At 44.9% G+C, this 144,179-nt stretch overlaps 2 long non-coding RNA genes across 3 annotated transcripts; one reads left to right on the top strand and one right to left on the bottom strand.

Annotated features, from left to right (window-relative positions):
• Positions 1–67,246: 67,246 nt before the first annotated feature.
• On the bottom strand, positions 67,247–99,373 carry LOC140489134 (uncharacterized). Of its 2 annotated transcripts, none has more exons than XR_011963078.1 (4): positions 99,252–99,373; positions 92,497–92,603; positions 86,896–87,021; positions 67,247–72,805 (listed from the first exon to the last, which is right to left on the bottom strand). It is a non-coding gene; the product is annotated as an uncharacterized lncRNA (long non-coding RNA). The 2 variants fall into 2 exon arrangements; XR_011963077.1 differs by lacking the exon at positions 99,252–99,373 and adding an exon at positions 93,661–93,715.
• Positions 99,374–99,953: 580 nt separating this feature from the next.
• Positions 99,954–108,362, top strand: LOC140488923 (uncharacterized). Its single transcript, XR_011963054.1, has 3 exons — positions 99,954–100,048; positions 101,136–101,250; positions 108,261–108,362. It is a non-coding gene; the product is annotated as an uncharacterized lncRNA (long non-coding RNA).
• Positions 108,363–144,179: the final 35,817 nt, after the last annotated feature.

Raw genomic sequence — 144,179 nt, 5'->3', positions numbered from 1 at the left:
GCTTGGCAAGAAGTATTAGGGAGGATCCAAAGGAGTTTCACTCCTACGTGAGGAATAACTGAATGATTAGGGAGAAGGTAGGGCCGGTCAGGGATAGTGATGGAAACTTATGCGTGGAGTCTGAGCAGACAGGGGAAGCCCGAAAAGAGTTTTTTTTTTGCTTTGGTCTTCACCAATGAAAGATAATTTGTTACAAATGAAAACTTAGAGGAGCTGGGATACACTCTTGACCAGATCAAGGTTGATGAAGATGATGTGCTAGAATTTTTTTGAAAACATTAAGATTGATAACACCCCAGGGCCAGACTACGTTTATCCAAGGCTGCTCTGGGAAGCGAGAAAGGCAGCTGCTAAGCTGCTTGCAAGGATTTGTGCCTCCTCACCCCCCATGGGAGTCGTACCGGACGATGGGAAGGAGGTAAATGTTGTTCCACTTTGCAAGAAGGGTAATATAGAAATCCTTGGCAATTACAGACAGGTCAGTCTCACATCTGTGGTCAGCAAAGTTGTGCAAATAATTCTGAGGGATAGGATTTATGACTATTTGGCAAAGCATAGTGACATTAAAGGCAATCTGCATGGCTTTGTGAAGGACAAGTCATGACTCACAAATATTATTATGTTCTTAGAGGAAGTGACAAGACAGGTTGACGTAGGTCGAGCAGTAGATACACTGTATATGCATTTCAGGAAGGCATTTGACAGGGTTCCCCATGATAGGCTTATTCAAAAATGTCAGGAAGTATGGGAGACAGGAAGATTTCGCTATTTGGATTCAGAATTGGCTAGCGGACAGAAGGAAGAGAGCGGTTGTCGATAGAAAGTAGTTGCCCTGGAGGTCAGTGTTGAGTGGGGTCCTGCAGGGCTCTGTTCTTGTGCCTCAGCTCTTAGTAGTGTTTAGAAATGACTTGGATGAAGAAGTTGAGGGGTTGATTAGTAAATTTGCAGATGACATAAAGGTTGGAGGTGTCGCCAATAGTATCAAGGGATACTGCAGGCTGCAGCGCGACATAGACAGGATGCAGAGCTGGGCTGAGAAATGGCGGATGGAATTCAAACTGGATAAATGAAAAGTGATACATTTTGGGAGGTCTAGCTTGAATGATAAATATAGGATGAAAGACAGAATTCTTGGCAGTGTGGAGGAACAGAGGGATCTGGATGTGCAAGTACATAGATCCCTCAAAGTTGCCACCCAAGTGAATGGGATTGTTAAGAAAGCATATGGTGTTTTGGCTTTCATTAACATGGGTATCGAGTTTAAGAGCCGCGAGGTTTTGCTGTAGCTCTACAAGTCCCTAGTGAGACCACACTTGGAATATTGTGTCCAGTTCTTGTCGCTGTACTGTAGGAAAGATATAGAGACTTTGGAGAGGGTGAAAAGAAGGTTTACCAGGATGCTGCCTGGACTTGAGGGCTTGCCTTATGAAGAAAGGTTAATAAGCTCAGACTTTTCTCTCTGGAGAGACAGACGAAGAGAGGACACCTAATCGAGGTGTACAAAATAATGAGAACAATAGATCGAGTCAACAGCCAAAGACTTTTCCGCAGGGCAGGATTGACAGATACGAGAAGTCATAGTCTGATGATATTAGGGGAAAGTGTAAAAGAGACCTCAGATGTAAGTTCTTTACGCAGAGAGTTGTAAATGCATGCAATGTGTTGCCAGCTAAGGTGGTGGAAGCGAAGTCATCAGGGACATTTAAGCTCACATGAATAGCAGTGAGTTGAGAGATGCGTAGGTTAAGTTACTACATTTTACATTAGGATTAAGTCTCAGCACAACATCGTGGGCCTAAGGGTCTGTTCTGTGATGTACCTTTCTATGTTCTACGTTCTAAAGTGATCATCACTTTCCAATTCCCTGTTCCATCCAAATGACATCACTGGACGTACTGTCATGAATATCCTCCCTAAGCACAACCATAATGCTATCCCTAATTAAAAACGCCACTCAGCTTCGTCTCTGATTCCCCCTTTCTATCCTTCCTCTTACATCTATACCCTGGAACATTACGCTTCCCATTCTATCCATTCCTGAGCCACGTTTATGTTATGCCCATGACATCGCAGTCCCATAATTAAAGCCATACCAGTTGCCTTCCCTGTCAGGCCTCTTGCAATGAAATAAATGCATTGTAACTGGTCAGTCGTACCTCATTCTGTCACTTACCCTTGCCTGCCTTAGCTGTTTGATTTCTGGACAGTATCAGCCTCAGAATTCTCCCTTTTCTCAATGTCTTTGGATTTAACTCCACTTCCTCACTGGTTTAATGCCCCCCGAGTAGCATCAGCAAATCTTCCATTCCAATTCAGATACAATCCGTCCTTCTTATGCAGGTCAATTCTACCACTGCAGAGATTCCAATGATCCAAAAGCGGGGAACCTTCTCCCTTGCACAAGATCCTTCTGCACACGTTCATTGTCTCTATCCTAATATTCTTATTCTCACTAGAATGTGGCACTGGGAGGAATCCAGATATTATTACTCACATTAAACTACTTTTTGTCTTCCAGGCTAATTTGCTAAATTTTCTCATCAGAACTTCATCCTTTTTTCCTTCCTGTGTCATTGGTATCAATGTACAATGATCTCCTATGGGTTATTCTTCCCTTTTCAGAATATTCTGCACCCTCTGTGAGACATACTTGACTCTGGTTCTAAGGCACCACCCCATTCTGATGTTTCACTCTCAGCTACATAAACGGCAGTCAACGCTCCTGACCAGACAGTCTCCTATCACCATCGATTACCTGGAACCTTATATACCTCTCATTGCACTAGGGTCAGTCTCAGTACTAGTAACTTGGCTGTCAGTGCTCCATTCTCCTGAGAGTCTGTCACCCCGACGTTTTCTGAAACAGTATACATGTTTGAGACGGAGATAGCCATAGGAGAATCATGCACTAACTGCCCTCTACTCCTATCCTTCAGAGAGTTTACCCATCTACCTGACTGGATGTGAAGTTTTTCCTACCTTTCTGAAACTGCATCGATCAAACCCCCGATTCCTGTAAATTCTTCATAACATTTAACGACTGCTCCCTCTGATCCATGAAATCCTATATGATTTGCACGCTCACTTCCTGCAGACAATCATCAGGATCATTAAAACTCTCCCTAATCTCCCACGTCCGACAGAAAGGACACATCACTCTATGAATGGTCGTCTCTGCACCCTAACATTCCACAGACTCGAAAAGGCAGTCTTGCTGCTTCACAAAATATTATTTTAGAATATATTAGAACTAATATTTTATATTATAGAGATTTATTCAAAATATCATAAGATGTGTATTTAAAGAAATAAACCCTCACCGCTCTGAATGTTATAACTTTATTAAAATAAAACAGACGAAGTTTTATCTTTTAAGAGACTGAAAGACACTGAGCTGTGAGTCACAGAGGTGAACAGCACATTATGGAACCTTCTGTCAAATTTGTCCATGCCGAGCAGATATCGTCACCTAATGTAGTCCCTTTTGCCAGCACCTGGGCCATATCCTTCTAAACTGTTTCAATTAACTATCCAGGTGCCTTTAAAATGCACAAATTGTACGAGCCTCCATCACTTCCTCTGGCAGCTCATTCCATACACCCACCACCCTTTGCGTGAAAAAGTTGTGCCTTAGTTCCCTTTTATCTCTTTCCCCTCTCACCCAAACCTACACCCTCTATTTCTGGACTCCCCTACCCCAGGAATAAGAACTTTTCTGATAATGCTATGCAAGCCCCTCATGGTTTTATACACCTCTATGAGGTCACCCCTCAACCTCTGATGCTCCAGGGAAAGACGTCCCAGCCTATTCGGCCTCTTCCTACAGCTAAAACCCTCTAACCATGCCAACATCCTTGTAATTCTTTTTTGGACTCTTCCACTTTTCACAACATTCTTCTAATAGGCCGAGTACAGAACAGCACACAATTTTCCAAACGTATCCATTGTAACGTACAAATGCAACATGACCTTCCAACGACTATACTCAATGCTCTACCAATAATGGGAAGCAGACCAAACAGCTTCTTCGCTATTCCATCTACCTGCGACTCCACTTTAAAAGAAATATGACCCTGCACTGCAAGGTCTATTTGTTCAGCAACAACACCTAGGAATTTTCCTTTAAAAATAAATATAAGATAATCAGAGGCTGAGATAGGGTGGACAGAGCTTTTTTTTTCAAATATGGTGACAGCGAGCACGAGGGGGCATATCTTTAAATCGAGGGTTGATAGCTATAGGACAGATGTCAGAGGTAGTTTCATCACGCCGAGAGAAGTAAGGGTATGGAATTCTTTGCCTGCAACGGTAGTAGATTCGCCAACTTTAAGTACATTGAAGTCATCATTGGACAAGCATATGGACGTACATGGAATAGTGTACGTTAGATGTGCTTCAGATTGCTCTGACAGGTCTGTGCAACATCGAGGGCCGAAGGACCTGTTCTGAGCTGCATTGTTCTATGTTCTATGTATTAGTCCAGCTAAGATTGCTTTTCCAAAATGCAGCACCTCTCATTTACCTGAATTGAACTTCATCTACCACTGTTCAGCCCATTGGACCATCCAATTAAGGTGCCATTGCAATCCGAGGTAACCTTCTTCACTGTCCACGACACCTCCAATTTCGGTGTCCTCTGCAAACTTACTAAGTATGCCTCCTATGTTCACATCTAAATCATTTATAAGTACGATGAAAAGTAGTGGCCCCAGCACCGATCCTTGTGGCACTTCACTGGTCTCAGAACTTCAATCTGAAAAGCAACCCTCCACCACCATCCTCTGTTTTATAACTTTGAGCCAGCTCTGTATTCAAATCACTGAATCTCCCTGTATTCAATGAGATCCAACCATGCTAACAAGTCTCCTATCGGAAACATTGTCGATCATCTTACTGAAGTCCATATCGATCATGTCCACAAATCGGCCGTCATCAATTCTCTTTGTTACTTCTCCAAAAAACCTCAAATTTGAGAGACATGATTTCCCACACACAAAGCCATGCTGACTATCACTAATCAGTCCTTCCCTTTCCAAATACTGTAAATCCTCTCCCTCAGGATTCACTCCAACAACTTGTGCTGCACCTACATCTGGCTCACCGTTTGATAGTTCCATGGCTTGTCCTTACCACCTTTCTTAAGCAACTACTAGTCTTCCGGCATCTCACATTTGGCTATCAATGAGGCAAATATCTCAGCAAGGGGCCCAACAATCACATCACCAGCTTCCACAGAATTCAAGGGTACACCTGATCATGTCCTGGAAATTTACCAAACTTTATGCATTACAAGATATCCAACATCTCCTCCTCTATAAGTTGGATATTTTCAAATTGCCACCATCTATTCCCCAATTCCATATATTCCATCTCCTTCTTCACAGTAAACACTGATGCCAAATGTTTGGTGAGTATCTCCCCCATCTCCTGTGACTCCACATATAGGCTGCCTCGTTACTCTTAGAGGGATCTCCAGTTAACGTTTTGTTCTTAAGGTATTTACATAAAATAAATTCCATATGACTATCCTTACCTATTTGACAAAGCTATCTCATGTCACCTTTTTGCCGTCTTTACTTCCCTCTTAAGTTACTTCTACTGTCTTTGTAATCCCAGGATCTTTTGGATTTTTGGATTTGAATAAATGCAAACTTTTACATCCTGATAAAGCAAACGAGGGCAGTCGAGCCTTGATTAGTGATAGAGAACAAAGACACCACGGGGTGCAGGTCTTGTAAGTTTCTGTCACATGTAGACAGGGTGGTTAAAAAGGTGATGAAACACATACCTCCATTTTTGAGATCTTTAGGTCTAGGAAATCGCTTTGCTGCGGTTATACAGAATGTTGGTGAGGCTTCTTCTGAAATTCTGTGTCAAATTCTGGTTGCGCTGTTATCAGGAGGATATTATTAAATTGGAGCTCGTTCAGAAGAGATTTACCAGGATGTTAATGGGAATGGATGATTTGAACTATAAGCAGAGGCTGGATAGATTGGAACTACTTTCACTGGAGCGAAGGTGTCTGTGGAGTGATCGTATTAGAGGTCTATAAAATCAAGAGGGGGACGGATAATGTCAATAGCTGGTTTCCTTTCCATTGATTGGTTGGATTACCGGGTATGTTTTTGTGCTGTATATCTTTATGACTAACTCTCACTGTCTGTGAATTCCTCTATCTTCACAACTCTATCACTGTCTCCTCATCCAGGAGGGTGCGCCATTCAAGACTGGATAAATACCTTTTAAGTTGAGAGGCGAATGGCTTTAAGAAGACGTTCGGGATTTTTTATTATTTTGTACAGACAGTAGTTCGTGTGTGAAATGAGCTTCGAGAGGAAGTGGTAGTTGTGAATACAATTACAATTGTAGGGTTGCACAGTGGCTCAGTGGTTAGCATTGCTACCACAGCGCCAAGGTCCCAGGTTCGATTCCAGACATAGGCGACTGTCTCTGTGGGATTTCCACATTCTTCCCGTGTCTGTGTGGGTTTCGTCCAGGTTCAGGGAGGTGTAGGTTAGGTGAATTAGTCATGGGTGGATATAGAGTAGGGGAATGGGATTCTTTGAGAAGGACCTTTGGCCAGCGACGTTTTTTGTTTGGGTTTAGACAAAGCGGAGGCACGTGGGAATAGTTCAGTTTGGAGTGATTGTTCACGTGGATTGGTTGGATGAAAAGGTCTGTTTTGGTTCTGTATATCTCTACCACTAACTCTCAATATCTGTGAATTCCTCTTTCTTCACAAGTCTATCACTGTCACCTCATCCAGCCTCAGAACTCCTCCTTATCTCTAATTCTTCTGCAGGCTCAAAACCCACACTAGCTCTGCTGTCACTAGCATCTCCATCGCTATGACTTTCTCAAACCTCACAGTCCTCCCGAACTCTAATCTCTTCCAAACTCATTATCCTCCCAATCTCTAATCTCTTAGAGTCTCTCAATGCGCTGCTATTTGTGCAATTCCAACCTTGAGAATACCTTCTTTTTACTTTGCATGTGACGATGGCATATCAGATTCCTGTACCCTCTCCCCAGGCTCCAGATTTACCTCCTGAACCCCTTCATCTCACTTTACTCCCCAAATCGTCAAACAATCATTTTTCATCTTATCTAATATCACCTCTCTGACCTGAAATTCAAATGTGGCTTGTCATATTCCTCTGTCAATCATCTCAGTGGTCTACAAGACAGAAAAAGGACTGTGTGATCTATTGAACTTGTGACAAAGAAATCTACTACCAACCTATCCAAATATAATTTCCAGTAGTTGGTCCAAAGTGCTATCTGTCATGGCATCGCCAGTGTACACCTAAATGCATATTAAATGTTTTCGGGAATCCTTGTCTCCCACCCTTACAGACAGTGAGGTTTAGTGCAATTGTTGCTCTAAGATGGCATTACACACAAGAATACGGAGCAGCTGGGTCTGTCCATCCAGAGATCACTCACACGTTGGTAAATTTGGCAGGATCCCAGAGAGAGTGCATAGGAGATTTACCAGGATGGTTCAAAGAATGGGGAAATTTAGTTGCAGAGACATGGGTCTTGATGATACACATCAACTATATACATCTGCAAGAGATGGTCTCTCCTTCTCAACCTCTCCCCTTGCCTGGGCTGGTATAACTTTCAGGTTAAAATGCCACCAGTCACCTCTCCCTAGTGAAAGAGCAGTCTTACGGTCTGCTAAGGCAATGTTGTCTTTACCTTTTACACAGTGATGCTACAGTGCCTCGGGGATGGGGAGGGGAAATGTTGAAGGTGGTGGATAGGACACTATTCAGGCACAGTACTTTATCGTGGAGGATGTTCACTTTGTTTCATATTGTTGGGAGCTGCACTGATGCAGACAAGTGGAGAATCGTCCAACACAACCTGTTGTGACCTTATAGATAGCAAAGAGACATTGGGGAATCAGGGGTTTAGAGAAACTGAAATTGTTCTCCTTGTCGCAAAGGAAATTGTGGAGAGCTGTGAGATAGGTGTTTACAAAAGACATACATCAAGTTGATAAACTTAACACTCATCAGCTCATCATAAAAGGATTACAGGACAGATATTGAAGATTTCGGGGAGATCTATTTAGAAAATGGTTCGATTCAAAGGAAAACTATTATGCAGCAAATGAGAACGAACTGGAAAGCAATACTCATATACAATGCAAATATCCAGGTGCTGATGAATTGTGTAATTCTGTTAGAGTTTGGCGTTGCAATTACTGCGATTACCATCTGAATGTCCACCTGTAATATCCTCTAATACAAGTTTGTAAAACCCGTCACTGTCGGTTAAGATTGGAAACTCAAACCATCCCTTCCTCCTGCTGCAGGATGACTGGAGACATTACCCCTTGTGGACATCAGCAGTCAATACAGGGGAAAATCGATGTGGGTTTCTAGGAGTTTGCACCTTGGGACTTCATGTGACTGAACAGAAGAGAGTTTTGACACATGGAACAGAATATTCCAAGAGTTGGTGAGATGCAATGAGCAGGATTTCCTTCATTTCATTCCTTCCGAGCTGCCTCTGCACCGCACGAATAAGACATTGGGTGTGAAAGGCGAATGCATCTTAATGGGCAGGTTATCGGCATTCAGAAGAATGGTCAGCAATGTCCTTGCAGTCATTCCATAGAATATGCCGAAAAGGATAACAACTGAGCATGCTGCTCCCTGTCCAGAGCTCCCAGGAAATGTTTAGAAGAATGAGGTGGGAATTCTCCGAGAAAAGGATAACATTAATGTTCCAAAAGGATTATAATACAGAGAGATATTCACAGGAGAAGTGAGCAACATTTTCGAAAATGAAATATAACTTGGGAAGTTGCGAAGTTGTTCATTTTGGGGAGATAGTAAAAGAACAGCGTACTATTTAAATGGCGTAAACTGTAGAAAGCTACAGGTAATTGTGCAGAAAACACAGAAAGCTAGCACGCAGTTACAACAGGTCATCAAGAAGGTGAATAAGAATGTTGTTCCTTATTTCAAAGGGTTTGCAGTGTAAGTGTTCGGAGTATATACTTAGGGCAACTGTCCGAAGTGCGAATGAGACCGCATCTCGAGTAATGTAAGACATTTTAGTCCGTTTATTTGATGATATGCATCACTTCATTGGAGGCATTTCAGAGAACATTGTCTGGGATAATCCCTGATTTGGAGGGATTATCATTTAAGCAATGGCTGTTGAAGTTGGGAAACTTCCCCCTGGATTTTGGGACAATGAGAGGTGATCCGATTGAAAAATATGTGATTCTTAAGGGGTTTGAAAGGGTATATACTCAGAAGATGTTTTCAAACATGATGGTGTCCAGAACCAGATTCTGCATCATTTACGGAATCAGTGGTTCTGTTTTGGATTCATCAGGCTTACGGCAACATAGACACGGGTAGGGGGTTTCTGTAGCGATGGAGCTGGGGTGAGGAGGAGATAAGCAACATTTAAGAGATTGTAATTTTTGGTGTGTGTGATTGTGTGGAAGTCTGATCAGAAGCTTACCTTGGGGTCAGAATTGCGAGCAATATTGTGCAGAGCGTACTTCTGCCTCAGAGAGATCCCAGTCAGAGGGAGGGGCTCAGCTGTAAGAGAAATGAATTTGTAATAGCAACTGAACGCAGTAGGTTCAAACATTGCAACGTTTCATTGGAAGAACTTGCACTGAATCAGGTAGAAAAAAGCGTGATAAGCATTTTGATAACTGTAACAGTGCAGCAATGGAGAGAGATTCGAATAGATTTGATTACATACAGTGTGAAAACAGGCCCTTCGTCCCAACCAGTGCACACCGACCCTCCGAAGACGAACCCAATCAGACCGAGTTCCATCTGACTAATGTACCTAACACTACGGGCAATTTAACATGGCCAATTCACCTGACCTGCACATCTTTGGACTGTGGGAGGAAACTGGAATACCCGGAGGAAGCCCACGCAGGGAGAATGTACACATTCCACATCGACAGTCACCCAAGGCTGGATTCGAACCAGGACCCTGGTGCTGTGAGGCAGCAGTGCTACACACAGTGCCATTATGCCACCTGGTGATGATGATGATGATGAGGTACAACTGGGCATTGTTAAAGTACGTGTGAACACGATATTTTGAACGATGGCACCTCCTGGAAGTATGTAGGTGAGAAACAGAAGGGACTAAGGATTATTCCTGGAGGGACAAAAATAAAGGAATTCAGAAAGGAAAGGGTGAGTGGAGATGGAGCAAGAGTTTCCAACGATAGTGAGGTCAAATACTAGATTTCGCAGAATGAGTGAGAAGGACATAATTAGAAAGGACAGACAGACAGAACAAAGACCAGTATCTGTGATGTGGTAAGGGAGACTGATGAGGAGGACGAGAAGACAAAGTTGTAGTGTCTGTAGTTTAGTGAGGCTGGGGGAAAGGGTCAAGATGAGCTCTAATTAAGCTTGACAAGAAAATGGAGAAAGCTGTTAGTTTACGACTAAAACGGTGAGCATCACATGAGGCAGTTTGGCTTGGTAGGCCAATGGAAGGGATGGAAGCAGCAGAGGCAGCCTATCGGATTGCCTCAATATTAGTGACAGAGAAACTGCATGTGCTTCTCACTTATTGGGGAGAATGGAGAAGACAGGATGATGGACAGTATTTAACAAAGAAACAAATCCTGGGTTAGTGATATTTAAAATGAGTGAAAAAAAACTGATGTATTTAGCTTCTATCTGGAATATTAAAATGTACAACTGAAGTCCGGATTTGAATCCCACCTCTGTTGATGGTGGAATCTGAATTCAATAAAAAATACAACTGACTATCTCAGTCAGACTGATCTCCTACTGATCTCCATTGAACAATTGCCAATGGCAGAATAAATCCCTAATGCCCTCCCGGGAAAGATAACTGCCAATGTGGCAGTGGCCCAGCAAGTTACTCATTGTCTTCATCACTGTAAAGTCTCAGCAAAGAAAATAAATTGGTTGGACCACATGACATCTACCAAGGCACCAGAAAATATAACCACAGAATCAGGCCACTCGACCCTGCAAATTTCTCTTCACTAACATCTGGCGCTAGTGCGAATATGTGAATAGCTTGACATATGATTCCGTGCGTAAGACTAAATTGCTGACAATAACGAGAACCTACCATGACCATTCCTAGATATGTCCTATCCCACTAGTAGGACAGACCAGACAGAGGTGGTGGCACAGTGGTGTGGAAGGACAGGAAGGACTTGCCCAGGGAGTACTCAACATTAACAGAAGACAGCAGGATGTCTCATGGCTCCTGCTGATTACCATATACCGTCCTCCCTTGGCTGATGAATCAGTACTCCTTCATGTTGAGCAACACTTGAAGGAAGCACTGAGGGTGTAAATGATGCCAACTGTACTCTGCATATGGGTTTTCAATATGCACCACGAACAGTTACTCAGCTGGTTGGGTCCTAAAGGACGTAGCTGCTCAACTTGGCCTGCAGCAGGTGGTGAGAGAACCAAGACGTGGGAAAAACATACTTGATCTCATTGTTATGAATTGACGAGCTACAGATAAAATCTGTCCATAACAGCATCAGTAAGAACGACCCTCACACAGTCCTTTGGAGACAATGCCTTGCATTCAAGTGGAGAGTAGTCTCCAGTCTGTTTACAGACACTATCACTTTGCTGAATGGGATAAACCTCGTTCAGATGGCGGACCTCAAAACGGCGCATCTCAAAGGCACTGTTGAACAATAGCAGAATTGCACTCCAGCACAACCTGAAATCTCATGGCCTGGCATACCCCCACTTCACCATTACCATCAAAATAGTGGATCAATCCAGTTTCAGTGCAAAGTGCAGGATGGTATGTCAGGAGGACCGTCAGGCATACCTAAAAGAGGGAGGTGAAAGTGAGGACTGCAGGTGATGCAGATCAGACAAAATTAGAGTGTGCTGGAAAAGCACAGCGGGTCAGGCAGCATCTGAGGAACAGGAAAATCGATGTTCTGGGCAGGACCCTTTCAACAGGATGAAACGATCCTGCCAAAAACTTCGATTTCCCTGCTCCTCAGATGCTGCCTGACGCGCTGTGCTTTTCCAGCACCACTGTAATCTTGTATCATACCTAAAAGACCTACCAAACCAGCATGCCAAACAGCACAAGCGACAAGAAATAGAACTAAGCGATCTCACAACGAATGGATTAAATCAGAGCTCTGAAATTCTGCAACAGTCATGAATGGTGATGGACAATTAAATAACACATTGGAGGAAGCATCACAGAATATCCCCACCCTTACTGATGGAGGGGCCTCACACATTCATGCAAAAGCTAAGACGACAGCTTTTGCAGCAATTTTTCATCTCAGCCTTCTGCAGTGGTCCTCAACATCATAGTTGCTCAACCAATCATTTCAAATAATATCAAGAAATGGACAAAGAGTGTAAGGGGTATGATCCCTGCCAACATTCGGGCTACGGTACTGATGGCTTGTGCTCCAGAACTTTCCAACCACAAACCCCAGTACTGCTCCAGCACTGGCATGGACTGACAATGCAGAACGCTGCCTTGGTGTGTTCAATGCAGATTCACAGGAAACAGCCAACCCAGCCAATTTCCATCGATCAGTCCACACTCGATCAGTAGTAAAGTAATGGAAGGTGACGCCAAAAGTGCTCTCAAGCAGCAGCTGCTCAGCAATAGCCTGCTCAGAGATGCCCTATTTAGGTTCTGCCAGGGCTATTCAGTTCCTGATCTTTTCGCAGACCTGATTCAAAAAACGTACAATCAGCTGAATTCAAGAGATGAGCTGAGGGTGACAGCCTAATCCCACTCCAAAACCGCTATTTCTACATCAGTCACTTCGCCCAACTCCACCCCAGTCTGAGCTCATTTGGTGAATCTCTTATCCATCCCAATGCTATCTCCAGACTTTATTATCCAAACACACTCCTGGCCAGACTCTCACATTCAACTTACAGGTAACCTCAAGGATATCTTTAACTCAGCTGCCCAAGTGCTCACTTGTACCAAAACTTGTTGATCCAACAAAAGATAAGCATTCATAAGCAACAAGAACTTAAAATTCTCACCCTTGATTTAATTCTTGGCTGTGAACATTGCGATCTACCTGCACCACACAACATTTGAGATCTTGACAACTTATTTTCTTTCAGATTCCCAGCCATGCTTATGCATTGCTTCACCTGCCTGGCTCTTTCTACTGTTACCAAGGCAACACGATCTGGAATTCCCACCTTCACGCTCTCAGGTGTGCTTTCCTCCTTGAAGCTAATCCTGAATTCCTGCTTATTTGGCAATGTTTTTGATCACCTGGCCTAATATCCCTTGTGTCAGAAGTTATAAAAATAGTAAAAGTACAAACTGGTTTGATTTGCACACATGTTGTCACCTCTTCTGAGTGAATAATCTGTAACATCTCTGAGCGAACTAAATTTTGGGAACACCTTCACCACAGGAACTGCAGCAGTACAAGGAAGTCAAACAACACATTCTCCACAGCCAACCGTGGCATTGATTTTTGGTATCTGTGGAGGGAGAAACACAGCTGATGTTTAAGGGAGTGCAAAATGAATTAGAGTGAATGAAAATGGTGCAGAATGTGACAGTCAGAAATGGAAGGAAAATCCACTTATTTTGGAAAAAACGAATTATTGATTGTTACAGATATTGTTGTAAATGTAATCCGTTAAGATAGCAGCAAATGCTCATAGGCTGAGCAGCAGTGGAGGACTTATTTATAAAAGTTCCGTGAAAGTAACAGTAAAGCACTAAACAAGCCAACATGATGCGTCCGAAAACTCTAACATCCCCTCGCACATCACCAAGTATATTTAGCTCCTGGGCCTCCTCCACACCCAAATCCAAATCATATGATGCCTGAAGGAAGAATGCTTCATCTTCCGCCCTTGGTACCCTCCAATGAATTGGGATCAATGTGGATTTGAGCAGTGTCTACATTTACCCTCCCCCCACTTCATCTTAGACACAAACTTCCAATTTGGCACCGCCCTCTTGACATGTCTTTCCAGTCCATTTTCCTTCCCACCGATCGGCTGCTGCCTGACCTGCTGTGCTTTCCAGCATCGTGCTCTTGGACTTTGAAAACATCCTGGTTCTGGCACAGAGTGCAGGATTTACACAATCACTCCCTGTTAGGGAAGGCTGCGCATCCGTCCTGCTGCAGCTTGCCCCTCACAAACTTGACAGCCGAGGATCACTACCCTCCAAATAAAGAATCCGGCGCTCACTCGGGCCTATTGCCATCTGAGGCAAACACAGGCCTGGGAATTTCAAATTTTTGTTTTCCGATGTGCTCTAAGTTGCTGTAAAACTTCTGAGCACATACCAACACCATTTCCCTCCCTCTTTCTGCTGTTCATTTCTTACCTTTCGCCTGTTCTGCACATTCACATTCCCAATGCCTTGTTCACAACAATACTGTGCTGCTCGCGAGGCTGATCATGTGGTCAAGTATAGCCCCGCCCCTCATTCACTCCGATTGTTTGACGCTCTCATCCACCGCCCTGTCCTCTTAGTGGTCCGGCGCTGACATCAATCACCCGTGGACCATTGCTGGCTGTTGCTTGCACAGCGCTTCTGCTTTACTCCTGCTCATCAGGTAGAAGAGAGAAGGTTCATTCCTGTTTCTCCCATTGTCAGAAAATAACAACAACTATTTGCATTGAATGGAGCTTTCGACATTGACAAATCTCCGAAAGTGCTTCATGAATGATGGAAACGTTGATTAAAGAGAACGATATAAAATTCATCTTAAAGGAGGTCAGAGCGGTTAGGGAGGATATCCCAGAAAATTATGTCTTCGGCAGCTCCAATCATGGAGTGATGTAGGTGTGGAGCAGTTTATAATGGAGGCAGTGAATGGCTAACAGTAGGTTAACAACCCCTTGTCCTAGCCTACTACCCACACACCACACCGTCTTATCGCAGCCTGCCATTATACACTACCTATGGTTGGCCACTAACACTCTCCATTAACAGCTATTCACCCTCCCCGCCACATCATTATCCATTCCTTTACACAACCATTCTTATCGCTCTATCCCCACCTATCCTTTATTCCTTACATCCGCCCCCACCCCACCCTACCTTCTGCATATAAACCATTTTCTTTCCGGTAACATCAGCTCAGGATCACTGAGATCTGAAACTTTATCTTTGATTTCTCTTCACATATGTTACTAGAACTGCTGACCTTTTCCAGAACCTCCTGGTTGTTGTTTCTGATTACAGTGTTCACATTTCTTTTGGTTTTAATTTACCGGGAGTTACTAATTCATTTGTAGCAGTGTCCGTCACAGTCTCTGCAGTCTCTCCCACTCCCTTCACACGCATTGAGTGCCCCCTCACAGTGACTCTGCCCCTGGTCAGATCATGGTCACGTGTCATGCTGCTGTTCACTCTCATTGACTGCAGGGCCACACCAACTCTCCTTCTCTTAGTTGATGAGCTGCTTTCAATCAGCCGGGCACCGTTGTGAGGTGAGTGGTGGGATCGTTCTTCTCTCTGCCCTGCGATGAGCTTCGTTATTGAAATGGGGCAGTAGGACAGAGCACAGTGGTTGGGTCTATACAACCCATTGGGGCTGTTGTCTCTCCGTCTGGAGTTGCTGAAAATCTGTCGCAATTGCCTTGTCATTTGCCCATAGCCTTCCAAATCGTTCCTTAAAAAAATCCTTCCCATATTTTTCTATTTGAGAATAACTCCTGAATCTGTCTCCAGCTGCCATTCAGACTGTTCCAGATGCTCAGAACTTACTGAGTAAAATAATCTTCACATTTTAACCCTGCATTATTTGTCAATTATCTGAAATTCTAAAAATTGTGTCAGTGTTAACAATTCCTCTCTGTCTGCAAATTAAATATCCTGGAAACAAATCTGCACCTGGTCGAAATCTCTGCTTAACCTACTCAGCTCTAAAGACAAATATCTGTGCTTCTGATGGCTCTACATTAAAGATGCATGCAGATTAGTTTAAATTATTTGTGTCATACAGAAGTACAGCACAATTCGTCCAAGCCAACTAGAAATCCTAAGCAAATGGAGTACCATTTGCCAGCTATTGATTCATATCCCTCGAACCCCTTCATATTCATGAACCCAGTCGGATGCCTTTTAAATGTTGTAATTGTATCAGCTTCCACTACTTGATCTGGCAGCTCACTCCATACATAGACCACACTCAGCTTGAAAGCGATGCCCCTTGAATCCCTTTTAAATCTTTGCGCTCTCAACTTTAACCCATTTGCTCTTGTTTGGACCCACCTAACCTGGGGAGAAAATACCCCAGCTGTTCACCTTATCCGTGCCCCTCATTAATTTATAAATCTCCATTAGGTCACTTTTCAGTCTTTGACTCTCCAGAGAAAATAGACACAATTTATTCAGTCTTTCCCTGTCGCCCAAATCTTCCAACCCTGGCAATGTCTTGTCTGATCACTTTCACATTTCACACCATCCTTCCGAGAACTGGAAAATTCGAACTTAACATAGAATTCCGGAAGTGGCTTAATCAATGTTCTCTTCAGCCACAATATGACGTCACAGCTTCTGTATTCAATGTATTGACCAATATATATAAGGGTACCAAATGCTGCCTTGAATCCCATGCCTACCTGCAACTCTACTTTCAAGAAAAAATGAACCTGCACTCCATGGTCGATTTGTTCAGCAGAACTCGCCAGGACCTTACCATTGATCGCATAAATCCTACCCTGATTTGCCTTTCCAAAATGCAGCAGCCCATATTTATCTAAATTGAGCTCCGTCTTCCATTTCGCAGGCCATTGGCCCATTTGATCACCCTCCTGTTGTATCTGAACTAACTTTCATCACTGTCCACTACACCTCCAATTTTGATATAATCTGTAACCTACTGATCATACCACATATATTCACATCCAAGTCATGTATATAAGTCATTCTCTAATGTCGCTCAGGGAAGGAATCTGCCATCCTTATCTAATCTGGTTTCCATGTGACTCCTGACCTATAGCAACGTGGTAGTCTCTTAACTGCCTTCTGGATAATTAGGGATGGGCAATAAATGCTGACCCAGCCAGTGACGTCCTCATCCTGTGACAAATGAAGAAACAAGGTTAAGTTTTATTCCTTCTCTAGTAGGCACATCCTACAATATGAACCAAACATTTTCTCGAATACACTGAACAGACACCTTTCCATCCAAGCCCTTAACAGGATTTCGAGGCTCAGTTTGAAAAGTTAAAACTACTTATCATTACAAACACATTATTCTTTCAGATAACTGAGATCTTCCAGTAAATTTGTTTGTCTTTCCCCGCTGACTGTTGGGTGGGTGGGGGGGGGGGGGGAGGGGGGAGCGAGAAAGAGGGGGTGTGGTGTCGATCGCACAATGCCAGTAAGGAGATCATCACCTTTTTTATTTCCCCGTTCCAATCAGATAATGTACCTGGATGGGCTCCCAGGATTGTCCTCCCGAATTCCAGCCGTAATTTACTCATAAGCAAAAACGCCACTCCCCCTGCTCTGTTCTCCCTTTCTATCCTTGCTATAACATCTATATCTTGGAATATTAAGCTGCCAGTCCTATCCAACCCTGAGTCATGCCTTTGTAGTTGTGATACATGCGATACAGTGCCATGTTCAAAACCATTACCTGCGCTCATCTGCCTGACTGGTCAAGACTCTTGCACTGAAATAAAAGCAGTGTAACTGGTCAGTCTCACCTCATTTTGTGGCTTGTCCTTGCTTGTATGAGCTCTGAACAGTACCAGCCTCTCATGTAAGCCTTTTCTCTCTGTCTCTTTGAGTTTAATGCCTCCTAAGCAGCACTAGCAAATCTGCCTTCCTGGATTTTAGTCCCCTTCCAATGCAGGTGCAATCTGTCCTTGCTATGTAGGTCAGATATACCCCAGAAGAAATTCCCATGATCCAAATATGTCATTCCTTCTCCCCTGCAATAGCTCCTTCGCCACACATTCATCTCCTCCATCCTGCTATTCCGACTCTCACTGGCATGTTGCACCGGGAGTAATCTAGATATTACTATCCTTGAGAACCTGTTTTTTATACTCCTACATAACTTCCTGTATTCTCTCATCAGGACCCCCTTAATCTGTCATTGGAACCATTGTGCAATGACCTCCCACTAATGATTCTCCGCTTTGAATATATTTTGCTCCCAATCTGAGGCATCCTTGATCCTGGCATGAGGGTGGCACCTTCTGATGTCTCACTATCAGCTTCAGAAACGACAGTCTGTGCCCCTTGTTAGAGAGTCCACAATCACAATTGATTATCTGGAACCTGATATACGTCACATTAGAGTAGTGCCAGTCTCAGCACCAGTAACTTGGCTGCTCGTGCGATATTTCCCTGAACGTCTATTAACCACTACATTTTCCAAACCAGAATACTTTTTTGAGGTGGGGACAGGCGCAGGAGACTGCTGCATTACCTGCCAAGCCCTTGTATCTTTCGTGGAGGTAACCCATCTAACTGACTGTATCGGCAGTATCCAAGCATCCTGAGACTGCCACCTATGACACCCCCTGGCTCTTGTCAATTCCTAACTGCTTGCAATCACTCCACAATCATCTGATGAAGGAACAGCGCAACGAAAGCTCGTGCTTCCAAATAAATCTGTTGAACAATATCCTGGTGTTGTCTGATTTTTGACTCGATCTACCGCAGTCTAACACTTTTTAAATGTTACAATTGTACTAGCCTCAGGCAGTTCATTCCAAGCACGCACCGCACTCGACATGAAAACGTTACTCCTTAGATCCATTTTTATCTTCTCCCTCTCGCCTTAAGCATGTGCCGTCTAGTTTGGACTACTTAACATGGGGAAAAGGCACAGACTGTTCACCTGACCCATGCCCCTTATGATTATATCTTTAATAAGGTCACCTCTCAGGCTCTAAATCTCCAGTGAAAATAGAGCAAGGCTATTCAGGGTTTCACAATAGTTCAAACCGTCCAACTGTAGCAAAGTCCTTGAAAATATTTTCTTACCCATTTCAAGTTTCACAACATCATTGCTCGATCAGGGAGTTTGAAACTGAAATCAGAATTCCAGATGAGCTTTAATCAATGTCCTATACGGCCGTAATATGACGTCACAACCTCTGAATTCAATGCATTGACCAATAACAGAAAGTGTACCAAACGCTGCCATCACTAGCCTGCCTACCTGCGACATTCCATTACACCTCCAATTTCGGTCTATTTTGTAGACCTACTGACCATACCTCATATATTCACATCCAAAACCCATCTGCCATCAGATGATTATGCTATCTCGACCCCTCTGCTTTCATTTTGCTCCGTTATTTTATTTGCCTTCGAAATGGTTTTCACTGATCTGTACTTCTTATTTCTTGATTGTCTCTCTTTCCCTTGCTCCCCACTCGCTCATCACCTTTTCCTCTCCTCTTCCCCCTTTGCTACCCTTCTCCCCTGTTTTCAATTTTGCCTCTGAATCCCCATCCCCCCATCACCCACATATTTTGTCACATAACACTGTCTTCAGCCTTAGTCATTCACAGCTCATAATCTCTCTATAATCTCTCTCTCTGCACGCTCATTATCGCCTCTTTATTGCTACCTTTACTTCTAGAGTCATGACTCATCTTCTCTCAGCCTATTCGCATTCAAGTTATTTACGTAAAAAGACCAAGCATCGATCCCTGCAGCACACAGCTATTCACAGTCTCCAGTCCATAAAGCAACCCTCCATCACCAGTCTCAGTCTCCTACATTCAATCCAACTTTCTTTCCGAATGGTTAGTTCTCAATGTATTGCATGTTATCTAACCTTGCTAACCAGTCTACTTTGTGGAACCTCGGTGAATATCTTTCCGAAGTACATATTGACAACGTCCACAGTCTCCCTTCAATCTTCTTGGTAATTTCTTCAAAAGATACAACCAAGTTAGTGAGACAATCTCCCATGCACAAAGCCATGTTGATTATCCCTAATCATTTCGTGCCTTTGCAATCACATGTTAATCCTATGCCTCCGAGTCCCTTCCAACAATTTGCCTGCCGCTGGCTTCAAACTCACAGTTCCATTGAACTGCGGCCTTTCCTAAACACTTTTTTAAAAACAATCATTGCACCCGTCTTCCAGGACTTCACCTCTGACTATCGATGATATAAATATCTCATTGAGGGCCCCAACAATCACCTCACTAACTTTCCACACAATTCTGAGATAGACCTGATTAGGTCCCATTGATTTATCCACTTTGATGCAATTTAAGACAACCAGTCGTAACTCCTCTGCAATATGAACATTTATCAAGTTATCACTGCTTCGTTCTCCAAACTCTTTAGCTTCCATGTCACTCTGCAGTAATAAACATGATGTGTGAAATACTCGCATAATATCTCTACCACGTTCTGTGGTTCCATAGATGGCCTTGTTAATCTTTAAGGGGTGCGATATTCTGCCTGGTTATTCTTTTATCTGCGATGTGTTTGCATCATCTCTTTGGATTCTGTTTCAACCATTTCTTCGAGCTATTTCAGGTCCTATTTTTTGCTCTCCTGATCCACACTCGCGTATACTCCCGTAAGGACGTGATCCTGTCCACATCATCCCTCCGATTCTGCCATACTTTCACCCAGGAGGAGCAATTCCCCTTCAGAACATCTTAGAAAGTTTTCCGATTTCAAGGATCGCAATTTTCCTCTAAGGTGATCAACAATGTCCTCCAACGCATATCCCCCATTTCCCACACGGCCGCCTTTACCCCACCACTTCAACCACAATAGGAATATTGCCACAGGCCTCACCTTCCACCTCATTAATCTCCAGATACAGCGCATTAACCTCTCCAATTCTACTAACTGCTGACAGACCCCACCACCAGTGATATATTTCCTTTCTCACCCGTATCTACATTCTGCAGAGACCATTCCCACTGACACTCCCTTGAAGTCACGGAGGGAACACTCTTTGAGGAAAGCGGAAATAGGTTCGGAGGGATATATATTCCCAGCTGGTGGGGTCCGTCTGGAGGTGGTGGAAATGTTGTCATATGATGTGATTTATGCGAAGCTTGGGAGGGTGGAAGGTAAGCACTGGGGTGGGGGGTGGGGTGGTTCTGTCCTTGTTCCGGTTGAAGGTGTGGGATTTGAGGGTGGAGAGGCGGAATATACACGAGATGCGTTGGAGGGCAACTTTAGCTTAGTGAGAAGGGAAATTGTGGTCTCTCAGGAATGAGGCCATGATGTGTTCAGTGGTGGAACTGGTCTTCCTGGGAGCAGATACGGCAAAGGCGGAGGAAATGAGAATATGTGATGGGATTTTTACAGACGGTAGGGTGGGCAGAGTTGAAAGCCAGTTGCTGTGGGAGTCGGTGAGAGTGTAAAAAATGTCAGTGTCAAGTCGGTCGTTCTTTAATGAAGATGGAGAGGTCCAGGAAGTGGAGGGAGAGGGAGGTGTCATAGATGGTCCAGGTGAACCAGGAAGGGGAGAGAGTTGTCAGAGATGGTCCAAATGTACCCCACCACCAATGTCTGTCCTCTCAACTTAAAAATGTAGACCCTAGTCTTGAAACTGCCATGTCCACAGGAAAGGATAACGAATATTAACTCTATCTATACCCTCAGTATTTTATTCACTTCTATCAGGTCGCCTCTCAGCATTCAGCTTTCAATGAAAATTTACAACAAATCCCGCATTTTTTCATAACTGAAACCTTCCATATATAGCAACATCATGGTAAATCTCATCTGAAACCTATCCAGTTCTTCCTTTCACTGGGCGACCAGAACTGGATGCTGTATTGCAAAAGAACCTCCACCAATAGCCTGTATTATCTCAACGTGACTTCCAACTCCTATATCCAAAGGACTGAGCAATGAAAGCAAAGTGCGACACGCACACTTGAAACCATTTTGCCTATCCACGTTGCAAACTTCAAAGATGAATGTACCTGAACCCCGAGGTCTCTCTGTTCTACAGCACTGTAAAAGGTCTTACCATTTATTGTCTAAGCCCTACCCAAATGCATTATGTCGCATTTATTCAGATTGAATTCCATCTCCGGTTTTTCAGCCATTCAGCCATATCATCGAGATTCCTTTGTAATCTTAAAAAACCTCCTTCACTGCCCTCGATGCCATCCTCCAGTCTTCCATCCCATCACACATGGCTCTCTGTGGTACAATGTCTCTGATAGGGGCCCCAAAATTTCTTTCCTAGCTTCCCGCTATGCTCTGAAATACATTTGATTAGGTGCTGGGAATTTATCTAACTTTGTGGTTTAAGACCTCCACCATCTCCTCTTCTATAGCGGGGTCCTTTTAAGATATAGAAAAATAGATATGCACAGCATGGAAATAGATCCTTCGGTTCAACTTTTGCATGATGTTTCTGGTCTCATTTGCTGGAACTTTGTCAATATTCTTCTCAACCCTTCCTATTTATATACCCATCCCGATGTCTGTTAAATGTATTTCTATAAGCCTCTGCACAAATCCCTTTGGTACACCCAATGTTGGAAGGCTTCCAATCACAAAAACAACCCTTCAACAATTGCAGATCCAACTTGCCAACTTGGCATGAATCCAATTGGCTCTTCCCTTTTGCAACAGCCTTCCATGTGGGATCTTATCAAAGGCGTTAATAAACTCCATGTAAACCATGTCATCTGTACTGACCTCATCAGTACTTTCAGACACCATTTCAAAACTCTAAGTTTGATTAATCAGACAGGATCTTCCTGAACCAAATCTGTGCTGACTATATGTAATCGATTTCTGCCTTTCCAAAATGTTGATTCATCCTTTTTATCAGAATTATTTCAAACAATTTCCCTCCCGCTAATGTCAGATTATCTGCACTGTAATTACTTAGCCTATCCCTGCTGCCATTCTTGAACGAATGAACCACATTTGCAACCTCCAGTAATGTGGCACTTCACCTGTATACAGAAAAGCATTAAGTATATTTCCTGCCTTCCCTCTCATAGCAGCCTGGAATGCATTTCATTGGGCGCTAGAGAGTTCTCCACCTTTATGCCTGTGAAAGCATTTAATACCTCCTCCTTATTGATCTTAACATGTTCTCGAACCCCACCATCACAACTGAAGTCCCCGGCGACAATGTCTATTCTCGTATGTGAATATAGATGGAAAGTATTCATTCAAGGCCTCACCTATTTCTCCTGGCTCCATGCACAGATTGTCCCTTTGGTTTCTAACAAGCACCAATGGATTGCTGGGATTCCTCTTACTCTAACTGTGGTGACAAAATAACTCATGGCTTTGCTTGAATATTATTTTACAAATATATATCCTGACCATTGTTTTACCCTCATGTTTTGACAATCCCATTGCCCTCTGTGTTTCGCCTGTTTTATTTCACTGGATTTGTTTTGTCAAACTCATGATAGTGCTTGCTCAATATTCGCTGGAAGTGTTGCATTTGCCTTTCACTCCTATGGGAACACGCTGGCCCTGAATTCTCACTGCATCACTTCAAAATACTCCCACTTTCTGAATATAGACTCAGGTGCAAGCAGTGTCTCCCAGTTTGTGCTCGTCAGATCCTGTTTAATGAGAGTGATAAAATCCAGTGATAATGATAATCTAATGGTAAGTGTACTTCCTCAAATTTGGACACTTCAGTTTTGCACTATCCTTATCTCGTCGAGGTGGCACGGTGGTTCAGTGGCTAGCACTGCTGCTTCACAGCACCAGGGACCCGTTTCGATTCCAGTCTCAGGCAGCTGGCAGTGTGGAGTTTGCATATTCTCCCCGAATCTGCGTGTGTTTCCTTTGGGTGCTACTGCTTTCACCTACAATCCAAAGATGTGCTAATTAGGTAGTGTTCCTAAGATGCTTGCACCCTGCCTATGTCTGTAACCTGGCCCCCTCCCTATCTCCGTGACTTCCTCCCGTCACTAAAACATCTTAACTCCTCTATCTTCCATTACACTCTCCATAACAATATCTGTATCAGTGTAACCTTCTCCAGGAAATACAATTTTCCCTATCTCATTAAACCCTCCTGCAATCCCTATCCCTGAAGTTCAAATTATCAATACCACCCTCTATGTCTGCATTTTCATTCTCAATGCCCACGTTCCTCTCAATGTGTGTTATCCTTTCCATGAAAAAATACTTCATGTCTTCAATTGGCTGTATCAAAATAATCGCTTCCAGATGCGAAAACTCTCAATTACCTTTAATTTTCTCAAGCCAAACCATCAGCACTATCTGTAACCTATTCCTTTCAAGAAACCTCCCGCTGACAGTAAACTACTGCATCCCCTCAACACTCTATTAGCTTCGGAAGCACCTGCAACCCTCCCTTTCGACATGACCTCTTCCAGTGTGTAAAGCACTATCAGTCTGTGAAGACCCTACAAATGTCGCTATCCAGTTAATCCTTTAAGGTCCCTGCAGCACTGTCTATCTGACGAACCCAATCAAATGCCTGTAACTGTCTTGATCCAGTTCTTACAAGACTCACTATCGAAGTAACATCCTCCTGTTGCTATCACTAACACAGTAAATGTAATATCCTCCAGTCTCTCCATCCATCTTCTCATCTCCATAATTTTCTCCAGCTCTTATACTCCTATCTGTGTAAACATCACCTCTTCTCCCAAACCCTCCTTTCTGCAGGAACCTCCTCCAGTTTGTACAATGTTTCCTTATCTGTAAAACAATCTCAACCAAAGCTGCTGTTCCTATCTCTGGTAAAATGTTCCATTCCACACCCTCCATATTTAAATAACCTGCAGAACTTAAATACTTTGCAAGAACCGTAAAAAAACCCACTACATTTGACAAACATCAACTAACCACAGAAATGCATGACCCAATCTCATGAGTGTCCTCACTACGGATGAAGAAGTACACCACTTTACCGGGAGAACACATCCATCCAAGGACAGGCCAAACAGAGACACGCACGATAATTCCGAGAAGCATGGTATTCCAACCGAAACTCTATCAACGCACACATTGACTTGAACCCCAATTACCACCCTCAGAGAAAAAATAACAGGAAATGACTCGCCATGGGGAATAGCGTCATCAACCCAAGGAAACCTAAACACAGAAAATGAAAGCAGATCAATAAAACCAGTGCTTCACTGGAGTCTCATTGATGTTATCTAGTATGACGACGAAACGTCTGAAAACGAACCTTCCAGCTCATCGAGTAAACCTACATCTTTTGATTATAAGAGTTGGGAAGTCATGTTGCAGCTGTATAGGACATTTGCTAGGCCACTTTGGAATATGAAATTCTGATTTCCTTCCTTTCGGAAGGATGTTGTGAAACTTGATAAGGTTCAGAAAAGATGAATAAAGATGTTGCCAGGGTTGGAGGATTTGAAGTTAAGGGAGAGGTGGAATAGGCTGGAGGTGTGTTCCCTGGAGAGTCGGAGGCTGAGGGTGACCTTATAGAGGTTTATAATTTCATCGTAGGCATGAATAGGATGAACAGACAACGTCTTTCCCTTGGGTTTGTGTGAGTCCAGAACTCGAGGACATAGGTTCAGGGTGAGAGGGCAAAGATGTTAAATGAACCTGAGGCGCAATCTTTTCACACAGAGGCTGGTGAGAACAAAGAACAAAGAATATTCCAACACAGGAACAAGCCCTTTATTCCTCCAAGCCTGCGCTGATCAAGATCCTCTGTCTAAACCTGACACCTATTTTCTAAGGATCTGTATCCCACTGCCGCATGTCCATTCACGTATCTGTCTGCAGACATTTTAAACATCGTTCCCATTCCAAACCCCACCTCCGCTGGCAATGCAGAACAGGCACCCACCACCCTCTATGTGATGAACTTCCCAAGTATAACTCCACGAAACATTTCTTCTCTCACTTTGAAATCATGACCACGAGTAATTGAGTCTTCCACCCTGTCTCCAGCTCTCATGATTCTATGGGCCTCAATCAGGTCTCCCTCAATTTCCTTCTTTCCAATGAAAATAATCCTAATTCACCGAACTTCTCCTCGTAGCTAGCACCCCGCCCATACCAGACAATATCCTAGTGAACCTTCGGTGCACCCTCTCCAAAGCATCCACATTGTCACAAAGATCGTCCATTTTACCTAAAACCTGTTCCTTTTCTCAAGGATACCGTGTCCTTGTTTTCTTTTCCAGAGGGGTCATGAACAGGCCGGGCTCCAAGACGGCTGAGTATGGGACAGAGATGAAAGGCCTTTTTGTTTGTACATGAACAGATGAGTCTTTAGGCCAAAGCATTTATGTTTTTCGAAGTTACCTGTATAAGTCAAGGGGGTGTGGCCAGCTCTCCTGCGGAACAAAGCGAACAGAATAGATCGCATTTACAGAACTTGAAATATCGGCCCACAAGACATGTCACAGAAACAGTGCTGAAGGGGAAACAGAGAGCATGAAGTTCATGGGCTCAATCGCCACCTTCTTGTGGGAGGATTATTTTCAACTCTGCTGTACTGAGCCAGCGTGAAACATCAAAGGGAGTGTTACAGTTATCAGTCCAGGCCTGTGCTCATCTTCGCCAGTGCCTTGAATTCTTCTAACTCTGAGAACAGTTCCTATCTCTGTAAACTCCTCCAATGCCTACAATCCCCCCATATATTTGAAACCTAGTCCAATTCTGACTACAGTCCCAACTTCTGTATATTGCTCCAATGTGGATGACATGGCCAATCTCAGCCATCTCCACCTTCAGTCAATGTCATGATGCTCAATTCTGCCATCTTGCACAGTACTGAGAGTCCACCTTGTTTTTGTAACATCTTCCAGCCCTTACCAAACTCCCGATCTGCGTACCTTCCTCCAACCCTATCGCGCATGATATTACTGTAACATTCTCCTGACGCAAAACGTTCCTGCCTTACGTCCTATAGCGCCAGACCACCTTTGTAACCATCTAACATCCCTACAGACGTCACTATCTGGATGAATTCCTGCAGTCACTATCGGCATTCCTGCCTTTGTAATCTGCTCCAATCCTTACAGACCTTCCTGTGTACAGCGCTCAGAAGCCACTTAAACCCTCCCCATGTCTGCAACCGCTTCCAGTCTCTGCAATCTCGTCTATCAGTGTGACCTTCTCCAATCACCACAATGATCCTTAACACTACCTACTCACATCACTACTAGCCTATTCTATGTTTGTAACGTCCGGAAGCAACTAAAACCATCCAAATACTTAAAACGTCCTCTTTATTGCTGTATCCAACCCCAGTCCCTACATCTGTCACTTTCTGAAATATCCTTCAGTCTGAAGAACCATACAGAGTCTACATCCCTCTGTATTACAACATGCATCTAATCGCGACAATCATCATCAGAAACTTCACTTTCATAGTAACCTCTTCCAGCTCCTCCCTATCCCTGTACACCATTCTGTCCCTACTACACTCGCATTGCATCATTTTCTCTCGACAACCCTCACGATTACAATGAACTTTCTTTCTATCTCTACAACCCAGTCCATCCCTCAGTAAACTCTTGCTCTTTCTACTCCCCTCCCTGATAATGCAAACCTAAAGTGTCATTGGAAACGTTTGTGTATTACCTCCTCCAGAAACAAAGACGATTTTATTTCGATAACCAACAGCACCTCCTATAATTTTCACTGTCACAGTAACCTTCTCCAACCCATGTATATCTGTACCATCCTTTTAAGTCATTGATTTCAACGTCCAAATCTCTGCCTATTTGCATCATCTTCTCCAGAGTGAATGATCTTCCCCAGGTCATTAAACTTGATCAGAATCCACGGGCCTCCTCCAATCAATCCCACCCTCCCTAACAATTTAATCACCTCCACTCAATCCAACCCTCCCTAACTAGGTTATCTTCCCCAGTTCCGACTGAAGGAGATACGGACACAGCGAATGTTACACAGATAGGGAAGGTCGGAACTGAAGGAGATACGGAGACAGGGAGTAAAACACAGATAGGGAGGGTAGTAGGGACTGAGGCTGTACGGAGACAGGAACTGTTACACAGATAGGGAGGGTAGCAGGGAATGACAGAGATACAGAGACAGGGAGAGTTACACAGATAGTGAGGGTAGTAGGGACGGAAGGAGATACGGAGACAGGGAGTGTTACACAGATTGGGAAGGTCAAGACTGAAGAAGATTCCGAGACAGGTAGTATTACATTATGGGGGTGAAAGCAGGAACAGAGCACCGAGTTAGATGGTCAGCCGTGATCATATTGAATCGTGGGGCAAGATGGTAGGGCAGAATGGCTTATACCTGCCCTTGTTTCCATGTTACTATGTAACAATCCCTGTCTCAGTACCTTGTTCAGTCACTACTACTCTCAATACCTGTGTCACACTCCCTGTCTCTCTACCTCCTTCAGGCCCTACTAGCCTCCCTATCTGTGTAAGGCTCCCTATCTCCGTATTTCCTTCATTCTCTACTACCCTCACTACCTGTGTAACACTCCCTGTCTCTCTACCTCCTTCAGGCCGTATTACCCTCCTTATCTGTGCAACACTCCCTGTCTCGGTATCTTCTTCAATCCCTAATAATCTCCCTACCTGTGTAAAACTCCCTGTCACTGTATTTCCTTCAGTCCCAATCTTCCCAATCTATGTTACCCTGCCTATCTCTGTATCTCTTTCAGTCCCTAACAGCTTCCCTATCTGGGTAACACTCCCTGTCTCCGTATCTCCATCATTCCCCTAATACCCTCCCTATCTGTGTAAACCTTTCTGTCTGAATATCTCCTCCAGTTGCCAATACCCCACTATCTGTGTAACACTCCCTGTCTCCGAATCTCCATCCGTCTCTCCTCGCCTCCCCATCTGTGTAACACTCATTTTCCCGTATCTCCTTCAGTCCCTGCTACCCCCTATCTGTGTAAAACTTACTGTCTCCCTATCTCCCTCTGTCCCTACCACCCTCACTTTCTGTGTAACACTCCCTGCCTCCATATCTCCTTCAGCCTGTAATCGCCTCCCTATCTGAGTAACACTCACTGTCTCCGTATCTCCTTCAATCCCTGCTGCCCTCCCTATCTATGTTATACTACCTGTCTCGGAATCTTCTTCAGTCTTGACCTTCCCAATCAGTTACCCCCTATCTGTGTAAAACTTACTGTCTCCCTATCTCCCTCTGTCCCTACCACCCTCACTTTCTGTGTAACACTCCCTGTCTCCGTATCTCCTTCCATCCCTACTACCCTCACTATCTGTGTAACTCTCCCTGTCTATGTATCTCCGTCATTCCCTGCTACCCTCCCTATCTGTGTAACACTCCCTGTCCCCGTACAGCCTCAGTCCCTACTACCCTCCCTATCTGTGTTTTAATCCCTGTCTCCGTATCTCCTTCAGTTGCGACCTTCCCTATCTGACACTCGCTGTGTCCGTATCTCCTTTAGTCTCTTCGCGCTTCCCTAACAGTGTAAAACTCCCTGTCTCTGTATCTCCTTCAGTACCTACTGCCCTCACTATCTGCGTAACACTCCCTGTCTCCGTATCTCCTTCAGTCCCTGCTACCCTACTTATCTGCTCCAGCAGCTACAACGCTCACCTTTTGTCAGGCCTACTCTGTTATTGCTCCAGCAGCTTTATCACTCCCCATCTCTCATGTCTACTCTTTAATTGCTCCAGCATCTTTATTACTCCCCATCTGTCAGCCCGAATCTGTAACTGTTCTGGCAGCTATATCACTCCCCTTCTAGCAGGCCTACTCTGTAACTGATATAATAGCTATTCACACCCCATCTTTCCGGCCTATTTTCTAACTGCTCCAGGAGCTACATCACTCTCTATCTGCCAGGCCTACTCTGTAACTGCTCCAGCATGTTTAACACTCCCTATCTGTCAGGCTAAATCAGCAACTATCCAGCCGCGACATCACTCCCAATCTAGCGGACCGACTCTGTAACTGTTCCATCAACGATGCCATTCCCTGTCTGTCAGGCCTCCTCTGAAATTCTTCCAGCAGCTATATCAGTCCCCATCTGCCATGCCACTTCTGTAACTGTTCGAGCAGCTACATCACTCCCCATCTGTCAGGCCGACTCTGTATCTGCTCCAGCAGCAATATCACTCACCACTTGTCAGGCCTACTCTGTAACTGCTCAATCAGTTAGATAACTTCCCATCTGTCAGGCTTACTATGTAACTAATCCAGCAGCGATACATCTCTCCATCTGCCAGGACTACTTGCAACTGCTCCAGGAGCGATAAAACAACACATCTGTCAGCCTGATTCTGTAACTACCTCTAGCAGCTACATCACTCCCCATCTGTCTGGTCTACTCTGTAACTGCTCCAGTAGCTATGTCACTCACCATCTGTCAGACCTACTCTTTAAATTTCCCATCATCATATCACTCATCTGTCAGGCCGACTCTGTAACTGTTCCAACATCGATTATTCTCCCCATCCTCCGGCCGACTTTGCAATTGCTCCAGCAGCTATATTCCTCCCAAACTGTCAGGCCTACTCTGTAATTACTCTAGCATCTATATCACTCTCCATCTGTCAGGCCTAATCTGTAACTGTTCCAGTAGCTACATCACTCCCCTTCTGTAAGGCCTATTCTGTAACTGCTCCAGCATGTGTAACACTCTCCATCTGTCAGGCCGAATCAGTAACTGGTCCAACCACTATATCACTCACAACTGAAAAATGTGTTGCTGGAAAAGCGTGGCAGGTGAGGCAGCATCCTAGGAGCAGGAGAATCGACGGTTCGTGCATAAACCCATCTTCAGGAATGAGGAAGGTGTTCCAAGCAGGCGACGATAAAAGGTATGGAGGAGGGACTTGGGGGAGGGGAAAGTGATAGGTGGTGCGTGTGGGGTGGAGAGGTCGGGAAGAAGATTGCAGGTCAAGAATGGCGGTGTCGAGTCCGAGGGTTGGGACTGACATAAGGTCGGGGGAGGTGAAATGAGGAAGCCAGAGAAATCTAATTCATCCCTTGTGGGTGGAGAGTTCCTAGGCAGAAGATGAGGCGCTCATCCTCCAGGCGTCATGTTGCCATGGTCTGGCGATGGAGGAGGTCAATGACCTACATGTCCTTGGCGGAATGGGAGGGGGAGTTAAAGTGTTCAGCCACGGGGCGGTTGGGTTGGTTGGTGCGGGTGTCTCAGACGCGTTCTCTGAAATGTTCTGCACGTAGGCGGCCTGTCTTCCTAATGTAGTGGAGGCCACATCATGTGGAGTGGATGCAGTAAATGATGTATGTGGAGGTTCAGATGAATTTGAGATGGATATGGATGGATCTCTTGGGGCCTTGGAGGGAAATGAGGGGGGGAGGTGTGGGCGCAAGTTTTGCATTTCTTGCAGTTGCAGGGGATGGTGACGGGAGTGGAGTTTGTGTTGGTGGGGGGTGTGGACCTGATGAGGGAGTCACGGAGGGAGTGGTCTTTCCGGAACGCTAATAGGGGAGGTTAGGGAAGGGAAATATATCCTTGGTGGTGGGGTCTGTTTTGAGATTTCGGAAATGATGAAGGATGATACGATGTATCTGGAGGTTGGTCGGGTGGGAGGTGAGGACCAGTGGGGTTCTGTCCTGGTGGCGATTAGGGGCGGGGTTCAAGGGCAGAGGATCGGGAAGTGGAGGAGATGCGGTAGAGAGCATCGTCAACCACGTGTGAGGGGAAATTGTGGTCTTTGAAGAAGGAGGCCATCTGGTTGTTCAGTATTGGAATTGGTCCTCTTGGGATCAGATTCGGCGGAGGCGAAGGAATTGGGAATATGGGATGGCGTTTTTGCAGGGGGCAGGGTGGGAGGAGTTGTAATCTAGGTAGCTGTGGGAGTCGGTCAGTTTATAGTATATTTTTGAGTCGGTGGACTTCCAACCACAAGGGATGAATGCAGATTTCTCCTGCTTCCTCATTTCCCCTCCCCTCACCTTATCTCAGTCCCAAACCTCGGACTCAGCACCGCCTTCTTGATCTGAAATCTTCTTCCAGCCCTCTCCGCCCCACCGACTGTCCGGCCTCTCACTCTCACCTTCACTTCCTTCCACCTATTGTATTCCCAATGCCCCTCCCCCAAGTCTCTCCTCCCTACCTTTTATCTTATTCTGCTTGGCACACCTTCCTCATTCCTGAAGAAGGGCTTATGTCCAAAACGTTGATTCTCCTGCTCCTTGGATGCTGCCTGACCTGCTACGCTTTTCCAGCAACACATTTTTCAGCCCTGATCTCCAGCATCTGCGGTCCTCACTTTCACCTAGTTGACTATATTACTCCCAATCGAGCAGACCGACTCTGTAACTGTTCCATCACCTATATCATTCCCCGTCTGTCAGGACTACTCCGTAACTGCTCCAGCAGGTATATAACTCCCCAAATGTCAGGCCTACTCTGTAACTCGTCCGGCGGGTTTATCCCTCCCTATTTGTCAGGCCTACTCTGTATCTGCTCCAACAGCACTGTTATTCCCCATCTGTCAGGCCTTCTCCGTAACTTTTCTCGAAGCGAAATCACTCCCCATCCAACAGGCCAACTCTGCGACTGCTCCAGCAGCTGTATTTCTGTCCATCTCTCAGGCCTACTATATAACTGCTCCACCAGCGATCTCACTCCACATCGGTCACGCCTGCTCTGTAACTGGTCTGGCAGCTATATCACTCCCCATCTCTGTGGCCTACTTTGTAACTGCTCCAGTAGCTGTATACTCCCCGGTGGGTCGGCATACTGTGCAACTGCTCCTGCAGCTATATCACTCCCCATCAGTCAGGTCTACCATCTAACTGTTCCTGCATGAGTATCCCTCCCCATCTGTCAGGCCTAATCTGTAACTGCTCCAGCATATATCCCTCTTCCCATCTCTCTGGCCTGCTCTCTAACTGTTCCAACATGTCTAGCCCTCCCCATCTGTCAGGCCGATTCTGCAACTGCTTCAGCAGATAATCACTCCCCATCTCTTAATCCTACACTGAAACTGCTCCAGCTTCTACATCACACCCCATCTGTCAGGCCGAAACAGTAACTGGTACAGCAGCTTTATTTCTCCGCATCCAACAGGCCTGCTCTGTAACTGTTCCAGCAGCTATATCACTCCCCGTCTGTGCGACCACCTCTGTAACTGCACCAGCAGGAAGACCACGCCCCATCTGTCAGGACTACTCTGTAATTTTTATCGCAGATATATTACCCCCATTTGTCATGTCTACTCTCTAATTTCTCAAGCAGCTATGTCACCCCACATCCAGCAGGCCAACTCTGTAACTGTTACAGCAGCTATATCACGCCACATCTGTCCGAACTCCTGTGTAACTGTTCCTGCAGCTATACCCCGCCCGACTGTATGGCCTACGTTGTAATTGCTCCAGCAGTATCAACACTCCCAATCTGTTTGGCCTTCTTTGTAACTGCTCCAGCAGCTACATCACTCCCCATCTGTCGGGCCAACTCTGTAACTGCGACAACAGATATATTATTCCCAATTTCTCAATCCTGCATAGAACAAAGAACATAGAAGTGTACCTCACAGAAGGTACCATGATGGTACCATGGGCCCTTAGGCCCATGATGTTGTGCCGAGACTTAGTCCTAATGCAAAATAGAGTAAGTAAACCTATGCACCCCTCAACTACACTGTAACTGCTCCAGCAGCTACATCACAGCCCATCTGTCAGGCCTATTTTTTAACAGCTCCAGCAGCTATATCACTCCCCATCTATCAGGCTGAATCAGCAACTTGTCCAGCAGCTTTATTTCTCCTCATCCAGAAGGCCTACTCTGTAACTCTTCCAGCAGCTATATCACGCCCCCATCTGTCAGACCTACTCTGTAATTGCTGCAGCATCTATATCACTTCCATCTGCCAGGCCTACTCTGTAACTGCTGCAGCAGCTCTAGTACTCCCCATTTGTAATGCCTACTCACTAACTGCTCCAGCAGCTAGATCACTCCCAATCTGTCAGGCCTATTATTCAACTGTTACAGCAGCGATCTTACTCTCCATCTGTCAGGCCTACTCTGTAACTGCTTCAGCATGCGAATCACTCCCTATCTGTCAGGCCTACTCTGTAAATGCACCAGCAAATATATCATTCCACAAATGTCAGGCCTACTCTGTAACTGCTTCAGCAGCGGTATCACTCCTCATCTGTCATGCCTACTTTCTAACTGCTCCAGCAACGACATCACTCCCAATCTATCAGGCCTCCTCTTCAACTGTTCAAGCAGCTATGTCACACCCCATATGTGACGTCAACTCCATAACTACTCTGGCAGCGACATTACTCCCAATCTGTCAGGCCGACCCTGTACCTACTCCAGCAGCTATATCACTCCCCATCTATCAGGCCTACTCTGCAACTGCACCAACAGCAATATCAGTCCTCATCTGTAAGGCCTACTGTGTAACTGCTCCACCAGCTAGATCACTGTACATCAGTCAGGCCTCCTCTGTAACTGCTCCAGCACATGCATCACTCCCCATTTGTCTGGCCTCCTCTGTAACTGCTCTAGCAGTTATATCAATCCCCAACTGTCAGGCCTACTGTGGAACCGCTCTAGCATGTATATGGCTCCCCATCTGTGGTGCCTACTCTGTGACTGCTCTAGCAGATATTTCACTCCTCCTTTATTTGTCCTACACTGTAACTGCTCCAGCAGTAATATCACTCCGCTTCTCTTCAGCATAGTATGTAAATGCCCCTGCAGCGATATCACTCCCCATTAGTCAGGCCTACTCTGTAACCGTCCATTAGTAATATCACTCCCCTTCTCTTCGGCATAGTATGTAAATGCCCCTGCAGCAATATCGCTCCTCATCAGTCAGGCGTACTCTGTAACCAGTCTAGCAGAGATCTCACTCCCCATCTGTCAGGCCTACTGTGTAATTGCTCCAGCAGCTATGTCTCTCCCAATCTGTCAGACATTTTGTGTAACTGCTCTCACACCTATCTCACTGCCCATCTGTCAGGCTTACTCTGTAACTGCTGCAGCAGCGATATCACTCCCTATCTGCAGGCCTACTCTGTAAATGCACCAGTAAATATATTACTCCACAAATGTCAGGCCTACTCTGTAACTGCTCCAGCAGCGGTATCACTTCTCATCCATCAGTCCTACTATCTAACTGCTCCAGAAGCGATATCACTCCCAATCTATCAGGCCTACTCTACTCTGTTCAAGCAGCTTCGTTACACCCCATATGTGACGTCAACTCCATAACTACTCCAGCAGCGACATCACTCCCAATCTGTCAGGCCGACTGTGTACCTGCTCCAGCAGCTAGATCACTCTACTTCAGTCAGGCCAACACTGTAACTGCACCAGCACATGTATCACTCCCCATTTGTCTGGCCTCCTCTGTAACTGCTCCAGCAGCGACATCAATCCCCATCTGTCAGGCCTACTGTGGAACCGCTCCAACAGGCATATGACTCCCTATCTGTGGTGCCTACTCTGTGACTGCTCTACCAGATATTTCACTCCTCCTTTATATGTCCTGCACTGCAACTGCTCCAGCAGCAATATCAGTCCGCTTCTCTTCAGCATAGTATGTAAATGCCACTGCAGCGTTATCAGTCCCCATCAGTCAGGCCTACTCTATAACTGCTACAGCAGCGATATCACTCCTCATCTCTCTGGCATACTTTGTAACAGCTCCAGAAGCTCGATCTTTCCCCATCAGTCAGGCCTACTCTGTAAGTGCTTCAGCAGCTGTATTACACCCTCTCTGTCATGCCTACTCTGTGAATACTCTAACTGCTAGATCACTCCCCATCTTATCATCCTAACACCCTCAAATGAAGCTGCATCAGAACTACGCAGAGCAGAGGAAAATCACCTATACCATGGATCCAAAAAGAATGGGACCCCAATGAACACAGTCCTCTGATTGCTCAGCAACAAACCCAAACAAGCAGACAAATCACATCGAGAAACCCGAGCCACTCTCCGTGACATCAAAGACATCTCGGAAATGACTGCCAGACGACTCATCCCCCTGGGCATCATGGTAGACCACAAACCCGCTAATACACAAAAACAGCAGCTAATGAACTTGAAAGATCCTATACGGAAAATGGGCAAAAAAAAAACAAAATACCGTGCATGGACTGTAACAAACACGGCATTGGACACACAGGCAAGAAAGTAGCCACCAGGATACATGAACACCTATTATCCATAAAAATACATGACCCTCTCTCACTCGTATCCTCACATGTGGAGGAGGAAGGACACCACTTCGACTGGGACAATACATCCATCCAAGGACAAACCAAACAAAGACACGCACGAGAATTCCTAAGAGCATGGCATTCCAACCAGAATTCTATCAACAAACACATCGAGTTAGACCCCCTCTACCAGACCCTGAGAAAAGGAACAGGACGTGACTTCACCACAGGAAGTAACATCACCAACGGAAATGACATCACCAACATAAACACAAACATGTAAATAGAAAGCAGGATTGTTCAGCATTGCTTCACGTGAGGTCCACTGAAGATGTTACATAGTAGGATAACGAAACATCTGGAAATTAACCTTTCAGCTCAGCGAGCAAATCTATAAACATAACCTCAACCTGAGCTAGAAATCTTCTCAAACCCGCTATCTGTAAGTGCATCAGCAGTTGTATCACTCCCCAAATGTCCAGTCTACTCTGTAACTATTCCAGCAGCTGTGTCATTCCCCATCTATCAGGCATACGCTACAACTGCTCCAGCAGCCATATCACTCCCCATCTCTCATGCCTACACTAACTGTTCCAGCAGCTATATCAATCCAAATCGGCCAGGTCTACTCTGTAACTGCTCCAGCAGCTATCGCACTCCCTTTCTGTCAGGCCTACTCTGTAACTTCTCCAGCAGCTATATCACTCCCCATCCCGGAGGGCTACTCTGTGACTGGTCCAGCAGCGATATCACTCCCAATTTGTCAGGTCTACTCTTTCACTGCTGCAGCAGCTTTATCACTCACCATCTGTCAGGCCTCCTCTGTAACTGCTCCAGTAGCTTCATTACTCCCCATCTCTCAGGCCGATTCTGTGACTGCTCCAGCAGCAATATCACACTCTGTCAATCAGGGGAACTCTGTTTCTCCTCCAGCAGCGATATCACTCGCCATATGTCCGGCATTTTCTGTAACTGATCCAGCAGGTATATGACTCCCCATCTCTCATGCCTACTGTATTGACACTCCACCCTCTGCATCACTCCCCATCTGTCAGGCCTACTGTGTAAGTGCTCCAGCAGCTATATCGCTCACCATCTGTATAGCCTACTCTTTAACTGCTCCTGTAACGACATCACCTTCATCATTGTGGTCTGCTCTGTAACTGGTTCAGCAGCTATATCATTCCCCATCTGTAAGGCCTACTTTTTAACTGCTCCAGTAGCGATATGACTCACCATCTGTGTGTCCTACCGTGTAACCGGTCCAGGAGGTGTATGATTCCCTATTTGTCCAGACTACTCTGTAACTCCTCCCGCAGCAATAGCTCTGCCCATCTGTCACTTCTTCTCTGTATTTGCTCCAGTAGCCATATCACTCCGATTCTGTCATGCCTACTCTGTAATTTCTCCAGCAGCTCTTTTACTCTCCATTTGTCTCTCCGACTCTGGAACCGCTATCGCAGCTAAATCACTACCCATCAGTCCGGCCTATTCTGTAACAGCTTTAGCAAATATATCACTCCACATCTGTCGCGCCTATTCTGTAAAAGCTCAGCGGCTAGATCACTCCCCATCTGTCAGGCCGACTCTGTAACTGCTCCAGCAAATGTATCAGTACACATCTGTCAGACCTACTCTCTAACTGCTCCAGTTGCTATATCACTCCTAATATGTCAGGATTACTCTGGAAATGGTCCAGCAGCTATATCACTTCAAATTTGTCAGACCTATTCAACTGCTCCAGCAGCTATGTCACACCCCATACACGATGTCTTCTCGATAACTGCTCCCACAGCTATATCACTCCCCATCTGTCAGGCCTACTGTTGAACTTCTCCAGCAGCGACATCACTCCCCATCTGTCAGGACTCCTCTGCACCTACTCCAGCAGCAACATCGATCCTCATCTGTCATGCCTACTCTGTAACTGTTCCACCAGCTAGATCATTACACATCAGTCAGGCCTACACTGTAACTGCTCCGGCACATACATCACTCCATATTTGTTTGGCCGACTCTGTAACTGACCCAGTAGCTACATTAATCCCCATCTGTCAGGTCTACTCTGCAACTGCTCCAGCAGCTTTATGACACCCCATCTGTGAGGTCTACACTGTAACTGCTCCACCAGATATGCTACTCTCCCTTTATCTGTCCTGCACTGTAACTACTCCAGCAGCTATATCATTCCCCTTCTGTCAGGCATCCTCTGTAACTGCTCCAGCAGCAATATCACTCCCCTACTCTTTGGCATAGTGTATAAATGCAACTGTAGCGATCTCACGCCATATCTGTCAGTCCTACTATGTAACTTCTCCAGCAGCTATGTCACTTCCCATCTGTCAGACTTTCTACGTAACTGCTCCTGCACCTATCTCACTCCTCATCTGTCAGTCCTAATATGTAACTGCTCCAGCAGCGATATCACTCCCCATCTATCAGGCCTGCTCGGTTACTCTTCCTGCAGCGATATCGCTCCCTACCTGGCAGGCCTACTCTGTAACTGCTCCAGACACTAGATCACTCCTCATCACTCATGCCTACTCTGTAACTACTTCAACAGCTGTATCACTCCCTATCTGTCAGGCCTACTCTGTAACTGGTCCAGCAGCTAACACACTCCCCATCTGTCAGGCCTACTCTTCAACTGCACCAGCAAAGACATCACTCCCAATCGGTTTAACCTACATTGCAACTGCTTCAGCAACTATTACACTCCACATCTGTCGGGCCTACTGTGTAACTGCTCCAGCAGCAATATCACTCCCCTACTCACTGGCCTCAGCAGCTATTACATTCCACATCTGTCGGGCCTACTGTGTAACCGCTCCAGCATCGACCTCACTCCCAATCTGTCAGACCGACTCTGTAACTGTTCCAGCAGCAATATCACTCCCCATCTGTCCAACATAGTATGGGAATGCCCCTGCTGCGATACCACTCCTCATCAGTCAGGCCGATTCGGTCTATATCAGCAGCTATATCAATCCCCGTCTGTAAAGCCTACATTGTCACTGATCCAGCAACGATATCACTCCCAGTTTGTCAGACCGACTCAGTAACTGCTCCAGTAGCGATATCACTCCCCATTTGAGATGCTTACTCTGTAACTATTCCAGCAGCTATATCGATCCTCGTCTGTCTCGCCTGCGCTGCAACTGCTCCAGAAAATACATCATTCCCCATTTGTCATGCTGATTCTGTAACTACTCCAGCAAGTGTACTACTCCCCATCTGTCACGGATACACTGTAACAGCTCAGCAGGCGTATCACTCCCCTTCTGGCATGCCGACAGTGTAACTGTTCCAGCATCGACATCACTCTCAATCTGTCAGACTACTCTGTAACTGTTCCAGTAGCAATATGACTCCCCATCTGTCCAGCACATTTTGTGAACACCACTGCAGGGATATCACTCCCCATCCATCAGGCCTACTCGGTTACTCCTCCAGCAGTTGGATCAGTTCCCATCTGTCAGGCGTACTCTGTAACTGCTCCAGTAGCGATCTCACTCCCCATATGAGACGCTTACTCTGTAATTGTTGCAGCAGCTGTAACACTCCCTATCTGTCACGCCTTCTCTGTAACCACTACAGCAAATACGTCATTTCCCATTTGCCATGCTGACTCTGTAACTACGACAGCAGGTGTATCACTCTCCATCGGTCACGTTGACTCTGTGACAGCTCCAGCAGCGACATCACTCCCCATCCGTCACAGTGACTCTGTAACAGCTCCAGCAGCGGTATCAAACCCCATTTGTCAAGCCTACTCTGCAATTGCTCCAGCAGCCATATCACTCTACATCTGTCAGGCCTCCTCTGAAACTGATTCAATAGCTTTACCACTCCTCATCAGTAAATCATACTCTGTAACTGACCAACAGCTATATCACCCTCCAAATATCTGTCAGGCCTACTCTCTAACTGCTCTAGTGCATTTCACACTCGCCATCTGTCAGGCCTATCCTGTAACTGCTCCAGCAGCTTTATCACTCCCCATTTGTCTGGCATACTATGTAACTGCTCCATCAGATATCTCATTCCCCATCTGTCAGGCCTAGTATGTAACTGATGCAGCAACGATATCAGTCCCTATCTGTCAGTTGTACTGTGGAACTGCCCCTGCAGCTATATCACTCCCCATCAGAATGGCCTACTCTTTAACTTCTCAGCAGCGACATCACTCGGCATCTGGAAGGCAAATTCTTTAAATGGTCCTCCAGCGATATCACTCCCCTTCTGTCTAGTATAATCATGTAAATGGCACTGCAGTGATAACATTCCCCTTCAGTCAGTCCTACTGTGTAACTGCCCCAGCAGCGATATCACGCCCAATCTGTCCAGCCCACCCGGTAACGTCTCCAGCAGCAATGGTATTCCCAATCTGTAAGGCCTACTCTTCAATTGCTTCAGCAATGATATCACTCCCAATCTGCCAAGCCGACTCAGTAACTGCTGCAGAAGCTATATCGCTCCCCATCTGCCGATCCTGCTCTGTAACTGCTCTGGGAGATATATAATTTCTCATCTCTCATTCCTGCATTAACTGTTCGAGCAGCGATATCACTCTCCATCAGTAAGGCCTACTAGGTAACTGCTCCAGCATCTATGTCACTCCCCATCTGTCAGACCGTCTGTGTAACTGCTCCTGCACCTGTATTACTTCTTATCTGTCAGTCCTACTCTAACTGCACCAGCAGCTATATCGCTGTGCATGTGTCAGGTTACTCTGTACGGTGCGGTAAAACTCACCATCTGTCAGGCCTACTCTGCAACTTTTCCAGCAGCCACATCACTCCCCTCTGTCAGGCCCACTCTGTTACTGCTCCAGCAGAGATATTACTCCCCGTCTATCAGGCCAAATCTCTACCTGGTCCGTCAGTTCTATCACTCTCCATCTGTTAGCCCTGCTCTGTAACTGCTCCACCAACTATACCACTCCTCCTTTGTCTTGCCAACTCTCTGACTGCTCCAGCAACTATATCACTCACCATCTGTCAGGCTCCCTCTGTAAATGCTCCAGCAGCAATATCAATCTCCAAAGTATATGAATGCTCCTGTAGTAACATCACTCTGCATCAGAGAGGCCTACTCTGTGACTGCTCCAGCAATGATATCACTCCCCATCTGTCAGGCCTGCTATGTAACTACTTCAGGATCTATGCAGCTCGCCATCTGTCAGCACTTATATGTATCTGCTCATGTGGAGCACTCCCCATCTGTGAGGCCGGCCTACTCCTTAACTGCTGCAGCAGCGATATCACTCCGCATCTGTCAGTCCGCCTGTGTAACTGCTCCAACAGCGACATCTCTCCCCATCTGCCAGGCCAACTCAGTAACTGCTCCAGCAGCTATATCACTCCTCATTTGTCATTCCTAGTTTGTAAATGATCCTATATCACTTTCAATTGGTCACGCCGACTGTGTACCTCCTCCAGCAGCTATATCACTCCCGAACTGTAAGGCCAACTCTTTAACTGCTCCAGCAGCTATATCACTTCCCATCTGTCAGTCTTGCTCTGTAAATGCTGCAGCAGCTATACCACTCCCCATCTGTCGGGCCTACTCTATAATGTTCCAGCAGCCACATCTCTCCACATCTGTAAATTCTCCTGCACCCTCACACTGTCAGGCGTAGTCTATACCTGATCCGGTAACTACATCACTCCCCACCTGTCACGCCTACTCTGTAACTGCTCCAGCAGCGATATCACTCCCGATCTGTCGGGCTTACTCCAGTCCTGACAGACACTGCGGGCTATTGCCACTGTCACCACATTCAGGCCCTCAAAGTCCCCCTATATTCAGAGTATTTTTCCAGGCACAACAACACTCCTCAACTCTGTTTGTTCCTCCACTCCCTACAACACTCCCCGTATATCAAACGCTCAACCTTTGTGTAACTCGTTATGAAATATATAAATGAATTCTACCGATGTGTACTTTGCCTCATTAACATGTTTGAAGTTGACACTAAAATTGGAGGATTAGCAGATTGTGAAGAGGACTGTCCGAGAATACAGCCGAATAAAGATAAATTGGCGATTTGGGCAGAGAAGTTGCAGATGGAGTTCAATCCGGACAAATGCAAGTTTCTGCACTCTGGAAGATGCAATCGGAAAATGAACTATATAGTAAATGAAAAAGTCATGGGGAAAATTATGTGCAGAGAGATCTGGGTGTTCGGATCCTTTGTTCCCTGAATGCGTCAATGCAGGTCGATAGAATGGTCAAAAAGCCATATGGCACGCTTTCCTTAACTGGACGGGGTAATTAGCTCAAGAGTTGTCAGGTCATCTTACAGTTGTGTATGAATTCGGTTCGGCCACATTTGGAATAATGCATACATTTCTGGTGGCTACCTTACCAAAAAGATGTGGACGCTTTGGTGAAGTTGCAAAGGAGGTTCATCAGGACGTTGCATGGAATGGCAGGGGCTAGCTATGTGCTGAGATTGTGTTGATTAGGATTATTTTCATTAGAAAGAAAGAGGTTGGCGGGGACCTGACTGATGCTGACAAAATCATGAAAGGTGTAGATAGGGTGGATAACAAGATTTGTTTTCCCAGAGTGGGGGACACAATTACTAGGGTCACGAGTTCAAAGTGAGAGGGGAAACGTTTTCAGCAGATATACGTAGGAAGTTCTTTACGCAGAAGGGAGTGATTGCTGAGAACAGTTTGCCACCGGAGGTGGTAGTGGCGGGAACAATAGCATCATTAAGACGTATCTAGACAGATATATGTATGGGAGAAAGCTAAGGGATCTCCATTCTTAGAAAATAGGCTGTCAGTTTAGATACAGAATCTCGATCAGCACTGGCTTGAGGACTGAAGGGCCTCTTCCTACGTGGTAATGTTCTTCGTTCTGCAACTCTCCATCTGTGTTCCATATTACTGTCTCTAAAATATCCATCCGTGCATAAAAAAATTCCTTCAATCTTCCCCATCTCTGTACTCTCCTACAGCTCCACCATTACTTTTTATCTGTGCAACTAACTCCAATCATTGAACTCTCTCAAAATGTGGAGTCCCTATAATTCTTCCCAATGTGTTTTCCTATGATGTCTGTGCAACACCCCAATCTGTAGAATCCAGTCCAATTCCTTTTTACTGTCCTGATCCAGTTCCTATAAGACACACTATCTATTTAAGCTCGTCCAGTAGCTTCATTCAGCTACTCATCTCCATATTCTCCTCCTGCTGTTACACTCCTATCTGTGTAAACGTCACCCTGGCCTACAACCCTCCATATTGCAAGAATCTCCTCCAGTTTGTGCAATGCTCCCTATCTGTTTGTCTCCAGGCCTTATTCCTGTTCTTGTGTCTGTAAGCTCAGCCAGACTCTCCAGCCTCCTCATCGATATAAGATCCAGACTTTCTCATCCAATATCAGCAAATGTCTTCATTCACTGTGGCCTTCCGTATGTCTGTTAGTTCGTCAATTCTATTCAACTCTCTTAGTTTCTGTAATTAGCACTATTCCATAAAATACTCCTCATCTGTGTAAATTAACCCCATTCTACACTGAGAAGCCTCACTGTCCTTTTTTTTATCATCTGCTGTCCCTTCAGATCTCCCTGTGTCTTTCCTAAAGCCATTTCTCTCACCAACTTTGTCGACTGCTTGTAACTATGCGGTTCTTTATAACTTCCTCGATCCCCTGAATGTCTCCCTAACTCTGTGACCCCTATCCATCCAGAGAAACATCCACAATCACTGAAATACCTTTGGGATTGTGTCCAGGCAAATGGAATGACGGCATTAACTGAAGTGAATAGATATGTTCAAAATGTCATTATGGAGATGTGGCGACAGAATTGCGTGGCTTTGAAGTGAATATCGAAGGGTTGTCCGGATTTCAGCAGCTTAGACAAAACGACAAACAAGGTACATTAATGTTGTAAATAAAGGATGTGGTGAGTGCTTTGTTAAGACAGCCATATGGATCTGAAAGTCAAACTTTAGATTCTATTTGGGTGGAACTGAGAAACAGCAAGGGGCAGCAACCGTTAGCAGGAATTACTTTATAGGCAGTGAACAGTGATGGTAATGTAAATATGGTTACAATCAGGGCACTGAATGTACTTGTCGCAAGGTCAGGACAGGAAATGCGTGTGACAGTAGTCTCCATCCCAGCTGGAGAACTAATGAGTATCAGAGATGTAATGAATATAATTCTGGATTGTGTCCAATTAGTTTTCTGTAATACCATGTCAGGAGCCAGCAAGAAAATTCCCTACTCTAGATCAAAAATTAGATAAAGAGAAATGTTAAATAATCTCATTTTCAAGAAGATTTGTGAGCAAGAGAATCATATATATAATCTTTTATTGACCTTCAGTCTGATTAAGTGAAGACCATGAGAATTAGAGCTGCAATTAGGACATTTGACACTTTGAGAGTTTCCGGCATTCAGTGAGATCATGGCTGATCCAATGAACCCCTAATTCTGCTTCACTGTCTTTCCCACAACACACTTGTTTCCCTGATTAATCAAAATCTGACCATCTCTGCTTTCAATATTCTTAATAATCCAACCCTGTCAGCCCTCTGTAGTCACGAACCTCACAGAGTCACTCCACTCCAAGTGAATATGTTCCATCTCATCTACATCTTGAATGAGTGAGTCATTCCTGGGATTTGATGCCCCCTAGTTAACGATTCTCACACAAGGGAAACCAAAAGAATTTGCAAAGTTAATTACGGCAGACAACAAGAAAATTAGTGGAGTTGTGGACAATGCGGGAAGAAAATAAAGGTTGCAGCAGGATATAGATCAGCTGGAAAGATGGGTGGAGAAATGACAAAAGGAGTTTAACTTGACCAGTGTGAGATGAAACATTTGAGTGGTCAACTGCAAGAAAGTCAGGATGCTGAGGGATATGGTTTTACAGTGGGATCTTGGTGCATATCCAATTCTCCATGTAAGTGGCAATGCAAGTGGTTGAGATGGAAAAGAAAGTACACGGTATGCTTTCCTCCATCACTCACCGCTTCGAGTATGGCCGTTTGCATGTCATGTTGGAATTGTGTGTAACTTTGGTTTGGCTACATTGGAATACTGTGTGCAGCTCTCATCGCAACACGATAGCAGGAATCGGGAGTATTTGTGAAGGGTATAAAAGCAGGTTACAAACATTCTGCCTGTGTTATATCTTTTAAGAGTCTGTTAGCTTTTACCTTTACCTTTTAAGAGAGGTAAGATTGAGCAAACTTGGATTGTTTTGCGAGTATCATAGGCTGAGGCGTGAAATGATACAGAAATATAAAATTAGGAGAGGCAAGGATAATGTGGATGTCAGAATATATATTCCAGTGTAGGAGAATCAAATTCAAATGTACATAGGATTAAGCGGAGCTGGGGAAAGTTTAATAGAAATGTTCGAAGCAAGTGTTGTTATACTGAGAGAGTGAAAAATATGAAGGAAGTTAGTAGAAGCGGAAATGTGAGCAAGGTTTTGACGTGGCATTTAGTCAGAGATGTGAACAGGTAGGGACAGAGGGATATGGACCGTGTGCAGGAAAATGAGATTACTTTAGAATAGCATCATGGACAGCACAACTATGGTTGTCTGAAGAGTCTGTTGCTATGCTGTACCGTTCTGTTTTCTAACTTGCCAGTATCCAACCTGGCAAAGCCGCTCAGAATGTTGGATGTTTCATTCGATGTCTTCCTCAATCTTTGAAATTCCAATGAAGTCAAGCTCAATCAATCCATCTCCTCTCTTTTTAAAATCCGCCTGTTCTATCAGCTGAATCAAACTTTTCTGGCCTCCCGTCCAATGCAGCAATATCTTTCCTTATGGCACTCATGTTGTTCATAATATTCTTCGTGTGGTCTGACTTGTACCTTGTATAGTTTTAGCAAGACCTCCCTATTTCTAGACTCCATTCCCTGTGTAATAAATGTCGGCATTTGATTTGCCTTCTTTATTGCCTGCTGACCCTATAAGCTACCTTTTTCAGGTTGATCCACAAGGATTCCCAATACTCTTTGCACAGTCAGTCAGAAACCAAACGGTTTAGCCTGTTTAGTGCAGTGATGAGCAATGAAATGCTGTTAGGTGGCGAAAACTGTTCTGCTGCTTGTGTCCTTGGCAAGTCGTAAGCAGAATTTATCTTCAGGCTGACTCTATTTGATGATGTGAGGTCAAAGGTTTTTTCGGTAATGCCTTTGTTACCCATTACTGTCAGCGTTACCCAAACGCTGTTTTCCTATTCTGCCTTAGATGCCGCAGGATTGTGGCCCGTTGCATATTAATGTCCCACCTCTTTTTCGTCCTGTAACCATTTCTCTCTGGTGTCTAAACTCCATATACGTCTGTGTCACAAATCCAGTTACCTTACTGAGATACTTTGTCCATTCCAAAAAAATACATAATTTCACCTTTCCCACAATTTCCTGTCACAAACCGATTCCCTGATGTACAGTTTTAGTTAAACTCTATCCATTCTTGTTTCTTTCTGGTTGTCTTCAATCCCATCTCTGCGCTGTTCCAATGCTTCACCTTTTCTGTTTGGATTTGGAAAGCACCTTTCACCTGAACCCTGTCCATACATCCACCATGTCAGCCTAAAACCCTGTCCGTAAACCTACTGACATGATTGGCCAAGGCACCATAACTAACACAGTTCCATTGGTGCTAGTCCAACGGTATTATTATTATTTACTCGTGGATTGTGTGTGTTTCTGGCTGACCAGATTTCTTGCCCAGTCCGAGCTGCACTTGAATGAATGTCTTGCTCTGCCATCTCAGAGGGCAATTAAAAGGCAAACACTTTGTTGTTGACATGTCATGCAGACCACAAGAGAATGGCAGATGTCTTTTTCTGAAGGACAAGTGTATTGATGTACAAATGGCTTTTTTTGTACATCTGCAATGGTTTAGTACTTATTTATGGATTGTTGATTGCATTTTTTAAAATTATTGATTTCAAGTTCCACTATTTCAAACCTGTCTCCCCTGAACATTAGCTGAGGTTTTGGATATATGGTCTCGCAATGATACCATAAGGCCATCATCTCGCATGCTCACAGGTTGCTCATTCCTGACCAGTTATACCAATGTAGCATGAAGCAAATCTCTCTCTCTCTCCCTCTCTCTCTCGCTGAAGCACAGAAACGCTTCCTACGATCCAACTAGACCATGGTGACCAGAGACCCTGAACAACTCGCATTCACCTGAATTTGATTCCATATCCCTTCAAACCTTCTCCACTCCATGTACCTGCACAAATGTCTTTTACATGTTGTTATTGTGCTTTTCTCTACCACTTCCCCTAGATGTTCATTCCATACATGCACTATACACTATGTGAAAAATGTTCTCCTACAATCCCTTTTAAGTCTTTCCTCTCCCACCTCATATTCATGCCGTCTAGAACATAGAATATGACAACACAGTTCAGGCCCTTCTGCCATCAATGTTGCGCCAACCTATGGAAACAACCTGAAGCCCATCTAATCAACACTATTCAATTCTCGTCCATATGCTTATCTAATGACCATTTAAATGCCCATAAATTTGGCGAGTCCACTACTGTTGCAGGCAATCGATTCTACGCCCCTACAACCATGAGTAAAGAAACTACCTCTGCCATCTGTTCTATATCTATTACCCCTCTGGCACGGCATCGCTATCCGAGGGAAAAAGGTCTCACCCTTTGAACTTCTTATTTGTCTCAATTAATTAACCTGTCAACTTCCTGAACTATGGCGATATCACTCAATATCTCTCCATGAGGTGTCCATCATTGCTTGGGTCTATTTGTTGCCTCTGTCTGCGCCTCTCGCTCTTGTAGCTCCTCCACATCCTGAGCCAACAGCAATCTCTACTCCAGAGAGACGAGGCAGTACACACCAGGGATGGAGACTGGGATTTTCCAGATCCCTGTTGGAATCAGTACTACTGTACATGAGTCATCCTCACTGCGTCAGTCCATTTTCCCATTCTGACTATTTCTCCGTCTCCTGCAGGTAATCAGGATGTTCCTGACTCAGCTGAATTCCTAACTCCTGTATCGTCCATAGCCACATCGGAGACAGTTGGTCACCCAGAGAGTGATGAAGATGGAAATCTGGAACCTTCAGTAAATCCTGCAACCCACGAAAGAAACATCACAGTAAACAGCATAGGGAGGATTTAGTTGACTTCAATATTCGTATCAGGAAGATAAGATGTTGACACACTGCTGGGCAAGGAACAGCTACATTCTAGGCTTCATTCCCACTATCCTGTCAGGGTCCTGCGCTCACCTCTGCTGTACGTTCCATCCCGACATACCTCAGTCTCTTTGAAAAGCCCTTCTTATTCTTAAAACTCTCCCTACGTATGTTACCTAACCCAGGCTCCAGAACTCTCCCTATCTCTGTCGGAACGAGACAGTCAAAGTGGCTCCAATAACCTCAAATCTTCCTGATCTTTCTAACTCCCTTCGGTTGTGATACTCTCCCCAACTCTGTAACGTCATATCCTACAGGGTCGAAAGCCCTACCTATCATGTATGCTCATCCAATCCCTACAACTGTTCTTATTTTTGCAACATTGTCCTGAGTCTTGAAGCCTGTTTGTTAACCCTTTTCAGGCACTGCACTTTCTATGTTTCTGTTACTTTCCCCTGCTCTTAAATCTCCCTATCCCTATGATCCCCTGCAGTGTCTGCAGCCCTCCCTATCTCGAACTACCAACTGCCACACAACCCTCCCTACATCATTCATCTCTTCCAGTCCCTTCAGCACATTCTATATCTGTAAACTTCGCATGTTCCAAGCTACTCCAGCTCCCACAATGTTGGTCAGAATCTGAAGCTCATACTCTGTCTAATCTGCAGCTCTCTCTATAATCCGTGAACATCTGCAGCCACCATGACTGTCCCTGCCTTCTTTCGGTCATCCAGTCCCATTAAGCTTCTATGGAGCCCCTTTAATCTTCCTTTGTTGGGTAACCCCTTGAAATACCTACCTATTTCCCGATCTTAGCAGCAACCCCAATCTTTGTGACTCTCCAGTTCCTGTAAGACTCACATTCAATGCTAGCTCATGTAGTCTCTAAATCCACCTGTAATCGCCTTATTCTTCTCTAATTCTTAGAAACTAACCTATTTCAAATTCACCCCCCTAACCTCCTCACAATAGGAAGCTCTCTCAATTTGTTGAACGCTCCCATTTTTCGAACTGTCTCCAAACCAGCAACGTTGGATCCTCCATTGCCTTTCTATCTAAACAGCCTCCAGAACCGAGAAGCCTTCTTATATCAGTGAACATCTTCAGTCACTACAATCTTCCATATCTCAATATTATGTGCAATACTCTTCTCCCTGAAGCACCCCTGCATGTGCCACTCAGTTTGCCTGCCTCTCTCTATATCCATCACTATCCCGATGTTTAGAATTTAATCCAACTCCCTCTACTTCTGTAAATTCCTCTAGTCCCCAAACTCCTTTGTCCACTGACATTCTTGACTAGATGTAACTCTGCTAAATGATAGCGTCCTCAAGTCCCTGTAAGCCTCCCTATCCCTGTAACCTTTACCCACCGTTCATTTCCACTCCCCCAACTAAGGAATGACTCCCGACATTTGCCAAAAGGCAGATTCTTTTATAGGCACCAGACAGTGAATGTAATCTAAATATGGTTACAGTCAGGACACTGAATGTACTTGCAGCAAGGGCAGGACTGTAACGATGCATGACAGTGGTCTCCATGCCAACTGGATAACTATTGAGTGTGACTGCTGTAATGGATAGAATCCTGGATTGTATACGAGATGGTTTTCTCATTCATATCAAGAAGCCACGAGAGTTCAGGCCATGAGATGTAGGAGTAGAATTACGCCATTTGGCCCATTGTGTGTGCTCTGCCTTTCAATGGGATCCTGGCTGATCTGATGATCCTCAACTCTACATTCCTGCCTTTTCCACAAAACTATTGATGCGCTGATTTATTAAAATCTGACCATCTCTGCTGTAAATATTTTCAATGCCCCTGCCTTGACAGCCATCTGCCAGAAGGAATTCCTATATGGTCATTACCCTCTGAGTGAAGACAATCCTCCTCTTCTCCATGTTAAATGGGTGAGCACTTGCTGGGATTTCATGTCCTCTGGTTACAGATTCTCCCAAACGTGAAATAAAAAGCAGTGACAAAGATAATTATTGCAGATGACATGAAAATTAGTGGAGTTTGGGTGAATGTGCAAGAATATCAAGGTTGCAGGAGGTTACAGATTAGTTGGAAAGATGTGCAGAGAAATGACGAATTGAGTTTAATCTGGACATGTGTCAGATGATGGAGTTCAGGATGACCAATTCAAGAAAAAATAGGATACTGAGGGACATTGATGTACAGAATTATCTTGGTGCAAGTCAGTAATTCCTTGAAAATAGCAGCAGAAGTGTTACAGATGGGAAAGAAAGCAAATTGAGCACTTCCCTTCGCCGGTCACAACGTTGGGGATAATGGTTTGCACTTTATGTTATAATTGTATAAAATGTTTATTTGGGCACATTTGGGGTGCTGTGTGCAGTTCTCCTCTCCATACAATAGGAAGGAGGTGGAGTGTTGGAGAAGATGAAAAAAGGGGTTGATCAGCATTGTATGTATGTTCGGTTTTTTAAAGTGTATGTTAGGTGTAAGAGGAAATTCAACAACGTTGGATTGCTTTGCGAGAGTATCAGAGGTTTGGAGGCGACCAGGTACAGGGTTACAACATTAGGACATGGACAGATATCATGGATAGTCAGGATCTGTTTTCCAATGTGTATGCTTCAAATACTAGAGCGTATCGTTTTAAGGTGAGAAAGAGAAATTTTAAACGAGAGATGTGAGGCAAGTTTTTTTTTAACAGAGACAGTGAAATTTACTGAGAGAGGTCAGAGAAGCAGAAATGTGAGTAACGTTTTGAAATGACATTTAGACAGAAACATGAGCAGGCAGAGAGTAGAGGGATATGGATCATGTACAGGCAGATGGTATCAGTTGAGTGATGGTCATGGTCGGTACAGCCATTGTGAGCCAAAAAGCCGATTGCTGTGCTGTCGTGTTCGGTTTTCTAACTTCCCAGCATCTACCCTGAATCGTGGATGCTTCATTCAATTTCTCTCTCATTTTATCTAAAATTCAATGCGTTCAACCTCAATCTACACCACCTCTTCTCATTTAAAGAATCCCTCCATTCCCAGGATCAGCCGAATGAACCTTCTCTGGCCGATTTCCAATGCGACAATATCTTTCCTTATGGTACTCATAGAGTTTATAACATTCTGGGTGTGGTCTGACTCGTACCTTGTATAGTTGTGGCAAGACCTCCTTCTGCTTGAACTCCATTCCCTTTGTTATTACCTGCTGACTTTGAAAGCTACCTTTTTCAGATTGATAAACAAGAAATGCCACAACCCTTTCTTCTGTAGGTCTGAAATCAAGTAGTGTTAGCCTGACAGTAAATCGTGAGCTGAAATGTGTTAGAAAGGATATGTCAATAAACAATAACTAGAAACTTAGGAATACTTTTTTTATAAACGAGAATTTGTTATTGAGCCTGTTGGATTTTGATTGTTGGTGTGAATATAAATGGCAGAGTAGATAAGGCTGAAGAGGGGTGTGGTGGTATGGGGCATATGTTTTATTTGGATTTTCAGAAGCCTTTATTTATGTTTCAATAATGTCTAAAGAGTAAATTGATCGAGAATTGGTCGACTCCTTCATTATCAGTAATTTCCTCTATGCGTGGAAACAGAGGAGGTGGGTGCGATATTAAGCAAGAAAAGTTACCGTCAGAATTTACTGTGGAGAAAGACATGGAAGCTCGGGAACTTGGGGAAATAAATAGTGATGTCTTGGAAAGAATTCTCCACATAAAAGAGAAAGCACTGGAACCTTAAAACAAATAAAGGCAGATCAATCCTCCGTAGCTCATTAGGTCGATCCTAGAATATTGTGGGAAGCTAGGGAAGAGATTGCAGTGTCCGTAACAGAAATATCTATGCTATCAACAGACACAGTGAGGTGCCGGAGGACTGGAGCGCGGCTAATGGCATTCCATCACTTAAGGGCTGCAGGGAAAAACAAGGAAATTACAGACCAGTGAGACTGGTTCCAGGACCTCTGCTCTTTGCGATTTCTAGAAATGACTTGGATATGGGTGTGGAAGAGTGGGTTAGTAAGTTTGCAAATGAAACGAAGGTTGGTGGAGCGGTGGCCAGTGTGGACATCCGTTGCAGTTTGCAACGGGATATTGACAGAATGCGGAACTGGGCCTAGAAGTGGCAGATGGAGTTCAAATTGGAAAAGTGTGAAACGATTCATTTTGGAATGTTGAACTTGAATTCAGAGTACAGTGTAGTGTAGCTTAACAGAGAGACCTTGGGGTCCATATCCATACATACCTCAAAGTTGCCACGCAAGCTGACATGGTTGTTGAGAAAGACTATGTTGTTCTGGCTTTCATTAGCTGGGAAATTGAGTTTTAAAGCCATGAGGTCATGCTGCAACTCTATCGAGTTCTGGTTATACCACACTTAGATACTGTGTTCATTTCTGGTGCTCTCATTCCAGGACGGATGTGGAAGCTTTAGAGGGGGTACAGAGGAGATTTAGAGAGCTGCTGCCTGTACTAGAGAGCGTGACTTATGAAGAAAGGTAGAGGAGGCTAGGCTTTTCTGATTCGAGAGAAGAAGGGTGAGGGGCGACTTGGTTGAGGTGAACAAGACGATCTGATGATTCGGAGATGATGTGAGGCATAGATAGAGTGAATAGTGAGAGACTTTTTTTCCCATAGCATAAATGGCTATTTTGAGGGGGCACAATGTTAACATGATTGGACGAGGGTTAGGGGAGCTTTCAGTGGTAGGTTCTTTACCCAGAGTTTGCCAGGTGCGTGCAATGCACTGTCAGTGGTGGTAGGAGATTCAAATAATGTGGGACATTTAATGCACTCTTGCATAGGCACATGGATGATAGTAAAATGAAGGAAATATCGATTAGTTTGATCGTACAGTCGGATAAAAGGTTTGCATGATGTGAGGGGCTGAAGGGTCTTGTGCTGTACTGTTCTGTGTTCTACATTCCGAATGGTAAACTGGATAATGAGTTCTGATCAACATAAAAAGATATGGCATTCATGTGGAGCTAGTGAACTGGATTCAAAATGCAACATGAGCTGAGGTTTTGGAAACATGCTCTGGCGATCACACCACTAGATCATCACTTCGCCTGCACACTGTTTGCTCATCCCCGAGCGCTCATACCAGTGCACCAAAAAGCAAAACCCGTTCTTCATACCCAATTGCTTGATTGTGAAATCATGCTGAAAGCTGGTACTCTAACTCAGTATCTCTCCATGTGGTATCCCTCACTGTGTGGGTCTAATTGCTGTCTCTGTCAGCGCCTCTCGCTCTTGCAGCTACTCCAGATCCTGAGCCAACAGGATTCTCCACTCCTACCACCACTGACAGTGCATTGCACGCACCTGGCAAACTCTGGGTAAAGAACCTACCACTGAAAGCTCCCCTAACCCTCGTCCAATCATGTTAACACAGGATAGGGATGGGGACTGGGATTTTCCAGAACTCTGTCGGACACAGTACCATTATTCATGTGCAACTCTCACTACATCAGTCTAATTTGGCATTCTGTCTATTTCTCTGTCTCCCGTAGGTACTCAGGAAGTGCGTGACTGAATAAACTTCCAAACTGCTGGGTGTCTTGTCCATTGCCACATTGAAAATGTTTGGTCAGCCAGGGAGACAAAGGCAGGGAGATCTGGAGCCTTTAATAAATCCTAGAGCGAATTAAGTTCGCTCACGTTGAACAAAGCAGAGAGCAATGAAAGGGTTCCAAACATCAGCTAACAAGATATGACTTAGATACAGTGCTGGAGGTGAAGCACAGTACAAACCCAACCGAGGCTAAATCACCACCACTACTGTAAGTTATTGTGGCACTGGGACACCATAGGGAGTGCCACACTTATCAATCCAAGCCTATTCTGTCTTCGTGAACAGAGGGGAAAGCAGGCATCCCACGAGAGGGCTGGAATGCTGCCTGGGATCTTTCTGTTCCGTGTTCCCCCTTCAACACTGTGTCTATGGCATGTCTTGCAGACTAGTGTCTTCATTTTCTTTTAATTTCCTCTAACAGTTCCTGTCCCTGTAATCTCCTTTATTCCCGCAGGGCCTCCAAATCTTTTTAAACAAAATCTTTACAGTGTGAAAACCGGCCCTTCAACCCAACTATTCCACATGACACTCGGAATACTAACCCATCAAGACACATTCCGCCGAACTTATAATTACCCCTGACTAATGCACCTCACTTACATATCTTGGGCAACCTACCAATGCACAGCCAATTCATCGAACCTGCACATCTTTGGGCTGTGGGACGAAACCGGAGCAATGCCACACAGACCCAGGGAGAAAGTGCAAACTCTACAGAGGCAGTCACCCGAGGCTGGTATCAAACCCGGGTCCCTCGCACTGTTAGGCCACCGTGTCGCCCCCACGAAACATACCGCAAACCAGATTACCATCTCTATTGCTGTAGCTTGCTTCACTGTCTACACTCCTCCAATGAGTAACGACAGAGTCATACAGCACAAAAACAACGCATCCAAATTCTCTGTGCCAACCACTGTTCCTCAACTGAACGAGTCGCATTTGGCTGCATCTGGCTCATATCCCTTAAACCTTCTCCTTTCCATGTGTCTGCCCTAATGTCTTTTACTGTTGGCACAGTAGATTTCTCTACCAATTCCCCTGGCAGCTCATTCAGTACGTGCACCATTCTCTGTTTGGAAAATGTTCTCCTCCAATCCCTTTTACCAATCTCCTCTCTCACCTCATATTAATACCCACCAGCTATGGTCTCCCCAAAGTGGGGTAAAGTCTTTGGTTGTTCACCTTACGCGTTCCCCTCATGGTATTATAAACCTTTATAAGGACAACCCTCGGCTATCGATGCCCAATGCGAATAGGAAGGACCATATAAATATCTCTGCTCGGGTCCCCGCCACGACTTTGCCACAATGTTCTTTGATACACTTGTTCAATACCTTGGGCTTTCTCTACCTTTGTGTTGTAAAACCTGCAGCACCACCTCTTCCGTAATGGGGACCCTTTTTTAAGACATCGCTGTTTCTTTCCCTTTGTTTCCAAATCTGGGTCCACAGAACGTTCTGACACAAAATATTCATTTAGGCTTTCGCCCATCTCCTTTCGTTGCACATATGGATGGCGTCATTGATCGTCGAGGGGCCTGTTGTGTCTCTAGCTACTTGTTTGTACATGCATGCCATAGAATCTCTTTGGATTTTCCTTAACCTTATCTGCCACAGCTGTCTCATCCCCTCGTTTTGCTTTCAAGTTAGTCAAACCCTCCTGTATCAGTGACATCTTTGTCAATATTTGCTTCATTTACAGTTTCGGCAAAAAAGCGTCCTAAAGCAGGATGATCAGAAGTCGACACAGTACTCCGAAGTGAGACCCAGCAATGTCTTGTACAGCCGTAGCATGATTTACCAACTCATGTACTCAAATGTCTGACCCATGAGGCCAGTTGTACCAAATGCTTCTTTCACCATCCTGTCCGCTTCTGATGCCTCTTCAAAGGAACAATATAACTGCACCCCTTGGTCTCTCTCTGTTCAACAACACTGCCCAGGGCCCAATCATTAACTGTGTTACTCCCCCCTGGTTTGTCTTAACAAAATCCAACAACTGAATTCAACTCCTTTATTCATTGCTTATCCCACTGGTCCCTCACGATAACTGCATTCACTGCTCACTATAACAGTAATTCTGTTATCCACAATATGATTAACAATGAATCATTTGTTTAAATGATACGCAACAGTGGACATAGCACTGCTCCTTATGGCACATCGCTGGACACAGGCCACCACAACCTGCTCTCACTAACCTCTGTCTCCTGTTCTCAAGCCAATTTTGTACACACTACTAACCATTCTACCCAACAACACCCAGTCAAAGGGCTTGCTGTAAACAGTACAGGCAACGTTTACTGCTCTGTCTTCATCAATCTTTTTGGTCATCACCTTAACAAAATCTGTCAAGTCAGAGAGACACTATTTTTACGCACAAAGTTGTGCTCACTCTCCCTGATCAATCGTCGCCTTTCCAAATGCATGCAACTTCTGTACCTCAGAATCGCTTCCAACAACATTCACACCACTGACATCAAACTCATTGGTGTTTCTGTACGTCGCTTTCCCTCACAGCCTTTCTTAAATACTGGCACATTAGTCACCCTCCAGGTTTCCAGGTCACCACCCGTGGCGGTAAGTGATTCCCTAGCTTCACACAATGTCCTTGAACACACTTGATAAGTTCCCAGGTGTTCGTCTATTGTGAATGCGTTTTAAAACATCCAGCACCTCCTGTCCTCCAATGTAAACTGCTTTGAATACATCACTGTTTATATCCACATTCACCAGTCTTTCGCCACAGTAAGTTCTGACGTGAAATTTTCTTTTAGGATCTTACCCATTAATAGTCGTTCTCATTGGTCTTTCAGGGGTCACATTCGGTGTCAAGTTCATCTTCTGTTGTTCATATTCATGCAGAGTGCCTTTGGATTTTGCTTATGCTTATCTGCCAAAGCTCTCTCAGGTCCCCTTTGGGCCCTCCTGATTTCCGTGTATTACTACACCAGTAAAGTTCTTCAAGGGATTCACTTAACCCAGCTGGCAACATATGACATTTGCCACTTTTTTTCTTGGCCTGAGCCTCGATATCACTATTCATTCAGTGTTTCCTACTTGTGTCAGCATTGTCATTCTCATTAAAAGGGATATGCTTGCCCTGAACTCTCATTTTATCTCTCTTTTGAAAGCATTCCACTTGCCAGACGTCCTTTACCTGCTAATAGCCTCCATGAATCAATGTTTGAATGTCTTGTCTAATACCTTCTGGATTGAAGCAAGGCCAATTTTGATCTTTCACTTGTGGAGCACGCCAGTCCCTTTCCATAGCTATTTCCCCACTAACACTTCAGACCCTTTCCCTATCTTGTTCCTTGAATACGCTGAACAAATCCAAACCATCCAAGCTCTGAATACCCTGGCAGTGCCAGTGGAGGTTTGGAAGGTTACAATCCCTGACCATTACAATCCTATCATACTTACACATACCTGAGATCTCAAGACATATTTGCTGCTCAATTTCCCGCTGACTGTTGCGGGCCTGTAGTACAGTCATACCAAAGTGATGACTCATGCTTATTTCTCCGTTTCATTAATATAGCTTCACTGGATGGTACACAGGAATATCCCCTCGAAGTGCTGCAGTGATGTTTTCACTGATCAAAAACTCCACTCTACCACCTCTCTTCTCTTCTCTTCTTTTCCTTCAGGTAGTAGATTTATTCCGGAACATTGAGCTGCTTGACTGTCCCTACCTCAGCTGTAGTTCTGTAATTCATTTGATTTTCCAGTCCCTTGTTCCCATCCATGTGGTGACTTCATCTGACTGAATTGCAGGCATTTTACATCAAGGTAATTGCAGTTTAATTGATGAGTTTTCCTCGTTTTCTGCTGTGTTCTTGCCTGCCTTGTCTATTTAAATTATTCCCTTGAAGTTCTGTCCCAGCCTCAACAATCAGGCTGTATCCTGACACCATCCGCTTCCCTGTGAACAACACCTCACTTTTCATGTCATCTGCAAACCTGCTAACGATACCTTGTGGTTAGCATCCAATTTATTAATGCATATAATAAACAGCAATGGTTCCTGAATACATGCCAGACGAACAGCAATTGGTGAAAGAATTTCAACACATAAACATCCCTCCACCAATTTTAGATCCAATTTACCAACTTGACTTGGATCCCATCGGCTCTTCTCTTTTGGACCAGCCTTCCAAGTGGGATATTGTCAAAGGCCTTACTGGAGTCGCTGTCCTCGTCAATATTTTCAATTGTAATTTCAAAGATGTCTCAGCTGAATTTATCAGACAGGACCTTCCTCTGTCAAATTCATGCTGACTATCTCTAACAGACCCCTACCATTCCAAATGTTGATTCATCCTGCACCGCAGAATTGTTTATACTAATTTTCCTCCCACTGCTGTCAGACTATCGGCTGTGTAATTACCTGGCCTATTCCTGCTGCCTTTCTTGAACAAAACAACCACATTAGCTGTCATCAAGTAATTTGGCACTTCACCTGTGGCCAGCAAAGTATTAAATATACTCACCTTTGCCCCAGAAAATTCCTCCCTTTCCTCCCATAGCATTCTGGATACATTTCATTGTGCACGGGGAATATTTCCAACTTTATGCCTGTGAAAACATTTAATACCACCTCCTTATTGATATTAACATGTTCTTGAACCTCACCATCCCGACTACAATGTCTTTCGCCTGTGTGAATACAGATAGGAAGTATTCATTGAGGATCTCACCTTCTTCCCCTGGCTCCATGCAGATTGTCCCTTTTGTTTCTAACAGGCCCCACTCTTCATCTAGGCATCTTCCTCCTTTAAATATACAGATAAAATACCTTGTGGCATTTCTGCAATCGTGTCTGTAAAATATATTTCATGGCCATTGTTTGCCCCGCATTTTCCACAGTCCCCTTGCAGTCTTTATACTTGTGAAAGGCTTCACCTGTTTTTTACTGCACTCTAATTTATTCATCAAACTCACGATATCGATTGATCAGTATTCACTGGACATGTTGCCTTTAGGGTTCCCTTGTGCACCACAACCACCTGATGAAGATGCGCGCCCCAAAAGCTCGTGCCTCCAAATAAATCTGTTGGACTGTAACCTGGTGTCCTTTAATTTTTAACTTTGACTACTCCAGTCGAATACCAGCAACTCTGCATTATAAACTCCCATCGGTTGACTGAATCGTTTTGAAAGAAATGGAACCACTGGCAAATAGAAGTCTTTTATAGGTGTAATATGAGGAATCAAGGGCCAATACGTCCCTGTTAGAGTGAAGGGAAAAGCTGGCAAATTGAGGAATTCCTGGCTGATGGAGGCGTAGAGGCTCTAATCAGGAAACAAGAAAGCTTTAAGCTCTCATTATCTATGTAACCTCTTCCATTCATAGACACGATCAATATGTGGAGTCCCTACAATCCACTCAGGTCTCTGTAACACTCGTGATCTGTCGACCTCACTCAAATGCCTGTGATTCACTAGATCCAGTTCCGAAAAGACTCACTATCTGTGTAACATCCTCCCGTCAATCGCACCCCACCGTCAACGTAATCTCCTCCAGTATCTCGATCTATCTACTCATCTCCATAACCTTTTCCAGCTCTTAAACAACTTTTTGTGTAAACGTCACCATCCCCTGCAAACCTACCCACTGTGACCAAACTAGAGGAGGTTACTAATCTCCCTTATCTGTGAAACTGTGTCCAACCAAAATTGCTGTACTCATCTCCTGGGAAAAAAAAACTGTTCAAGGCCACACCCTCTACATCTAAATAACTGGCAGAACATCAGCTTTCCTATGTCAATAAACATGTTGAGTCCAAACTACCCTCCACATGTTTGTTTGTTCTTCTAGTCTATACAAGTCACACTATCTCTCTCATCTACTTCATTCCCTAAACAGTCCCTGCCTGTGTAAACCAGCCCTGTCCTACCAAAACCCTTATCCCTGAAAAATGATCCATCCCTCCCAATCTCCCCATTTCCATGAACACCTGTGCGTCCTACAGCTCGCCACATTTCTGTAACCTCCTGTGGCTCTGTTGTCCTCCGTTCCTGTGAAACCACCTCCAGTCTCCACAACTCTCCCAGTCTGGATCGTCTGCTCCAGATCAGCCCATTGCTATCACTGTTCCTCCCAACAATCCGAGCAAGCCTTCCTAGTCGTGTGTCTTCATTCAGACCCAATTCTCTCCAGCTTTCCGAAACCTCTTCCTGTCATTGTGATTCTCCCTATTTCAAACATAGAACAATACAGCAAGCAACCGGCCCTCCAGCCCTCGATATTGTTCTGACCTTTAATCCTACTGTCAGATTAAACTAACCTACAGATCATTAATTTCATTGTCATGCATGTGCCGATCGAAGAGTTGATTAAATGCCCCCAATGTATTTGAATCTACTACTGCTGTCAGTGCATTCCACACACCCACCACTCTCTGTGTAAAGCAGCTACGTCTATCATCTAAGCTAAACTTTCAATTACCTTAAAATTATCTCCCCTTGCGACAGCCATTTCTGCCTTGGGAAGATGTCTCAGGCTATCTACTCTCTCTATGCCTCTCATTACCCCTACCAAATTACTAGTCTTCCATCTTTGCTCCAATGAGAAAAGGCCTGGCATCATCAACGGTTCCTTCATAAGAAATGCCCTCTAGTCCAGGCAGCATCCTAGCAAAAGTCATCTGCACCCTCACAATGTGGCAACCAGAACTGAACACAGTATTCCAAACGTGGTCTAACCAGTGCTCTATAGAGCTGGAGCATAACCTCGCAGCTCGGAAACACAATCCTCTTGTTAAGGAAAGTCAACCCTATCAGCTTGAGTGATCGATGGATGTGGACCCCGAGATCTGCTCGTTCCTCCACACTGCCAAGAATCCTGACTTTAACACTGTAAAGGTTTCTTGCTGAATCCTTCAATCTTAAACCCTCCCTATTTGGTAAATCCCTCCAGTCCCAAAAAACTCATGAACTGTGTAAACCTTCCTCCTTTATTAGCAGCAACGCTCAAAATCATTGAAGTCTCTTTTGCCACTTCAATATTCCGAATACCTGCAAAATCCTTCCATTCTGATATCTCTCCATATCTCTGTAGCCCCCCACAAGCTCCAGTCCCCTTCTAGAGAATATTGCAGGGGAAGGAAGAGTTGCAGGATGTGGACCATGTTATGGAGGTAAGAAGGGAGAATGATACAAAGGATGTGGATTCTCAGAAGGTTAAAGATAACAGAATTCTTGGAACCTGCAAGGTGAGACAGGGCATAGGTTGTGGAACGTGAAGGATGTCACAATTTGAACAGAGATCTTTTTGAATCGGATCGTTCAGCCGATCTTGTTGTCCTAATTCTGGAGATCTTTGCTGGAATGGGTGAGCACAGCTACAGATTCCAGGCTGGGATATGTGAGTTCAGATGTGAATCTATTTGCCCATTCTATCTGTGTGCCTGATACTAACCTGGTACTTCTGTATGACTTCCAGATCTGCATGACTTACCAGAGCTCACCTCAAAAAAACCTTCAGTCGGAATGCTCTTTATTTTTTCATTATTTTTAATTGCCAGTTTTGTGAGATGCAGGAATGGGGAGTTTCCGTTTTTGAGAGAATGAAACTTTTATCATTGAGTCTGACACATGCAGAGGAATTTCGTGGATTCTGCTGTTCGAGGAAGACTATCACACAGAGGAATATCCACGGAGTGCCGATGGTCTTTGGTTGGTAGAGTGTGAATTCACCAGTTTATGTCGGCTAGGGCGCAGTGTTTCTGGAGAATGTATAGGTGTGTCACTACCTACCGTGTGGTTAAGGGGTGAGTGCCCGGGCCCTGAGCACCAGGAGCTGGGCAATCTCATGCTATTTGCACGTGGGGCTTGGTCACTAGACTGGGTGAGAGCAGCTCACTGAGTAAATGTCAGGTCAGAGATTGGAGTCCTCCTGTATATTTGACCTTATGCCTTTTGGTTACCTCCCTCTCATGAGTGAGCGTGTCATGTTCTCCACTCCTGACAGTGTCCACTTCCTGTAAACCCTTCCAGCTGTTGAACATCTTTTCCTCTCACTCCCCCTTGGCTTTCCAACCTGGCCTTCGCCTCATATCTCCTACAGTCCCAAACGTCCTTGCTCTTTGCTATCTCATTGTATTCCTTTGAACTGTGTGTGAACAAACCTGAAGTCGGTTTGAGCCACTGAAAACAAGATGACTTTTCACCTCTCTATCTCTGTCAAATGGAGTGTTCTTGTTTGTCTCTCTCCCATAAGAGGAAGGAAACATCCCTTCAGCATCCACCCGGCCCATCCCCCTGAGGATCTGTACAGTTTAATGGGGACAAATATCTTCCTGATGACCCTCATTGGCACAGCATCGGAGTGACATGTTTGTGTTCCTCTATTTGCTGCAACCTTTTCCTGTTTCGCAGTGTCACTTCCATTCCGAAACCTCCCCCAGTCTGGACAGTACTCCGAATCACTAATTACTGAGAATGCTCCAATTTCCCTACCTCTGTAAACTCCTCACATTCTTGCAATCCTCCTTGGTTGTGTACCCTTCCAGCATCTACAGTCCTTCCAATTTCTAGTATCTCCTACAGGCTCCACCATCTCTGTATCGTCCAATTGCTATATTTCTCACTGCCTCTGTAAACGGCTCCAACCCCTTCAAACTTCCCTATCTGTGGCATGGTTTGCAGTTCCAATAAAAATCCCTCTAATAGGAACTTCCAACCACCACCCTCCATGTCTCCGTAACCCCCCACAGTTCTCTCTATTTCTGTTCCCACCTTCAGTCCCAACAAACGTACTTGCATGTACAACCTCATCAAGTTCCTATATCTCTCCCAGCTGTGCAGTCTCCACCAGACTATACAACTCTCTCGCTGTCCCTGATGATTGCAGTGATTTCAAACCTCCCCAATTCTATAACATCTCGTGTCTCTGTGTCCCTCCCTTTCATGGTGAGCTGCTCCAATTGCCACGACATTCCTGCCTGTGTACACCATCAAGTTGATACAACACTTCTCATTTCTGTAGCGTCTTGCAGACCCTACAATCCTTTCCATGTTTGTTAATTCTGCCTACCGCTAGTACTTTCTTTATTCGAGTAAATTCCTCCAGTCATTACAATCTCCTCTAGATTCTACAGCTATTGCTATCTATGTAACCTCATTCGGGCCCACATCATCCATTGTGCTGAATCCTGCATTGCCATTGCAGATCCCTTATTGCTTAACATTGTTCAGCCTCTAAAACAATCCCTATGAGTGTAATATCCTCCAGTCCCTACATCACTCCCGATCTGTGTAACCTCTTCAAATACCAACAATCCTCCCTATCTGTTTAAGAGTTCCTATATGCCTTACTATTGGTTTAACTGTTTTGAGTCCATTATATCCTGACGAAAGTACTGATGAGTATCAGTGCTGTAATAGAATCCTGGACTGTATACGAGGTAGCTTAAGTAATACCATGTCAATGAGCCATTAAGAGAATGGACCATTCTATAACAAATTTTGTGTATTGAGAAATACCTAATAATGTAATTGAAAAGGAGTTTTGTTTAAAGAGAAGCAGAATATTGTGCATTTTTTTTCGAGGTGAAACATGATTTAGATCACTCAGATGTGAGAGTGGAATTTGACGATTTGGCCCAACAATTATATTTCACCATTCAACGAGATCATTGCTGATCAGGTAATCCCCAACTCTACTTTGCTGAATTTTCCAGGTAGCCTTTGTTTCCCTGATGAATTAAACTCTGACCATCGTTATTCTAAATATACTTAATGACCCAGCCTCACTAGCCTTCTGCAGTAAGAAATTCCCACAGATTCACTATTCTTTGAGGGAAGAAATTCCTCCTCACTTCTATCTTGAATAAGTGTACCCTTGCTGGGATTTTATGCCCTTTGGTTGCAGATCTTCATACAAGGAAAACCAAAGGAAGTGGCAAAGATAATTATTGAGTGTAAGGCTATGGATAGTGCCTACATGGGCTTTAGTAAACCTTATGCAACGGTAGGTTGGTCCGAAAGATCAAATCACAATCCATGGAATCCATGGTCTTTGGTAAGTTGGATACAAAATTTTGTTGGTCATAATAGACAGCAGAACCTGGAGGCGGATATTTCTGATTGTATCTCTGTGGCCAGAGATGTTTCATAAAGATCAGTATTGCGATTTCTGATTGGAATTTATATTTGTGACTGAGATGAATTTCTCAGTAGTCAGGTGAGCACTTTTGCAGAAGACATTTGAATAGGCATGTACTAATTATGGATAGTTGGTGAAATTGTGGGAAGTGAGGAAGTTTTTAAAGGATGCAGCAATGTGTAGATCAAATGGAACGTTGGATGTAGAAACAGAAAATTGAATTTCATCGTGACAATTGTGAGGTGATTTATTTTTTAAGTGAAATGCAAGAGAAAATTACACTGTAAATGACCAGACCCTTGGGAACATTGATATGCAGAGGGATCTTGAAAAGAAATCCATAACTCCCTGAACATAACAACACAGCAGGATGTATGATTAAGAAGGAGTGTGGCAGCATCGAGTAGACACATTGGCATGTCATGTTTCAATTTAATAAAAAATCAGATTGGCCACACATGCGTATAGTTCTCATCGCCACACAATAGGAAGCATATGGAGCTTTAGAAGGGGTGCAGTAATGGTTTACCAGAATGTTGCCTTGATGAAAATGTGTTTAATATAAGGAGGTTGGACGCAAGTCGATTGTTTTGCGAGAATATTGGAGGCTGTGGGGCACATTAGTACAGGTATATAGAATTATGATTGGCGTGGATAGTTTGGATAGTCGTAACCTTTTTTCCAATGTGGCAATGTCAAATACGAGGCCGCCTTGGTTTACGTTTGCGAGTGAAAAAAATTAAATGAGATGAATGAGGCAAGTTTTTTTTTTCCATAGAGGGTGGAAGCTGCTCAGGACGTGGTAGAAGCTGATATGTTTGCAAAGTTTTGATGTGGCATTCATACAGACACGTGAACAGGAAGAGAGTAAAGGGATACGGACCATGTGCAGAAGATGAGATTAGTTTAGAATAGCATCAGAGTCAGCACAGCCATGTTGGGCTGAGGGCCTATTGCTGGACTATACTGTTGTATTTTCGCACTTCCCAGCATCTACCCTGGCAAAGCCCCTTTGAATCTTGCATGTTGCATACAATTTCTCGCCCATTCTTCGCAAATACTAATGGGTTCAAACTCAACTTACTACGTCTCTTTTCATTAGAAAATCGCTCTATCTCCAAGATCAGATGAGTGAACCTTCTCTGGGCTCCATCCAATACAAGAATATCTTTCTTTAGGACACTCACACTCTTCAGAATATTGTCGGTGCGCTCTGACTCGTATTTTGCACAGTTTTAACAAGACCTTCCTACTTTTAGACAACATTCCCTTTGTACTGAATTTCAGCATTTGATTTATCTTCTCTATTACCTACTGAACCTGTAAGCTACCTTTTTCGCATTGATACACAAGGACTCCCAAAACCCTTTGTGCAGTTAGTCTTAAAGCAAACAGTATTAGCCTGACAGTTAGTTGGGAACGTGCAGAGTATATTATAAAGGATATGACAATGAACAATAACTGGTCCCTTGGAAACAATGAGAGATTCATGGTTTTATAACAGGGGAATATTTTTAAATCTGTTGGATTTTATATTTTAGTGTGACCTCCAATGTTAGAATGGATAAGTGTGGAGAAGAGAATGATGGAATGGGGATATTTGGAGATTCAGAAGCATGCTGGCAAGTTTCAACAAGAGCTAAAGGTTAGCTAGGGAGAGGATAGGGCCGCTGAAAGGTCAATGAGGTTGTCTATGTGGAATCACTGTTTCATGGGCGAGATCCGAAACAAATGTTTTGCATTAGGTTTTACTGTGGAGAAAGACATGGGAACTCGGGAACTTGGGAAAATAAATTGTGATGTCTTAAGCAGAATTCACATTGGAGAACTGGAGGCGTTGAATGTCTTTAAATGCAAAAAGGTAGCTAAAACATCGGGCCATGGTCAGATGTATCGCAGCACCTTGTGAGAAGCTAGCGAGGAAATTATAGGCCTCATCGTAAAGAAATTTGGATCATCGACGGCCACTACAGACCTGTAGGATGGGTAAGTTGTTGAAGGAGATCCTGAAATTGGATCTTCATACATTTGGAGTGGCAATGACAGAATTGCGATCGTCAGCATGGCTTTGTGGGAAAAATGTCTCTCAAACCTGATTGAGTTTTTGAGGTCGTAGCCAAATAATAGGTCAAGGCAGAACAGTAGTCGTTATGTACATTAACTTGAGCAAGACCTTTGACAAGGATCTGCATTGCAGACTGATTAACAAGTCTAGATCACACATAACCAGGAAGCACTCACCACCTGGGTACAAAATTGGATTGACGGTAGGAGGCAGGGCATGTTCAGAGAGGGTTGATGCCCAAACTGCAGGCCTGTGATAAACAGTGTGCCATGGGGTTCGGTGCTGGGTCCACTGTTGTGCCTCATTCATATAAACGATTTGGATAAGAATACAGGTGTCGGGCTGATCATATTTGTGAGTGAAACTGAAACTGGTGGTAATGTGGGCAGTGAAGATGATTATCTAAGAGTACGTGATCAGCAGTGCTCCTGGGCCAGTGAGTTTCGGAATAGCAGGTGGAGAAATGCATGTTTTGCATTCTGGTAAAACAACCCGAGGAGGGAAGGGGAGCTTGTCTAGTTAATTTTAGGTCCCTGGGTAGTTTTGTCAAACAGAGAGATGGAGGGATGCAGGTACACAGTTCTTTGAAAGTTGTGTCAAATGTGGACTGTCTGGTGAAACAGGTGTTTGGATGCTTACCTTCATTGTTATGAGCATTGAGAATAAGACTTCGGACGTCATGTTGTGGCTGTACAGGGCATTGGTGAAGCCACCATAACAGCATTGTTCATTATCTGAAAAAAAAATCTAATCTGGTTCACGTACGTCCCTTTGAAAGGGCATCTGACATTCTTACCTGGTCTGGCTCACATGTCACTCCAGACCCACAGAAATATGGCTGACTCTGAGCCACATCTGGGCTATTTTCTGTGGACAAAGAATCCTGGTCCAGCCAGTAGACTCTTCAGTCCATGAATGAACAAGGATAAATACGTATTTTCATTGCTGCCTCTTCAAATACTTGCAGCTGCAGCAATTCATACTGGCTTTGTGACACTGTTCTGGACATTACCACTCTCCGTAACACACTCGCCACCTTCAGCATCTTTAACTCTGTTTGCTCCTTTCAACTCATTAAATCCCGAGAAAGTTTCTCCATTATACCACACTCCTCCTGAGAGGACACCCCTTGAAACCCGTTTAAGAAATATTTCCATGGTTCCTTCAGAATTGTTAGGTTATTTGTCTTCTAAACATTTCAGAAGCACAGGCGGAAATGTCCGGCTGAGATTTTGTCATTTTGTTTAATATTTAAATATTTAACTGTTAATATTTAACAGTTCCGTCAATTCTTTTCCACAGTTCATTTACAGCCAGTTATATCGGTCTGTTTCCCCTGTTTAGCTTGGTCAGTTCTTCTCTCAAACTTCAGGGGATTGGTATTTTTTCTGATCGTCGGGTGCGCTCAGCGGTCACTTAAAAATTCACAATCTCTTTGACTTCCACTCTATTGCAATTTCCCATCGGTTCGCTCAGTGTGACATCACTCCTTCACTCAGTTTCATCACCCAACGGTCGATCTGAAATAGTTATGCTCTTAGCTAGTTGCAGAAACCCTGATAAAAAATATTCTTTGAACTCCTCCCCGAGGATCGCTCTTGCCAGTGTGATTTTCCTAGATTATACAAAGTTTGATGTCTCCCCAAATTATCATACTACATTTATTTAAAATTCCAACCGATTCCTGTTTAATCCAGCGATGAGAAATTAAATCCTGCACGGCACCATTAAAAAAAAACTGTTCTCCTGCTTGTGTTTTTGACACGTAGTGGCCAGAATTTACACTGATTCTATTACAAAATCTGAGGCCAAATATTATCTCTGTCATGCCTTTGTTACCCACTACGATCAGGTTACCCTTCCTGCTTCCCCATTTTGCCTGAGTTCCCGCGAGGTTGCCGACCATTGAATTGAAATGTTCAATTTTTTCTTCACTCTGTAACTGCATCTCTCTGGTGTCTAAATCACTTTCATATCTGTACCACAAGTCCATCTACCTAATTGCAGAGAATTTTTCCATTCAAAAAAAGTTATAATTTATATTTTCCAAATCTTTCCTGTCACAAACCTATTCGCTGATGTACAGTGAGAGGAAAACTCTTCCTTCCTATTACTTTCTGCTTGTCTTCATTCACATCCTCATGCTGTTCCAATGCTTGACATGTTGTGTTTGAATTTGGAAAGCTTCTTTTACCTGAACACTGTCTCAGAATTCTCTCTGTGAGTTTAAAGCCCTGGCTATAATCCTACCGACATGATTGGCCAGGACTATGGCCCCAGCAGATTTAGGTTTTAATTCATACGTGGAATGTGAGCATTTATGGCAGGCCAGCATTTCATGCCAACCCATAGCTGTCCTTGAGCTGAGCAGCTTGCTCGATTAATTGAGAGTGCAGTTGAGATTCAACCCCTTGATCAGGACGTGGAGTCATATGTAGGCCAGACCAACTGACTATAACAGATTTCCATCATTAAAGGATATTGAGCTTTCAGATGGGTATCCCTGACATTGGCATTAAGTCCTGGATGAACAGTCTAATGAGAGTAAGACGAGGCCATCGCCTATCCCCCTGATAGCTGCCTCATTCCTGAGTACTGATCCCAGTGCACCATGAATCAAACCCCTCCTTCCTGACTGTGGTTTGATCCGGTTACCTTCCTGCAAATGGATATATCAATCAATATCTCTCCATGTAGGATCCTTCATTGTGATGGTCTAATTGCTATCTCTATCTGCAGCTTTTTGCAGCTACTCCAGATCCTGAGCCAACAGAATTCTTCACCTTGAAGAGACGAGGCATCACAGGCCAGGGATGAAGACTATGATTTTCCAGATCTCAGTTCGGCTCAGTGCTGTTTCCCTCATCGCCATGTGCAACCCTCACTGCCTCAGTCTAATTTCCCATTCTGTCTATTTCTCTGTCTACTGTCGTTACTCAGGAAGTTCCTGACACTCAATTTCTAATTCCTGTATTGCCCAACACCTCATTGAACGCAGTTTGTCAGCCAGAAGGCAAGGAGATATGGAGATTGCAATAAATCCAGCAGCGAAGTAAGAACACTCACATTCAACAGGGCAGAACGCATTTATAGCGCTCGAAACATCTACCCACAAAACATGATATTGACACAGTGCTGAAGGATGAGAACAGAGCAGTAAGAACCCAGGCTCAACCTCCACCCACTTGTGAGAGGATGACGATCAGCTCTGCTGTACTGAGCCTTCCTGAGACAGCATATGGAGTTCCCACTTATTGATCGAGGCCTGCGCTGTCTTAATGAGGATCAGTGCAACAGAGCTGAAGGCAGTACTCTCATGACAGACTGCTAATGCTGCCTGGGATTTTCCTGTTTTGTATTCCCTCTCCAAGACTCTATCAATTTCATGTCATAGAATCATACAGCAAGGAAACAGGAGAACACATCTGTTCCAGTGCCTTAAATCCTTCTAACTCCTAAAACTGTTCTTATCCCTTTAAACTCTTCTGCTTTCCAACTCTTCAATGCATCATCTCCCTGTAATCGCCTCAAATACTACCACGCCCTGTTTTTGTAGTATTTTACAGCATCTGCCACCTTCTCGATTTCCGTATCCTCATCCAGAACAGCACTCCACATCTCTGTGTAACTGATGGGAATGCTGCAAACCTGCCTTCACAGCCCTCATTAACCGTCTGAAATCCTGCCGCCCTACTGTCCTCAGCATCTCTGGTCCTCCAATTCCTCCAATTTTCCTGGATCTGTGAACTGATTAAGCCCCTTTAAACCTCCCAACCTCAGTAAACTCTTGTCCCTACAACTAACATGACAACTGTGTCGTGCCCAGCCACGACACCCTCCCTATCTCTGTAAACTCGTTGGTAAGCTCCAAATACCAACCCTATCAGTGTAATCCCCGTTCTCTATAATTCCCCCGATCTCTGTAACTTCTTCAGGTCTGATAAGTCTGTACCTGTCCCGACAACCTATCTGACCTCTAACAAACATCAGTGATCTCACAATATCTGACCTCTGTCGCATCCTCCAGTCTGCACAGTCCTGCTTTTCAGTGTTAGCTTCTCTTGTGCCTGCATTCCCCTTTATCTCTGGTTATAGACCTTTGCTCAGGAGAACAACATCTCATTATCCACCCTGTGAGAACACAAGAATCTTTGGTGTATCAACACATTTGCCTTGTTTTCTCAATAAATCCTAACCAGTTCAAAGTACAATTTTCTCCGCCTCTTCTCATTAATATCCCAGCTTTTTGAGGATCAGTCTGGTGAATCTTGTCTGAACTGCCTCCAGTGCAAGAACATTTTCCCTTTAGATAGGGGACTAAGTGTCGTCTGCTATGAGCTGATTACTGCCTTCTGTCGTTGTTGCATGCCTTCGCTATTATTATTTTCCATTCTCTTTGGAATCAATGCCAGCATTACATTTGCCTTCTCTATGACCGGCTGATCCTGTATGCCACGTTTCGGAGATTTATACACAATGATTCCCAAGTTTTTTTTCTGTGGTGGAGCTTTCTCCAATCGATCTGAAACCAAGACATGACAGTAATAAGAAGGAACGTGTCGGAATTCATGATGAACATTATGCCCGAAATGATAATTCACACTTCAAACCCAATGGAATAAGGACAGTCCATAAGTCCACAAGATATAGGAGTAGAATGAGACCATTTGGACCATTGAGTCTGCTCCACCATTCGATTATAGCTGAATTGTTTCCCAACCCCATTCTCTCTTCTAGTCCCTGAAAGCCTTGATCCCCTTAGTCATCACGAACTAATCTATCTCTGAGTTAGGTATGCAGAATTACTTACCTCCACAGCCCCGTGAGGCACTGAGTTCCACAGATTGATCATCCTCTAGCTGAAAATATTCCTCCATATCACATTTTAAAGGATCATTCCTTCGCTCTGAAACTGTGTCCCTAGTCTCTCTTACTCGTGGAAACATCTCCATGTTCAGTCCATTCAGGCCCCTCACCTACAGGCGGATGTAAGAACATAAGAACGTAGGAGCAGGAATAGGCTATCTGGTCCTAAGAGTCTGCTCTGCCATTCAATCAGATCATGGCTAATGTTTTCATGGACTCAGCTCCACTTGCCCACCGTCTCAACGTGCCCCTTAATTCTTTTCTTCTTAAAAAAGTAATCGATCTTCACTTCATACTTCTACCCAACTTTGAAACGCGTTCAACCTTCAACCTACCCATGTCTGTCACCTTCTCTGGTCGCCTTTAACCTCCCAGTTCTGTCACCTTATCCAGCCGGTTCAACCCTCCAAATCTCTATCACCTTCTCTAGCCCGTTCAACCCTCCATATCTGTGTAACCTACTCCACCCCCTTCAACCCTTCCTATCTCTGTAAACTTCTCAAGATTCTTCAACCGTCCACATCTCTGTAACCTTCTCAAGCCGCTTCAACTCTCCGTATCTCTGTAACCTTCAAAGGCCTCTTCAACCCTCCGTATCTCTGTAAGCTTCTCCATCCCCTTCAAGCTTCCATATCTCTGTGTACTTCTTAAGACGCTTCAACTTTTCATATCTCTGGAACATTCTCAGCCCCTACAACGCTCACTATGCCTGTAATCCTCTCCAGCCCCTTTGACCATCCATATGTCTGTCACCCTCTCCAGCCTCTTCAGCCCTCCCCATCTAGGTAACCTTCGCAAGCTTCTTCAACCTGATATCCCTCCTTATCATTGTAACATTCCCAGCACCTACACCCCTCTCTGTCCCTGTAACATTCTCCAGCACCTGCAACCCCTTCCTATCTGTGTACCATTCTGCAGTGCCAACACTCCTCCCTGTAATCTAATCCAGCACCTATACCCCTCCCATTTCCTGTAACATTCTCCAGCACCTGCACATTCGCCCTATGCCTGTAACACTCTTTAGGACCTTGGCCGTCCCTATCCCTGTAACATTGTCCAGCACCTACACCTCTCCCAATCCCTGTAACCTAATCCAGCACCTGAAACTATGCACTAACCCTGTAACGTTCACCAGAGCGTGCCCCCTTCTTAGCACTGTTACCTTATCCAACACCTCCCTCCCTCCCTGTGTATGCTTCTTCAGAACCTATAACTCTTCCAATCTCTGATACCTACCACAGCATGTAAATGTCTCTTTATTCTCTGCAACCTCCTCCAAATACTAATATCTTCTGATCTATGTTGCCCTCTCCACACTTCACTCTTATCTCTCTTTGTAATCTCGTCAAGTCCATATACTCCAAGTGGGAATTCAGAGGAATAGAGCAATGCAGCAGTTGTTGATAGTTTGATGTTTCGTCTGTATATATACAGGAAATACACTGATAGTTTCCCACATTGTCAGGTAGATGCCAGTGCTGTAGCCCGGCAGGAACAGCTTGAATGGAATGTAATCAGAGCACAAACACTTCGCATTATCCAAAACCACCAGCCATTTGCTGATACTACACAAAATGAACCGAATTAGCTGAAGACTGACATCTAGAGGAATCTAAAGCAGATCATCCCATCGACCCTTCTTTCTATACATTGTTGGGAATGGTTCAACCTTATCTTCTCTTGTTGTGCTGGGCTCTTTCATTATTGAGAAGGCGACATTTATGGATCCTCCACCAGTAAGTTATTTGATTGGCCACCAGCATTCACCGAGACTGCAGTCGACAGGAGTGAAGAGATTAGGTCTGATTTGTTGGTTCAATCTGTCTATCACTTGCAGTTTTCACTCTTTGGTGTGTAAGAGATCCTGTTTGTTAATGTTACCTCATTTTCAATATACCTTCGCAGGCCCTCCTATGTTCCCCCTGGCCTGATGGTCAATTTAACGAGGAGGATACGCCAGGCAGTGTCAGTGAAAATTGTGCTGGAGGGTAGCAAAGCGGGAAGAGGAGAGGGAAAAGGTATTGAGAGAGTGGGGAGCGAGAGAAAGAGAGACAATCAAGAAGTAAGAGATACAGAACAGTGAAAACAAAAACACAAATAAAGAAGATAAATAAAATAATTTAAATAAAATTACCTGAAGTTGTTTGAATTCAGCAACTTCAGACAATTTTACTTCATTTTTTAAATTTATCTTTTTTATCATTTCACCTGCACTATCATAGAGCCATTAGATATGGACAGCACAGAAAACACAGTCTTCAGTCGAACTCGTCCATTCCGAACAGATATCCTCACCTGATCCAGCCGCGATTGCATGCACTTGACCCATTTCTCTCTAAACCCTTCCTATCCAAGTACACATCCAGATTCCTTAACAGAATTGGAATTATACCATCCATCACCAGCTCGTCTGGCAACTTATTCCAGAAACGCACCACCCTCTGCGTGCAGCCGTTGCCCCTCACTGCCTTTCGAATTCTCACCCGCCCACACCAGATTTATACCCTCTAGTTCTGCACTGCCCCACCTGAGCGAAAGGAACTTGTCTATTTACCCGATTCATTCCCATCATGATTGAAAAACCTCCATAAGATCAGCTCCCAGCCTCTGACGCGCCAGGCGAAATAGTGAGTGAGTGTTCAGCCTGTAAACTTTTGCACCTTTTCCATTTTCAAATGTAGGATGTAGCATGCTGTCTGAAGCAATCATTTTAGCAGCTGACCTGTCGCTGACAAACTCTGCAGGAAGGCCTGTAAAACTTGCTAAATATGCTGTCAAACGAAGATTGCATAAGCAGCATGAGTCATTGAGCAAAACGTGCAATTGACTTCTGAGCTGTTGCTGACACCAAAGCAACTGCGTCGTTCGGGAGCAGAAAGAACCCCACTGATAGATTACAATTCAAATGCATTTGGCATAAGGTTCGTAGCAGTTTATAAGCAGCACATAACCCTGATTCCAAAGGTCTGTGAGTATCCAGAAGAACAGTGAGCGATCGTTGAAGGTACGTTTCTCCAGACGAAATTTGTCAACGTGACAAGCTGCAGCTGAGCTGGTGGCGTTGCGATTGAAATTACATGCGTCCGGACATTGTGCTGAATTTTAGATATCAGAGCAAATGGTTAACTCGAGTATGCGCGTTCGGAAAAGTAAATGTCTTCTTTGTTGAAAAGCTTTGCAACGAAAGGAAATGCTTCAGACTGTCGTGCGATCGATTAGAAGCAGAAAATGCCCAGCCGCCGTGGTTGTGAGCACCGGCAATATAGGCATTTGCTTTCACAGGCGCCCACGCTTTGGTTCATTAGCTCAGCTGGTTAGAGCGTGGTACTGATAGCGCTAAGGTCGTGGGTTCAACCCCCAAGCTGACCATGTGTTGCGCTTGTGTGGTTTTGCTGTGTTTCCAAACAACGTGCTCCACAAAGCAGGAAGCGTCACCTGCGCAATAAAACATTTGACAGGGATAGACGCAAGACTTGATCACCATACCCGTGATGACTGGTAGATGTTGTCTGCAGCAATACAACCAGTCTCAATTGTTTTCACCAACAAATGCAAAACGTGAAGTATATGCAGTATTAGGCAGACCTGGCACAGTGTCGGAGGAGAACCAGAGTTCAGGCTTCAATTCAAATCAAAGATTCGTTCATGTTATTTTCCTGGATCTCTGTTAATACTTGTCACACGACTTCCAGAGGGAATTCGTTCGCTTGCTCACCTCTCATGCATCGACACTGGAGTTATCATATCACCGGCAAAATCATATTGCCATTAATAAAAGCAAATTACTGCGGATGCTGGAATCTGAAACCAAAAGAGAAAATGCTGGATAATTCTCAGCAGGTCTGGCACCATCTGCAAGGAGAGAAAAGAGCTGACGTTTCGAGTCTAACTGATTAAAGATAAAGATAAAAACAAAGGGGGAGTATTACGGAGCTATTTATACCACGCTGAGAGAAGGTGAGTCAAGGCTCCAGATGCAAAGGTGATAATGACAGTGCATGGAGAGATTAAAGGGAGATTAAGAGACGTGAATGACCCAGGCTAAAGCCAGCGCTACGTGACAAAATATGTGAGGGATGGGTGAAGCAGAAACAAAATGGAAAACAGGGGAGAAGGGTAGCAAAGCGGGAAGAGGAGGGAAAAGGTATTGAGAGAATGGGAAGCGAGAGAAAGAGAGAAAATCAAGAAATAAGAGGTATAGAACAGTGAAAAAAAACACAAATAAGAAAATTAAATAAAATAATTTCTTCAAGGCTGCAATGTTTCCTGCATCTGTCATCATTTCAGATGCTGACAGACCTGCTGAGGATCTCCAGCACTTTGTTTTTTTTTGCAGATTTCCACCATTTTGCTGAAGTACAGAGTCATAGACATGTAAACAGCTCCAGGTTTTGTTGACTCTCCTTCCTGGGATGTCAGGACTGATGGCTGAAGAGGGACTCAATCTTCGTTTAATCCTCCTTTCCTTTGGCTTTCTGAGCCGCTACCTACATCACTAATATTCCACCTCACATTCCCTATCCTGAATCTGACCCATATAAGCCTACACTTTCCTTCCCAACCCCCTGCCAGACTTGTTACAAACTCACCAATGGAACTGGAAAAAGCCCCCACCAGATTTGTCTCAGCTCTGCCCGGGGGTAACCGATCAGGCTGGTACAGGTCCCACCCAGAAACAGTCCCAGTGCCTGATGAATCATAATCCTTCTCTGGTACACCATTTCCCCAGCCACACATCCAGCTGATCTAGCTTCTCATTCCTGCTCTCATTAGCACATGGCACTGGGAGTAAGTCTGACATTATTACATTTCAGGAGCTACATTTTAATGTATCTCTGCTCTCCCTATGTCCAGCTTTCAGGCCCTCATCCCTCTGTTTAGCGATATCTTTGGTATCTGTATGTTGCACGACAACGGCCTGTGTACCCTCCAGCTCCAGAATGTCCTGCAGCCACTCCATGATATCATGGATCTTGGCACCAGGGAGATTACATACCATCCTGGATTCATGTCTGTGGGCACAGATGTGCCAGGCTGTACCCCTGATTATTGAATCCCCTGTCACTATAGCCCATCAACTCTCATTCCTCTTGTTCTGATCAGCAGAGCTCTTTGTGGTGTCATTAACCTGGCTGATGCTGATTTCCCAAGAAGCCACCCCCACCCATTCCCGCCCTTACAGAATCCCAAGCGGTATACAGTATCTGTATGAGAAGGGGATAACAACGGGGGACTCCTGTACTCGCTTCCTGAGCCTTTTACTAGGTCTGATGTTCACCCATTCCCTTTCTGCCTGTGTAACCCTCACCTGCAGTGTGACTAACTCACTAAACGTGCTGTCCATAACATTCTCAGTATTGCAGATGCTCCACAGTGAGTCCTCTCTCAGCTCCAGCTCTGAAAAGCAGTTTCCCAGTAGCTGCAGATGGGAAGCCTTGCTGCACAAATAGCCGTCAGGGACACTGGAAGCGGCCCTTATTTCCCACATTGTGCAAGAGGAGCACACCACGGGTCTGAGGGCTCCTGTCACAACGTCTCTCTACATTCATCTAGTTACTCCCATTAGGAGAATTTAAATGAGTGAGCAACCTTCCTTCACTTCAAACATGTCCATTATAATAACAAAAAAAAACCTTTACTAAAGCTGATATGTCATACTTTAAAAACTTAAATACTCCACAGGTATCACTGACAAATTGGCTATTCCCATTGGGATTGTGAATTTCTGAAAGGCATGAAGTAAAATGGAGTTTCAGCTTCACCTTCTCCCTGTCTCACCTCACTATTTACACCCAACTCCAAAACACACTCATTGAGCCAAGCAGCCCTCACAGTGCAGCCCTGTCATTTTCATTGTCTGCTCACACCTACATTGCCCTCAGCCTCCTGTACTGTTCCAATGCATCTCAATGGGAGCTCAGGGACAGCACCTCATCTTTCAATTCAGCCCTTTGTAACCCCAGAGTCAAAATGGACTTCAGCAGTTTCTGAATGAACAGACAGTTGTCAGAATCTGGAACGTTCCACCTGAAATGGTGCTGGAATTTGAATCCACGAGAAATTTGCAGAAAATTGGAAGTAGGGAGTTTACAGATTAACATTATAAAGTGGATGATTGAGACTAAATCTGACAGTTCCTGCAAGAAGACGAGGTGTAATTTGGATAAATCTGTGCTGTCTCTCAGGCCAATACCTCCTTCCACAGCTAGAGGGCCAAGAATTGAACACATACCCCAAGGGTGATCCAACCATGAACGTGAACATCTTTCTGCTTTAGGCTTGACAAAAATATTGAAGATATTTTCCCACAGACAGAACAGACAAACCTTTCTCGTTCCACAGTTAAATGCCAATGACATTCAGATCCTGATGACTCCACTGACTGTAGAAACTTGTTTATTGAGATCCCAGTCTCAATTATTCTCAATTAATATCCTATAAAATGAATTCACAAAACAAAGCTCACAGTCAGTGCAAGATGAATAGTGAAGGCAAACACTTCTCTTGGTATGTGTGTGATGTCTATATGCTCCTCTTCAAATCACACCGCCCCCACCCAGGATGAGGACACGTCCATGCTCCTTGCTGTACCTTGCCCCAAATAAAGATGGTGGCTATAACCCAGGACCTCTCACTGCCTGAGGCCCAAGCCATCTTCCCCTTTGCTGCAAACGTGGGACCAAGAGTTTCTAATTCAGACTAACGACCTGCCCAGAGTGTACCTAAACCCTCCCAGTCTACACTGATACATTTCATCCGGTTTCTGCTGCCACTCTCCCCTTTCCGCCTCCTGCACACTCCATGGGTCATCATGGGTCCAGTGACCCTTCCTCAGAACCGATGACAGCTGGGAAAATTAGAATCCCTTCAGGAAACAGGCCCTTTGGCCCAACAATTCCACACCCACCCTCCGAAGTTTATCCCACCCAGACCCATTCTCCTATTCTATTACTCTCCATTTCCCCCGAACTAATGCACATCCCTGAACACTACGGGAACCTTAGCTGGGCCAATTCACCGAACCTATACATCTTTGGACTACAGGAGATAGGGGTTAGAGAGTAAATAATAGGTGGGGACAGAGCCCAAAGAGACACAGGAACATTTGGAAAGATAAAGGAGTGGGAAGGTGGAAAGCTGTTAATGGAGGAGACAGGAACCTTCTAGCATCTCAGTGGCGGTGGTGGAAATGGCGGCTGATGATCTGCATTGTGCCTGCAAAAAAGACCCTGAGCTTCCAGTTGCCTGCTCTTTAACACACAAGACTGTTCCCTGTCCAACATCTCTGTCTCATGCTTACTGCAGCGCTCCAGTGAAGCTTGACGCAAGCTGGAAGAACACTTCAGAACATACCAAATGGCTTCCTATTTCAAAGACAGCAATTTCCCCTCACATGTGGTCAGCAACGCCCTCCAGCGTATCTCCTCCACTTCCCACACCACTGCCCTTGAACCTCACCCCTTCAAATGCAATAAATTGGAATCCCGCCATCCTCACCTTACACCCAGATACAACCCATCATCCTCTGCTCTTTCCACCATCAGATCCAACCACCTGAGATATATTTCCCTCCCCACCCCTTTCATTTCCACAGAGATCATACCTTCTGTGACTTCCACGTTAGATCCACACTCCCCACCAACCCACCCTCCACTCTAAGCACCTTCGCTTGCCACTGCAAGAGGTGGAAAACCTGTGCCCACACCTTCCCCTCGCCTCCATCCAAGGCACCACTGGATCCTCCGACATCCAGCAGAGAATTCCCTGCCCACCCAAACACCTCACCTATTGTGTCCCTTGCTCTCGGGACGCCAAATTGTGGAGTATTTCAGGGAACATTTCTGGGACACATGCACTAACCAACCCATCACCCTGTAGCTGACCATTTCGGCTACCCCCGACTCCCTCCGCCACCACGCTGTCATGGACATGCAAGTCCTCCATCCCACAAATCCGAGCCACCCGACACCTGGAGGAAGAACACCTCATCTTCCACCTTGGGAACTTTCAACCACACGGCATCAAGGTTTCCTCATCTCCCATCCCCCAACTTATCTCAGATTCAACCCTCCAACTCGGCAAAACCCTCTTGAACAGTCCCACTTGCCCATCTTCCTTTCGAATTGTCCATTCTGCCCTCCATCTACAACCACCTATTGCCACCCTAGCTCCCTTCCCTCCATCCCCAAACACCCCTCCCTATTTATCTCTCAGCCATATTCCCCCACCCACATTTCTGATGAAAGCTGACATGCCCAATACATCAATTCTCCAGCTCCTTGGATGCTGCCTGATCTGCTGTGCTTTTCCAGAGCCACACTTTAACGCAAACTGGAAGAACACCACCTCATCTCCCTCTCAGGAACCCTGCAACCCTCTGGCTTCAACATCAAATTCAATAATTTTAGGTCCTGAACTCTCCCACGTCCTAGTGTCTTTCCCCCCTACCCCACATACCAGGCCTTGTTATTACATAGCCTGCCATTACACACTACCTATGGTTAGCCACGAACAGTCCCCAGAAACAGCTATTCACCCTCCCCGCATCAGATCGTTATCCACTCCTTTGTCCAACTGCTCTTATCTCTCTCTTTGGACTCTATCCCCACTTATCATTTACTCCTTAACCCCTACCTTCTATATAAAAACGGACATTTTTTTCTCAGTAACATCAGTTCCTGAGGAAGCATCACTGGATCGAAAATGCGAACTGATTTCTTTTCACAGATGCTGACAGATCTGTTGAGCTTTTCCAGTACCTTCTGGTTGTTGTGTGTGATTTACAGCATCCGAAGTTCTTTTGGTTCTAATTTACCCGGAGTATCTAATTCAGGTCCAGCAGACTGAAACAGTGTTTATCAACCTTCCCAGTCCACACTAACTCCATCTCTCTCCCAGTATCTGCTGTCTCTCCCACTCCTTCACATTCAGTCCCCCCTCACAGTGACACTGCGCCTGCAAAACTGATGGTCATGTGTTGGCCTGCTGGACCCACCCCTCATTCACTCCCATTGGCTGGAGGATCACGCCATCTCTCCTATTGGTCTGAAGCTGTGTCAATCAGCCAGGCCCCATTGTGACCTGAGTGGTGGGATCCTCCCAGGTGCATCAGAGGCTGAGGGGTGACCTCATAGAGGTTTATAAAACCATGAGGGGCCTGGGTAGGATAAATAGACAAGGTCATTTCCCTGGGGTCGGGGAGTCCAGAATGAGAGGGCATAGATTTAAGGTGAGAGGGGAAGAATTTAAAATGGATCTAAGGGGCAATTTTTTCCCACTGAGGTTGGTGCGTGTATGGAGTCTTCTGTCAGGAAGTGGAGGATGTTGGTACAATTAAACCATTTGGCATCTGGATGGGTATATGAATAGGAAGGTTGTAGAGTGATATGTAAAAACAAGGACTGCAGATGCTGAAAACCAAATCCTGGATTAGTGGTGCTGGAAGAGCACAGCAGTTCAGGCAGCATCCAACGAGCAGCGAAATCAACGTTTCGGGCAAAAGCCCTTCATCAGGAATAAAGGCACTGAGCCTGAAGCATGGAGAGATAAGCTAGAGGAGGGTGGGGGTGGGGAGAGAGTAGCATAGAGTACAATGGGTGAGTGGGGGAGGAGATGAAGGTGATAGGTCAAGGAGGAGAGGGTGGAGTGGATAGGTGGAAAAGAAGATAGGCAGGTCGGACAAGTCAAGGAGACAGTAACTGAGCTGGAAGTTTGAAACGAGGATGAGGTGGGGGAAGGGGAAATGAGGAAGCTGTTGAAGTCCACATTGACGCCCTGGGGTTGAAGTGTTCCGAGGCGGAAGATGAGGCGTTCTTTCTCGAGGCGTCTGGTGGTGAGGGAGCGGCGGTGAAGGAGGCCCAGGACCTCCATGTCCTCGGCAGAGTGGGAGGGGGAGTTGAAATGTTGGGCCACGGGGCGGTTTGGTTGATTGGTGTGGGGGTCGCAGAGATGTTCCCTAAAGCGCTCTGCTAGGAGGCGCCCAGACTCCCCAATGTAGAGGAGACCACATCGGGAGCAACAGATACAATAAATGATATTGGTGGATGTGCAGGTGAAACTTTGATGGATGTGGAAGGCTCCTTTAGGGCCTTGGATAGAGGTGAGGGAGGAGGTGTGGGCACAGGTTTTACAGTTCCTGCGGTGGCAGGGGAAAGTGCCAGATGGGAGGGTGGGTCGTAGGGGGGTGTGGACCTGACCAGGTCGTCACGGAGGGAACGGTCTTTGCGGAAGGCGGAAAGGGGTGGGGAGGGAAATATATCCCTGGTGGTGGGGTCTTTTTGGAGGTGGCGGAAATGTCGGTGGATGATTTGGTTGATGCGAAGATTTGTAGGGTGGAAGGTGAGCACCAGGGGCGTTCTGTCCTTGTTACGGTTGGAGGGGTGGGGTCTGAGGGCGGAGGTGCGGGATGTGGACGAGATGCGTTGGAGGGCATCTTTAACCACGTGGGAAGGGAAATTGCAGTCTCTAAAGAAGGAGGCCATCTGGTGTGTCCTATGGTGGAACTGGTCCTCCTGGGATCAGATACGGCGGAGGCGGAGAAATTGGGAATACGGGATGACAATTTTGCAAGAGATAGGGTGGGAAGTGGTGTAATCCAGGTAGCTATGGGAGTCAGTGGGTTTGTAAAAAATGTCAGTGTCAAGTCAGTCGTCACTAATGGAGATGGAGAGGTCCAGGAAGGGGAGCGAGGTGTCAGAGATAGCCCAGGTAAATTTAAGGTCAGGGTGGAATGTGTTGGTGAAGTTGATGAATTGCTCAACCTCCTCGCGGGAGCACGAGGTGGCGCCAATGAAGTCATCAATGTAGCGGAGGAAGAGGTGGGGAGTGGTGCCGGTGTAATTATGGAAGATCAACTGTTCTACATAGCCAACAAAGAGACAGGCATAGCTGGGGCCCATACGTGTGCCCATGGCTACGCCTTTGGTCTGGAGGAAGTGGGAGGATTCAAAGGAGAAATTGTTAAGGGTGAGGACCAGTTCGGCCAAACGAATGAGAGTGTCAGTGGAAGGGTACTGTTGGGGACGTCTGGAGAGGAAAAAAAGGAGGGCTTGGAGGCCCTGGTCATGGCGAATGGAGGTGTAGAGGGATTGGATATCCATGGTGAAGATCAGGCGTTGGGGGCCAGGCAAACGGAAGTCTTGGAGGAGGTGGAGGGCGTGGGTGGTGTCTCGAACGTATGTGGGGAGTTCCTGGATTAGGGGGGATAGGACAGTGTCAAGGTAGGTAGAGATGAGTTCAGTGGGGCAGGAGCATGCTGAGACAATGGGTCGGCCAGGGTGGTCAGGCTTGTGGATCTTGGGAAGGAGTTAGAACCGGGCAGTGCGGGGTTCCCGGACTGTGAGGTTGGAAGCTGTGGGTGGGAGATCTCCTGAGGTGATGAGGTTCTGTATGGTCTGGGAGATTGTGGTTTGGTGATGAGGGTGGGGTGATGGTCGAGGGGGCAGTAGAAAGAGGTGTCCTCGAGTTGGCGTTTGGCTTCAGCAGTGTAGAGGTCAGTTCGCCAGACTACCACTGCGCCCCCTTTATCCGCTGGCTTGATGGTGAGGTTGGGATTGGAGCAGAGGGATTGGAGCAGAGGGATTGGAGGGCTGCGCGTTGTGAGGGTGAGAGGTTGGAGTGGGGGAGGGGGGACGACAGTTTGAGGCGGTTAATGTCCCGGCGGCAGTTGGAAATGAAGAGGTCGAGGGCAGGGAATAGGCCAGCGCGGGGTGTCCAAGTGGATGCAGTGTGTTGGAGGTGGGTGAAGGGGTCCTCGAAAGTTGGGCGGGAGTCCTGATTGTGAAAGTAAGCTCGGAGGCGGAGGCGACGGAAGATTTGTTCGATGTCACGTCGTGTATTAAATTCATTGATGCGTGGACGGAGGGGGATGAAGGGGAGTCCTTTGCTGAGGACTGATCGTTCGTCCTCAGTGAGTGGGAGGTCTGGAGGAATGGTGAAAACTTGGCCGGGCCGGGAGCTGGGATCTGGTGTGGGTGTGGAGCTGGGAGTGGGGTCGGAGCCAGTACCTGGAGTGGGTGTGATGGTGGGGGAAATGGGGGTGGAGGCATGAGCTGGGGTAATGTTGCCCTCGGGGTTCTGGGGGGTGGGGATAGTGACAGTGGGGTCTGTGGGGGGCGTGTCAGCAGAATGCAGGTGAGTGGCGCTGGTGGGGGTGGAAGTGGTGGTGATCATGGCAGTAGGGGTGGCGGGAGTCACTGAGCGTGTGGCATCAGCGATGATGTGAGGGCCGGAAGTGGCTGTGGGAGTGGCCATGATGTGGGCGGAAGTGACATCATCACTCAGCGTGGGGGTGGTAGCTGCGTCAGCCGCATGGCTAATGACGTTTCCGAGGCCAGGGGAATCTTCTGGAATGTTTGAGGAGCGCTGGTTATGGAGGTGGGTGGATAAAAGTTTGTTGTACATACAGTTTTTGACCGATCTGCCTATCTTCTTTTCCACCTATCCACTCCACCCTCTCCTCCTTGACCTATCACCTTCATCTCCTCCCCCACTCACCCATTGTACTCTATGCTCCTCTCTCCCCACCCTCACCCTCCTCTAGCTTATCTCTCCATGCTGCAGGCTCACTGCCTTTATTCCTGATGAAGGGCTTTTGCCCGAAACGTTGATTTTGCTGCTCGTTGGATGCTGCCTGAACTGCTGTGCTCTTCCAGCACCACTAATCCAGTATGTAGAGTGATATGTGCCAAGTGTTGGCAAATGGGACTAGATTAGGTCGGGATATCTGGTCAGCATGGAGCAGTTTAACCAAAGGGTTTATTTTCATGCTGTACATCTCTACGGCTCTACCCTGTGATGAGCTTCATCATTCACAGTGAATGGGTCAGTATCACAGAGCACAGGGGCTGGAGGCTATTCAGCCCATTGGGGCTGTACTCTCTCCCTCTGGAGATGGTGCCAGTCAGTCCCAACTCACCTCCCATTTGGATATAGCCCTCCAAAGCCTTCCTTAAAAAAGTTAAATTTCAAATTTGTTTTGACAATAACTACTGAATCTGCATCCAGCTGTCAGTCAAACTGTTCCAGAAGCTCAGAACTTAGTGAGTAAAATAATCTTCACATTTTTAACCTGCATTATTTGCCAGTTACCTGAAAATAGTTACTAAAAATTGTGACATTAAAAATTTCTCACTCTGTCTCTCTGTAAATGAAATACCCTGGAAACAAATCAACTCCTGGTCAAAATCACTGCTTAACCTTCTCAGCTCCAAGGAGAATTGTCTGACCTTCTGCTAAATCTTAATTTTAATTTATTAGTGCCATAGAGATGTACAGCACAGAAACAGACCCTTCAGTCCAACTTGTCCATGCCGACCGGATATCCTAAATTAATCTCGTCCCATATGCCAGCAGTTGGCCCCTAGCCTTCTAAACCTTTCCCAATCACATATCCAGTGAGAAGCCTTTTATATGTTGTAACTGTACCAGCCTCCACACTTTCTCTGGCAGCTCATTCCATACACGTGCCACGTTCAGCTTGAAACTTTGCCCCTAATATCCCTTTTCAATCTTTTCCCTCATGCCTGTGCTTTCTAGTTTTGGACTCACCTAAACAGGAATAAGACCCTGGCTGTTTACCCTATCCATGTCCCTCACGATTTTATCAACCTCTATGGTCACCTCTCAGCATCCGATTCTCCAGTGAAAACAGCTTCAGTCTATTCAGCCTCTCCCTGTAGCTCAATCCCTCAACCCTGGCAACATCTTTGCATCTTTTCTGAATCCTTTCAAGTTTCACAATATCATTCCAATAGCGGGGAGACCAGGACTGAAAGCAGAATTCCAGAAGTGGCTGAATGAATGTCCTGTACAGCCGCAAAATGACGTCACAACTCCTGTACTCAATGCACAGACCAATAAAGGCAAGTACACCAAACACTTTCTTCACTACCCTGCCTATCTATGATTCCACTTTCAAGGAACTATGAACCTGCACTCCAAGATCTCTTTGTTCAGCAATACTCACCAGGACCTTCCCATTAAGTGTAGAAGTCCTGCCCTGATTTGCTTTTCCAAAATGCAGAACCTCATATTTATCTAAGTTAAACTGCATCTGCCACTCCTCAGCCCATTTGATTGGAGTCTCATTGTACTCTCGGGTAACTTTGCTGTCCACTGCACCTCCAATTTTGGTGTCTATTGTAAACCTACTAACCATAGCTCCTATATTCACATAGAAATCATTTATATAAATGGCAAAAAGCAGTGGACCCAGCACCCAGCCTGACAGCATATTGCTCATCACAGGCTTCCAGTCCAAAAAGCACCCTCCACTATGACACTGATTTCTCAGCAAGGTTAGAGCTCATGGCATATAGGGAGAAATAGCCATTTGGATACAGAACTGGCTCTTCAGACTGGAGGCCTGTGACTAGTGGAGTGTTACAAGGATCACTGCTGGATCCACTACCTTTCGTCATTTATATCAATGAGTTGGATGTGAACATCGGAGGTATAGTTAGTGAGATGACACCAAAACTGGAGGTGCAGTGGACAGTGATAAATAGTACCTCAGAATACAATGGGATCTTGATCAGATGGGTGAATGGGCTGAGGATTGACATTTTGGAAACTCAAATCTTAGCAGGACTTATCCACTTAATGGTAAGGTCCTGGTGAGTGTTACTGAACAAAGAGACCTTGGAGTGCAGGTAGTTAGGATAGTGAAGGCAGCATTTGGTATGCTTTCCTTTATCGGACAAAGTATTGAGTACAGGAGTTGTGAGGTCATGTTGTGGCTGTACAGGACATTGGTTAGGCCACTTTTGGAACGTTGTGTACAAATCTGGTCTCCCTCCTATTGGAAGGATGTTGTGAAACTTGAAAGGGTTCAGAAAAGGTTTCTAAGAACTTTGCCAGGGTTGGAGGATTTGAGCTAGGCTGGGGGTTGAATAGATTGGGGCTGTATTCCCTACAGCGTCCGAGGTTGAGAGGTGATCTTATCTATGTATGTAAAAACATGAGGTGCATGGATAGGATAAATAGACAAAGAATTTTCCCTGGCGTGGGGGATCCCAGCACTAGAGGGCATAGGTTTATGGTATGAGGGGAAAGACTTTCAAGAGACTTGAGAGACAACATTTTCACACAGAGGGTGGTACGTGTATGGAATGAGCTGCCAGAGGAAGTGGTGGAGGCCATTATGATTGCAACATTTAAAAGGCATCTTCATGTGTATATGAATAGGAAGGATATGGGCCGGGTGCTGACAGGTGGGACTAGATTGCATTGGGATATCTGATCAGCATGTACTGGTTGGACCGACGGGTCTCTGTTTCTGTGCTGTCCATCTATGACTCTTTGACCTTCTGGCCAATTCCGTATTCAAACAGCTAGTTCCGGCAGAATTCTATGGTGTTGAACCTGCTAACCAGTGTGTTATGTGAAACTTTGTGTCTTTCTCAAGTCCAAGTTACTGATTTCAATGCACAAAGCCATGCTGACTCTCCCTAATATTTTCTTGCTTTTCCAATGACATGTAAATGTCATTGGAATCCCTTCCAACACCTTCTCTGCCACTGACTTCAGGCTCACCGGTCTATAGTTCCCTGGCTTTTCCTTACCACCTTTCTCAAATAATGGCACCAATCTTCCAGCACCTCACCTGTGGCGATCGATGATACAAATATCGCAGCGAGAGGCCCAGCAAAAGCTTCCCTAATTACCCACAAAGTTCTGGGATACACCTGATCAGATTCCAGGGATTTATCCACCTTTATGCATTTTAAGACATCCAGTACCACCTCCTCTGTAATATGTACACTTGCCAAGTTATCACTATTTATTCCCCCAATTTCTCTAACTTCCATATCTCCTTTCAGTAAAAACTGACATGAAATACTTACAGAATCTCTCCCACCTCCTGCTGTCTTGTTGATCTTTGAGAGTCGCTATTCTCTGCCTAGTTATTCTTTTGTCTTTAGTGTATTTGTAGAATCTCTTTGGATTCTCCTTAAAGCTTCTTCCCAAAAGCTATCTCATGTCCCCTTTTTCGCCTCCTGGTTTCCCACGAGTATACTCTTACTGCCCTTATAGTCCTCTAGAGATTCACACCAACCCAGTGGTCTGTACCTGCCATATCCTTCCTTCATTTTCTTGACCAGAGCCTCAATTTTGCAGGTTATGCAGCATTCTCGACGCCTCCCAGCCTTGGCCTTAACAGGAACATACTGTCTGTGTACTCTCATTGTCGCAGGCCTATGGAGGTAATGGCAGATAAGGACAGAGAAACAATCATTATCAGTAAAGAGGTAGTGTTGGGAAAGCTAACAACTCATCCTGGTCTCTATAATTCCTCTCTAGCCTCAGAACTATCACTATCTCTACATCAAAGACATCACAATCTCTGCAACATCCTCCAATCTCTAATCTCCTCCAGTCTCAATACACTTTCTATCTTTAATCTTGTCCACCCTCACAAATCTCTGTGATGTGCCTTTCTTTAATTCCAGCCTTCAGGATAACCCATTTTTATTTCAGATTCCTGCACCCAGAGCTCCACAATGTCCCGCTTTACCTCTGTCACATTTTCCTCCAAAAAACATGAATCAATTCCGTATCATCTATTCTAATATCACCTTCTCTGACCTGGTTTCTATTGTGGCTTGTCATATTCCTATATTACGCTTCTGTGGTCTACATGACAGAAAACGGTTTTGTGGTCCATTGGGTTTATGCTGTAAAGAAATCTCCCAGATGACTATTTTAATCCCATTTTCCAGCACAGAGCCCATAGACCTGTCAGCCTTGGCATTGCAAGTGTGTTCCTAAATAGATTTTAAATACCTTCGGGATTTCTGTCTCTCACTCACTTCCAGACAGTGAGGTTTAGTGCAACTGTTGCTCGATGCTATCACCCACAGGGTTCAGAGCAGCTGGGTCTGTGCGAACCACAGATCGCCCACACATTGTGAAGGATGGCAGGGTCCCTGAGAGGGGGCACAGGAGATTGACCAGGATGGTTCAAGGAATGGGGGATTTTAGTTGCAGAATTTGTGGGGCTTTTTTAACATTAATTGGTCACGTGACATGTGTGTTGCTAATACTCATCAAGAATAACCATCCGCAATTAATGGACTCTCATTTTCAACCTCCCCCCTTGCCTGCACTGTGGTAATATTCAGGTTAACCACTACCAGACATCTCTCTCTAATGAGAGAGCAGTCCTATGGTCGGGTAGGACAATGCTGACTTGATATTTTACACAGTGATGCCACTCTGCCTCGAGGGTGGGGAGAGAGAATGCTGAAGGTGGTGGATGGGAAACCACTCGGGTACAGTACTTTATACTGGAGGATGTTCACTTTCTTTAATATTGTTGGGGGGGTGGGGGGTGCACTGATGCAGCAAGTGGAGAATGTTCCAACACAATCCTGCTGTGTACCTTACAGAGAGCAAACAGACATTGGGGAATCAGGGGTTTGGAAAAACTGAGAGTATTCTCCTTGTAGCAAAGGAAATTTGGGGAGCTGTGACAAAGTGGTTTACAAAAGTTACACGTTGTAATAATAAACCTTACACCCATCAGCACATTATACAAGGATTACAGGACACATGTTGAAGATTTGGGAAGATCTATTGAGAGGATGGTTTGATTCAAAGGAGAACTTTTATTCAGTAAATGGTATTGATCTGGAACACAATACTCTCACACAATACGAATATCCAGGGCCTGATGTATTGAGTAAATCTGTCAGAGTTTGGCATTACAGTGACTGAGATTACCATAAGAATATCTACCTTTAATACAAGTTTATAAATTCCGTCACTGTCAGTTCAAGTTTGAAACTCATACAATCCCCTCTTCCTGGCCCAGGAGGACTGTACACATTACCCCTGGTGGAGGTTAGCAGGCACTTCAAGGGCAAATCTATGTGGGTTTCTATGAGTTTCCACCTTGGGACTTCATGTGACTGAACATGGGACAGAATGTCCCAAGATTCAGTGAGATATGGAGAGCAGGATTTGCTTCCTTTTCTTTCCTTCCATTCTGCCGCTGTGCCTAATCAATAAGACATGGGGTGTGAAAGGCTCATGCAGCTTGATGGGCAAGTTGTCTCCATTCTGAGCAATGGGCAGCAAGCTCCTCCCGGTCATGAAACACAGAGTATCCCTGAAAGATAGCAACTGAGCAAGCTTCCCACTGCCCAGTGCTCCCAGTACATGTTTCGAATAATGAGGGGGGAAATCTCCTAGAAAAGGCATAACAGGAAAGTTCCAAAAGGTTATAAACAGTTTACAGAGAGATATTCACAGGAAACCTGGGCAACAAGTTGGCTAATTGAGTATAACTTGGGATAAACTGTAGAAAGCTGCACCAAAAAGGGACTGGGGGAAAATGAGCAGGAAACACAGAAAGCGAGCACACAGTTACAACAGGGAATCAGGAAAGGGAATGGAATGCTGTCCCTTATTTCAAAGAGTTTGTAATATAAGAGTTTGGAGTATATACCTTAGGGCAACTAAACAAATGGCAAGTGAGACCACAACTGGAGTAACGTGAACAGATTTGGTCACTTTAGTTAATGAAATAGAGCAGTTTATTGGAGGCATTTCAGAGAAGATCCATTGGGATGATCCTTGTTTTGAAGGGATTATTCTGTAAGCAAAGGCTGAATAAATTGGGAATATACTCACTGGACTTTGGAAGAATGAGAGGAGATCGCTTTGAAACATACAGGATTCTGTCGAGGTTTGACAGGGTAAATATGGAGAGGATGTGTCCCATTACGGGTTGTTCTTGAACCAGATTCTGGGTCAGTCGCGGAATCAAGGGTTCTGTTTCAGATTTGTCAAGTTAAAGGCAACACCGACACAGGTTAGGGTTTCAGCAGCAATGGAGCTGGGGTGAAAAGGAGACAAGCAACGTTTTAGAGATTGGAATTTGTGGTGTTTGTGATTGTGTACATGTCTGATCAGAAGGTCACCTTGGCGTCAGATATGAAAGCAATATTGTGAAGAATGTAGTTCTGCCTCAGACACTTCCCAGTGAGAGGGAGGGACACAGCAGTAAGGGAAATGAATTTGGAATAGCAACTGAAGGCAATGGGTTTATCAATTACAGTGTTGCATTGGAGTGAATTGCAGCTAATCGAAGCGTGGTAAGCAGTTTGATAACTGAGTAATAGTGGAGTAATGGAGAGGGATGATGGTGAGGGAGAGCTGGACATTGTCAGTGTACATGTGAAACCTAACAGTGCTTTTGGGCGATGTTACCTACTGGCAGGATGGAGGTGAGAAACAGGACGGGCCAAGGATAGATCCTGGAGGGACACCAAATACAATGAACTCAGAAAGGAAAGGGAGAGTGGAGACGGAGCAGGATTTTCCAATGATGGTGAGGTCAAATATTAGGTTTTAGCAGAATGGGAGAGAAGGATATAACCAGAAAAGACAGATAGATCATGGAACAATATCTGTGAATTGCGAAAGGGGAGGGGGGTGATGATAAGCAGGAGGATGAGACAGAGATTTGGAATGTCCATGATTTAGCTACACTAGGGTAAATGGTCAAGATGACCTCTAATAAGGCTTGACAAGGGACTCCAGGAAATGCAAATTTAGGACTAAAATGAGGAGCACCGTTGTGAGGCAGTTTGGCTCGGTGGGCGAGTGGAGAGGGAGGAAAGAAGCAGAGGCAGCTGATCGGATTGTCTCAATGTTATGGACAGAGAAACTCCATGTGCTCCTCACTCTTGTTGTTGGAGGGGAGGATGGAGGAGACAGGATCATGGAGTGTTTTTATCTCCAAAACAATAAACAAAACCTGTGATAGTGATTCTAAAAATAAGTGAACAAACCTGTCATATTTATCATTTATCAAGAATATTAAAATATACAACTGAAGTTCAGGTTTGAATCCCAAATCGGTAGAGGTTGGCTCTGATTTCAAGAAAAATATAACTGTAATGAAGAATCTACTGTTTGCCATGGAACCATTGGGGATGTTTTTCTGTCATTGACAATGTCCTTGAGGGAAAGAAACCCGACAGTGGCCCATCAAATCACTCATTGTATTAATCACTGCACAGTCTCAACAAAGGAATGAAACTGGATCGACCACATTACATCTACCAATGCACTGGAAGATACAACCACACAATCAGCCCTCTTGACCCTGCAACTTCTGTCTCACTGTGGGCCAACAACAGCAGAATTGTACTCCAGCCCAATCTGAAATCTCATGGCCTGATATCCCCCACTTAACCATTAACATCAAGCCAGGGGAATCAAATCTGGTTCAATGGTGAATGCAGGAGGGCATGTCAGGAGCAGTACAAGGCATACCTAAAAATGAGGTGCCAACCTGGTGCAGCTACCAAACCGGCATGCCAAACAGCACAAGCAACACCAAATAGAACTAAGTAATCCCATAGCCAATAGATTAGATCGGAGTTCTGCAGTTCTGCCACACCAAGTCAAGAATAGTGATAGACAATTGAACAACTCACTGGAGGAAGCATCACAGATATCCCCACCCTTACAGATGGAGGGGTCTCACACATTCATGCACCAGATAATAGGACAGCATTAGCAGCGATTTTCAGCCAGCAGTGCCAAGTGTATGAGCCTTCTCCATTGATATCTGTGATGTGAGGGACCAATCGACTTGGTTGAAAACTCATTTCCAATCAGATCACGAAATGGATAAGCAGTGTAAAGGTATGGGCCCTGCCAATATTCTGGCAATAATACTGTTGGCTGTGCTCCAGAACTTGCTGTCCACCAAGGCAAGTACTGCTCCAGCACTGGCACCTACCGACTTTGTGGAACATTGCTCAGGGATGTTCCAACACAAAAACACAGGGCAGATCCAACTCAGCCAATTCCCCTCCATCAGTCCACACTCGCTCAGCAGTGAAGTGATGGAAGGTGTCATCAACAGTGCTGTCACACAGCTGCTCAGCAATAACCTGCTCAGTGATGCCCAGTTTGGGTTCTGCCAGGGCCACTCAGTTCCTGAGCTTGTTACAGACTTGATTCACAAACTGACAAACAGCTGAATGAGGTGAGGATGACAGGCCAGACCCCCTCCAAGTCCACTATTTCGACTTCAGTGATATCACCTGACCTCACCACAGTCTCAGCTCATTTGCTGAAACTCTCATTCATTCCTTTTGTTGACTCTAGATTTCATTGTCTGAACCCACTCATGGCCAGCATCCCACATTCACCCTCCCTATAATCTCAAGAATATTGAAAACTCTACTGCCGAAGTGCTCACTTGTACCAAAACTTGCTGATCAATCAAAAGACTTCCATTTATAAGCAACAACAATTTACTTTCGCACCTTTGAATTAATTCCTGGCTGTAATCATTCCTATCTCCCTGCACCACACATCCTTTCATATCTCAATAATATCTCATTTTAGTTCAGACTCTCAATCGTGTTTATTTTTGAGTTCTCCTGTGTGAATGTTTCTACAGACTCCAAGGGAACATGGTCTGGAATCCCCACTCTAACTCTCTAAGATCTACTTTCTTCCTTTAAGACATTCTTGAAAAACTGCTTATTTGGCAATGGTTGTGGTCACTGGACACAATATTCTTCATCTGTAGCCTTATGTCAAAACTTCTCAATAATATTTTTGCGAAATTAAAACCATGATGATTTGTACAGATATCTTCTACTCTTCAATATCGCTGAGTGAATAATCTGTAACGTCTCTTACCCAACCACGTTGTGGGAGCACATTCACCATACAAACTGCAGCAGTACAAGGAAGTCAAACATCACCCTCTCCACAGGCAACAAGGCTTTGGCATTGATCACTGGTTTCTGTGGAAGGAGAAATACACAGTTGATGTTTCAGGGAGTGCAATATGAATTACAGGGAATGAAAATGGTGCAGAATTCGACTGTCGGAAATTGAAGGAAAATGCACTCGCTTATTGGAAAAAAGAATTCTTGACTGTCAAAGATATTGTGGAAAAAAAATAACCTGATAATGGAACAGCACATGGTCAGGAGCCAGGCAGCAGTGGACAATTCATTTACATTCCTGAAGAAGGGCTTATGCCCAAAACGTCGATTCTCCTGCTCCTCGGGTGCTGCCTGACCTGCTGTGTTTTTCCAGCTCTACATTTTTCAATTCATTTACAAAACAGCTGTGAAAGTAATTGTAAAATACTATACAGACCAAAAATACACCCATGAGAGACTGAGGAAGCTAGATAATGAACAAGTGGACATCAGAGAACCCAGAGGTGAACCAGAGCAGAGTTCACTTGTATGATCCCACAGTCAAAAATGTCTAGCACAGAAACAGACTTCTTCGGTCCAACCTATACCAACCAGATATCCTAACCTAATCTATTTAAATTAAATCCTATCTGCCACTCCTCAGCCCATTGGCCCATCTGATCAATATCCCACTGTACTCTGAGATAACCTCCTTCATTGTCCACAATACCTCCAATTTTGGTGTCACCTGCAAACTTACTAACTATACGGCCTCTATTCACATCCAAATCATTTAAATGAATGACAAAACAAATCCAAAAAAAAAAGTCCATTTCTCTGGGTTTGAATGTGCTCTGTGTAAATCCTGCCCTATGACTCTGTTTACCAGGGAAGGCTGCACAGACATCCCTCTGAACTTTGCCCCCTACAAAGCTGGCGGCCGCGCACGTGCCCAGTGAATCATTGCCCCGAATAAAGATGGCGGCGCTCACTCGGACCGATTACTCAACGAGGCATTTTCCCGTTTGCTGCAAAAATAAGACTGAAAGTTTCAAATTTGTATTTTCCGATGTGCACCAAATGATTGTAAAACCTCTCAGACCATACCAACACCATTTCCCTCCCGCTTCCTGCTGTTTATTTCTTTCCTTACCGACAGCTCTCCGCACATCCAACCTCAACATCCGCGCCGACCGCGGAGGATGATCACGTGGTATAGTCAAGTCCCGCCCCTCATTCACTGATTGGCCGGAGGACCAACTGCCCCACCAGGTCCTCCAGCTCTACCCCTGCCTTTCCATTGGTCCACCACTGACATCATTAACCCGGGGTAAAAACACTGACTGCAGATGCTGGAAACCAGATTCTGGATTAGTGGTGCTGGAAGAGCACAGCAGTTCAGGCAGCATTCAAGGAGCAGCGAAATCGACGTTTCGGGCAAAAGCCCGAATAAAGGCAGTGAGCCTGAAGCGTGGAGAGATAAGCTAGAGAAGGGTGGGGAGAAAGTAGCATAGAGCACAATGGGTGAGTGGAGGAGGGGATGAAGGTGATAGGTCAGGGAGGAGAGGGTGGAGTGGATAGGTGGAAAAGGAGATAGGCAGGTAGGACAAGTCATGGGGACAGTGCTGAGCTGGAAGTTTGGAACTAGGGTGAGGTGGGGGAAGGGGAAATGAGGAAACTGTTGAAGTCCACATTAATGCCTTGGGGTTGAAGCGTTCCGAGGCGGAAGATGAGGCGTTCTTCCTCCAGGCGTCTGATGGTGAGGGAGCGGGGTTGAAGGAGGCCCAGGACCTCCATGTCCTTGGCAGAGTGGTAAGGGGAGTTGAAATGTTGGGCCACGGGACGGTGTGGTTGATTGGTGCTGGTGTCCTGGAGATATTCCCTAAAGTACTCTGCTAGGCGGTGCCCAGTCTCTCCAATGTAGAGACCGCATCGGGAGCAACGGATACAATAAATGATATTGGTGGATGTGCAAGTAAAACTTTGGATGTGGAAGGCTCCTTTAGGGCCTTGGATAGAGGTAGGGGAGGTGGTGTGGGCGCAGATTTTACTGTTCCTGCGGGGGAAAGTGTCAGGATGGGAGGATGGGAGGGTGGGTTGTAGGGGGGCGTGGACCTGACCAGGTAGTCACGGAGGGAACGGTCTTTGCAGAAGGCGGAAAGGGGTGGGGAGGGAAATATATCCCTGGTGGTGGCGTCTGTTTGGAGGTGGCGGAAATCTCGGTGGATGATTTGGTTTTGCGAAGGTTGGTAGGGTGGAGGGTGAGCACCCGGGGCATTCTGTCATTGTTACGGTTGGAGGGGTGGGGTCTGAGGGCGGAGGTGCGGGATGTGGATGAGATGCATTGGAGGGCATCTTTAACCACGTGGGAAGGGAAATTGTGGTCTCTAAAGAAGGAGGCCATCTGGTGTGTTCTGTGGTGGAACTGGTCCTCCTGGGATCAGATACGGCGGAGGCGGAGGAATTAGGAATATGGGATGACATTTTTGCAAGAGGTAGGGTGGGAAGAAGTATAATCCAGGTAGCTGTGGGAGTTGGTGGGTTTGTAAAAAATGTCAGTGTCAAGTCGGTAGTCATTAATGGAGATGGAGAGGTCCAGTAAGGGGAGGGAGGTGTCAGAGGTGATGCAGGTAAATTTAAGGTCAGGGTGGAATGTGTTGGTGAAGTTGATGAATTGCTCAACCTCCTCCCACCCGGGCCCGATTGTTGGCTCGAGCATGCGCACTGCTTCATGACTTTTGTTGCTGTTTATCAGTTACAAGTGTGAGGGACAAAGTTAAAAATCACACAACCACCTGATGAAGAAGCAGCAAAGCTCGTACTTCCAAATGAACCCATTAGACTATAACATGGTGTTCTGTTAATTTGAATTTTGTCCATCCTCATCCAACACCAGCACCTCGAAGGTAAAAACAAAGACGGCAGATGCTGGAAACGAGATTCTGGATTAGTGGTGATGGAAGAGCACAGCAGTTCAGGCAGCATTCAAGGAGCAGTAAAATCGACGTTTCAGGCAAAAGCCCTTCATCAGGAATAAAGGCAGAGACCCTGAAGCGTGGAGAGATAAGCTCGAGGATGGTGGGGGTGGGGAGAAAGTAGCATAGAGTACAATAGTTGAGTGGGGGAGGGGATGAAGGTGATGGGTATGTGGGGAGGGTGGAGTGGATAGGTGGAAAAGAAGATAGGCAGGTAGGACAAGTCTAGGGGACACTGGTGAGCTGGAAGTTTGTAACTAGGGTGAGGTGTGGAAAGGGGAAATGAGGAAACTGTTGAAGTCCACATTTCAACCCCAGGGCAACAATGTGGACTTCAACAGTTTCCTCATTTCCCCATTCCCCCACCTCACCCTAGTTCCAAAATTCTGGCTCAGCACTGTCCCCATGACTTGTCCTACCTGCCTATCTTCTTTTCCTCCTATCCACTCCACCCTCCTCCCTGAACTATCACCTTCATCCCCTCCCCCATTCACCTATTGTACTCTATGCTACTTTCTCCCCACCCTCTTCTAGCTTATGTCTCCACACTTCAGGCTCTCTGCCTTTAGTCCTGACAGAGGGCTTTTGCCCGAAACGTCGATTTTACTGCTCCTCAGATGCTGCCTGAACTACTGTGCTCTTCCAGCACCACTCATCCAGAACCAGCACTTCCAAGTCGAGTGAGGGAAGAATGCATAACATAACAAAAGATCTAGGAACAGGAGAAGGCCGTCCTGCCCTTCGAGCCTGCTATGCCATTAAATGTGACCATGGCTGATCATTTCGTGGATGCAGAACCATTTACTCACATTCTCACCGTATCCCTTAATTAATTATTTCTTTTTTAAAAAAACCTACCTTAGCTTTATAAACGTTTACTGAACTAGCATCAACTACTTCCCTGGGCAATGAATTCCGTAGAGGTCAAGAAGTTCCTTCTCAATTCAGTCTTAAATTTGCTGCCTCTAATCTTGAGATGATCCCTCTTGTGCTAGCTTCACCTGCCAGTGGAAACATCCTCTCTACTTCTATTTTATCCATTCCATTCATTATTTTATATTTTTCCATTCTTCTGAATTCCAATGAATATATTACCAATCTACTGTTAAACCAAACCCCTCAACTCCGGAAACAACCTAATTAACCTCCTCCTTATCGATGCGGCGGGGCAAATATAATGCGATTCAGCAAGAATTACGATGCATAAAATGGGGTCGCAAAATGTAGGGGATACAGACTATTGAAATGTGGAACTGGTTTAATGAACAGATATTACATGTCCTTGACAGGTATGTCCCTGTCAGGCAGGAAGGAAGTGATAAGGGAAGGGAACCATGGTTTACCGCGGAAATTGCATCTCTTGTTCAGAAGAAGAAGGAGGCTTATGTGTTGATGAGGCAAGATGGAACAGATGAGGCAATGGAGAGTTACATATCAGATAGGAAGGATTTAAAGAGAGAGTTAAGAGCAAAGAGAGGACATGAGCAGTCTTTAGTGAATAGAACAAAGGAGAACCCTAAAGCTTTCTATAGGTATGTGAGGAACAAAAGCATAGGGTAGGAATATGGCCAGTCAAAGACAGAAGTGGAAAGTTCAGTGTGGACCCTGTGGAGAACGGAGAGGTGCTAAATGAACATTTCTCATCAGTTTTCACTCAGGAAAAGGAGAATATTGTAGAGGAGAAGAATGAGGTTCAACATATTAGACTAGAAAGGATTGAGGTTAGTTACGATCAGGTGTTATCAATTCCAGAAAGTAGACAAGTCCCCTGGGCTGGATGGGATTTATCTGAGGATTCTCTGGGAAGCTAGGGAGGAGATAACAGAGACTTTGGCTTTGATATTTGAGTCGTCATTCTCTACAGGTTTGGTACTAGAGGACTAAAGGATTGCAAATGTTGTGCCCTTGATCAAGAAGGGCAATGGAGAGATCAAGAAGAGCAATGGAGATGACCCAGGTAATTATCGACCAGTGAGCCTTACTTCTGTTGTTGGAAAGGTTTTGGAAAGGATTATAAGAGATAAGATTTATAATCAACGAGAAAACAACAATTTGATTTCAGATAGTCAACATGGTTTCGTCAAGGGCCGGTTATGTCTCACAAACCTCTGAGTTTTTTGAGAAGGTGCCCAAGCATGTAGATGAGGGTAGGACAGTTGACATGATATACATGGACTTCAGAAAAGCCTTTGATAAGGTTCCACATAGTAGGCTGTTGGAGAAAATGCAAAGACATGAAACAAAGAGTGATATAGGAGTTTGGATTTGAAACTGGCTTTCTGAAAGAAGGCAGCGAGTGGTGGCTGATGGAAAATATTCAGCCTGGACTCAGGTTAGTAGTAGTGTGCCACAAGGATCTGTTTTGGCACCACTGCTGTTTGTCATTTTTATAAATGACGTATATGCAGGCATAGGTGGCTGGATCAGTAAACTTGCAAAGGACACTAAATTCCGTGGAATGGACAGTGTGGAAGAATGTTACAGATTGCAGGTGGACTTGGATAAACTGCAGAATTATGCTGAAAGGTGGCAAATGGAGTTAAATGCAGCTAAATGTGAGGTGATGCCGTTGAGGAGAATAACAGGAAGGCAGAGTACTGGGTTAATGGAAAGATTCTTGGTAGTGTGGGTGTGCAGAGGGATGGCGTAGTCCATGTACATAGATGCCTGAAAATTGCCACCCAGGTGGATAGTACTGTTAAGGCAGTATACGGTGTGTTAGGTTTCATTCATAGAGGGATTGAGTTCCGGAGCTGCAATATCATGCTGCAACTGAACAAAATGCTGGTGCGGCCATACTTGGAATATTGTGTGCAGTTCTGGTGCCCATAATACGGGAAGGATGTGGAAGCACTTGAAAAAGTGCAGAGGAGATTTACCAGGATGTTGCCTGGTCTGGATGGAAGGTCTTATGAGGAAAGGTTGACAGACTTGAACCTGTTCTCATTGGCAAGAAGCGACTATGAGGGGATTTGATAGAGACATACAAGATAATCAGAGGATTAGATAGGGTAGACAGTGAAAGTCTTTTTCCTCGGATGATGACGCTAGCATGTATGGGGGGTACAACTACAAATTGAGGGGTGATAGATTTAAACAGATGTCAGAGGCAGGGTCTTTACTCAGAGAGTGGTTAGGGTATGGAATGCACTACCTGCTAATGTAGTTAACTCAGCCACATTAGGGAAATTTAAACAATCCTTTACTTAAGCACATGGGTGATTTTGGGATAGTGTAGGGGGATGAGCTGAGAATAATTCACAGGTCGGCGCAACGTCAAGGACCGAAGGGCCTGTTCTGCACTGTATTGTTCTATGACTATAGTGCTACAAGAGATTTCTGCTGTCTTAAACAGAGTGATGGATCTTGTATTGTGGGCTTTCAAAATGTCAGCGATCTCTGCCAACAATGTACAAGGTAGAGTCAGGGCAATAATATGATGCTGCAACAGGAGGGGAATAGGTAACTCCATACAAAACCCTACACCTTCTCACCTATTTTCACCTCTAAAACTGAGGAAATTTTACAAAAGCACCTCCATACCCCACCACAACACTTTGCCCCACAATCGTGGTATCTGGCTGTGCACAAGGAGGAGTGCAACAGTCTGTATTGGGACCAATGGGGCCCTGAAACACTTGGTAAAGACTGAAATCTTCTGAGCATTGAGAGCCCCACCACATTGTATGTATTTTCTATATTTTTTCCTCGGTTCCTAACTTCCCTTGTTTTTCCGAATGAACCTGTTCAAAGTAGTTATTACACACACCTGCACTAGCTGTGAATTGAACTCAAGCCTCTCGATCCAAGATTCGGGATATTTTCACTACATCACAAGACATCGACTTTAACTTCCCTTGTCCCTTATTGTTTCTTGTGCTGAGCCTGCTGAGTCACGCCTGAATCAACTCTGCAATTGGGAGGAAGGGGTGGAACTGATGACCGAGCAGCGGCCGGTCCTCTAACCAGAAGTGAGTGAGGATCGGGGCCAAAGCATTCTCGGGGAGTAAACGCTTGAAGATTGGTCAGAAAGCAAACTGTTTTGCCGGATTGATAATTCACATAAACATACTGGAGCATTAAACCTCTCTCAAAAATCTATGTGAAATTTTAACAAACAGTTTAGATGCAAATCTGATAACGTACATATTTCCAAACGATTTGCATAAATCGAGTAATGGGTTATTGAAAACTCCCAGAACAATTGGTAATTTACATACCTGGCCGGTATGGTTAAATTGAAGCAACCTCTCTACACACTAAATTTACACGCTAAATAGCGCCATGACTATAACTCGACAGAGCAATTATTAATGAATAATATTTCCCCCATGATTCTGTGCAGATATGAATATTCCCTGCAAACTCATTGATAACTTCAGACGCACGCGTAGTTTGCTTTCTATGCGGAGCATGCGCAGTGTCACATTGACCAGGACAGAGAGACATGGAGCTACATTCTCCGGCAGCGGCTGTGATCGGCTTCAAAGAGCGGCGCTCAGAGCCGGTGTGTGGGATCCTCGCTGGGAGAAAGGAGCGGAGAGAATTCACAAGTCCCAAGTAAAGGTTAAAAACCCCGAAAAAGACCCTTCAGGCCCGGGTCAGGATGTGGCGGTCTCTGATCACGGAAACGGCCCAGGATCACGGTCGCCATTTGTTTGAGGGAAGAGGGAGCACGGGCCTGAGGGCCGCCATCTTGAGAAGGTCAAGTTGCAGGAGGGCGGGGCTCTCGGGGTCTGTGGAACAATCAGAGGAAAGGGAAGGCCCATTGTTATTGATTAATTCCACGAAGAGAATGTAAGGACTGCAGATGCTGGAGAACAGAGCTAAAAATGTGTTGCTGGAAAAGCGCAGCAGGTCGTCGATTCTCCTGTTCCTTGGATGCTGCCTGACCTGCTGCGCTTTTCGAACAATTAATTCCACGAACACAGCTTCACTGGGCGATCCCACAGGAATATCCTCTCTCAGTCCTGCTGTGATGTTTCACCCCATCAGAACCAGCAGCTCTCCTCCTCTCTCAGCTCCCCTTCTGTCCTTCATTCAGCATCTGTCCCCTGGAACATTGAGCTGCCTGTCCTGTCCCTCCCTCAGCTGTTGTTCTGTCATACCTGTGATATCCCAGACCCATGCAGTCTATGGATATTTCTTAACATCAGCAATTATTTAATACTCACTTATGGGTTTTTAATCTAATCTTTTTTGAAACCTTTAATTCACATCCAAACATTTGCAATGGTGGGATTTGAATCTGTGTCCAGAGAACATTTGCTGAGTTTCTGGATTAATTATCTCACAATAATGCCATCACTTCGCCTGCTTACAGGTTGCGCATTCCACTGCAACATGAATCAAAACCCTTTCTTCCTGCACAATTGTTTGATCCTGCACTCTGGTGATATGACTCAGTATCTCTCCATGTGGTATCCCTCACTGTGTGGGTCTAATTGCTGCTTCTGTCAGCGCCTCTCACTCTTGAGGCTACTCCAGATCCTGAGCCAACAGAATTCTCCACTCCAGAGAGATGAGGCAGCACAGGCCAGGATTGGAGACTGGGATTTTCCAGATCTTTGTGGGGCTCAATGCCATTCTACATGTGTAACCCTCACAGCATCAGTCAAATTTCCCATTCTGCCTATTTCTGTGTCTTCTACAGGTACTCGGAGTTCATGACTCAATAGACTTGCCAATTGCTGGTTGGGACGATGGTTGGTTAGCCAGAGAGACAAAGGGCAGGGAGGTCGGGAGTCTTCAATAAATCCTGCCGCCAGGTAAGATCATTCCAGTGCACAGAGCAGAGAGCAATTAGAGGGCTCCAAACATTAACTAACAAGACATGACATAAATATAGTACTGGAGGGTGAGTACAGTCCAGACCCACACCAGGCTCAGTCACCACCTTTACTTTAAGTTTGGTTTTGTACTGAAACAGCATCAAGAGTTCCCAGTTTTCAATCCAGGTATGTGCTGTCTTGGTGAGCATCAGGACAACTGAGGGGAAAGCAGGCCTCCCACGAGATGGTGGTAATGCTTCCTGGGATCTTCCTGTTCCCTATTCCCTCTCCAACACTGTTTCTATGGTTTGTCTTGTGGACCAGTGTCTTCAATCATTCTAACTACTGTAACAGTTCCTATATCTGTCTTCTCCTCCCCTCTCACCAATTATTTCACACCTCCAGTCCAGATGACCATCCATATCGCTGTAACTTGCTTCAGTCTCTCCAACATGCCTTGTCTCGATAGTCTCCTTCTCCAACAACTGGCGACACAGGGTCTGTTTCTGTGCTGCATGACTCTTCGGCTGAGGTTTCCTAAATGGAATGAGTTGCATTTGCCTGTGCTTGGCCCATATCCCTTCAAATCTTCTCCTCTCCATGTACCTGCCCGAGTGTCTTTTCCATGTTGTAATTGTACTTGTTTTTACCATTTCCTCTGGCAGTCCATTCCGTCTATGCACCATCCTCTGTGGATAATGTTGCCCCTTAGCTCCCTCTTTAAATACTTGCTCTGTCACCTCACGTTTATGCCTCTAGCTTTGGACTCACCTACCCTTGGCTATTCACCTTACTTAGGCCCTACATTGTTTCATAAACCTTTACAAAGTCACCCCGTGGCCTCCTCTGCCCAGGGGAAATATTGACGACAATGTAACAAATATCTCCAACTCATGTACGCATTGCTCTGACCAATGAAGACAAGTTTGCCAAATGCTGCTTTCCCCACCACACTGTCCACCTGTGATGGCACTTCCAATTAACCATGTTACTGCACCCCTTGGTCTCTCCCTGTTTGACAACACAGTCCAGGGCCCGACCATTAACTGTATTAGTCCTCCCTGGTTTGACTTAACTAAATCCAACACCTGAATTAAATTCCATCTTTCATTCCTTGGCCCACTGGCCCAGTTGATTAACATCCCCTTCAATAACTATATTCCCTGCCCACTCTTCCACTAATCTTGGCATCTGCAAACATACTAACAGAGACTGCTATATTTTCACTCAGATTGTTTATGTAAATGGTGCACCAATCCTGAAAGCAGACTGCTGGTCAGAGGCCTCCAGTCTGAACAACAACCCTCTCCCACCTCCCTCTGTCTCCCACTGTCATCCCATTGTGTATCGAGTTGGCGAGCTCTCCCTGATCCCTTGTGATCTACCCTTAATTACCAATGTATCATGCTACACCTTGACGTCTGTTACTCTGCCTTCGTCTATCTTCTGGGTCACATCTTGAACAAACTCCAATCAAGTTTGGGAGACATGTTTTCTCACGCGCAAAGCTATGCTGGCTGTCTGTAATCAGTCCTTGTCTTTCCCACTGCAAGTAAGTCATATCTCTCAGAATGACCTACAACAACTGACCCACCCTGATGTCTGGCTCACCAGTCTGTACACCCCTGGCTTTCTCTTGCATCCTTCCTTAATTAATGACACAATATTATAATCACAGTCAGACAGTCATACCGCACTGTTGGTTAGCACTAACCATACTCTGAAACTGATCTCGTCCCATCTGCCTGTTCCTGGATCATATCCCTTCAAACCTTTCCTATTCCTGGAGTAATCCAAATGTCTTTTAAACATTGTAGTTGTCCCCATGTTCACCCCTTCCTTGGGAAGTTCATTCCATACACAACCAACCCTCTGTGTAACAATGTACCTCTCATGTCTTTTTTTTAATATGTCTCTCCTCTAAACTTAAAAATGTAGTGCCTTGTCTTGAAACTCCCCTGTTCATGGGAAAATACATCTCCCATTAACTCTATCTATCCCCCTCATGATATTATAAACTTCTATGAGGTCATCTGTCAACATTCAGGTTTCAGTGAAAAAATGTGTTGCTGGAAAAGCGCAGCAGGTCAGGCAGCATCCAAGGGACAGGAGAATCGACTTTTCGGGCATCAGCCCTTCTTCAGGCTGATGCCCGAAACGTCGATTCTCCTGCTCCTTGGATGCTGCCTGACCTGCTGCGCTTTTCCATCAACACATTTTCAGCTCTGATCTCCAGCACATGCAGTCCTCACTTTCTCCTCAATGAAAAAATACCAATCTCTCCAGCCTTTCTTTATAACTGAAACCTTCCATACCCATCCACGTCCCAGTAAATCTCCTTTGAACCCTCTCCAGCTTAATAATATCCTTCCGATATCCTGGGCGACCAGAACTGAACACAGTATTCCAGAAGAGGTCTCAGCAATGGCCTGTATAATCTCAATGTGACTTCCCAACTCCTATATCCAAAGGACTGAGCAATGAAAGCAAGTGAGGCAAGCACCTTTTTTTTGACCATCCTGCCTCTCCATGTTGCAAGCTTCACTGAATTATGTACCTGAACCCAGAGTTCTACAACACACTACCGAAGGTCCGATCATTAATTGTATAAGTTCTTCCCGTGTTTGTTGCACCAATGCCTTACCTCACATTTATTCAGATTGAACTCCATCTACTATTTTTGAGCCATTCACACATTTCATCAGGATCCCTTTGTAATCTTAGAAAACCTTTTTCACTGTCCACAATGCCACCCTCCAGTCGACCTGCCTATCACACATAGCTGTCTATGGTACAAACATCTCTGCTAGTGCCCCTACAATTTCTTCACCAGCTTCCCACAATGTCCTAATATACATTTGATCAGGTCCTGGAGATTTATCTACCTTTGTGTATTAAAACCTTCAGCACCTCCTTTCCTATAATGTGGACTCATTTCAGCACATTGAGTGACAGAGATGTACAGCACAGAAACAGGCCCTTCGGACCAACTCCTGCATGACGTTTCTAGTCACATTTGCCACAATTTTGCCAATATCCCTCTGAACCCTTCCTATTCATACACCCATCCACATGCCTTTTAAATGTATTTCTATCAGCCTCCACTATTTCCTCTGACAGCTTATTCCATACAATCTGCAGGAACCAATTGTCCTTTAGGTCCCTTTGAAAATTTCCCCTCGAACTTTAAAGCTATGGCCTATCAGTTTGTAATCCCCCCAACCTGGGGACAAGACCTTGTCTATTCACCCTATCGATGACCATCATGATTTTAAACACCTTTATCAGGTAACTCCTCAGCCTCCCATGTTCAAGTGAATTCAGCCCCAGCTTATTCAGCTTTTTCCTGCAGCGCAAATCCTACAACCCTGGCAAATCCTTGGTCATCTGAACCCTTTCATGTTCCACAACATCCACAGCATTGAGACCAGAATTGCACACAGTATTCCAATAGTAGTCAGGACAAACACTGTTTAGTTCCCAGAGCGCCCCAGTCTTTATCCACAGTAAGTTCCAAAGTGAAATATTTGTTTTGGATCTTATAGTTTCACACATCGTTGCCTTCTTCATTGATCATTAAGTAGACCGGGTTTGTCCCGAGCTCTTCTTTTGCTCTTAATACACTTGTAGAGTCTCTTTGGATTCTCCTTAACTTTCTCTGCCAAAGCTATCTCATGTCCCCTTTTTACATTCCTGATTTCCATTCGAAATGTATTTCTACAGCCCTGATGCTCCTGAAGGGATTCCCTTGAGTCAACCAGTTATATCTGACATGTGCCCCCTTCTTGGCTGGAGCCTCGAAACTCAGCCAGTGTTTCCTAAGTCAGTCAGCATTGAGCTGCACACTAACAGGAACACACTGGCGCTGAACGCTCCTTTTTATCTCGGTTTTAAAATATTCCTACTTGCCAGACTTCCCTTTACCTGCAAGTAGCCTCCCCAAATCTACTTTAAAAATTCATGACTATCTTGCTCCATTGTATAACTTGAACTTGTGGACCAGGCCTGTCCTTTTCCATCGCTATTTTCAAACTAATACCAATCTGGTGACTTTCCAAAGTGCTCCCCCACTAACACCTCAGTCCCGTTCCCTACATTGTTTCCCACATTGTTTCCCAAGTGGAGGTCAGGTTTAGCCCTATTCTCCCGTTGGGTCATTTACATAATGACTGGGAGTTTCTGGAACACTTAACAAATTCCTTCCATCCAACTGCTTAAGACAGTAGCAATCCCAGTCCAGGTTTGGAAAGGTTAAAATCCCATACCATTACGACGCTATCATTCTAACAGATATCTGAGATCTCCTGACATATTTGCTCTTTCATCTCCCATTGCCTATCACTGTAGTACAATCGTAGCAAACTGATGACCAATTTTTATTTCTCGGTTCCACTAATATCATTTAACTGGCCGATCCTGAATGAATATTCTCTCGAGGTACTGCTGTGTTGTTTTCCCCCAATCAAAACCACCAGCTCTCCTCCTGTTTTGCCTCCTGTTCTCTCCTTCCTGTAGCCTCTGTCCCGTGGAACATTGAGCTGCCAGTCCTGTCTCTCCCTTATCTGTGTTTCTGTAATATCTATGGTATCGCAGTCCCATGTTCCCTTCCATTCTTTGGGTTCATCTGCCTTATCTCTGCGGCCCCTTGCATTGAAATAAATGCAGTTTAATTAATCAATTTTCCCTCATTGCCTGCTATGTTCTTGCCTGCCTTGTCTATTTAAATTGCTCTCTTGAACATCTATACCAGCCTCAACCTTCTTTCGGGCTGTACGACTGTTTGCGGTCCCTGCCAGACGATTTTAAATCCTCTCGAGCAGCTCCAGCAACTCTCCCCACCAGGATATGTGTCCCCCTCCTGTTCCCAGTTCAGGTATCTTCCCCACTCTGTCTACCTGTGCTGACACCTTCAGACATCCAGGGACTTGCCCACCAAGGTCCCTGTGTTCCTTAGTACTCCAGGCAGACCTACCATTCATGATGGATATCATTCGCTGATTAGACTTCCCACGGTGCATTACCTCACAGTGATCAGAAGTAAACTCCATCTGCCATTACTCTGCTCAGTTTATCATCTGATCAGTATCAGACTGCAGCCTGAGACCATGCTCCTCACTGTGGACAACACCCTCACCTTTCATGTCATCTGCAAACGTACCAATGATACCTTCTGCTTTCACATCCGAGATATTAACGTACATAATAACCAGCAAAGGTTCCTGTACAGAACCCTGTGGTACACCTGCTGGGCAAAGTTTTCCATTTGTGAAAAACCTGCTCCACCAATTATGGATCCAATTTTCCAACTTGCCTTGGAATCCATGGGCTCTTTCCTTTTGGACCGGCCTTCCATGTGAGACCTTGTCAAAGACATTAATAAACACCATGTTACCACACCATCTGCACTGGCCTCATCAATATCAGAGGCCAGTCCTCTACCAAATCCATACAGACAATCCCTAATGTATTCCTGTCCTTTCGAATGTTGATTCGTGTCCCTCACAATTGTTTCCAATATTTTCCCTCCCGCTACTGTCAGACGATTTTCTCTGTAATTACCTGGCCTATCACTGCTACTCTTGAACAAATGAACCACATTCGCCATCCTCCAGTCATTCAGCACTTCACCTGTGGCCAGCAAAGTTTTAAATATATCCGCCAGGGCCCCAGCAATCTCCTCTCTTACTTCCCATTACTGCCTGGGATTTATTTTATTGTTACTGGGAATTTCTCCACCTTTTTCCCTGTGAATACATTTAGCGCCTCCTTCTCATAAGATGTTCCAGAGCCTCACCATCCCAACTGAAATCCCTACAATGTCTTTCTCCTGTGTGAATACAGATGGGAAGTATTCATTGAAGACCTCAACTACTTCCTCTGGCTCCATGCACAGATTGTCCCTTTGGATTCTAACAGGCCCAACTGCTTAGTTGGGGATCCTCTTCCTCTAACTGTACTTATTAAATATCTAGTGGCTTATCCTGAACATTATCTGCTAAGGATATTTTGTGACCATTGTTTGCCCGTTGATTTTTAAGGAATCCCCACCCCCCGCGCTTTCTATCTAATGCCTTTCTTACCCATTATTGTTAGCGTTGTCCATTTTGCCTGAGTTTCCACAAGGTTGTAAACCATTGAATATTTATCTTCCACATTTTGTTTACCCTGTAACCATATCTCTCTGGTATCTAAATCTCTTTCAGCTGTGTCACAAATCCAGCTAACTTATTGAAGATACTTTGTCTATGCGGAAAAAAAGTTTCTGTACTCTTTTCTACAATTTCTTATCACAATCCAATTCGTTAATGTAGAGTTTTAGTTAAACTCTGGCCCAGCCTGTTCCTTTCTGCTTGTCTTCAGCCACATCCCCATGGTGTTCCGATGCATCACCTTTTTTCTATTTGGATTTGGAAAACACTTTGCTGTGGGTATGTCATGCAGACCATGTGAGGATGGGCAGATGTCATTCTCGAAAGGACAAGTGTTTGGGATTTTTGTACATCAGCAATGGTTTCATACATATTTATGGATGGTTAATTATAATATTTGAATTTATTGATTTCAAGTTCCACCACTTCAGATGGTGGGTTTCAAACCTGTCTCCCCTGAACATTAGCTGAGGTTTTGGATACATGCTCTAGCAACAATACCACGAGGCCATCACTTCACCTGCTCGCACGTTGCTCATGCCTGAGCACTGATACCAGGGCATCATGAAGCTAAACATCTTCTTCTGTCACAATTGTTTGATCCTAACACCTTCTTGAACTCTGGTGATATCACTCAGTATCTCTCCATTTGGTATCCCTCCCTGTGTGGGTCTAATTGCTGCCTCTGTCAGTGTCCCTCACTCTTGCAGCTACTCCAGATCCTGAGCCAACAGAATTCTCCAATCCAGAGAGATGCAACAGCACAGGGACTCTATGGGACTCAGTGCCATTCTACATGTGTAACCTTCACTACATCAGTATAATTTTCCATTCTGTCTATTTGTCTGTCTCCTGTAGGTACACAGGGAGATTCAATAGACTTCCCAGTTGCTGGGCGTTTCATCCATCACCACATTGAAGATGGTTGGTCAGCCAGAGGGACAAAGTGCAGGGAGATCTAGAGCCTTCAATAAATCCTGCAGTGAGGTAAGATCACTCACAGTGCACAGAGCAGACAGCAATGTGAGGGATCCACACATCAGCTAACAGGACATGACATAGATACAGTGCTGGAGGGGGAGCACAGTACAGACACAACACTGGCTCAATCACCACATCTACTTTAACTTACGTTGTACTGAGACAACATCGAGAGTTCATAGTTATCAATCCAGGCCTGTGCTCTCTTAGTGAGCATCAGTACAACAAAGGGGAAAGCAGGCCTCCCACAAGAGGGTGGGAATACTGCCTGAGATCTTTCTGTTCTGTGTACCTTCTCCAACACTGTACCTATGGTATGTCTTGTGGATCAGTGTCTTCAATAATTTTTAACTCCTATAACATTTCCTATCTCTGGAACCTCCTTCTTTCCATATAGGCCCTCCACATATTTGAAATGGACCGCATTGCAGACTACCATCCCTATCACTATACCTTGCTTCAGTGTCTACAACATGCCTTATCTCCGTATTCTCCTCCTCTTTAACTGGGTACAGGGTCATGCTGCATGAAAACAGAACCTTCAGTCCAAGTCATCAATGCTGACTATTTTCCCCAAACCTGAACGAGTCGCATTTGCCTGTGTTTGGCCCATATCCCTTCAAACCTTCCCCTCTCCATGTGCCTGCCTAAATATCTGTTCCATGTTGTAATTGTTCTTGTTTCTCCCATGTGCCCCTGGCAGTTCATTCTGTCTATTCACCATCGTCTGTGGATGTTGCCCCTCAGCTCCCTCTTTAAATCTTTGTTCTCTCACCTCACGTTTATACCCTCTAGTTTTGGTCTCACTTACCCGTGGCTATTCACCATTCTTACTCTCCGTATGGTTTTATAAACCTTTATAAGGTCACCCCTTATAAGCCTCCTCTGTCCAAGGGAAATATTAAAGACAATGTTACAAATATCTCCAACTCATGTGCTGGCCAATGACAGCAAGTGTGCCAAATGTCACTTTCCCCACTCTGTCCACCTGTGATGCTACTTCCAAAGAACAATGTAACTGCACCTCTTGGTCTCTCTCTATTTGACAACACTACCCAGGGCTGTACCATTATCTGTGTTAGTCCAAAACTCAATACCTGAATTAAACTCCATCTTTCATTCCTTGCTTCACTGGCCCAATTGGTCGAGATCCCCTTTGATAACCGTATTCACTGCCCACTACACCATTCATTTGATCATCCACAAAATTACTAACAATGACTCCAATATTCTCAACCAAATTGTTTATGTAGATGATGCACATCAGTGGTCCCAGCCCTGATCCTTGTAGCACACCGCTGGTCACAGGCCTCCAGTCTGAACAACAACCCTCTCCCACCAACCCCTGTCTCCTACTGTCAAACCAATTTTGTGTCCAGTTGACTAGCTCTTCCTGATCACGTGATCTAATCTTACGAACCAGTATATCATGCTAAATGAGAGGTTTATGAAGGTTTGTTGCTCAGATTGAGGTTTAGGATGTAGGTTTGCTTTCTGAGCTGTAGGTTTGATATCCAGATGTTTCGTTACCTGGTACGGTAACATCATCAGTGGTGACCTCCAAGTTAAGCGAAGCTGTTGTCTCCTGCTTTGTATTTATATCTTTCTCCTGGATGGGGTTCCTGGAGTTCACCACAAACCCCAGGAACCCCATCCAGGAGAAAGATATAAATAGCAAGCAGGAGACAACAGCTTCGCTTCACTTGGAGGTCGCCACTGATGATGTTACCTAGCCAGGTAACGAAACATCTAGATATCAAACGTACAGCTCAACGAGCAAACCTACACCCTAAATCATGCTAAATCCCATCAAAGGCCCTGCTGACGTTGGTGTAGACAATGTCTGGTCACCAATTCAACAAAAGCCATCAAGTTAGTGAGACTTGACTTTGTATGCACAAAGCCCTGCTGACTATCTTTCACCAATCCTTGCCTTTACAAACGAATGTAACTCCAGACTGGCAGAATCACTTTCACAACTAACCCACCACTGACGTTGGGCTAATTGGTTTTCAGTTCCCTGGCTTCCTCTTGCAGCCTTTCTTAAATAATGGATCAAAACCATAGTGTTGTCAGAGCTGTACAGCATGGAAACTGACCCTACAGTTGACACCAACCATAATCTCAAACTAAACTCGTTCCAGCTGCCTGTTGCTGGCCTATATCCCACCAACCCTTTCCTATTCATGTACTTAACTAAACGTTGTAATTGTACCGACATCCACCTCAGGACGTTCATTCCACACCCAAACCACCCTCTGTGTAACAATTTGCACCTTGTATCCTTTTTTTTGCACATCTCTCTCCTCTAACCTAAAAAATGTGGCCCCTCCACTTGAGACTCTGTCATCCGAAGGAAAAGGCAGCTATCACTGACTCTATCTATATCCCAACTTTTTGTCTTAAACTTCTATAAGGTCACCTCTCAACCTCCCGGCTCCAGTGAAAAAGAAAACTCTGCATATCCAGCCATTTTTCAGAACTCAAGCCTTCTATACCCAGCAACGTCTTGGTAAATCTCTTCTGAACACCCTTCAGATTAATAATATCCTCCCTATAACTGGGCGACCAGAACTAGATGGGGTATTGCAGAACAGGCCTCACAAATGTCTGTACAATCTCAACATGATGTCCCAAATCCTCCACTCAGTGGACTGAGCAATCGTCAGGCATGCCAAGCACTGTCTTATCCATCCTGTGATGCAAGTTTCAAGGATTATGTACCCGAACCCGGGGGTCCCTCTGCTCTAAAACACTAACTGAGGCCCTAACATTAATTGTATAAGCTCTACCCTTGTTTGTTTTACTAAATGCATGAAGTCGCATTTATTCAGATTGAATTCCATCTGCAGTTTTTCAGCCCATTCACCCATTTCATCAAGAGCCCTTTGGAATCTTGGAAATCCACTATGCCACCCTCCAGCCTTCCAGCTGATCACACATGGCTGTCAATGGTACAAATGCCCTTGCTAGTAGCTCCACAATTTCTTCCCTAGCATCGCACAATGTCCTGTGATACACTTAATCAGGGCCTGGGGCCTTCCACACCTTTGTGTTTTAAAACCACCAGCACCACCTCTTCTATAACATACACTCTTTTCAAGTAATAGAGGTGTACAACATGGAAACAGAGCCTTCAGTCCAACTCATCCATGCTGACTAGAAGATGTAAATAAATTCATCCCGTTTACCAGCATTTGGCCCATGTACCGCTCAACTCTGACTATCCATATATCCATCCAGATACAATTACAACATTTAAAAGGTATCAGTCTCCATTACATTCTCTCTCAGCTTATTCCATACACACATCACCATGTGCATGAAAAAGTTGTCCCTTCAGTCCCTTTTTAAAACTTTACTCTCTAACACTAAACCTATGTCCTCTAGTTTTGGGCTGCCCAACCCCTCGGAAAAGACTTTGAATGTTTACCAAATCCATGCCCCTCATGTTTATCTCAACCTCTGTAAGGTCACCCCTCAGTCTCCGACGCTCTAAGGAAAATAGCCCCAGCTTATTCAGCAACAACCCTGGTAAAATCTTGTAAATCATTTCTGAGCCCTTTCAAGTTTCACAGCATCCTTCCTATAGCAGGGAGACTGGAATGGCAGAGAACTCCAATTGTGGTCTGACGTATTACTCTTGTTCTCTGCGTTCCCCAGTCTTTGTCCACAGTAAGTTCTGGAGGGAAAAAAAAATTGTTTAGGGTCTTAACCATACCTGCTAATGAAAGCCAACACACCATACGCCTTCTTAACACCTCTCAACTTGGGTGGTAACTTCAGGTACACAGGATCACTCTGTTCGTGCACACCGCTAAGGTTCTTGCCTTTAACCATGTAAACTTTTTCTGCAGATTCTTCCAATCTGAAACCATCCCTATCTTTGTAACTTCCTACAGTCCATATAACACTCATAAACTGTGAAACCTCCTCAAGTCCCTATATTCCTAATGCCTGCAAAATCCTCCAATCCCGATATCCCTCCCTAACTCTGTAAATGCCACCATCCTCCAGTGCCTTTCTGGGGAACATTGCAGAGGAAGGAAGATTTGTAGAGACCGGGCCATGTTACAGAGGTAGGAAGGGCTATAGAACCTGGAGGATGGTACTAATGTAGGAAGGAAAGTGGATCTTGCAGGAGGTTAGACAGTGTGGGATTCATAGAGCCTGCAGGTTGGGATCAAGAATGGGTTGTGAACCCTGAAGGATGTTACGATTTGAACCACAGATCATCTTTGATTGGACCATTCAGCTGATCTTAGAGTCAAAGAGATGTACAGCATGGAAGCAGATCTTTCGGTCTAACCTGTCCATGCCGACCAGATATCCCAACCCAATCCAGTCCCACCTACCAGCATCTGGCCCATATTCTTGCAAACCCTTCCTATTCATATACCCATCCACATAGCTTTGTATCAGACTCCACCACTTACTCTGGCAGCTCATTCCATACACGTACTACCCTCTGCGTGAAAAAAAAATGCCCCTTAAGTCTCTTTTATACCTCTCTCCTCTAACCGCAAACCCGTGTCCTCCAGTTCTGGACTCCCGTTCCCGTGGGTGAAGACTTTGTCTATTTAGCCTCTCCATGCCCCTCATGATTTTATAAAGCTCTATATGGTCGCCCCTAATGATTTTATAAACCTCTATAAGGTCACCCCTCAGCCTTCGATGCTCCAGGGAAAACAGCCCCAGCCTAATCAACCTCTCTATAGCACAAACCCTCCAATCTTGGCAACATCCTGGTAAATCTTTTCTGAATCCTTACAAGTTTCACAACATCCTTCTGATAGGAAGGTGACCAGAATTGCACACAGTATTCCAAAAGTGACCTAACCAATGTCCTGTACAGCCACAGCATGACCTCAAAACTCCTGTACTCAATATTCTGACCAATAAAAGAAAGCATACTAAATGCCGCCTTCACTATCCTACCTATCTGCGACTCAGCTTTCAATAGCTATGAACCTGCACTCCAATATCTCTATGTTCAGCAACACTCCGTCAAAACTTACCATTAAGTGTATAAGTCCAGCAAAAAAGATTTGCTTTCGCAAAATGCAGCACCTCGCATTTATCTGAATTAATATCCATCTGCCACTTCTCAGCGCATTGGCCCATCTGATCAACATTCCATTGTAATTGGAAGTAACCTCTTTCGCTGGCCACTTCACCTACAATTTTGTTGTCATCTGCAAACTGACTAACTATACCTCTTATGCTCACATCCAGATCATTTATGGAAACAATGCAAAATATTGGACCCAGCACCGATCCTTGTGGCACTCCACTGGTCACAGGCCTCCAGTTTGCAAACCAACCCTCCACCACCACTCTTTGTCTTCTACCTTTAATACAGTTCTTTACCAATTGGCTAGTTCTCCCTGTATTCCGTGAGATCTAACCTTGCTAACCAGCCTCCAATGGGGAACCTTGTTGAACGCTTTACTGAAGTCCATATAGATCACATCCACTGCTCTGCCCTCATCAATCTTCTCTGATACTTCTTCAAAAAACTTAATCAAGTTTGTGAGACAGGATTTCCGACTCAAAAAGAAATATTGACTATCCCTCATCAGTCCTTGCCTTTCCAAATACATGTACATCCTGTCGCTCACGATTCTCTCCAACAAGGTACACACCGATGTCAGGCTCACCAGTCTATAGTTCCATGGCTTTTCCTTACTGCCTTTGTTAAATAGTAGCAACACGATAGCCAACCTCCAGTCTTCTGGCTCTGATGTCCTGTTTCTAGAGATCTTTATCAGAATGGTGAGCACAGCTTAAGATTGCCAGGCTGGAAAATGTGAATTCAGGTGTGAATCTATTTGCCCGTTCTCTCTGTGTGCCTGAAACTGACCTGGTGGTGCTCTGGTAAAAAGCACTCTCCGTGCATCTTGGAACAAACAGATCTCCAGGACTGACCAGAGGTCACGTCATCAAAGCCTTCACTTAGAATGTTCTTTATTCTAAATGGCAGTTTTATGAGATGCAGGAATTGAGGAGTTGTCATTTTTAAAAGAATGAAACTTTTGTCATTGACCCTGATACATGCAATGGGGATTCGTGGATTCTGTTGTTCTCTGCAGACTGTCACTCAGAAGGTTGTCTCACCGGGGAATCTGAGTGCAGATAGTCTTTGCTTGGTAGAGTGTGTATTTACCAGTTTATTACAGCTCAGACACAGTGTTTCTGGAGAATGTATAACTATGTAAATACCTCACCGACAGGCTCAGGGGTGAGTGCACTGGGCCCTGAGCACAAGCAGCTGGGAAACCTCATGCCGATTGTATGTGGCAAAAGTGAGAATTACTGATACTGGAGTTCAGAGTCGCGATTAGAGTGGTGTTGGAAAAGCACAGCAGGTCAGGCAGCATCCGAGGAGCGGGAAAATCGACGTTTTGCCTGATGTCGATGTTCCCACTCCTCGGATGCTACCTGACCTGCTGTGCTTTTCCAGCACCACTCTAATCTAGGCTCTGTTTGTATGTGGGGCTTGGCACAGATTGGGTGAGAGCAGCTCCCTGAGCAAATGACAGGTATGGAGCTAGGGTTCCTCCTGCTGTGTTTGACCGAGTGCCATATCGTTATCTCCTTCTCATGAGTAAGCATGTCATGTTCTCTCGTCCTGACAGTGTCCACTCCCTGTCAACCTTTCCAGCTGTTGAACATCTTCCTTCTCTCTCACTCCCACCAGCCCTTCCAGCCTGGCCTTGGTTTCTGATCTCCTGCAATCCTAAATGACCAATATTATCGTATTGCTTTCCTTTGAGCTGTGTGGGAACAAACCTGAAGTAGGTTTGGGCCATTGGAAGAAAAAGACAACTCCCCCTTCTCCACCTTTGTCAAACAGAGTCTGCTTGTTTGTCTCTCTCCCATAAGTGTAAGGAACCATCCTTTCAGCATCCACCCTGTCCATTCCCATGAGGATCTGTACATTTTAATGAGGACAACTGTCCTCCTGATGACCATCAGTGGCAAAGCACCGAAGTGACATATTTATGTTCCTCGATTTTCTGTAACTGCTTCCTTTTGCTCAACCCCTCCCTCATTCTGAAACCTTCCCCAGCCTGGACAGTGCTCCAAACCACTAATTACGAAGAATGCTCCAACCTCTGTTAACTCTTCACACCCTTACAATCCTCCTTGTCATGTGAACAGCTCCAGCTTCTACAGTCCTTCCAAACTATTGCATCTCCTACAACCCTCACCATCTCTGTATGCTCCAGTCACTAAATTTCTCCATGCATCTGTAAATCCCTCCAGCCCCTTCAAATCTGCCTATCTCTCCAAGGTCCAGCAGTTCCACAACACATCCCTCTACATGGAACTTCCACCAGAGATCACGAGCCTCCAGATCTCTGTAATCCCCTGCGGTTCTCTCTATTTCTGTTCCCACCTTCGGTACCGACAACCCTACTTCCATATATAACATCATCAAGTCCCTACAATCCTCCAGAACAATGTAACCCCCAAAAGACCTTACAATTCTATCTCGATCACTGACTGCCTGCAGTGATTTGAAACTTCAGCAATTAGAGTCAGAGAATCAGAGAGATGTAAAGCATGGAAACAGACCGTTCAGTCCAACTTGTCCATGCCAATCCAGTCGCACCAATCAGCACCTGGCCCATCTCCCTCTCAACCCGTCCTATTCATATACCCATCCAGATGCCTTTCAACTGTTGCAATTATTCCAGCCTCCTCCACTTCCTCTGGCAGCTCATTCCAAACGTGTACCACCCTCTGTGTGAAATATTTGTCCCTTAGCTCTCTTTCATATATTTCCCCTCTCACCCTAAACCTATGCACTATAGTTCTGGACTCACCAACCCCAGGGAAAAGACTTTGTCTATTTATCCCATGCCCCTCATAATTTTGTAAACCTCTATAAGGTCTCCCCTCAGCCTCCGACGCCTCAGCCAGTGCAGCCTCTCCCTATAGCTCAAATCCTCCAACCTTGGCAACATCCTTGTAAATCATTTCTGAACCCTTCAAGTTTCACGACATCCTTCCGATAGGAAGGAGACCAGAATTGCACACGGTATTCCAAAAGTGGCCTAACCAATGTCCTGTACAGCCGCAACATGACATCCCAACTCTTGTACTCAATAATCTGAACAATAAAGGAATGCATACCAAGTGCCTTCTTTGCTATCCTATCTACCTGTGACTCTACTTTCAAGGACCTCTGTAGTTCATTTGCAAAATTGGATAGACTGATGCAGTGGCCTGAGGTCTTGTGGGTGAAGTTAGTTCAGTCTAAGCTGTTAGGCAGAGCCAGTGAGGTATTTGCAGCGCTGTCTCCTGAGTGGCCAAGAGATTATGCACAAGTCGAACAGGCTATTTTAAGTGCTTATGGATGAGTAAAAGAAGCTTATCGACAGCGGTTCAGCTATATAAAGAGCCAGGACAGACTTATGTGGAGTTCTATCCAATTAAACGTAGTAATCTTTCTGCAACATCTCCAGCCTCCATACATCTCTCTGTCATGGTGAGCTGCTCCAAACCCCACAAGCTTTCCTGCCTCTGTACACCATCAAGTTGATACAACACCTCTGATTTCTGTCGTGTCCTGCACACCCGTTTTTGTGAATTCTGCCGACCACTAATTCTCTCCCTATCTGCGTAAATTTCCCAAGCCACGACAATTCCCTGTACTGTGCAGCCCCCACCAGACCCGAAAGTCATCGCTATCTGTGAAATCTCCTTCAGGTCTATATCCTCCACCTTGCTGAAACCCCCTCTCAGCATCGCAACCCCCATTATTTCCTAATGTTGTTGAGTCTCTAAAACCATCCCTATCTACTCCACTGCATACTACACTCCTAGTCTGTGTAGTCTCTTCAATTCCTTCAGTTCCAATATACCTATGTATAGGTGTGACTGCTTTATGGCCATTGTATCCTCGTTTCAATCTGCAAAGGACTCTGCTCAGTGTAGCTCATCCTATGCTCATAATTGAATCTGGTCTCTCACAACCCTCTTTATGACTCTCTCCTCCAGTCTCGACAAGCTTCCCTATCCCTGTCATATCTTGCAGCATGCACACCACTCACTCTCTCTGACATACCTTCCAGTGCATAAAATCATCTCTGCTTCTAACTTTATCCAGTCTACAACTTCATCCCTGTCCGTGCAACATCCTCCAGTCCACACACTCCTCTCTATTGCGGCAGCATTCTCCAGCTTATATCATCTTCCATGTGTTTGCAACATTCTCCAGTCCATACCATCCTCTCTCTCACTGTGATATTCTCCAGATGCACAACTGTTGTTAAATGTACAACATCCTGGAATCATGTGAATGTTTCTACGCCCTGATCAACATAGTCCATGTAACGATCGACAACCCTATACACATCCCTATCTCTGAAGTCTAATCAAAGACTCTTCATCTCTCTAACTTCCTCCAAACAGTAAAATGTTTTCTCCTGCAAACATTCTGTAGCAACTGTAACTATGTTTAACCCTGCAACATTGTTGTGCCCCCAAACATCTCTCCCACTCTGTGACCTCTAACCGTCCGTCAAAGGCCCTCTCTCGGTGACACGCGCCATGCATTTGCAACAAGGAATGACAGCATTAACTGAAGGGAACAGATATGATCGAACTGTTATTGTGGAGATGTGGCTGCAGAATGATCATGACAACAATGTGATTATTGAGGGATTGTAGGGATTTCGGCAGGATCAGCAAAAAAACAAACAAGGTCCCGTTTTGTTGTGAAGAAAGGACGCAGTCAGTGCATTAGTGAGACAGCCAATTTAATCTGGGAATCAAAATATAGAGTCATTTTGAATGGACAGCTTCCAAATAGCAAAGGGGATCTGGAAGATCAAATCACAATCCATGCTCGTTGGTAAGTTGGATACAATATTTTCTTGGTAATCGTAGACAGAGGCATGTGGAGTGGTCAATTTCTGATTGGACGTCTGTGGCCAATGCTGTTTCACAAGGATCAGTGCTGCGATGTCTGTGTGTAATTTATATCTGTGATTCAGATGAACAGGTCAGCAGTTTGCTTAGTATTTTGCAGACGACATTTGGAAAGGCATGTAATGATTAGGGATAGTTTGGGGAATTGTGGATAGTGAGGAAGAGTGTTAAAGGTTGCAGCAGTATGTAGATCAGCTGGAACGCTGTGCAGAGAAATCGCAAATTGAATTTCATCGGGACAAGTGTGAAGTGATGCATTTATGAAGTCAAATGGAAGAGAGAAGTACACTAATTGACTAATTGGAAACATAGATAAACAGATGACCTTGGTTGCAAATCCGTAGCTCCCTGAAAATAACAACACAGCAGAATGTGGTGGTAAAGGAGGAGTATGGTATGCTTACCGACATTGGTCACAGTATTGAGTACAGACGTTTGCATGTCATGTTGGACTGAATGAAACTTTATTCGGCCATGTCTGGAATGTTGCATGTCGTTCTCATCGACACACCACAGGAGGATGTGGAGGTTTTGGGGAGGGTGTAACAGAGGGTTGGCAGAATGTTGCCTGGATGAGAATGTGTTTACTGTAAGGAGGTTGAACGCAGTTGGATTGTTTTGTGAGAATATCAGAGACTGAGAAGTGACTGGGTACAGGTATATAGCATTAGGAAAGGCTTGAATAGTGTGGATAGTTGGAATCCTCCTTCCAATGTAAAAATATCAAATACTAGGGTGCCCCGGTTTAAGGTGAGAGTGAGAAGTTTTAAGTGAGATGGGTGAGGCCAGTTGACTTTACCGAGAGGGTAGAAGCTTCTCAGGAGGTGGGAGAGGTGGCAACAAGAGCAAACATTTGAAGGGCATTTAGACAGAAACATGAACAGACAGAGAATAGAGAGATATCACCCATGTGCAGGCAGATGGGATCAGTTTAGAATAGCATCATGGTCAGCACAGCCATGGTGGGCCGAAGGGCCTATTACTCTGCTGTACTGTTCTATTTTCTAACTTCACGGCATCTACCGTGAGAAAGCCCCTCAGAATCCTGGATGTTTCATTCAATTTCTCTTCCATTCTTCAAAAACCCCAATAGGTTCAAGGTCAATCTACTCCACCTCTTCTCATTGGAAAATCCCGCCAACTCCAGGATCAGCCGAAAGAACTTTCCCTGGCCTGCCTCCAATACAAGAATGTCTTTCCTTAGGGCACGCATACTGTTCATTATAATCTAGGTGTGGTCTGACTTGTACCTTGCATGGTTTTAGCAAGACCTCCCTATTGTTAGACTCCATTCCCTTTGCAATAAATGGCAACATTTGATTTGCCTTCTCTATGACCTGCTGACCCTGTAAACTACCTTTTACAGATTGATCCACAAGGATTCCCAAAACCGTTTGTGCAGTCAGTCTGAAACCAAACGGTGTTAGCCTAACAGTAAGTCAGGAACGTGTTGGAGTGACGTGTTATAAAGGATATGACAATAAATGATAACTGGATGCTTAGAAACAATGGGAGATGCATGATTTTATAAAAGGGGAATATTTTTAACTCTGTTGGATTCTATATTTTGGTGTGACCTTAAATGGCAGAAGAGTTAAGGCTGGAGGAGGCTAGTTGCGGGAGAGGGATATTTGAAATTTCAGAAGCATTTTGACAGTATTCAACCAGGTCTAAAAATTAACTCGTGAGAGAATAGGGCCCCTGAAAGGTCAATGAGGCTGTCTGTGTGGAATCACTGCTGATGGGGGAGATACTGAACAAATATTTTGCGTTAGTATTTACTTGGGAGAAAGACATGGAAGTTCGGGAACTTGGGAAAATACATAGTGATGTCTTGAACAGAGTTCACATTTGAGAACAGGAGGTGCTGGATGGCTTAAAATGCAAAAAATGTCAGATAAAACCTTGGGAAATGATCAGATGTATCCCAGTGCCTAGTGGGAAGCTAGCGAGGAAACTACCGTGGCCCTTGCAGAGATGTTTGTGTCATCGACAGCCACTACAGACCAGTTAGACTGATGGCAGCGGTCGGTATGTTTTTGGAGTTGATTCTGATAGAAAGGATCATTGTGCAATTGGAAAGGCAAGGACAGACTAACGATAGTCAGCATGGCTTTGTGCATGGGAAATTATGCCTCAAACCGAAGTGTAGAGATAGACAAGTGACAGATCAAAGCAGAGCAGTACATGATGTCCACATTAACTTTAGCAAGGCCCTTCACAAAGTTCTGCATGGCAGACTGGTTCATAAGTTTAGATCACACATAACCAGGGTGCACTCACCAATTGGATACAAAATTGGATTGACGGTAGGAGACAGAGTGTGTTCATAGAGGGTTGCAGTTCAACTGTAAACCTGTGTCATGGGGTTCAGTGGTGGGTCACTGCTGTGAATCATTTATTTAAATGGTTTGGATGAGAATACAGGAGTCATGGTTAGCAAGTTTGTGAGTGACAATGAAATTGGTGATAATGTGGACAGTGAAGACGGTTATCCAAGAGTACAATGGGATCAACAGTAATGCTGGGGCAATGAGTTGAGGAATAGCAGGTGGAGAAAGGCAATATGTTGCATTCTGGTAAAGCAGACCTGGCTGGACTTGTACAGTTAATTTTCGGACCCTGGGTAGTGTTGCCAATCAGTGACCCAGGAATGCAGGTACACAGTTCTTTGAAAGTTGCATTGCAGGTAGACAGGCTGGTGGAGCAGGCGTTTGGGATACTTACCTTCATTGGTCACAGCATTGAGAGTAGAAGTTGGGATGTCAGATTGTATCTGTAAAGGACATTAGTGAGGTCACGATATAAGCATTGTTGATTATCTGAATAAGCTCAACATGTTCACGTATGTCCTTTAGGGAGGGACATATGACATTCTTACCTGGTCTGGCTCACATGTGACTCCAGTACCACAGCAATATGGCTGACTCTGAGCTGCCTCTGGGCAATTAGCAGTGGGGTAATGTATGCTGGTCCATCCGGTGACATCCTCAGGCCATGAATGAATCAATGAGAATACATATGTCCATCCCTACCTTTGCAACAGCTCTAGCTGCAGCAATTCGTACTGGCTTTGTAACATTGTTCAGGCCTTTGCCCCTCTCTGTAACACTCTCACCACTCCAGTACCTTCACCTCTCCCTGTTCCTATCATCTGATTAAACGCTGGCAACGTTTCCTCTTCCTACTGCACTCCTGCTCGGAGTTCCCTAGCAATCTCTTTAACAAATGTGTCCACATTTCTAAACTTTGGCTTCTTCAGAATTGATCGTTTTTTTTTCATCTCTTAATCAAATCTGGTAACTCCTGGGAGTTACTGGGCCAAGACCTTCCGAAGTGGGGGAGGAGCACTGGGAAGGTGTCGAGCACCTCGAGACTTGCTGTGGGGAAAATGGGAAACCAGGAGAAAACAGCACAAGGAGCTCGCTGTCACACCGACGCCCCACCCACCCCCTTCCCATGGCCACCTTCTGTCCCAACTGTAACAAAGTCTGTGCAAGGACACATCGGTCTGTACAGACTCCCCCTGAGAGTGAAAAAGTGAGGACTGCAGATGCTGGAGATCAGAGCTGAAAATGTGTTGCTGGAAAAGCGCAGCAGGTCAGGCAGCATCCAAGCAGCAGGAAAATCGACATTTCGGGCATTCCTGAAGAAGGGCTCATGCCCGAAACATCAATTCTCCTGCTCCTTGGGTGCTGCCTGACCTGCTGCGCTTTTCCAGCAACACATTTTCAGCTTCTCCTGAGAGTGGGAGAGAGTCAGCCTTGTCTGTGACCCACCGCCAACAAGATGATGAGAGGAAGATTGAATTCCCTCACAATTATCCCAGTGCCTTCGTTACAAATTGAAATAATTCCCTGTTAATGCAGTTTCTAATAATGTCATGTTGTAAAGGGGCCTTAACACTGCCATTCCAATTCTGTGCTCTGACCCTTATTATCCAGAAATGGTTTCCTTTTGCTTGTTAATCCCATTGTTTTCCCTAACTATGGGAGTTCCCTATCCTACTTCCCATTCTGTGTGGCTTTCCACAATGTTGTATGACCTCTAATATTAATGACTCACCTTTTTGTTTACCCAGTGACCACGTCTCCCTGATGGTGTTTAGATAGAAATCACAAGTCACACGTGCATATTCCATATTGCAAATACTTCGTGCATTCAAATTAAGAAACAGTAATTTACTTTTTTATCACAATTTCCTGTCACAAAACTATTTGCTGATGTACAATTTCAGTTAAACTCAGTCCCTTCCTGTTTCTTTCTGTTTGTCTTTAGCCACATCTCCATGGTGTTCCAATATTTCAACCTTTCTCTTTGGATTTGGGAATTTCTTCTCACCTAAGCTCAGTTCCTCCTCATCTGTGTCAGTTTAAAGCACTCTGCATAATCCTAGTCATATGATTGACAAGGACATTGGCCCCAGCACCGTACCAATGGAGCCCATTCCAGTATAATGGCTGACTCCTCCCTGAGTACTGGTAGCAGTCCCCACTGCATCAGAACCACGTCTTCAGAAACCTTCCTGCACTCTGGTGATATCACTCAGTATATCTCCATGTGGTATCCCTTGCTGCGTCGGTCTATTTGCTGCCTCTATCAGCGTTTCTTATCTTACTGCTGGTCTGAGATCCTAAGTCAACAGAATTGTCCACTCCAGAGAGACGCAGCAGCACAGGTCAGAGTTGGAGACTGAGATTTTCGTGATCACTGCTGGACTCTGTGCCACTCTGCATGAGTTATCCTCACTGCATCAGTCTAATTTCCCATTCTGTCTACTTCTCTGTCTCATGCAGGAAATCAGGATATTCCTAAATCCTGTCTATTCCATCAGCTCATTGAAGACGCTTGGTCAGCCAGAGAGAGAGATGGAGAGGGAGATCTGGAGCCTTCAGTAAATCCTGCAGCCGGTAAGATCACTCACAGTAAACAGCATAGGGTGGGGCTAGGAGCCTTCTGTATTCAGAACTGGAAGACAGGATGCAAATATAGTGCTGGGCAAGGAACAGCAACATCCTAGGCTTCATTCCCACCATCTGTGAGGGTCCTGCTCTCACCTCTGCTGTATTGGTCCTCCCTGAGACAGTACAAGAGGTCCCAAGCATCAATCCTGGCCTATGCAGTGTTCGTGATGTCTTTAATATCCTCCAGTCCCGATAATCCTTCCTCTGTTTGGAATTTCCTCTAGACCACACAATGCTCTCTGTCTCTGTCAGGTTCTCTAACCCCTAACACCCTCATCCCTAAACTTCTCCAGTAGATACTAAATTACTTCATCCCTGTAAACCCTGACAGTCCCGTCATCCCTTTAAGCTCCTCCTACCAATACCACCCCCTCCCCATGTCAATGGATTTATCTTTAACCTTTCCAATGGTCCCTACCTAGGTAATCTTCTCCAACTCCTACAGCCCTTCCTGAGCTGTGAAACATTTGTAATCTCCTTACCCTTCTCCAATTCTTTGATCTGAATTATTTTAAATTTCACCCTCGTTCCCGCCTCCCACACCCCTCCCGACCACAGGACTCTCTTTCAGATTGTGCAACCCTCCCCATCTGTGTAACTGTCTCCAACCCAGCAACCTGGCATTCTCCATTGCCTTCCTATCCACGTAGCTCCAGAATCTAGAAACTGCCTTACATCTGTAGATGTCTTCCGTCACTACAACCTTCCATACCTCTGTCAGTATATACAATTCTCTCCTACCTGAAACACCCCCTGTCGCTGCCTCTCACTCTGCCTGCCTCTCCCTACATCGATCCCTTTCCCTATCTCCAGAATGTAATCCAGCTCCCTGTCTCTGTAAATTCCTCCAATCCTCAAACCCCTTTGTCCCACTAACATTCTTGACCAGATGTAACTCTGTTTAACTCGAACATCCTCGAGCCGCTGTAAGCCTCCCTATCTCTGCAACCTCTACCCATCCGTTCAACTCCCCACTACTGAGGAATGACTCCCTGTATTCGCCATAAGGCAGATGAAATGACAGTGAACAGATATGATGGGACTGTCAATCCGGAGATGTAGCTGCAGAATGACCATCGCTGGGAAGTGAATACTGAAGGGTTGTTGGGATAGAGTCATAGAGTCAATGAGATGTACAGCATGGAAACAGATCCTTCTGTCCAACCCATCCATGCTGAACAGATATCCCCATCCAATCAAGTCACAAGAGGCAGACTAGGGAAAAAAATCTACGAGGAGAAAGTGAGGACTGCAGATGCTGGAGATCAGGGCTGAAAATGTTTTGCTGGAAAAGCACAGCAGGTCTGGCAGCATCCAAGGAGCAGGAGAATCGACGTTTCGGGAAAAACATCAAAAAGTTGTGAAGAAAGGATGAGGATAATGCATTAATGAGATATTGGGTGGAGCTGAGAATAAGCACGGCCAGCATTGGATTGGCCTTCTCTATTACCTGCTGACTCTGTAAGCTACCTTTTTCAGACTGATAAACAAGAACTCCCTCAACTCTTTCTGCTGTCGGTCTGAAACCAAATAGTGTTAGCCTTACAGTACGTCGGGAACATACTGAAATTGTTAGAAAGGATATGTCAATATACAATAACTGGCCACTCAGAAACACATTTGATAAAAGAGAATTTGTTTTTGAGTCTGTTGGATTTAATTTGTTGGTGTGAATATAAATGGCAGAATTGTAAGGGTGTAGAGGGGGTGGAGTGGTATAGGGGATATGGTGTATTTGACTTATCGGACGCCTTTATGCAAGTTTCAATAAGGGCTAAAGAGTAACCTGGTAGAGAATAGGGCCCCTTAAAGATCAATAAGGTCACCCATGTGTGGAGCCAGAGGAGATGGGTGAGGTATTAGACAAAATAGTCTTGTCAGCCTTTACTGTGGTGAAAGACATGGAAACTCGGGAACTTGAGGAAATAAATAATGATGTGTTGAAAAGAATCCTCACCAGAGAAGAGAAAGGGCTGGAATCTTAAAACAAATAAAGGTAGATCAATCCTCAGGAGCTCATTAGGTCAATCCTAAAATATTAATGGAAACGAGGGAAGAGATTACGGTGTCCCTAGCAGAGATATTTATATTATCAACAGACACAGTGAGATGTTGGAAGGCTAGAGGTTGGCTAATACTCTTCCATCATTCAAGGGCTGCAGGGAAAAGCCAGGAAATTACAGCCCAGTGAGCCCAGTGATGGGGAAGTTGTTGGAGGAGATTCTGAGAGAAAGGAGCTCCTTATATTTACAAAGACAAGGGATGATCCAAGACAGTCAGCATGGCTTTGTGAGTGGAAAACCACGTTTCGCAAACCGGATTGACTCTTTGAGGAGGTGGCCCAAGATACGTGAAGGCAGAGCAGTCGACGTTGTCCACATGGACTTTAGTATCTAATCAAGAGGAAGAAGGAAGCTTACTTAAGGTTGAGGAAGCAAGGATCAGACAGGGCTCCAGAGAGTTACATTGGGTGGCACGGTGTCTCAGTGGTTAACACGACGACCTCATAGCACCACGGACTCCATTTCGATTCCAGCCTCAGGCGACAGTCTGTGTGGAGTTTATACATTCTCCCTGTGTCTACGTGGGGTTCCTCCAGGTGCTCCGGTTACCTCCCACGGCCCAAAGATGTGCAGCTTAGTTGACTCAGCAATGCTAAATTACCCATAGTGTTCACGGATGGGGAGGTTTGGCGCATTAGTCAGGGTAAATGGAGAGTAATAGGGTGGGGGAATGGGGGTCGGTTGGATACTGTTTGGAGGGTTCATATGGAGGTGTTGGGTCAAATGGCCTGTTTCCACACTGTTGGGATTCTCTGAAGGTACGAGGAAGGAACTGAGGAATTGACTTAGGACAACTAGAAGGGGGCATGAAAAACCATTGTTGGGAAAATTAGGGAAAACCGTAAGGCATTCGTCACTTACGCGAGGAAGAAGAGCATGGACAGAGTGAGGATAAGGCCAATCTGGGATAGAGGAAGGAAATTGAGCCTGGAGTCACAGGAGGTAAGGGAGGTCCTTAACGAATACTATGTCTCAGTATTCACTGCTGAGAAGGACCTTGTCGTTTGTGAGGACAGCATGAAACAGGCCGATGTACGTGAACAGGTGGGTGTTAAGAAGGAGGATGTGTTGAGAAGTTTGTAAAAGATAAGGATAGATAGGTCATTGTACCAAACTGGATGCGTCCAAAGTCACTACACGAAGCGAGGGAATGGATTGCTGCGAACCTGGTGATGACGTTTGCCCCCTCACTGTCCACTGGAGTTGGACCAGATGTTTGGAGGCTGGAAAATATTATTCCCTTGTTCAGGAAAGTGAATGGGGATAATCCTGGGAATTGCACACCTGTCATTCTTATGTTTGTGGTGTGCAGATTATTGGAGACGACTCTGGGAGACAGGATTTATTATTCCTTGGAAAACCATAGTTTGATTACAGAGTCAACATGATTTTGTAAGGGGCAGGTCATGCCTTACAAATCTGATTGAATCTTTTGAGAATGTGGCGAAAAATCTTTTATGCCTCATTCAAAACGTCCGGAGGCATGGGATACAGGGAAACCTGTCTGTCTGGATATGGGATTACTGGCCCACAGAAGACAGAGGGTGACGATAGATAGAAACCATTCATCCTGGAGCTCAGTGACCCGTTGTTTTCAGCAGGGCGTGGTTACAGGACCGATGCTCTTTGTGATTTGATGAATAAGTTGGATGTGTGAGTTGAAGAGTGGGTTAGTAAGTTTGCCCATGACACGACGGTTGGTGGAGTGGTTGATAGTGTGGAGGGCTGTTGTAGGTTGCAACGGGACATTGACAAGATGCTGAGAAGTAGCAGATGGAGTTCAATCTTGAAAAGTGTGAAGTCATTCATTTCGGAAGATTGAATTTGAATGCAGAATTCAGGCGTAAAGGTAGGATCCTTTGCAGTGTGGAGGAACAGAGGGATCTTGGGTTCCAAGTCCCTAGATCCCTCAAAGTAGCCACCCAAGCTGATCGGCTTGTTAAGAAGGAATATATTGTGTGGGATTTCAGGAGTTTGGAGATTGAGTTTTAAAGCTGTGAGGTTATGCTGCAGCTCTATAGAGCCCTGGTTAGACCCGACTTGGAATATTGTGTTCAATTCTGATCCCTTCATTACAGGAAGGATGTGGACGTTTTAGAGAGAGTAAAGAGGAGATTTACCAGGATGCTGCCTGCACAGAAGAGCATGTCTTAGGTTGAGGGAGCTAAGGCTTTTCTCATTGGAGTGAAGAAGGGTGAGGGGTGACTTGGCTGAGATGAACAAGGTGATGACAAGCATAGATAGAGAGAATAGAGAGTTTTTTTTTACCCTGACATAAATAGCCATTCCAGGGGGTTATAATTTTCGGGTGATTAGCGGATGGTTCAGGGGAGATTTCGGAGGTAGGTTCGTTACATCCAGAGTGGTAGCTGAGTGGAATGCACTGCCAGCGTGGCGGTAAAATTAGATGCATTAGGGACATTTAGTAAACTTCTGGATAGGCACATGGATGATAATAAATCGAAGGGTATAGAGGTTAAAGACATAGAGATGTACAACATGGAAACATACACTTCTTTCCAACCCGTTCATGCCGACCAGATATTCCAACTCAATCTAGCACCCAGTCCATTTACCTCCAAACCCTTCCTATTCACATAACCATCCAAATACCTCTTAAATGTTGCAATTATACCAGCCTCTACCTCTTCCGCTGTCAGCTCATTCCATACACGTACCACCCTCTGTGTTAACAAGTTGCCCCTTAAGTCTCTTTTATATCTTTTCCCCTCTCATCCTAAACCTATACCCTCTAGTCCTGGACTTCCCAACCCCAGGGAAAAGACTTTGTCGATATACCCTCTCCATGCCGCTCATAATTTTGTAAACTTCTATAAAGTCACCCCATAACCTCCGAATTTCCGAGGAAAACAGCCCCAGCCTGTTCAGCCTCTCCCGATAGCTCAAATCCTCCAGCACTGGCAACATCCTTGTAAATCTTTTCTGAACCCTTTCAAGTTTCCCTACCTCCTTCCGAACAAAATTGCACGCAATATTCAAACAGTAGCCTAACCAATGTGCTATACAGCCGCAACATGACCTCCCAACTCATGTACTCAATACTCTGACCAATAAACAATAGCATACCAAACGCCGCCTTCACTATCTTATCTACCTGCGACTCCACTTTCAAGGAGCTATGAACCTGCACCCCATGGTTTCTTTGTTCAGCAACACTCTCTAGAACCTTACCATTAAGTGTATAAGTCCTGCTAAGATTTGCTTTCCCAAAATGCAGCACCTCGCATTTATATGAATTAAACTCTCGTTGTCACTTTTTTTTATCATAGCGGTTGGATAAAAGATTGGCATATTATCACGGCCGTGTTTGTCATTTGGATCAATTGTTTGGATGGGAATATTGTTATGTAAGTTAAGTAAGTTTTTTGGGTGACACTGAAATTGGTGGTAAACTGAACAGTGATGAAGGTTATCTGTGATGCAACAGGATGAACAGTACTGCTGGGATAGTGGGCTGAATAATAGCCGATGTAGTTTAATGAGATAAATGGGAAATGTTCCATTTTGGTGAAACCAACCAGGATGGGACTTGTGCAGTTAATGTTTGGGCCCTGGGGAGTGTTGTCCGTCAGTGACCCAGTGACCCAGGTACACAGTTCTTTGAAAGTGGTGTCACAGGTAGACAGGCTGGTGAAGCAGGCGTTTAGGATGGTTACCTTCATTGGGCAGAGCATTAAGAGTAGGAGTTGGGACGTCATGTTGTAACTGTAAAAGAGATTGGTCAGGTTACCATAAAAGCATTGTTGATTTGTGGGAAGAACTCATCTTGTTCACTGACCTCCTTTTGTGTAGAATATCTGACACTCTAAACTGGCCTGGCTAACATGTGACTCCAGAGCCATTGCAATATGGCGAACTCTGAGCTGTCCTCTGGGTAATTAGCAGTGACACCCACATCCCATGAATGAATAAATAAAAATGCATATGTCCCTCCCTACCTCCGCAAACACCTCCAGCTGCAGCAATTCATACTGGCTTTGTAACGCCGTTCATGCCCTGACCACACTCTGTAACACTCTGACCACCTCCGGCACCTTCATCTCTCCCAGTTCCTATTGTGACATTCGACCCTGAGACTGATTCCCCTTCCCACTGCCCAACTCCTGCTAGCAGACCCTTTGAAATCCCTTTAACACTTACTCCTAAAACGCTCTCTCACTTCAGGATTTTAAGTATTTTTTGGTGATCTTCTAAGCCCCATAATCTAATATGATACATTTTGTCCTGAGTGAGGGACAGGTGGGAGTTTTTTTGTTGAGGTTTTGTCTGTTTCAATGGAATGTTCTTTTGTTGTATGATTTACACTGTTCCTTCAAATGTTTTCCACTGTTCATTTACAGACACACATTTAAGTCTGTTTTGCCTCTTTACCTTGGTCCATTCTCATTCAAACCCATGTAATTGGCTGTTTTTATTTCTTCGAGAAAGTGAGGACTGCAGATGCTGGGGATCAGAGCTGAAAATGTTTTGCTGGTAAAGCGCAGCAGGTCAGGCAGCATCCAAGGAACAGGAGAATCGACGTTTCAATGTTTTTTGTTTCTAGTTGTAGCGTGTCCTTTCTGTGATTCACTTTGAAACTTTATATTTCTTTAAACTGCACTTTATCACATTTTCCCAGAGGATCTCTCCAGGTGACATTACTCAGTTACTAAGTTTCATCACACAACGATCGCTCTGAGATAGTTATGTTCCTAGCCAATTTCACAATTTGTTATTCAATGAAACACTGAAAAACAAATCTCTGAACTCCTCTTCTGATATCACTGTTGTCAGTGTGACTGTCCCAGATTATGTGAATCTTGAAATTTCCCAAAATTATCACAAAGTGTTTGTTAAAAAATTCCAATGAGTTCCTGTGTAATACAGTGCTGAGCAATGTAATGCTGTTCGGTGGCTTAAACGTTTCTGCTGCTTGTGTCCTCGGCAAGTAGTAGCCAGAATTTACATTCAGACTGACTCTACTTCATGATCTGAGGGCAAATGCTTTCTCTGTAATGCCTTTTTTTATCCATTATTGTTAGCGTTGCCCATTTTGCCTGAGTTTCCGCAAAGTTGTGATCCATTGAATATGTCCACCTTTTGTTGGCCCTGTAACCACGTCTCTCTGGTGTCTAAATTTATTTTATCTGTGTCACAAATCAGTCTACCTTATTTAAGAGACATTATCCATTACAAAAAAAAACATGATTTACTTTTCCCCACAATTTTCTGTTAGAAACCGATTTCCTGATGTACAATTTTACTTAAACTCTGTCCCATCCTGTTCCTTTCTGCTTGTCTTCAGTCAGATTCCCATACTGCTCCCATACTTCACCTTTTCTCTTTGCATTTGGAAAGCTCGTTTCACATGAACCTTGTCCCAGCATCCTCTCTGTCAGTTTAAAGCCCTGTCCATAAACCTACCGACATGATTGGCCAGGACACTGGTCCCAGCAGGGTTCCAGTGGGACCATACGAATGGGTTATTTTTAAAATCGGGTATGGGATGTGGGTGTCTCTGGCTGACCAGCCTTTCCTGCCCAGCCCAAGCTGCCTTCGAGCTGAGTAACTTGCTTGGCCATTTCAGAGGGTAATTGAGAGGTAAACACTTGCTGTGGGTATGTCGTGCAGACCACATGAGGATGAGCAGATGTCCTTATCTAACAGACAAGTGTTTGGGTTTTATGTACATCTACGAGGGTGTCATATTTATTTATGGATTGCTAATTACTATTTGTAAAATTATTGATTTCAAATTAAACCATTTCTGAAGGTGGGATTCAAACTCTCTTCCGCTGAACGTTAGCTGAGGTCTTGATACATGCTCTAGCAGTAATACCACTAGGCCATCATTTCGCCTGCTCACTGGTTGCTCATCCCTGAGCACTGATACCAGGGCATCATGAAGATAAACCCATTCTTCCAACATGACTGTGTGATCCTGAGGTCTTCCAGCACTCCGGTGATATCACTCAGTCTCTCTCCATGTGGTATCCCTCACTGTGTGGGTCTAATTGCTGCCTCTGTCAGTGACTCTCACTCTTGCAGTTACTCCAGATACTGAGCCAACAGCTTTCTCCACTCCAGAGAGATGCAACAGCACAGGCCAGAGGTGGAGACTGGGATTTTACAGATCTCTGTGGGGCTCATTTCCATTCTCCATCTGTAACCCTCACTGCATCAGTCTAATTTTCCATTCTGTCTATTTCTGTCTCCTGTAGGTACTCGGGGAGGTGCTGACTCAATAGACTTCCCAATTGCTGGGTGTCTCGACCAACACCTCATTGAAAATGGTCGGTCATCCAGGGCGACAGAGGGCAGGGAGATCTGGAGCCTTCAATAAATCCTGGAGAGAGGTAAGATGCACAGTGCACAGAGCTTGGAGCAATGAGAGGGCTCCAAACATCGCTAACAAGACATGGCATAGATACAGTGCAGGAGGGGGAGCACAGTACAGACACACCCCAGGCTCAATCATTACCTCTCCTTTAATTTATGTTGCACTGAGACAGCATGGGGAATTCATAGTTATCAATCCAGGCCTGTGCTGTCTTAGTGAGCATCAGGACAACAGAGGGGCAAGCAGGCCTCTGACGAGATGTTGGGAATGCTGCCTGGGGTCTTTCAGTTCTGTGCTCTCCTCCAACACTCTAATAAGACTTACTACTCTGCAACACTGTATCTTTGGACTGTCTTGTGCACCAGTGCAGAAAAGGCTGGTCAGCCAGAGACACCCACATCCCATACCCGATTTTAAAAATAACCCATTAGGGTGGTCCCACTGGAACCCTGCAGGGACAAGTGTCCTGGCCAATCATGTAGGTAAGTTTATGGACAGGGATTTCAACTGACAAGAGAGGATGCAGGGACAGGGTTCAGGTGAAACGAGCTTTCCAAATGCAAAGAGAAAAGGTGAAGTATGGGATCAGCATGGGAATGTGACTGAAGACAAGCGGAAAGGAACAGGATGGGACAGAGTTTAAGTAAAATTGTACATCAGGAAATTGGCTTGTTACAGAAAATTGTGGGGACGAATAAATTATGTTTTTTTTGGAATGGATAATGTCTCTTCAATAAGGTAGATTGATTTTGACACAGAGATAAAATGAATTTAGACACCAGAGAGACGTGGTTATAGGGCCAACAAAAGATGGACATAAATATTCAATGGATCACAACTTTTTGGAAACTCAGGCAAAATAGACAACGCTAACAATAATGGATAACAAAGGCATTACAACGAAAGCATTTGCCCTCAGATCATGAAGTAGATTCAGTCTGAATGTAAATTCTGGCTACTACTTGCCAAGGACACAAGCAGCAGAAAAGGTTTAGCCACCGAACAGCATTCCGTTGCTCATCACTGCATTACACAGGAACTCATTGGAATGTTTTAACAAACACTTTGTCATAATTTTGGCAAACTTCAATTTTCACATAATCTGTGACAGTCACACTGACAACATTGATATCGGAAGAGGAGTTCAGAGATTGTTTTCATTGTTTCTTTGAATAGCAAATTGTGCAACTGGCTAGGGACATATCTATCTCAGAGCAATCGTTGTGTGATGAAACTTAGTAACTGAGTAATGTCACCTGGAGAGATCCTCTGGGAAAATGTGATAAAGTACAGTTTAAAGAAATATAAAGTTTTAAAGTGAATCACAGAAAAGACACGCTACAACTAGAAACAAAAACAGCCAATTACATGGGTTTGAATGAGAACGGACCAAGGTAAAGATGCAAAACAGACTTAAAAGTGTGTCTGTAAATGAACAGTGGAAAACATTTGAAGGAACAGTGTAAATCACTCAGCAAAAGAACATTCCATTGAAACAGACAAAACCTCAACAAAAAACTCCCACCTGTCCCTCACTCAGGACAAAATGTATCATATTAGATTATTAGGCTTAGAAGATCACCAAAAAGTACTTAAAATCCTGAAGTGAGAGAGTGTTTTAGGAGTAAGTGTTAAAGGAATTTAAAAGGGTCTGCTAGCAGGAGTTGGGCAGTGGGAAGGGGAATCAGTGTCAGGGTTTAATGGCACAATAGGAACAGGGAGAGGTGAAGGTGCCGGAGGTGGTAAGAGTGTTACAGAGTGTGGTCAGGGCATGAACGGCGTTACAAAGCCAGTATGAATAGCTACAGCTGGAGGTGTTTGCGGAGGTAGGGAGGGACATATGCATTTTTATTTATTAATTCATGGGATGTGGGTGTCACTGCTAATTACCCAGAGGACTGCTCAGAGTTCGCCATATTGCAATGGCTCTGGAGTCACATGTTAGCCAGTCCAGTTTAGAGTGTCAGAAGTTCTACACAAAAGGAGGTCAGTGAACCAGATGAGTTCTTCCCACAAATCAAAAATGCTTTTATGGTGACCTGACCAATCTCTTGTACAGATACAACATGACATACCAACTCCTACTCTTAATGCTCTGCCCAGTGAAGGTAACCATCCCAAACGCCTGCTTCACCAGCCTGTCTACCTGTGACACCACTTTCAAAGAACTGTGTACCTGGGTCACTGGGTCACTGACTGACAACACTCCCCAGGGCCCAAACATTAACTGCACAAGTCCCATCCTGGTTGGTTTCACCAAAATGGAACATTTCACATTTATCTCATTAAACTCCATCGGCTATTATTCAGCCCACTATCCCAGCAGTCCTGTTCATCCTGTTGCATCACAGATAACCTTCATCACTGTTCAGTTGACCACCAATTTCAGTGTCACCCAAAAAACTTACTTAACTTACATAACAATATTCCGATCCAAACAATTGATCCAAATGACAAACACGGCCGTGATAATATGCCAAGCTTTTATCCAACCGCTAAGATAAAAACAGTGGCAACTAGAGTTTAATTCATATAAATGCGAGGTGCTGCATTTCGGGAAAGCAAATCTTAGCAGGACTTATACAATTAATGGTAAGGTTCTAGAGAGTGTTGCTGAACAAAGACCATGGGGTGCAGGTTCATAGCTCCTTGAAAGTGGAGTCACAGGGAGATAGGATAGTGAAGGCGGCATTTGGTATGCTTTTGTTTATTGGTCAGAGTATTGAGTACATGAGTTGGGAGGTCATGTTGCGGCTGTATAGCACATTGGTTAGGCTACTGTTGGAATATTCCGTGCAATTTTGTTATCCTTGCTATCAGAAGGAGGTTGGGAAACTTGAAATGGCTCAGAAAAGATTTACAAGTATGTTGCCAGTGCTGGAGGATTTGAGCTATGCGGAGAGGCTGAACAGGCTGGGGCTGTTTTCCTCGGAAAATCGGAGGTTGAGGGGTGACTTTATAGAAGTTTACAAAATTATGAGGGGCATGGAGAGGGTAGATAGACAAAGTCTCTTCCCTGGTGTTGGGATTTCCAGGACTAGAGGGTATAGGTTTAGGATATGGGGCGAAAAGATATAAAAGAGACCTAAGGGGCAACTTGTTAACACAGAGGGTGGTACGTGTATGGAATGAGCTGCCAGCGGAAGTGGTGGAGGCTGGTATAATTGCAACATTTAAGAGGTATTTGGATGGGTATATGAATAGGAAGGGTTTGGAGGTATATGGTCTGGGTGCTAGATTGAGTTGGAATATCTGGTCAGCATGAACGGGTTGGAAAGAAGTGTATGTTTCCATGTTGTACATCTCTATGTCTTTAACCTCTATACCCTTCGATTTATTATCATCCATGTGCCTATCCAGAAATTTACTAAATGTCACTAATGCATCTAATTTTACCGCCACCGCTGGCAGTGCATTCCACTCAGCTACCACTCTGTATGGAACGAACCTCCATCAGAAATCTCCCCTGAACCATCCGCGAAGCACCCGAAAATTTTAACCCCTTGGAATAGCTATTTATGTCAGGGTAAAAAAATCTCTATTCACTCTATCTATGCCTGTCATCACCTTGTTCACCTCTGCCAAGTCACCCCTCACCCTTCTTCACTCCAATGAGAAAAGCCTTAGCTCCTTCAACCTTTCTTCATAAGACATGCTCTCCAGTACAGGCAGCATGATGGTAAATCTCCTCTTTACTATCTCTAAAACTTCCTCCTCCTTCCTGTAATGAAAGGACCAGAACTGAACACAATATTCCAAGTGGGGTCTAACCAGGGCTCTATAGAGCTGGCGCATAACCTCACAGCTTTAAAACTCAATCCCCAAACTAATGAAATCCCACACAATATATTCCTTCTTAACAACCCTCTCAGATTGGGTGTTTACTTTGAGGGATCTATGGACTTGGAACCCAAGATCCCTCTGTTCCTCCACACTGCAAAGGATCCTGCCTTTAACCCTGAATTCTGCATTCAAATTCAATCTTCCAAAATGAATGACTTCACACTTTTCCAGATTGAACTCCATCTGCTACTTCTCAGCATCTTGTCAATGTCCCGTTGCAACCTACAACAGTCCTCCACACTGTCAACCACTCCACCAATCTTCGTGTCATTGGGAAACTTACTCACCCACTCTTCCACTCACTCATCCAACTAATTCATCAAATCACAAAGAGCAGAGGTCCTGTAACCCCTCCCTGCAGAAAACCACTGGTCACTGAGCTCCAGGATGAATGGTTCTATCTATCATTGCCCTCTGTCTTCTGTGGGCCAGTAATCCCGTATCCAGGCAGACAGGTTTCCCTGTATCACATGCCTCCGTACTTTCTGAATGAGCCATAAAGGTGTTTCGTCACATTCTCAAAAGATTCAATAAGGCTTGTAAGGCATGACCTGCCCCTTACTAAACCATGCTGACAATCTCTGATCAAACTATGGTTTTCCAAGGAATAATAAATCCTGTCTTCCACACTCCTCTCCAATAATCTGCACGCCACAGACATAAGACTGACAGCTGTGCAATTCCCAGGATTATCCCTATTCCCTTTCCTGAACAAGGGAATAACATTTTTCTGCCTCCAATCATCTGGTCCGACTCCAGTGGACAGTGAGGGGGCAAACGTCATCACCAGGTTCGCAGCAATCCATTCCCTCGCTTCGTGTAGTGACTTTGGCCGAATCCAGTTTGGTTCAGTGACCTATCTATCCTTATCTTTTACAAACTTCTCAGCACATCCTCCTTCTTAACACCCACCTGTTCACGTACATCGGCCTGTTTCATGCTGTCCTCACAAACGACAAGGTTCCTCTCAGCAGTGAATACTGAGACATAGCATTCGTTAAGGACCTCCCCTACCTCCTGTGACTCCAGGCTCAATTTCCTTCCTCTATCCCAGATTGGCCTTCTCCTCACTCTGGCCATGCTCTTCTTCCTCGCGTAAGTGACGAATGCCTTACGCTTTTCCCTAATTTTCCCAACAATGCTTTTTCATGCCCCCTTCTAGTTGTCCTAAGTCAATTCCTCAGTTCCTTCCTAGTACCTTCAGAGAATCCCTACAGTGTGGAAACAGGCCATTTGACCCAACACCTCCATATGAACCCTCCAAACAGTATCCAACCCAGCCCCATTCCCCCACCCTATTACTCTCCATTTGCCCTGACTAATGCGCCAAACCTCCCCATCCGTGAACACTATGGGTAATTTAGCATGGCTGAGTCAACTAGGATGCACATCTTTGTGCCGTGGGAGGTAACCAGAGCATCTAGAGGAACCCCACGTAGACACAGGGAGAATGTATAAACTCCACACAGACTGTCGCCTGAGGCTGGAAGCGAAATGGAATCCGTGGTGCTATGAGGTCGCAGTGCTAACCACAGAGACTCCGTGCCATCCAATGTAACTCTCTGGAGCCCTGTCTGATCCTTGCTTCCTCAACCTTAAGTAAGCTTCCTTCTTCCTCTTGACTAGATACTAAAGTCCATGTGGACAACGTCGACTGCTCTGCCTTCACTATCTTGGGCCACCTCCTCGACGAGTCAATCCGGTTTGTGAAACATGGTTTCCCACTCACAAAGCCATGCTGACTATCTTGGATCATCCCTTGTCTTTGTAAATATAAGGAGCTCCTTTCCCTCAGAATCTCCTCCAACAACTTCCCCATCACCAGGCTTGCTGGGCTGTGATTTCCTGGCTTTTTCCTGCATCCCTTGAATGATGGAGCAGTGTTAGCCAACCTCTAGCCTTCCAAAGTCTCACTGTGTCTGTTGATAATATAAATATCTCTGTTAGGGTCACTGTAATCTCTTCCCTAGTTTCCATTAATATTTTAGGATTGACCTAATGAGCTACTGAGGATTGATCTACCTTTATTTGTTTTAAGATTCCAGCCCTTTCTCTTCTCTGGTGAGGATTCTTTCCAACACATCATTATTTATTTCCTCAAGTTCCCGTGTTTCCATGTCTTTTGCAACAGTAAAGACTGACAAGACTATTTTGTCTAATACCTCACCCATATCCTCTGGTTCCTCACATGGGTGACCTTATTGATCTTTAAGGGGCCCTATTCTCTACCAGGTTACTCCTTAGCCCTTATTGAAACTTGCATAAAGGCGTCCGATTCGTCAAATACACCATATCCCCCATACCACTCCACCCCTTCTACACCCTTACAATTCTGCCATTTATATTCACACCAACAAATTAAATCCAACAGGCTCAAAACAAATTATCTTTTATCAAATGTGTTTTTGAGTGGCCAGTTATTGTATATTGACATATCCTCTCTAACAATTTCAGTATGTTCCCGACGTACTGTTCGGCTAACACTATTTGGTTTCAGACCGACACCAGAAAGAGTTGAGGGAGTTCTTGCTTATCAGTCTGAAAAAGGTAGCTGACAGAGTCAGCAGGTAATAGAGAAGGCCAATCCAATACTGGCCGTGCTTATTCTCAGCTCCACCCAATGTCTCATTAATGCATTATCCTAATCCTTTCTTCACAACTTGTTGATGTTTTTCCCGAAACGTCGATTCTCCTGCTCCTTGGATGCTGCCAGACCTGCTGCGCTTTTCCAGCAAAACATTTTCAGTTCTGATCTCCAGCATCTGCAGTCCTCACTCTCTCCTCGAAGATTTTTTTTCCCTAGTCTGCCTCTTGTGACTTGATTGGATGGGGATATCTGGTCAGCATGGATGGGTTGGACAGAAGGATCTGTTTCCATTCTGTACATCTCATTGACTCTATGACTCTATCCCAACAACCCTTCAGTATTCACCTTCCAGTGATGGTCATTCTGCAGCTACATCTCCGGAATGACAGTTCCATCATATCTGTTCCCTGTCATTCCATCTGCCTTATGGCGAATACAGGGAGTCATTCCTCAGTACTGGGGGGTTGAACGGATGGGTAGAGGTTACAGAGATAGGGAGGCTTACAGGGGCTCGAGGATGTTCGAGTTAAACAGAGTTACATCTGGTCAAGAATGTTAGTGGGACAAAGGTGTCTGAGGATTGGAGGAATTTACAGAGACAGGGAGCTGGATTACATTCTGGAGATAGGGAAAGGGATGGATGTAGGGAGAGGCAGGCAGAGTGAGAGGCAGCGACAGGGGGTGTTTCAGGTAGGAGAAAATTGTATATACTGACAGAGGTATGGAAGGTTGTAGTGACGGAAGACATCTACAGATGTAAGGCAGTTTCTAGATTCTGGAGCTACATGGATAGGAAGGCAATGGAGAATGCCAGGTTGCTGGGTTGGAGACAGTTACACAGATGGGGAGGGTTGCACAATCTGAAAGAGAGTCCTGTGGTCGGGAGGGGTGTGGGAGGCGGGAACGAGGGTGAAATTTAAAATAATTCAGATCAAAGAATTGGAAAAGTGTAAGGAGATTACAAATGTTTCACAGCTCAGGAAGGGCTGTAGGAGTTGGAGAAGATTACCTAGGTAGGGACCATTGGAAAGGTTAACGATAAATACATTGACATGGGGAGGGGGTGGTATTGGTAGGAGGAGCTTAAAGGGATGACGGGACTGTCAGGGTTTACAGGGATGAAGTAATTTAGTATCTACTGGAGAAGTTTAGGGATGAGGGTGTTAGGGGTTAGAGAACCTGACAGAGACAGAGAGCATTGTGTGGTCCAGAGGAAATTCCAAACAGAGGAAGGATTATCGGGACTGGAGGATATTAAAGAGATCACTAACACTGCATAGGCCAGGATTGATGCTTGGGACCTCTTGTACTGTCTCAGGGAGGACCAATACAGCAGAGGTGAGAGCAGGACCCTCACAGATGTTGGGAATGAAGCCTAGGATGTTGCTGTTCCTTGCCCAGCACTATATTTGCATCCTGTCTTCCAGGTCTGAATACAGAAGGCTCCTAGCCCCACCCTATGCTGTTTACTGTGAGTGATCTTACCGGCTGCAGGATTTACTGAAGGCTCCAGATCTCCCTCTCTATCTCTCTCTCGGGCTGACCAAGCGTCTTCAATGAGCTGATGGATGAGACAGGATTTAGGAATATCCTGATTTCCTGAATGAGACAGAGAAGTAGACAGAATGGGAAATTAGACTGATGCAATGAGGATAACTCATGCAGAGTGGCACAAAGTCCAGCAGTGATCACGAAAATCTCAGTCTCCAACTCTGACCTGTGCTGCTGCGTCTCTCTGGAGTGGACAATTCTGTTGACTTAGGATCTCAGACCAGCAGTAAGATAAGAAACGCTGACAGAGGCAGCAAATAGACCCACGCAGCAAGGGATACCACATGGAGATATACTGAGTGATATCACCAGAGTGCAGGAAGGTGTCTGAAGACGTGGTTCTGATGCAGTGGGGACTGCTACCAGTACTCAGGGAGTGTCAGCCATTATACTGGAATGGGCTCCACTGGTACGGTGCTGGGGCCAATGTCCTTGTCAATCATATGACTAGGATTATGCAGAGTGCTTTAAACTGACACAGATGAGGAGGAACTGAGCTTAGGTGAGAAGAAATTCCCAAATCCAAAGAGAAAGGTTGAAATATTGGAACACCATGGAGATGTGGCTAAAGACAAACAGAAAGAAACAGGAAGGGACTGAGTTTAACTGAAATTGTACATCAGCAAATAGTTTTGTGACAGGAAATTGTGATAAAAAAGTAAATTACTGTTTCTTAATTTGAATGCATGAAGTATTTGCAATGTGGAATATGCACGTGTGACTGGTGATTTCTATCTAATCACCATCAGGGAGACGTGGTCACTGGGTAAACAAAAAGGTGAGTCATTAATATTAGAGGTCATACAACACTGTGGAAAGCCACACAAAATGGGAAGTAGGATAGGGAACTCCCATAGTTAGGGAAAACAATGGGATTAACAAGCAAAAGGAAACCATTTCTGGATAATAAGGGTCAGAGCACAGAATTGGAATGGCAGTGTTAAGGCCCCTTTACAACATGACATTATTAGACACTGCATTAACAGGGAATTATTTCAATTTGTAACGAAGGCACTGGGATAATTGTGAGGGAATTCAATCTTCCTCTCATCATCTTGTTGGCGGTGGGTCACAGACAAGGCTGACTCTCTCCCACTCTCAGGGGAAGCTGAAAATGTGTTGCTGGAAAAGCGCAGCAGGTCAGGCAGCACCCAAGGAGCAGGAGAATTGATGTTTCGGGCATGAGCCCTTCTTCAGTAATGCCCGAAATGTCGATTTTCCTGCTGCTTGGATGCTGCCTGACCTGCTGCGCTTTTCCAGCAACACATTTTCAGCTCTGATCTCCAGCATCTGCAGTCCTCACTTTTTCACTCTCAGGGGGAGTCTGTACAGACCGATGTGTCCTTCCACAGACTTTGTTACACTTGGGACAGAAGGTAGCCATGGGAAGGGGGTGGGTGGGACGTCGGTGTCGGCTCCTTGTGCTGTTTTCTCCTGGTTTCCCATTTTCCCCACAGCAAGTCTCGAGGTGCTCGACACCTTCCCAGTGCTCCTCCCCCACTTCGGAAGGTCTTGGCCCAGTAACTCCCAGGAGTTACCAGATTTGATTAAGAGATGAAAAAAAAACGATCAATTCTGAAGAAGCCAAAGTTTAGAAATGTGGACACATTTGTTAAAGAGATCGCAAGGGAGTCTCCGAGCAGGAGTGCAGTAGGAAGAGGAAATGTTGCCAGCGTTTAATCAGATGATAGGAACAGGGAGAGGTGAAGGTACTGGAGTGGTGAGAGTGTTACAGAGAGGGGCAAAGGCCTGAACAATGTTACAAAGCCAGTACGAATTGCTGCAGCTAGAGCTGTTGCAAAGGTAGGGATGGACATATGTATTCTCATTGATTCATTCATGGCCTGAGGATGTCACCGGATGGACCAGCATACATTACCCCACTGCTAATTGCCCAGAGGCAGCTCAGAGTCAGCCATATTGCTGTGGGACTGGCGTCACATGTGAGCCAGACCAGGTAAGAATGTCATATGTCCCTCCCTAAAGGACATACGTGAACATGTTGAGCTTATTCAGATAATCAACAATGCTTATATGGTGACCTCACTAATGTCCTTCACAGATACAATCTGACATCCCAACTTCTACTCTCAATGCTGTGACCAATGAAGGTAAGTATCCCAAACGCCTGCTCCACCAGCCTGTCTACCTGCAATGCTACTTTCAAAGAACTGTGTACCTGCATTCCTGGGTCACTGATTGGCAACACTACCCAGGGTCCGAAAATTAACTGTACAAGTCCAGCCAGGTCTGCTTTACCAGAATGCAACATATTGCCTTTCTCCACCTGCTATTCCTCAACTCATTGCCCCAGCAGTACTGTTGATCCCATTGTACTCTTGGATAACCGTCTTCACTGTCCACATTATCACCAATTTCATTGTCACTCACAAACTTGCTAACCATGACTCCTGTATTCTCATCCAAACCATTTAAATAAATGATTCACAGCAGTGACCCACCACCGAACCCCATGACACACCGTTGGTCACAGGTTTACAGTTGAACTGCAACCCTCTATGAACACACTCTGTCTCCTACCGTCAATCCAATTTTGTATCCAATTGGTGAGTGCACCCTGGTTATGTGTGATCTAAACTTATGAACCAGTCTGCCATGCAGAACTTTGTGAAGGGCCTTGCTAAAGTTAATGTGGACATCATGTACTGCTCTGCTTTGATCTGTCACTTGTCTATCTCTACACTTCGGTTTGAGGCATAATTTCCCGTGCACAAAGCCATGCTGACTATCGTTAGTCTGTCCTTGCCTTTCCAATTGCACAATGATCCTTTCTATCAGAATCAACTCCAAAAACTTACCGACCGCTGCCATCAGTCTCACTGGTCTGTAGTGGCTGTCGATGACACAAACATCTCTGCAAGGGCCACGGTAGTTTCCTCGCTAGCTTCCCACTAGGCACTGGGATACATCTGATCATTTCCCAAGGTTTTATCTGACATTTTTTGCATTTTAAGCCATCCAGCACCTCCTGTTCTCCAACGTGAACTCTGTTCAAGACATCACTATGTATTTTCCCAAGTTCCCGAACTTCCATGTCTTTCTCCCAAGTAAATACTAACGCAAAATATTTGTTCAGTATCTCCCCCATCAGCAGTGATTCCACACAGACAGCCTCATTGACCTTTCAGGGGCCCTATTCTCTCACGAGTTAATTTTTAGACCTGGTTGAATACTGTCAAAATGCTTCTGAAATTTCAAATATCCCTCTCCCGCAACTAGCCTCCTCCAGCCTTAACTCTTCTGCCATTTAAGGTCACACCAAAATATAGAATCCAACAGAGTTAAAAATATTCCCCTTTTATAAAATCATGCATCTCCCATTGTTTCTAAGCATCCAGTTATCATTTATTGTCATATCCTTTATAACACGTCACTCCAACACGTTCCCGACTTACTGTTAGGCTAACACCGTTTGGTTTCAGACTGACTGCACAAACGGTTTTGGGAATCCTTGTGGATCAATCTGTAAAAGGTAGTTTACAGGGTCAGCAGGTCATAGAGAAGGCAAATCAAATGTTGCCATTTATTGCAAAGGGAATGGAGTCTAACAATAGGGAGGTCTTGCTAAAACCATGCAAGGTACAAGTCAGGCCACACCTAGATTATATTGAACAGTATGCGTGCCCTATGGAAAGACATTCTTGTATTGGAGGCAGGCCAGGGAAAGTTCTTTCGGCTGATCCTGGAGTTGGCGGGATTTTCCAATGAGAAGAGGTGGAGTAGATTGACCTTGAACCTATTGGGGTTTTTGAAGAATGGAAGAGAAATTGAATGAAACATCCTGGATTCTGAGGGGCTTTCTCACGGTAGATGCCGTGAAGTTAGAAAATGGAACAGTACAGCACAGTAATAGGCCCTTCGGCCCACCATGGCTGTGCTGACCATGATGCTATTCTAAACTAATCCCATCTGCCTGCACATGGGTGATATCTCTCTATTCTCTGTCTGTTCATGTTTCTGTCTAAATGCCCTTCAAATGTTTGCTCTTGTTGCCACCTCTCCCACCTCCTGAGAAGCTTCTACCCTCTCAGTAAAGTCAACTGGCCTCATTCATCTCACTTAAAACTTCTCACTCTCACCTTAAACCGGGGCACCCTAGTATTTGATATTTCTACATTGGAAGGAGGATTCCAACTATCCACACTATTCAAGCCTTTCCTAATGCTATATACCTGTACCCAGTCACTTCTCAGTCTCTGATATTCTCACAAAACAATCCAACTGCGTTCAACCTCCTTACAGTAAACACATTCTCATCCAGGCAACATTCTGCCAACCCTCTGTTACACCCTCCCCAAAACCTCCACATCCTCCTGTGGTGTGTCGATGAGAACGACATGCAACATTCCAGACATGGCCGAATAAAGTTTCATTCAGTCCCAACATGACATGCAAACGTCTGTACTCAATACTGTGACCAATGTCGGTTAGCATACCATACTCCTCCTTTACCAACACATTCTGCTGTGTTGTTATTTTCAGGGA

The sequence above is a fragment of the Chiloscyllium punctatum genome, chromosome 18, assembly GCF_047496795.1.
Source record: "Chiloscyllium punctatum isolate Juve2018m chromosome 18, sChiPun1.3, whole genome shotgun sequence".
Lineage (NCBI taxonomy): Eukaryota > Metazoa > Chordata > Chondrichthyes > Orectolobiformes > Hemiscylliidae > Chiloscyllium > Chiloscyllium punctatum.
The sequence above is the reverse complement of the archived record's forward strand: the minus strand, read 5'-3'. Positions and strand labels throughout refer to the sequence as shown.